The sequence below is a fragment of the Parambassis ranga genome, chromosome 1 (genome assembly GCF_900634625.1).
Source record: "Parambassis ranga chromosome 1, fParRan2.1, whole genome shotgun sequence".
In the NCBI taxonomy this organism is placed as follows: domain Eukaryota; kingdom Metazoa; phylum Chordata; class Actinopteri; family Ambassidae; genus Parambassis; species Parambassis ranga.
Genome location: NC_041022.1, coordinates 13,697,570 through 13,818,170, shown reverse-complemented (window position 1 = coordinate 13,818,170; position 120,601 = coordinate 13,697,570). Strand labels below are relative to the sequence as shown.

The 120,601-nt window shown below is 40.2% G+C and overlaps 2 protein-coding genes across 2 annotated transcripts; one reads left to right on the top strand and one right to left on the bottom strand.

Annotated features, from left to right (window-relative positions):
• Window positions 1-328: 328 nt before the first annotated feature.
• On the top strand, window positions 329-87,551 carry usp43a (ubiquitin specific peptidase 43a). The gene is made up of 16 exons (XM_028402808.1): window positions 329-1,452; window positions 9,839-9,988; window positions 29,898-30,001; window positions 42,907-42,999; window positions 47,104-47,239; window positions 48,816-48,960; window positions 58,540-58,708; window positions 61,205-61,316; window positions 63,672-63,775; window positions 68,194-68,271; window positions 68,626-68,755; window positions 76,498-76,617; window positions 80,059-80,308; window positions 81,275-81,433; window positions 85,556-85,711; window positions 85,795-87,551. Exons 1-16 carry the CDS (start codon window positions 835-837, stop codon window positions 86,952-86,954), a joined length of 3,684 nt encoding a protein of 1,227 aa, XP_028258609.1. The 5' UTR covers window positions 329-834; the 3' UTR covers window positions 86,955-87,551.
• Window positions 87,552-100,849: 13,298 nt separating this feature from the next.
• mchr1a (melanin-concentrating hormone receptor 1a) lies at window positions 100,850-102,980 on the bottom strand. Its single transcript, XM_028429462.1, has 2 exons — window positions 102,926-102,980; window positions 100,850-101,871 (listed from the first exon to the last, which is right to left on the bottom strand). Exons 1-2 carry the CDS (start codon window positions 102,978-102,980, stop codon window positions 100,850-100,852), a joined length of 1,077 nt encoding a protein of 358 aa, XP_028285263.1.
• Window positions 102,981-120,601: the final 17,621 nt, after the last annotated feature.

The window sequence follows — 120,601 nt, the reverse complement described above, 5'->3', positions numbered from 1 at the left end:
CACAGAGTATGTCTGGCCCAGTGTTTCTCTGACAGTAGCCAGGATATTTATAGGACACATCTGTCTGTGAATGATGGTGTGTTGCAGACCTGGTATCTCAGTATATTACCCTGAAAAAGGCATGACGGCATTAAGTCACACAATATTTATGTTTATATATTTAAGGACTGGTGATGTTTTCTTTGTCACCTTCTTATGACGCTAACATTATAGTGATGCAGTAATTGGTCCAACAGGGGGCAGTTTAAGGCTACAGTGCTTGACACCTATTAAACACAACAACTTCCTTGTTCCCAGTGTAATAAAGCACACATGCAAAGTTGAACGGCTCCAGTATGGGTCAGTGGCTTTGCTGTTCGTTGTAGAGATCTAACCCAGGTTAATTCAGTTCTTGTCTGAGGGGCGGACATTAGACTGGATCCTCCAAGTAGTCCACTCCAGACAGGAGCAGCGGTGGTGCTGCTGGTGCTGGTGGTGATTGGAGTCAAAGAACGCACAATCCAGCGCTGTCAGCCACCGTGAGGAAGTGTAGGTGAACCTGCGGTTGGTTTGGAGGCAGGAAAGCCGCTCATCTGTGCGCTTCCTGCAGGGATCGTCACCAATCAAACCGCGCGGACTGGTGACAGCGACGCACCCGGAGATGTCAAGAGAGTAATATCAGACATCATGTGCCTTACTGGCACCGAGTCGGTGCCACCTCAGCGGTGAGGTTTGTGGAGAGGAGTAAAAGCAGAGGAGGAGGAGTAGGAGGAGGAGTAGACAGTCTGGCAGACAGGTGCGACTCCACACAGCCTGTTTCATTTTCTCTTGGTCCTCAGTAAGTGAAACGGAACCATGGATACCCGCAAGGAAAACAAGGTAAGAAAACAACCCATGAAACCCAAAACGACCAAGCGGAAGGAGAAGAAATACAAAACTGGGAGGTTTATGAGGAGGAAATCGCTGCGGTCTTTTGGGAATTTTATGGGAAGGATCCTTAAAACTTTGGGTACTTTGGCGCACTTTGGGGAAGCGGAACCGCCGGATGCAGAGGACGACGACGGAGGCTTCGGGCAAAGCGCTTCGGGGGGTTTCAAAGACGACTGTTCGCAGATCTCCAGGGAGGGAACCGTAAAGAAGAGCTCCACGGTTTCCTCCACTCACGGTTCGGTGAAAGAAAGGCTGTCGTGGTGCTACGGCGACAAGACCCCCGGTGTGCTGGGACTGAAGAACCACGGCAACACCTGTTTCATGAACGCCGTGGTTCAGTGCCTCAGCAACACGGACCTGCTGGCCGAGTACCTCGGACTGGAGCAGTACAGGTCGGATGTGTGCCTCAGGAGGGTGAACGGGGATGTGAGGGCAGAGGAGACGCAGCAGAGCGCCAGGGGAGAAGTGACGGAGCAGCTGGCGTCGCTGGTTCGAGCGCTGTGGACGCTGGAGTACACGCCGCAGCTGTCTGTGGAGTTCAAGGTAAGGACATGTATGAAAGTGTTGAGATGTGTTTAAGCATGGCTGATGTTTTGAACTGAAGTTTGTGAGACTTTATGAGGAGTTTATTCAGCCTCTTGGAGATGTGAGCCATTAGAGTGGCATCACTGGAGCCTCTACTGCTCCACACTGTGTCATTTCTTCTCTGATTGACTGCACCTGCGCTCTGCTAAAGCAACAATCACACTAAGAATCCGTGCACCTAAAGGCAGTTTGAAATCAAATTACCACAAACTAATTGCAGCACACTCAAACACGCAGCTCTCCCAGCACTGGTGGGTTTCACTGTCCCCAGTCAGATATAATCAAGCTGTCATGAGTTATGTGCTGATTTGTGTGCACTGCATTCAGTATTTAGTGGAGGTGAGGTATAGACACACAGGGAAAGCAGGGGCTCCCCGGGGGCCTCCCAGGGCCCCATGAAGGTTATGATATGGCCAGGTTAAAACAGATGATATGCAACCTCCACAGAGTTGAGATTATGATGATTTCAGTGAAACTTGTGTGTTCACTGTCCTGCTGCTATACATGTCGAGGATGTTTGTGGGATTTGTTAACAGCTCTCACAGTCCACACCGGCAAAACAAATATTTGAATGAAAACTTGAGGTGTGACTGAATGTGGCTCAGAGGGCAACGATCAACCTCTGTGTCCTATTTCCCTGAATGAAAGTACACGAGTTTCAGTAGAAGGAAATAAACCATAGAAATTTAAAGTGATAAACAAAAGCCTCTAAAGTATTACCTTTGTTTGTTGAAGTAGTGGGACTTTTGTGTGTGCATGCCATGTGGTTACTGATTACAGGCTCAACTTACCTGTTCCAGCACTTCAGGTGGTTTGTCTGCATTCCTTGATGTGTGAATAAAGACGAACATTCTTCCCAAAAATTGCTGCATATGATGGCAGCGTGGTGACCACATCACACAGGCATGTTTACCTGTAAAATATTAAACCAACAAGATGTCAGACACTTCTTGTCTCGTTGCTGTTGTGAGCCAGGCCTGCGGGGCCTCTAGCCTTTTCCCTCTGGGTTTGTTGAATGATGGTCAGCCAGCATGGCTTATGGGGGGAGTATCCACATTTGTTACATCAATTGCAACAGAGTTGAAGGTGATGGGGTGTGCAGTAAGCTCGCAAACACACACATGCAAGCACAGGGAGATAGTATGAATGTGATTCTATTTATTATAGACCTGTATCATGGATCATTCATTCTGAACATGTAAGATTAAACTTCTGCTGTGTGCAGCTTCTCTAACTGGTGGAGGCTGGTTTACAGCTGAGCAGAGTAGTGTACAGTAGAAATCCTGCATATACTTTGACATGCAGTCTAAGGATACAGTCAGAAATCACTGCATTAAACAAAATTTCAACTCTTCTGAAACGATCGTCCGTTGGGGAAATGTAATGCTACATGTAGAAACCTTCAACACCAAGCCTGGGATGTGGCAGCCGAGTCTCATCGTGTTATTTTGTATTGTATTACTTGTATTGTTTGGTATACAGTGGCATCATTTTTGTTTTCTGTGACAGGCAGCACAAATTTCAATCTAATGCACTTCAATCAGAATTGTGTTTCGTGCCTGCAGCATATTGGTGTGATTCAATGTAGATTGAAGAATCATTTCTGTGACTGCTAGAACAACAACCTACCCTGTGTTTTAACAGCTAACCTTAAGTTGTGTTTTGATGCCTAACCTCAACCACGAGTGGAACATGAGTTGGAAGTAGTTTGCGATGTTAATGGAGCACTTCACCATTATAAAGCAGCATCAGTGTCATGAGGGTGACGTGAAAGTTGTTTATGTGTGCATGGAAAAAAAACTAAAGCGTGACCATTTCACCAAGAAAAAAAATCATGTTGACGTGCACAAAATAATAGACTGAATTATGTGACTGTTAAATGTAATGGGATCAGACTGCGCTGGATGTGGGCTTGTGTACAGTCAAAATAAACAACGTTGCATTTCTCTCAGTCCAAGCAGTGTTAGCTTAGCTTTTATCCTGCAGACTGAGCCATGGATAGCTCCAGTCACACCTTATTCTGAGACCCACTACAGCCCATTTTACCTGTAAGCATCAACGTAAGCGTTCAGCTGCTACACTGTAGCTTTAATATCTTTGCCTTTGCTTTATAGTCTGCACAACATAATTGCACTTCTTAAATATGAAGCCTTAATTTGGTAAAATAGAGATTTTTCTGTCCTTCCTTGGCCTTGCTTCAATATTCTCACAGCTGGCTGCAGTACAAGTAAAGAAAAGAAAACATGTCCTTCACTCTCTCCTTTTTTCGCCTCGCCCCACTGCATCGGCACTGTGATTTGTGTCTGTCTGCCTATCCCAGGGTGAGGAAAGAGAGAGGATGTTTTCTGTAGCAAGTGCATTCAGCCTGGAAAAAGGAGGATCCCCCCTGCTGAGACGCCTCCATTGGTGTGCACTCAACTTACTGAGGGGAAACACACAGAGAGAGAGAGAGAGACACCGCCAGTAAACAAAAGTATCTGGCTTGTTGTGATCCTCATAAAACTCCATTAGTTTGTAATCAGAGGGGATGGACAGCTTTTTTGGCTGAATGTTACATTTCTTGACCATTAAAGAAAGGTTAGGGTTAGGTGCTGATTGGTTTAACTTATGTATTCTAATTGAAAATCATGTTAGAGATGTGTTGTTAGACCAGGGCTGAAGGTCAGTCACAGCATCTTCATATCTGCAAATGGGTTTGAGTTTGAGAATCCCATCACAAACTACATGATGCATCACTGCTTACAAATGACAGTGATCAACCTGATGGAGGTGCAGTACTTAAATATTGACACATTGACAGAAATTGGGAGGGATGAAGTCTCCATTTATTGGTTTCTCTAAAAGTTTAACATTAGTTCTACATTAGTTTAACTTGACAACGAAGCTTGGATTTTTTTGTACACATCATTTGTTTGCCTCTGAGCCAAAGGATTAAGGACAGTTTTAAATAGTTGTATGTAGAAGAGTATCTTTTTGGCATGCAGTGTAGGACGTGCTCGGTCAGAGAGATGTTTTGGGAGTGCAGGTGTGTGACAGTGAAGCAGGGCAATGAGAATGATGATGATCCTCTTGTTTCTGCTCTGCTCTCATGATGATGAGGAGGATGTATACATTGCACTCGCATAAAGCAGTGGGGGATATACACCACCTGCAATCTGTGTGCTGACTTTCCTCGAATGCACAGTGGGGCAGCACTTTTTCAGCAGAGCAGATGGATGACTGTTTTGGAGATTTTAGCACTCTAAACAGCACAAAGCCAGAAGATGTTATTGTCTTTTTATTTAGCATACCATTACAAATATTATGTCACAGTAGAAGCTACATCTCTGCTGTTATTAGAGGAGGTAATAGCATTAAAAAAAAACACTTGCACTTGTACCACACAAGCAAGACCACTTACAAGTACTGTATCACGCAGTCACCATATGCTGCTGAAAAGCAGCACGAATACCCACAACTCAGTGAGCCGTACTCCATTATTCCTACACCGCTGTGACAACAGACTATAAAGAAACACAAGAAGAAGTGTGTCTGCTCTATCGGTAAGCACTACAATATGAGACCCATTTCCAGCTAGGTTTATTATCCCTCCTATGATTTATGCACCAAGTCTCAACAACACAGTGTTGGAAGCGATGGGAATAAATCAATCCTTACTGTTCCAGGGTGTGAGACTGTCTGTGATCGGCGAATCATGACAAAAAAAAGGGAAGTGCATGGATGGAAATGACACATGCAGTGTGCTCATACAGCTTTTGATGGTATGACAGGTGCAGCGCCCTAAGACTGTCAGTTGTGCACACAGTAGAATTTACAGCCTCAGCTGTGAATCCTCAAAGAATCAATTTCTCAGTTTCAGCAGAGCTTAGGGAGCCTTCCCGGGCTGTAAACCATTCAGAGGCGATTATTTCCATCGCAACTCATCCCCTGTAAATCTCACGCCCAGGACATCTGTGGACGCACAGGCTCTGTTCTGCCCCCGACTTGCTTGGACCTTTCATCAGAGGGTTTCTAGACTTCACACACATGAGGTGTAATTGATAAATTACACTTCATACAGTCAATTTCAGATGTCTTAACATAGTGTCTTTTTACATTTACAGACTTCTAGATGGTGATAGTGGTCCACCTCAATGATGACATCATCACTGTAAAAAAACGGTGACCACTGAGCTTCAATAATCTGAGCGTGTCAAATTAGTTGAAATGACTCATTATCCACTTTTTTCAGTGAGGCAGCCATCACCACTGTGGACTCACAGTCACTGACTTGCAATAACCTGAAACGGAAACACCACAAAATGTATTGACCTCAAACTTTACAGATAATCACGCAAAGAGTTGAGTTGCATGTGCATGTAATAAGAGCTCTCCTCCTCCTTCTTATAAGCCTCTCCTGGTAGGCTGATTTCAAGATTATATTAAATTACAGCCGTATTCTCTCAAGAATCACAAACTCACAAAATCTGTGAAGGCTTCAAGCTACTGTGGCCTAACCAACCAGTTGGTGCAGTGTTGTGGGGCTTTCTGTGCTTCTTTTTCAGCAGTTTTTTTCTTTTGAAAAGCCTGTCCTTTCAGCTTGGTGCGTCGGTGTGCTCTCTGAATCCAGTGAATCCAGTGTGGCCGAGGATCACACAGTTGCATTAGATTTGCAGTTGTAAGGATGTTAGGAGGAGGACAGGTGCTACCCTGCTGAGAGAGGCTTGAGTTTGTGTGTGTGTGTTCACTGACCAGTGGTAACTGAGCTGACTGGAGCTCAGCTGGTTGTGATTAGTGGAGGAAATGGTCCTTGTATGATAGAAAGGAAAGAAAATGATAATGAAAAGTGGGTGTGTGTGTGTTTTAAAGAAAGGGGTGGATGATACTGCATGAGTGGAGAGAGAGTGGTATAAGTGGAGGCTGTAAGTGATAACTGCCCTGCTACAACAGCAAAGGTGAGGCCAACAACAGCAGGCAGCAGAAAAATGAAACAACAAATGGAACAGCCAGTAATGAGAGATTCTATCCAGTCTCATTTCCAGCCACACCTGTGGGGGGGGAGTGTGTGTGTGAAAGGCAAGAGCATGAGCAGTTCTTCTTAAGGTTGTAATATTTTGTCAGAATACCTCTTTGTCCATCACTAAGGAATCCATCCAGGCCTGTTGGCAGGCCAGAGCACGACGATGTGAATGTGTGTGTGAATGTTTTTCAGGGAACCAGAGAGAGAAGGGGTCATTTGCTTGATGTATGGTTATAGTAAATTCCAGGCCTGCCTGCACTCTGATCTGTCGTTGTTTACACAGTAGGTGGATGGATGTGGGGAGGGCACGAGGGGGGCAATGGTGTGAGGTGAAGTAAAGGTAGCGACAGGCGCACTAAAAACAGACATCTGGGTGTGGGAGCAGGGTGCCTCTGCTGACCGATGTGAGGTCATGACCCCTCCTGTGGAGACTGCACAGGTTTATGGCCGTCTTTTGTCAGTCTCTTATCTTTCTCTAATGCTCTTGTTTGTGTTTTATCCCGACTTGTTTGTTTTGCCCTCTCTTTAGGACAGATAAACCCTTAGGTTTCTGTACAGAGCTTACCTGCTATGCATACATCATGGCTGGTTTTATTTGTGTTTTGTGAGTCTAGAAAATATATATATAAAACCAAAAACTGCCTCATTAAGTGGGCTGCAGTCAAGTGTGGGCGACAATCAGATTCTTGGTCTAGACTGATCAATACTTCTTACAATAAGCCGACTCTTCCACCCTTATCCTCTCCTTGAATACTTGTGAAGTGTTTACTCAGCACACACTTCAGATACTTCCAGAGCTGTGCTCAGGTCAGCTTTGAGTACTGTTGTGTGTTTGCATTGGAGCTCAACATCTCGACCTACCTGCTCTTTGGTTTTCCAGCCTCCCTCGGCCTCAGCGGTTCCTTTTCTCAATTAATGAAAGGAATTCATGTCTTTGAGGCTGTGCTGCACATGAAGAGTGTGAAGCATTAGAAGGACTCTAATGTAAAGGCTTTTAAAAGAGCTGAACAAAACGGGAGCTTCCACCCTTAGTCTGTATATAGTCTATGCTCCCAGCTGTCACACACTCAAAAGGCCAATTTACAGTATTAAATAGCCTATATCCCTATACAGGGATGTTGTCTTCCAAGCCATCAGCTTGTCACGTGTGGGTAATGATGCTATATGGAGGCTGATGCACAGAAAATAGAAGCTTAAAGAGCAGTGGTTCCACTCCACTATGAAAGTCCTTTCTCTAGCCTCTGCTGGCTTCTGGTCATTGCAAATGTTTTTGATGCTGTAGTGGACAATCACCACAGATGTATTCTGTGTGTACCATAAGCCAGACACTCACACATAAAGAAACCAAGTGTCTTTGTTCAGATTGTAACCCTTACTGCCCCTTTTTTCTATTAAAAGCCTTGATGGACCGTACGTACTGCCCGTGTTTTACCTGCCACACCTGTGCTGCTGTCTGTGGCTGTGGCGGTCGGTTGAAACTTTGCCAGCATCCTGCTCCCTCTCTCCATCTGTCCCACATCCCTCCATCCTCTGTCAGTGCTGCCTCATAGTGATGAAGCTCATTAACGGGCTGTCTCTGTCAGGTAGAATGGGAATGGGGAGGAAGAGGAGGAGGAGGAGGAGGGAGGAGGGGGCTCCCTTCTGTGTTTATATTTAGATACTGGGAATACTGCAGGTATGATGTGGTGATTTTTAATGAGGTGCAGAGCAGAGCCTGTATCCTGTCAGTCACACAGAGAGAAGTAGCCACCAAGTGTGGTGATGATGCAGTCATTAGTTTTGTATGTCATTTTCTGTCTGGCTCATAAACTCACTCCCCCCTCCTCATAATTGAATTAGACAGATTTTTTTTTCTATACACCTGTCAGGTTTTTTGGATGTCTTTTGAATGACTCATCCATTTGAATGCAGTATACGAGTGTGTGTGGGGAACCGTCCCCTCATTTGGCACCACGTTTTACCTCATGGGTACTGGTGGATGTGATTTTGTTCACTAATGATGCAACAAAGACACAAATGGCAATTTAACTTCATTATTTAAACAATGACAGTCAGAAGACAGCCAGATGTGGCGCAGGTGTTTCCATTGGAAATACAAGTCTACCTGAAACTTTTGTCTCTGTAATGTGCGAGCAGGTGCTAGTGAACACGCAACTGAACTCATCTTTGGAGAAAGTGGATATTAAATAGTGCAAAAATTGTCCCGTTGCTGATTCATCAATCAGTCGGACAGATTTCCTGAAATGGCCTTCCCTGTTTGACTTACCATATTTAACTCTTTACAGTTTCTAATCCCTTAAGCCACCTTTTAAAATTTTGGGAGCTTGACAGAGTTGTGTAGCAGCAGTGTGTGGACTGAGAGATGACATGTGTGCTTCCTTCCAATGCCTCAGCCACACCAAAAAGGCACGGCAAAACTGGAAGAAGGAAAAAAAAAAAAATCAAAGAGCCGACCTGAAAAAGTTTGTAACCTGGCATAGTGTGACAGGCTTCCTTGATCTTTGGAACATTTCACACAGAGTGGTGAAGTATCTTTGAAGATTTTTATATAATTAAACTGCTTTTTTCCCTGTAGGATGAATTCAGTAATTCTCAGTAGGCTGAGAAGGAAAAACATAATAATTCCAGATTCTGCTGGTTTTATTGACTCACTGCAGAGGTTTCCTGTCCAGGGCCGTGTACCTCTCATTCCAGTCTGGAATGATTGGAATTTATTAGTTTAACAGACCTGATTAAAATCAACAGCTGCCATTAAAAATACCATCTGGTTATTTGGTGTTGGGTGTATAATATAATAATGACAGTAGTATAGTTAAACAATCAGACATATTTCAATCCAAACAAGCGGTGCAGCTTTAAATTTCATCAGGCTGTATGAGAGTTTTTATCTTCTTACATTTCATACACAAAATAAATATTGTAACAGAATAATTAGTCAATTAAAAAAAACATATATTTCACTGCAGCTCTCTGTCAGCAGTGAGTTCTTGTGTGTGATATTATGGTGGAATGTGAGGACGGCCAGTGTTGGGGAGTAACGGATTACAAGTACCAACATTACGTAATTAGAATACAAAATATGAGTAATTGTATTCCGTTACAGTCACAGTCTAAATTGGGGGTAATATCTCTCTTTAAAAAGTGATCGTCTGCCAAAAACTGATTTCGGTCACGGGAGCGCGCACAGAACCTTCAAGCTGTCCTCCCGTGACTGAAATCAGTTTTTGCACAGATGATCACTTTTTGGCAGAACACCGGCCCTTAGGGAATCCTCCAGAATCTAGCCACTCCGGGGCCTGCTGTCAATACAAAAACTTTAATCAAAGTTTTTTCTTCTCTCCTCAGAGCATAGTGGCCAAATACGGCTCTCAGTTTCGGGGAAACTCTCAGCATGACGCCCTGGAGTTCCTCCTCTGGCTTTTGGACAGAGTCCATGAAGATGCCAATACCAACACTGACAACAACAACAGCAGCAAGACCAAAGCCAACATCAAGGTGAGTCTGTACAGCAAAAGAAGACTATTGTGATGTCATAAGGGGGTTACAGAGATAACCTTGCCTCTGAAGTCCCGACTGTCTCTCCTGCTCTTCTATTTGAGTCACTGACACAGTTTTATTGAGTCATTGAGCTGTCCCAGACACCCTAATCTGTGGATTTGTCTTTGACTGTTACAAGGTTGTAAAAATTGGGCGTACACCCAAAGGGATATTCCTGATGTCTCTTGTTTGAATCTTCCCTCTTATCCAGCAGTCATTATGTGTCTCCTCTTTTTTGTTACCGCACAAGTGATTTCATAGGCAGCATGTTTTTTCAGATTTTTGTTGAGCACTGTTCAGTTTTAGTTCATAACTAAGATGGGCTTGTAAAGTAAAAATCACTGTGGCAGCTCTCAGCAGTAATTACAAATGGAAAACATTGTTTAGTCAAAGAGAATCCCACTCAGATATTATTATTGTCATATATATATATATATATATATATATATATATATGTGATACTCTGTCGCACAGCTTTTGGAGAGTGGAGCTGAACTGTGTCAGAGTTGCATTGCTCTGAGTGCTGCTCCTTCACCTGACGTTGAGTTGAAGCCCTCTTGGTCTGACATGGACCTTTGTGTGCAGCGACTCTTTTCCTGAGAGATGTAAAAGGAGAAGCTGTTGAAGTGGCAGACATCCGCTCTATCCGTGTGTGTCTTTGTCTCTGATGTGAGACGATCACCTCACAACCTTGCTTTTGGAAGGCAGCCAGGACTGGATGTGACGTGTGGAGAGGGACTGAAGGGCAGACAGACATGTAATGACTGAGATACTGTTGATGCTTTTGTTTTATCTGTTGTTAACACCAGAGCAAAAACAAAAAAAAATATCCAGTATCATAGCAGGAAACAAACACACATTATAACAACATGTACTGAACATATAACTGTGATCAGCGCCCACTGTGACAATGTCATCACACTTGCTTAGTCTCATCCGGTTTCTCCCAGTTCACTCTGAGTTTACTGGCACTGCTGCTGGTTCCAGCTCCTCTCTTAGCCTCACTGTGCTGCCAGCTGAAGACCTCCTCTGTCACTGCACAGCCACCCACTGCTGCAGCCCCACCGCTCTCTTCTGACACCAACGCTATAGAAGCACCCTTTATGCAACATAAACAGCTTAGGGATGTGGCTCTCATTAGGTTGCCAGCGAATTGTGGGATCATAAAGCCGGCTTTTCCCCCGCAGGGAACATTTTTTTTTCTTCTTTTAAATAAAATGCTCTTACCGTACTCACAAATTGATTTCATCCAACAGCACAGTGTGCCACCATACAAAAGCCTCAGATAGAGAATCTGTACTTCATCTGTGTATGGAACATTTTCTACTCCTATTTGCAGTGTTTGATTCTTCGTTTCAGTCCATTGCACTTATCCACTGTGTGTAGTGAGCTGAAATCTGACCAGTCCAGGCAACACAATGTGCTTTAATGACAAACACCAAAACCATAATCCCTGTTTTACACCAGGCAACACACAGATGAACCTGAGAGGAAGTTACAGAGTAGCTATCTGAAAACCTTGACTGAAGCATCCCTGAAAAAAGCAAGACAAAGATGTTTGATTCACCTGTTTTATATACCATATATATATCCATTGTTGTCAAGATGTTATGGATCAAAATAGATGAGAAAAAGGCAGAAAAAGAATGATGACACAGCTCACATACATACGTTTGATGTATGTGGTGACATATAGCCCACATGAACAGTCTCTCCTCAATCTGCAGTGTGTCTTCATTTACTTAGAGCTGGATATGTATGACCCATGCCTTTATAACTTCAGACTTCAAACATTACGTGACAAGTCCCTGACTTAGACTATACTCAATATACTCACAAAAAATAACAATACTATCAGAAGACCATGCACTCCAAACATAATAGTTTTTAGTACTTTTTTCAGCTGTCAGATGATGGTTAAAGTCTGTTTTTAGTACAGAACGATGGACAGAATTAAGCCGCAGAGCTAGGGGGTGACAGGATAAGACACTTTTATTACTTTGTCTGGCATTACAGCCTGAATCCAGGATGATACAGGTCATGATAAGCTGTGTCAGCACTTTTACCATTGAATAGCAACTTGGCCTCATGTTCATCCTTACTCTTATCACATGTAGACTTGTGTTAAGGGCTAAAACAAATCCTTATTTCCATTTTTAAATAGCCTACTTTACAGGTTTACATGGTAACATCTTCAAATATCTTTTGTCTGAGCAGTAGTCCAACATTTAAAATGTTTACAAGCATCTGGTTTCTCATTTGAATATGGTATTAATTGGACGTTTCATGTCTCATTACTTATGTAATGTCCTGTATTTTTAACAGACTTGAAGGTTTGTGTGTGTGTGTTTTGCACATCTTCTACAGACTAAATTCGTCTCTCTTTACTCCCTAATGTGTAGTCTTTTAACAGTGTTCCATAGGAGTGACTCTGGACTTGATAAACATCTGTTCTTTCATTGTATCAGCAGCCTGTCTGCTTTAGTTTACTTCTGCAACAAACCAACATGACCTCTTTTAAGAGAACAGCTCTTTAGATCAATGGAACAACATTTTTTTTAGCCCTGCATGGTCTCTTCAGTACTTGCACTTGAACACTTTTTCTTGACAGCTGTCGGATGTTGTGACATTACACTGGTCTTCTTTTTATTCCTGTCATGATTTATTCTCCTGAGATGTGTTGAAATCTTTCACACAACCAGTGTAATGAGTTCCATTTTCAAATGAAAGTACGTGTTCATGGGTGTTCTCTTACATCACTAGTTATAGAAATGAATATCTGTCTGTGCTGTAATACTGGCTGCAGTGTGCCTATCACTTAATGCATGCTCTGGTAGATTTTAGCCCCTCCGTGTGAGTGTGGACATGGTAAGCGGTTTACAGAATGGATGGATGGATTTATTGATTTATTTGCATGATTTGCATTAGCCTAGACTCAAAGAGGCAGCCAGTGTTTGTCGTATCCTTTAGCACAGAGTACAGGAGTTTTAGACCCATTTACTTCTTAAAGGGCAGAACCCTCATGACAACCAGAGGAGAAATCTGGTCTGGGTACTGATGTACCAGAGTAGAACATGAGGTTGGCAGGTGTTTGTGAAAGCAGCCTGTGATCTGAGACAGCACCCACCTGTCACCCAGAAAAGCCTCAGCCCCAAGTATGCAAATTTTGAACACCTTGTATAGTGTAAATGGGTGAGGTGGATGAAAATCCAGCCTCTACAGTTGTCACTTGTTGTGAAAAAAGACCATGGTTTTAATTTCTGCAGGGCATTTTAACATGTCCCCAGTAAGTGTGACAAAGATTTTTTGAAACTCGAAAAACAAATCTGACTGCAGGCCCCTTGATCTGACAACTGGCAAAAGAATGAAGTACATTATTTGATGTACGTTGATAACATTGCAAAGAAAATGGGTTGACTGCTGTTTAGTTTGTGCATCGCACCTGCTGTACAAGCAGTGTGACCAGTCTAGCAGCTTTATCCCAAGAAGCATTACATAACACAAGTCTGTGAGCTCACTGGAAGGCAGCTCAGTAATGTTAATCCTTCATCCAATAGGTTCTCACTGAAGTTGCTTGGCTTCCCTCTCGCTTCACCGGCTACTCATCAGCAGCATTCCTTACCGGCTAACAGCAGACCAGTGCAAAGAACTGTCTGCATGTGTGCACAGTGACATCTTAAATAATGTTTATTTTTCTTATAGCCAGCGATAGAGAAACGGTTCCAACACAGTTATTGAAATATATTATTATTATATATTAATAATATGATACTAACATTAACCCCTCAGGCATCAACAGTTCTTAAACTGTGAAGAACATCTCTGATATTTCTGCTGTTTATTGGGTTAACACAGTGGTTACCCCAGGCCTCCATATGTGGGATTAGGAGGAGCATTTTTAAAAACTCACTTGGTCAGAAGTAAGGTATAGGAGCTCTGCCAATACCAGTACCAGCAGCACATTATGTATGTATTATTCGATTTTAAATGTCAAAAGCGGTCGGCTCTTTCAGCCCCAGGAGGGTGGACTGTGGGAGAGAGAGAGAGAAGCCTCCTGGCCCTCAGAGTCAGCTGCATAGGCTTTGATATCGGGTCAGTGGTTGTGGTGAAGTGAGCGAGTGCTCTTATCAACAGGGGCAGAAATAGTGAGTTTGATAGCGCTCTGAGTTTTTGGCTCAGGTCCTCATCAGAGTGGAGAGCAAATGTCAGTGAATGAGATGAATCAGCTGACAGGGGGAGGTTGATGGGCCCTTGATCTGGTGTCTCCCTCATCAGTCTCTGTCTTCTGGACATTGACGCTCTGACATCACAGTTGTGGTTTCAGACAAAGACATCATTCTCAGGAGGGATCAGGATAAAGATATATTCTGTGCTATTATTTATATATATATATATATATATATATTTATTTACTTTTTGTGTGTATGTTACCATTCAGACAAAAAGCAAAACTAAAGCAACTGAATTCTGAAAAGCCAAAAGAAAATGTTTAATATTTCAAGTTTAATAAGTAAGTAAATAATTGTTCCCTCTAGTAGGTTCTTAATATTTTATAGCTTATTACAATTTAAATAAGAGCATTTATCAGATTTTCAAAAAGGCTTTGAGTTCATTGAGGACTAAGAGTTTCTAACATCCTTTTGTCACTGCAGAATAAACAGAGCTATGATAATATGTCCACATTTACAGCAGAAACCATGTCCATAATCTCTGTGTCACTATTTACCCCGTTATAACGACTGTATGTTGATGAATTCATTAACCAGGTTGCTAAATGTGCAGCCAGGTGTGCTCACTGCACCATCATCTGTACTTTTTGCTCTTTTTTGAATTAGCTGGTGGATTTAGACAAGACGACATTGTTCAGAGCCTCCACACTGAGCTTCAAAACTGCTCTTAAACAGACCTCTACTGTAGGTGACATCACAGAGAGTTCCTCTATCTGTGGTAAAAAGTCCTCTAAGGGGGCCTTTCAAAAGTTGATAGCTGTGTTTTTCATGTACCTCCTGTTCTCTGCAGTCACTCTGATCTGAACCAGACTTCTCTCTTCAAATCCTGCAAAAATTCTAGTTAATTACTGTTGCCTCGTGGGAGCATGAGCGGTTGTGTGTCCATGTTAGCTGGTCATCTTTCCGTCTCTCGCCCAATAACGGCTGAGCAATCAAAACTTTCTCACTTCTTTGCTCTTTTGTGACCATCTGTTTTGCCAGGACACCCCAACAGCACCAATAATTAATGTTTACATGCTTGAAGACAGTTTAATGAATGAAAATGATCCCTTCCTGGTCAGTAGAAAGATGTTTGTGTGACAGATGCTTGCCTTAATTCCCCTGTCAGGTCAGGCTGATATTGTGCTGGCATAGCCATACAGAATCATCTTTGGCTGGATAAGGAAGAGTGACCACCAGATTTGCTTTCCCCCTGGTGTTTGTTTAATATCCAGGTTGAACTTCTTCTCTTGTGAGGCCTTGACTTGCCAGCAGACCACCCAGCCCCCCCGCCTTTCACTGCACAGCTCCCTTCTTTCGTCTCTCAATCTCACACACAGGCTACATCAAAGCAGTGTAACCCCCCATCCCTGCTCAGCTGCCACCCTATGCTCGGCCAGCGGCCCGATTTTAACTGCAAGTGACATTTTCGAGATGCCACAAATTCCTCTTGACAGAGAGGTAGAGCTAGGCTACTTGGAAGAGACATCCTGGAGGTTTTTTTGTGACAAGTCGTTCTTTTTGATGCATTTCTTTCAAAGAGGGTTTCTGTTGTAGAAATGGGGGTGAAATGTTGGGAAAGAAATCAAGGCTTGTGTCGGCCTCTGTTGCCTCATTATGGCCTTCACAATTCTCAGTTCAGGGCTTATTATGTGAGATATACTGTAAACGCATGTCAGTGATAACAGTATTTCTGAGTTTTATTTCTAAAAACAAGGTCAGCTGTCCCCCCTTTGCATTCCTACCACTCTAATAGGATTTATCTTTGGTTGGGGGTGCACCTCCGTTTTTTTTTTTTTAAATATTTCTCAACATCGTACTTTTGCCTTCTCCTTGCCATGGCTTCATCCATAATTCACTTCCACTATTCTTTTTTAAGCCTCTTTTCTGACGTAATATCTCAATCTATCAGCGAGTGAAGGGTGAATGACTGAATAGGCCTTTCTCCCATTCTCTCACACTAAAACTCTTCAACTTTTACAGAGACGTAATGTGAATTCGTTGATGGAGGAGCCACGGACTGAGATGAAACAAAATTGATGAGTTTGCTTTTTTCTTTGTCACTTTCCCAGCTCTCGCAGCTCTTTGGTATCCCTTTTATGTCACCTCTGAATCTATACTGCACGTCGGTGAATGCTACTATATAGGTAGCTTTAGTGGAAAAAGCTTCTGTTCTGCTTGAGAAACATGAGACACTCTTTCAGGGTTTTAACCTTGATCTACGTCTCCACATTGTCTTTACTTCCATTGCATCATCCTTTATAAATTCATTGAAGCAAATTAAAAAGAGAGAGGCAGGTAGAAGATATAATGTGACAGGGAGTATGAAGGAAGGAAAGGTTTGGATGTCTTTAAGGATTTGAGTACATATCCACTACAAATACTCACTTGCACAGCTTACAGGGTGAACACTGCTCTGTTTTTCCTTTGTTAGAATACAATGTGAGGCCATGGGAGAGAAGTTAGAAAGGAAGCGAGCAAGACAGAAAGGCCAGAGGACACTATTATAGACAGCATATTTGTTTTTGAGAGTAGTATTCTGGGAGGTTGGAATTTTCTTTTAGTGGTTCAGAGGGGGAAAACAGTGATCCTGCAGAGATATAAAGCCAGAAGAAAACTTTCTGTGTAAGTGTGTGTGTGTGTGTAAGAAAGCACTATTGTCTTTTTAAATGTGTATTTTCTAAAGCAACAGGGAGCCCCAATAACTGCTAGCTGCTGCAAGCCCTGTACAGCCAGCTATCATATGTGATGCAAGTCTGTAAACAAAAACAGCAGCACTGATCTCATCTCTGTGAAAATGCAGTGCAAGTTCGACTGCACTTTTTGACGTCCACATAAGTTAGGTTTTTTTTGCCACTTGTGTTGCAAGTGTTGAATTTTATTTTTTTTCTCCATCAAATCACTTTTAGGTCAGTTAGACACTAAGGAAATGTCAAAACTGGAACACACAAACTCTTTAAAGAGAATTTATTTGCAATTGACTGTAAATACAAAGATCAGTTTTTGCAGCAGTAAGGGGGACTCAGGGATATGGTGGACTTTTATAAAACACATTAGCAACTGCTAAACAGCTTCATGAGTACCGGATGTAAAGGAGTGTTAATAAGGCAAGCAAGACATCTCAGACAATGGAATGCATTCCCTTCAGGACTTAATGGCTTGAAAATCTATCCTTTTACAACTTTGTAAAAAGTTTCTTGAAATCGTACAAAAGTATTTTTTTTTACCTTCATGTCTGTGCTTTCTTCCAGGACTTTTTATTAACTCAGCATGAAACTACTTCAAATTAATCTGAAACTGAAAAGTATGGAGTTTTTTTAGTCTTGTCTCCAAACCGCACCAAACAACACTCTGCAGTAAGAAGAATGCTGACTGTCATGCCAATGACTCCTACTAATCTAGATAGACCAGTTTGTACCATTACTCACTGAATTCATGCATGACATTTTTGTGCAGAGAGCTGAGTAACACATAGAAGTTTGTGGAAATCAGAATAGCCCGAGCTTATGAGCCAAAGGATGTGAAATAGGGAGCTTCCAATCTTCAGCACTGCAAAGGGGTGACTGTGGCGGAAATGTCATGCTGCAGGAGGTTATTAAATATTAAATATGTCCTCTCAGTGGGGTAAAGCAGTGACAGAAACACACACACACAGAGGAGATCCATGAGCAGAAGCAGCATTAGCCTACGATTGATTCATGCTTAGGAGATTGCAGCAGGTACCCTCCTTCACATCCTCTCTGGGGGTGTACTCATGTGTTACAGTGAGTGTAAGATGAGTTTTCAAATCCCTTTCTAGCATGTTTTTACAAGAGCCAACAGAACACTAATGGTTGCCTTTGCTTGACATCTTATTTTTCCCTCTTAGCATTTGATCTTACACTTTTTTCATGTTTCTTTGTACCTGCTCTTCTGGCAGTACTTAGAAAGGGACATATAGGAACATGCATTTTACATTAACATAAGGCAGCCATCAAAGACAGCCATCAACTTTTGCTGCAAAAACCCTTTGATGGATCCTACTATGTGAATAAAATATTCACTTTTTGTTAGGAAACGTTTAATTAAATACATTAATATTTGAAAAGATGCCCTTAAAATAGGTCAAGTACATCTGATATATAAACTCAGACTAAGTGGAAAAGTAAAGAGAGCTTCTAGTGGTGAATGGACTGAGGACTATGGAAAGGTAATGGAGGTTAGATGTGTAATAGAAATGCTGCAGGAATGAGTTCTTACATGCTGAGAGAGCCCAGTGAAAATGAATGACCTTTACACATGATTTTAAATGATGTTATTTTTTAGGGCTTCAAAGATGGAAACGGCTTTCTAATGGAATTGAAAGGTGTGTTTTTGATATCAACAGTATTAGAGTAGATTGAAAACAATCTTTTATACTGATATTTTTTTTTATAATTTGTTCATTCATTTTGTGGCTGGGATGCATGAATGTGTAGCACAAGGAGGAACATACAACAAATCTCAGAACTTTCTAATTTCTTTAGTTTTCAACTTCTTGTTGAGGAGAGTTTTGGAGAGTTTAAACTTTCTGGTAGCCTTTGAATGCATCATATGTATTCAACGCTTCTGACAAATACAGCCAAATCTAAGCTTAAAATTGGCAGTGAAAATGCAGATGTTGAAATAATAATAAGGATGATTTAGAATGCATCCATGGACATTAAATAAACTGACTAACTGAACTAACCAAACCTAGTTTTTTTTTATTAAACATGTTCTGCTTTCCTGGAAAGCTGTTATATCGAGAATTACACCATACTGTACATTCAACTCTTTTTACAATCTCTGGTGACTGTTATAATTGTGCAGCAGGTTTTATGATGGTGTAGATGGGTTGGGAGTGTTAAATTAGGCGTGTAGTTTCAGGGATGAGATCTATTGTGTGATTTTTGCAATAATTAAGGAGTAGATAAAGAAAGCCAGTGGCGATGAGTCCCTTAAATTGTCACCAAGACTGACAAATAAGACGGCAAGAAAAATGAGTCTGTCTGAATCCCTCTGAGGGAGCTTTGTCATACTTTGTGCGTGTGTGCGTGTGTGTGATCAGTGTTTGGTCATAAGGACTGGTTCTTCTAGTGCTTTTAGAAAACGATAGGTGATGTAGATGTGGCTCTTACTCAGGTAAACAAAGTCTCACCTGTAGTTTCATTGTTCAGGTTCTCTTACACCACACCCACGCTCTTCGTCGGATTTTCTTCCTAATATGGTCGTGTCTTCCTGCCTTCTGCAGGCCTGTTAAACAGGACAGTTCACTGTGATGCAGTCTGACCTGTTTCTGTCACCTGTTCTCCATTGTTCATCGCCATCCTCTGTGGCCTGTCATTTACTCACAAATTCCAGTAAACAATGAAACAACAAATCAGTGATTTTTTTTGTTGTGGTTGTGTCTGTATTGCTTATTGTTTTCTTAGTTTTACTGCAGCTGAAGTGTTAAGGTGCCAGTAAGGCAGATTTTGCAGAAGGATAAAGGGTTTAAAAAACAGATCCAGACCTTGTGTGGCTTACACCAGAATCACTTAAAACAGTAATAAAAGTCTTCTTGACTTCTTGCTCATTTTTGGTTAAAATGCGTAAGAGTCGTATGGGTAATCAAATTAGAAAATCAGTGTGCAATTAAGCTCTGTCTCTGTCTGTCCCAGAATGTCAAGCATAGATGAGCTGTTCTGCTTTTTTCCTGATAGGACCTGAAACTCTGGCATAAAGCTCATCTTCTATCAGTGCTCCCTCTGGGCCCTCCCTCTGTAGAAGTGTGTAAGAATTCTCTCTCCTTCATCTCAATGAGTAATATCAATATTTGCCTGGGAATAAACTCTTCCAGTGTGCAGATGAGACACACAGAGCGAGGTGCTTTAGCCTCTGCTGCCAAGCTAGATTTGGCTGTCAGAGCTCTGCCAGTGGCTCTAGTCTGTTCTGCCTTTGTTTTTGCCCGGCTGCGATCTCCATAGTAACAGCCATAGAGTTGTGGGTCTGGCTGCATTCGGCACTGTATGAAATGAAGTGGGTACTCTCAGTACTCTTAGTAGAATAGACCTAAGATCAGAGAAAGGTACTGTGATGCTATTTTCTGAGCAACAAATACCAATAAATAAAGGGTGATTAAAAGCAGCATTTTTTTTTGGGTGAGAGTCGGAGTTAATGCACAGAGGAAGTGATCGTGAGGGAGGTGAAGAAGAGAGAATGGAGAGGGGTTAAAATTGCCTCTGGTTATCACCGTTATCGCCCAGATTGCCTTGTTACCATAAGCCAGCTTTGAATAGGCCGAATTAACAGTAGCGGTCCAGAGCCGAAAGAATGGGGGTGAGTCAGCTGGTTTAATGCACGGACAGCATATCTTTCATTCCTCCCCTGCTTTGGTCCACTTCTCCCTCTCTCTCTGAGTCAGCCTCTGTGTCACCGTCTCACCCTCTCTACTATTTCTCTTTCAGTCTCCTGTAAAGTCTGAACCAAAGTATGAAAAGCCAATTTCATGCCTGACCTAAACCTGCTCTCCACACTGGAGTTTTGCACTTATAGTAACCAGACTGGGTTTGACATAATTTAGAAATATTGTCCCGTTTCGTGATTTGTTTATTGCAGCGCTTAAAAAAGAATATTTTCTGCAACATTGTCAAAAGTTTTAGATTTGAAGACTTCATAGTCTGATAGATTCATAGTGGTCTTAAATCTTGAAACATATTAAAATGTACTATGGTATATACTAAATCAGCAACTGACTTATTATTATTTATAAGTTTTGCATATGTCGTAGCTGTGTCATATGAGTTACACAGCCTGTCCTCACCAAGAAAATCTAACATTGATATTTCAGTCCTTGTCAGGTGGACTCGAACCTCAGACTCCTGAGTGAAAGCTTGCCTCATTGTAGAATCTCTAACCTGCCTCTTTACTCTGAATTGTGCAGCTACCCTCTATTAGCAGAAACATAACATGTGCATTATCATTATTATGTTTATCTGGAAGATGTACTATAGACCAAGCGTGGTGTTTTTTCATGAGTATGTGTTGGAGTTACACCACTGCTTTAGTTCTTTTGGAGACTAATAGAGATTCTAACCGTCTGAGATTTTATCTTCCAAAAACTTTTACAATAACTTACAGCAGACAGAATTAACTTTAAGACACACACTATGTCTCTGCAGCACACCATTGTGGAGCTTGCAACTAATGTTTATAAGTACATTTTTGCAGCGGTACATACGGCTGCAAAGTCCACAACACTGTTACATTTTCTGCTACAATTACTTCCATCTACTCCTCTTGACCTTGTCTGACTTCTGCTGCTGTTTTTTTCCATGCTGTTTTTTTCTTCACTGTTAATTTGAGAAAAGGATTCAGGACTTACATCACAGCTTGCTGTTTAATTAGAAAGTGAGCTGAGATCAACATATCTCCACGTCCTTACATGGTGTTGACAAACTCTCAGGTGTAAGACACTCATGCTCATTTTTATTAAAACCTGGCGTGCACTGAAATGACACAGCATCCAATTCCTGTGATGTGGTCTCTCTCTTGAAAAGATCTCCTGAAGCAGCCAGCAGCTATGTCAACACTGGCTCGCCTAATTCACATGCTCCACGGGAGACGTCATCTTTCTGCAAGAGACATCAAGCTGCTAGGTTGGCTACTTCAGCTTCCTATAAATGTTCCCAAGACACAGTAAAAAACACAAAAATGAGACAGACGCTAACTGCAAACTCATCTCAAAATCAATCTTAAATGTCACCACATTACACATAATGAGCATTTGATGCTCAGAAAGCAAGGGTTAATTAAATGATGCTATCAAACCCATCCTGACATCCCTTTTTTATTATTTGTCCCTGTGATGCAGTGCTCTTCAGATGCCTAATTTTCAGAAATTGGCACTTCATACCAGCAGGTTATGCAATGTACTAAACACATCAAGTGGTACCACACACAGCAGCAACCAGTCCAAGTTCCTCACACAGATAACTGATCAGAAATGCTTGGTTGTTGCTGAATGTTGGCCACCCTGGGAAAGTTTACTGGTGAGTGGGCGAGTGTGATTAGCTTCTCCTTGCTGCAAGAAATTAGAATGTAAAATAAACATATTCAAAATGTGGGTGAAGCTGTTGGAATTCTCTCTTAGAACATTTTGTGTTAACATCTGAACTGAACTGTTCTTGTATCCAGCGTAGGATACCAGTACACAGTCATACCTGCTTTCTGGTTGTTGTTTACATTTGTTACTGTTGTTGTCCATACAGCTTCCACTGTAAATATTACATAGTTCACATACCTGCAGGCCTGAGATGGGATGGCAATTTGCCAAAAGCCTGGCTTGATTTGCCACTTGTTGCCTTTTTAAATTACTGTATATTAAGCTTGATGTTCTGCAAAATGAAAGGCTTTGAATGACTGATGGGTGCCGCCTCAGATTGTGAACTGCCTTACACAAATAGCTGAGCACCAGTTTTGTTATTGTCACATCTTGAGCAGATGCCTTTAACAAAAAAAGATGAATATACTGCAGTATATATTATTAAAAACTAACTTGTTGATTATAGATACAGCTAAGAATGTTTTTACAGTACGACAATCTTTTTCATTTTTCACAGAAAGAAATATATATGTACTATATTTAGTACGGGTGTGCATGAGTGTCCCCTGTGTGTTTGTGTTTGTGTGTAAGCAAGCATTTTTCTGGATGTGTCTGGATGACTCAGAGCTGTTGCTGGCAGCCAAGGTGAATGTGTAAAGCCCCCGGAGCCAACAAGTTGATTAGAAATGTGGTTTGAGGTGATAACTGAATCAGCATCTTGCTGCGGTTGGGCACCTTTTATTTATTTATTTATTTTTGGACAGATATTTTTAGTTTTCAATAAAAGACATGTTTCTCCTCCACAGCTCAGCACACTAACACTGAAGCAGCATATATCTTTTTTATCATCACAGTCATTACATGTCACTGTATGTCATTATTATGTCACTTCAGCTGTTAGATGCTTGCTGGCAATATGAAAAAAAGAATAGTTAGTTATCATATCATATACCGTACATGGTATTAACAAGAAAACCTTAATTTGCATATTTTATTGTACGAGTAGTTTCACTGGCTACTGTAGTTTTTTTTTTATATTTTTATTTTTGTTTTACCTTATATTTCATTGCAAACTATATATTCTAGATACTTAATCATTTTATCACTGTGTTTTTGTCCTTAAGTGTACAGCAGGGTAGGTTTATTTACATTCAAGATATACCGAGAGCAGAATCTGAACAATGTTAGATTTTTTTGAGTGATGCCTGATATAATATATCAGCTAAATCACTCTAATGGTAATGTTTTATATTGGCACATATCAGACATATAGGGACACATTATTCAACCAGTATGGGCAATGATATTGGCCGCCCCATTATTCTGTGTTTATCTCTCTAATTGGGAGATAAACATAGTTTTATTAAAGGAAATACCTTTCATTTGTTACATGTCAGGATTTAAACACCGAATTGAAACGCACTGCTTTGTTAAACTTCAGTTACTGTGTAGCCTTTGGGAGACGATGTTCAGCTGCTCAGTTACCAACTCAGCAGCCCACTGAGGAGTTTTTATCCACATTGATGATTTTAGCAGCAGAAGTACACCAGCCTGTCAGTGCCGTGGCTGCAGTCTGCAGCCTTTTAGTTATCTGTCAGTCTCTCTACCTCGAGGCCAACCTGCCTCTCCTGGTTTGCTCTTCTCATGTTTTGTAGCAACCAAACACCCCCTGTTTCCCATTGTTACAGTGATTTCAGATTTGTGTTTGCTTGCTTTGAAACTACATACCCCCACGTACTGTACGCACACACACACACACACACCCTCAAATATACAACCACGCACATTAAGCCAGTCTCCCACTCACTCACCAGCATGCCGAGAGTGCTTCAGAAACATCACACATGAATGCGTGCCACGGGGAATCAGTGGGGCTTTGATAACAACATATGTTTTCATGTAGAGATTGGAGTGTAAAGATCTCTGGAGGGAAGCTGTGCTTCTGCCAGCAGACAAAGGGGGGGGCACAGGGCCGAAGAGATTTACAGTGGCTACACTGGAGAAATGTTTCACTCATCACATAGAACTGAGCCCCAAACCCAGCTGAGGTTCAAAGGAGCAAATTTTGGGAGAAGAAAAAAAACACCTGGGGTCGGAGAGAAGACACGTCCTTGTTATCATGCAAATCCTTAGTGGTTCTGCTGTGTATCAGTTATACTCGGTGACAGCAAGCAGAACTGTGACTTATTTATAAAGATTTGACCACTAGTGAATATTTATATACCCAAGGGACGATTTCATACTGACACCATATTTAACACTCTCACTAACACACTTGATCCAACACTTGATCATTCAGCTAAATATTGAAAATTACAGAAGCTATTATAGCACAGTCTTTGTGCACTCATTTCTTCCAAGAGAAAGCACAGTTGATTCATGCCAGTTTCAGTAGTCACTGTTGGATCATTTGGTGCTGAAAAACTATTTATGTCTATTTATGAATCCACTTGAATAACCACATTAACCCAGTGATGTTGTGCAGCTTATATCTGCACCATTTGATTATTTGGAGGCCTCATGCGGAGTCATCTGATCGTAGTCTTTTCAAATAGTAGCGATTGGATCATTGATCATTGATGGAGAGACAGTAGCTGTTAGGAAAATTTAAAAAAGGATGAGACCAAACAGCTGTAGCTCAAGCTACAGACACTGCAATGCAGCTTTAAGGCACGGTGAGCGCTCCCACAACGGAAATATGTTTTCGTCATACAATCACTTTTTGGCACGACACCCCATCGAGAATCCTCCTGAATCTCCCGATTAGCCATTCTGGACCTGCCTTCCAGTGACTCTGACTTATCCCCAGGATGTCCAGGTGGTATCTCTTCATTTCACTTGTGCTGTCTGAGAAGTCTCATACATAGTTCGGACATTCCATGCTCCCAAGTCGGATCTTGGTCTTTGGCCCGAGAAGTCCCTTCATCACACCCTGTCTTCCTTTCAGCTTTCATCAGGGGTGGTCATGCTGCCACTCGAAGAGGGACTGGGGCCTGCTATGGGCCTGGTGTTGACAGGTTTGTTAATTGTATTTTCTGTAACAGTAGCTTCGGGTGGCGTTGTTAGCACCACGACCAACCCCCAACCCGGAAGACTGGTGTTCTGTTCTGCCTGGCTACCTGCCTAAGACCAAGCTAGTATGGTTGGACCTGCATAGCATAGCTCTTAGGGTCTTTGAAGCCCAAGCCTCTTCACCACAGCAAGGGTACAGCACAAGGAGAGGCATGGGTGTGTTTGTAGCTGTACACGTTGTTGTGATGTCTTGCAGTGGTTCAGTGAGAAGTTGATATTATATGAAAACTACATGAGAGGACGGGAAATGATGCAGCCATGCAAAATCTCAAAAGGTGTCTCGTGCACACAAATAGGCAATACTTTGCTATATGTGACTCATTGATATTAAAAAAAGGTCCACGAATACTTCCTTCTGTTTCTATGTAATGACTGTACAGTGCTCTCACACAAATACCCATGAGACCTTGCAGACTTGCTGCTCCTGTGATGTGTCTGCTGATGATTGTGATATGTACCTGTTTGACCTCTCCTTGCTCAGGGCACGAGTAAACTGAACAGGAGAGAGAACAAAGGGAGCTGGAGGACACAATGTTCTTTTCAAAGTGACCTTAGCTCTTTTTACAGCACACAAACTTGCTCAATATGCTGGTAATGGTTTCACTGCCAAAGCTGAAAAGTAGTCCATTTTAGAGCACCGGTGTAATAATAGAAACGTCAAAGCTGCTATCAGAACTCATCACAAATAACTCTGCTTCTTATTGTCAAAGGCATGTGTGTCTAAATCCCACAAACTATTGCTACAACACCTCCGGCCTTTTGGCACATACACTGTACAACACCTGGCTGTTTCAGCAAGAAAAATAAAATTGGCTCAAAATGATGCTATCACTGTGTGCAGGAGAAGCAGAAAAGGCTAGATTTAAGCCTTTTAGAACTCCCTTCAGTCTTTTCCTAGTTGTCATTTTTTATAGCCTCTTTCTACCTGCTCATTGCTTTTTAAAGAACAGCTTGTACAGGATATAGCTTGACAGTACAGTCTCTGCGAGGACAAATTAAAAACTTCTATATAAGCTACATGCATCTCTCAGATACCTGGGCTGATATGTAAATCTTAGAAATCAATTACATTGCCAGGAGCATGGAGATGCTGTCTGTAGTTTTGCCCCAAGCAACAGGAGGCATTTGAATATGGCCTAGATCTGTTAGCATTCACAGTTTTTTTGGATTATACCCAGTGTGACAATTGAACAGATTAGTGCTTCTGAATATTAGTATTCACTTGTTATTGCAGAGGCCGGCCCCCGCATCTATTTTTGGCAGCCGACAGCAGAGCCGGAGCACCGTTGTGGTGGTGTTCATTATTCTCAGGGTGCTAAATAAAGATGCAGAGTACACTCGGTCTTCATACTCTCACCCATTGTTTGTAGCCACAGTGTACATACTGTATATCAGCTTACTGTTGAATGTATGTTTTATACATTACTGTCAGTGCTGTTGTTTTCTTCAGGTCAGACTGAGACATTGTTTAACCCGCTACCGGCCTTTATTTAGGCAATAACAATCAAATAGGAGCATTGATAACTGCTATTAACATTAACTGTGATGTTAGAGAAAGAATTATTGATATATTACCAATAAGAACACACAGGGAGTAGTTAACTGCTGTGTTGAGCATAGATAGCATGCAGGACAACACTACACCCATGATGCATTGTTTTGCTCTGTAAAACATTTTATGTTCATGCAAACACCATCAGCTGCCTGCAACTGTTCACTGTCATTCTGTCAATGAAAAGAGTTGGCAGAAGTATTACAGTAGAGCGTTCCTTTACTTAAGTTTGTACAGTAAATGATGTTTAACAAAGTAATGTATTTAGCTATACTTCACTGGAATGGCAAACACTTCTACAAATAGCTCTGGTGATTAGCATTTTTCTTTATTTTTAGGCCACACTGTGACTAATGAGAAAGTTCCCCTGTTCTCCTGTGTTCACTGGGGGGAGGACGAGGCCAGCGTTTCCATAGTGATGTTTGTAACCCAGTCTGTCTCAGAGGGTCTGAGGATTGTTCTCCATTGTCCTCCAGAGAAGAGATAGAAGAAAAGAGGGCAAAACTAAGAGTCAGTCATTTGCAGCAGGCGATGATATACGCATGTGAAATACAAACTATTGCTAATAAAACAGACACTTTTCACTGTTGCTTTTATTTATGAAATGTTCACATAGGAAGCTTACTGAGAGATTTTTCACATTTCCGATGCACATCCCAGATGAGGAGCCACTGAGTAATGCTCCTTTTTTCATTCTGGCACACACCTCTCAGCATGCCTACCAGCACAAAATGGAAACTGAAGTCTACTTCAGATCGCCCCTGCTGTAGTGTGTGGTGCTCAGGTGCTGATGAAAAGGACAGAGACCTTCTGTCCCTTTCAGGTAACGCTGCTAAAACTTGGATGCGACACGTTTAGCATTTGCTATTCTGTTTACACATCACTCCTGTTACTGTATATACAGGTAATTGGTTGTCTTTTCATATACTGTTCTAAAATGATAAGATAAGGAAATTACAATGACAGAAAGAACAGCAGAGCTTTTATAATGTGCTTAGTAAAGACAAAACTTTCAGGTCTAGACAAGGCCAAGCTTGAAAATAGGCTGAGGTGGAGCTGCTTTGTGCTTTTGGCTCATTATAAATTCAGAAAGGAGCCATCCTTGGTGGAGTTTCCAAAGATGCCAAAAGCAGCTCATTGTTCAGGGCGAACGCAGCAGTGATTGGATTTAGTTTGAACAAAAGAAAATGCTTCATCAAAGTTGGATTGTCATTATTTCTCAAGACCTGGTGCAGAAAGTCTCATTTCCCCTGAGAACGATGAGACCCGGACCTGCTATCTCTGTGCCCCGTCAATGTGTTTGGTGTTGCACTTAATGGTTTCTAATCTTCAGGATGAGGTTTAAAATCCTAAAATGAACAAAACATCATTCACATCTCAGAGACAAGAGCGGCCCGACCTCACCAGCAAAATGATGTTTAATGGGTGTTTCAAGGAATTAGTCATTTGTCAGAGCCTGGACTCATCACCATGGAAGCCAAAAAAAGGTGAAGAAACTTGTTGCAGGAGGGAAAGGTTTGTGTTTAATGCTGTGAAAAGGTGTTTTGACCAAAACCATTTTTCAACAGCTGAAACACATAAAATATAAATAATACAATATACCAGTAATTATAAAATAGATTTGCCTGCCCACAAGTGATAGCAGATATAGTCTTTTGTCCTTTTTCTTTTGTTTCTGGATGTTATTCTATCCACGGACAGATCCAAGATGTAGGATTGTCACATGATGTACTGGTACAGCAGCAGTGAAATAACACTGCAATCCTCCCTGACTGCAAAACAAATAACAAGAGCATCAAACATAGAACATATAATATAGGAAATACTGGATAAATAATAAAGTAAAAAATACTGCTTTTAGGGCAGAGCAGCTTGCTTTGTTATGAACTGCTAGTGTTCAGTGACCTCATCATAGCTCCCTCTCAGCTCCAACCTTACCATAGAAGTCTAATTAAGTATTGAAAAATGCCTCTGTGGCCCTTTGAACAATTCTACGCAGCATAATTTATGACCATTGTCAAAGATGAGATGTGACTTTTACTAAGACAGAAAGCAAGTAGGAAAAGTAGCACACTTAAAGTTTAAGCACAGGTTTTCCCTAAAATATGCCTTAACCATAATGTAAATGTCATCTGCAGATTGTGTAGAATAGCTTGTTGTGAAATGTTCATACCAGCATGTATGGATCTTAAGCTGATCTTCAATGGAGCAGCTTTGGATTACACGTCTGTATTAGTGTCCTGATAGTATCATCTGAATAAGAAAACTACAGCAATCTGTTACAGTGTTTTCCCTCACTTATCCATCTCTTATTCATTGGCATTATTTTTTTATCTGTATGTTTTTCTTTGAAGTGTTACTGCCCTCCTGCTGAGCCCGGCACAGCATGGAGGGAATCGCCGCTTTTCAGTTTATTCAGCAGCCATCAGCATGATGCTGACAATGTTTGACATCTCAAATGTTTCTGTGACTCCAGTCTATGTTGACAGCTCCACGGTTTACCATTTCAACTTTCCCAGATAAATGACCCTCTGTTCGAACATTTATGAATCACAATTTTTTTGTTTTGGCTCTTTGAGTCACTTACACACGTGGCACAAACATTAACAGGCTACTATATATTAACCTGTACATTACTGCATCACTTAAGGCTGACCCTTTTTACAGTTTTTACCTTTATAACAGACTCTGGCTATGGGTGTGGCTGTGATGTCTGGACATTATTGTATAAGCATTGAGGAAAATGTAATTAAGTCAATATTTTACGTAAAATTATTGATTTGTTTATACAGGATAATGTGCAGAGATAAGTTCTTTAAACTCATCAAGTGGTGAGTCTGTTTTTCTTAAATGACATTTATCTGAAAAGTATTGCTTTCCTTTACTCTCTCCACCTCTGTAAATATATTCCACATCCATTATTATTTACTTGCTGCGCCTCTGTATCTGCAGGGACCCAGTACCCTGGAAAATTCTTCCAGTCCCAGTTCAGCCAGCCCCATGCAGCCCCGAGGTCGACACAGCTTTGTCCAGGAACACTTCCAGGCCCAGTACAGGTGAGAGGCTCAAAAACATCATGTTAAGATTTTCTTTTCTTTTTTTATATATATAAAAAAATCTTTTTATCACTTCAATCTTGGAAGAAAACAAGAGTTTTCCTTGTTTGTTGCAGAAAATGTCAAACCTTTTTTTTTCTTTAGTCTTTGCAACTCACAGGCAGAAATAGGACGAGAACAAATTTTGGAAGCTGCTTGGAAAAGGTTCTCATCAATTATGCAGTACGCTCCTACTATATATAATATCCTAGTGTCATGTTTGAGAAAAGAGAGTGCTTTATGTACAATTAAAGAGAATACCTATTCAGCCCAGGTGAGAATGTGTTTTCTTTCCCGTGGATAAAAATCAGTGCCTTGGAGAAGTAGGTCAGACAGACCTGTGAAGGATTTGGGGGATTTATCTTTAGTACTGGCTTCTGGCTTCTGGCTTCATTCAGAGACGGAGCATTTCTAGTTTAATAGACCCTCTAATGGAATTGACTCTAGACCTTTCAGAAACCTTGTCAGCACACTTGGCTGCCTACAGTCATCCCATACCCTCACTTCAGTCCTGGACAATGTAATCTTGATGTGAGATGGGAAATACAGAGATAGTTCAGACTTTATTACCACAGACGTCAGAGGATCTGAAAAGAGTAATAGCAGTGGAGAAGAATATTTTTAGAACTTTTAAGTAAGCACATGTTGGTAGGCTGATCAGGATTATTTCAGCTCTTTGTTCAACAGACTGCTTGAAGCTTGTGTGTATCTTTTATGTGTTAGGACAATATGTTCCCACTTCTTGCACAAAAACAAGACAGACAGCAGAGATGACTCTTTTCTTGGGAGAGGTAACACTAAACTTCTCTGTGACATTTTCTGGTGGCTCAGACCTGCTTATGGATCAGGCATGGGTATAACTACTGCTGTGCAGCAGAGGTCACTGAGTAAGGGATGATGTGCTGTGAGCCGGTTCAGGCAGAGGTTCGGTGATATTTGCCAGATGAGCAAGATCCTTTTCTAAAACTTCCTTGGCCCATTGCTGTCTCTGTGAAAACCGCAACATGACATGCCGTCAGATTCATGGAGAAATAGTGCACGCCTGAAAGGATCTTTATCGTCTGTAATCTGCTTGAGTCAGATTATCAGTGTAAACATTTGCCTTCATCAACACCCCGCTGTTTCTTCAATTAGGACCAAATAAACGTTCACTTTAATTTCTTGACTCTTTGAATTAAATTCCCTTGTTTGTGCAGCCAGGGAGGGAATAGCAAAAGGTTTAGTTATGAAGAACGAAACAAACAAAGAAAAATGCATTCTATTTGAACAAACATATAATATATACAACAAACATACATAAGTAATTAACCCATAAACTAGAGCACAGTTACATTTTTTTTTCACTTCTAACTGCAAAGTGATCATGTCTCATGGTCTGAAAGAGCAGTCCTGTTTGTTTCAATGCACACAAACCAATGACCCACTGCAGATTAGTGTGTGAGTCCAATCAATAAAAAGGTCAATCTCTGACACATGTTCAGTATTGACCACTGCACTGTGAAGTTAACCAGACATTAATTCCCGGGATTATCCCTTTTCCTCACTGGAAGTTGATGGATTGAACGTTTTAAGTCGGACTGTATCCCTGCGAGGCTTCGTCTCCCATGATGCTTCCAGACTGAACAATCAAAAAAACTTGTACTCGCTGAGTCAGAGGAGAGATGTGCGAGGCGAAGTCAGTTTCTCAGTCTCACACTAATCACATGTGACATTATCAGATCGGCAGCTGATAAGAGTAACCGTGCATTTTTACATTTTTACGTAAAAAGTTTCTTTCATGATAAAACACTACACAAACATAATGTCCTGTACTTGTTCTTTCTGCTGACTCACAAACACACACACACTTACACACACACTCTGTCCTTTGTGAACAATACTAGCTATATTTAGAGGGGCATTTCTTCTTGCTTCTATTATTTGTGTGTGAGTGCAGGCAGGGTGCTGCTTTCTGCCAGCACAAAAGTGTCTGTAATTAGCTCTATAGGGCAAACATACACGCTCACAGACATACACACCTCCAGGCACTGCTGAGTGGGGGGGCTATTAACAATGTATTGGTGCACCGCACACACTTTTCAATTAACGGTGTGTGTGTGTGTGTGTTCTTTTTTCCACACATGCAAACAATTGATGTAATTAGCTAACACGACACTTTATCCTGGCACTATTTTGGTTCTGTTGAAGCAGGACCGAGGCGTGATTAATAGGAGGCTGGTGGGGACACTGAAAGGGTTTTATAATGGACTAGGGATAGACAACAGGTCAACAATGAGCTTTTTTTGCCATTAATGTTATAGGTTATTAGATTGCCTCACAGCTTAATGAAGGTTGTGTATAGTACATGGACAGAAGTCACACACTAACGAATAACAATAGAATAACAATGGACTGTGTGTAGTATACTTCAAATCCATTGATTGGCATCTTAAAGATGCTCCAAATTGCTGAATATGCATTTTTTTCCAAGGATTGAGTTCTTAGGAATACACACATCACTAGTACATCATATTTTAATCATAATATTGAACACGGTGCCGCTCAGCTATCAGAAGGAGAAGAAGAAGAAGAGAGGCTGAGCGGCATCCTTCTAGCTCTTGACACCAAGCAGACACTCGTGTAGACAGGTTCTAGTGGTAACTGAAGTACCAGGTCCTGTCACTCCGTGACAAGTGCTGCTCACGTTTGCTGTTTGATGGGTTTTTAATCCCTCACACACACCTGAGCTGGTTCCACAGCTGAACTGAAAACGTTAGGCTGTAGCTATTTCCTATCAGTGTACCTCCTTCTGTTTTAGATGGGGCTGTGCACTGATTTTGTATTTTTTATCTAAACATAGTAACTTTATAATGATATAAAGTTTGAAAGGAGTTGCCCTGGAATGCACAGACCTGTCCTTGACTCCCATCTGTAGATGTTCATGATGGATTCAGAAATGTTAAAGCCTGGTTCTTTTGTACAGTGACTTCAAAGTGTTTCAAAGTACATTTTTAAAAATGTTATACACGTGTCTTTGATAATAAAACATCTACATCATATAAGGCAACAGAATTTATGGTTTACGCCGATGCATGTATCCATAAATCTACTAACAAGAAGACTGTTCTGTTTTTTTTAGCTGTGCATCGCACTTTCTCCCATATAAATAAACAAGAAATAAGACAGAAAGAAGTCTTGAGCTAAGTATGTTTCAGTGCATTATTACAGCAGTTTTCTGGGAGTTGTTATGTCCCTGCTAACAAGATTGTCATGTAACAGTGGGGGACTGTGTGATTTAAAGTACCTGAGGGAGTTAAAGTTAGATGTGTATGAATGCAGAGTTAAGCAGGCAGTGGAGACAGAAAAAGAAAGCAGGATGTTAGATTTTACTGCAAGGCGCCTCAGACGTCGCTAGCGGCAGCTACACAGCATGTCAGCTGATAAAAATATGACACTGTTTTGTGCAGGGGAGGAACTTCCTACTGCCTTATCAGATTTTTGAATTAATCAATGAATTATTTACTTATTTTAAATGCAAAAATATTTATAAATAAATATTTATTTATTACTATGCTAAGTAAGTAAAAAGCTTCAAATGATCACAGAATAGAAACTAATGCATTTGGACATTGTTTTGTTATTTACGTTAAAACAGGCAGAAGGCGTTACACAGCTGTAATAATAAACTGCCTGAGTTAGTTCATACTACCAGCCCGTCTGGGGAGAGATGTTAAAAATTATTTATTTGAACAGTGACATTTAATAATTTACATATTCTGTTATTTAATAATGTGATGAATAAATGAAGCATTTCCTCTGTCTTTATTTCATCACATTTGTGCTTCAGTTCTTACAGCTTTGATAGTTTCAGTACTAAAATCACTTGATTGAGAGTCTCCCACTCCCAAAGCACTGAATCAGACTGGCTACTTCCATACTATGAAGTTGTGCTTTAGCTGAAGCCTCTGAGTGTTGATTTGTTTCCAAACTATGATTCAGTTGTCTCTCTGGTGACTCCCGCTCAGTTAATAAGTAATAGTTGGAGACATGCGGGTGGTCAGGAATGTGTTTTCTGCTCTGGATTTCAACCGGTGTCCTAAAGTGTAAATATGCTCTGTATCTGCTTGTATTCTCATCTCATTAGTCTGAGCTGTCTGAGTCTGCTGAGTCTGGAGACTTATTTTATCTCCATATATTCTCTTTTTTCACTCCTCCAATCACTGGGGAACTAGGGTCATTTTGCCGACTAACAAAAGAGCCATCACTGACTCACAACCTCACAGTCTCTTATCTCATTTGTATCTTTTTTTTCCCACTGCCTACATCCTCCTCCTGACTTTATCTCTATCTGGCCTGCCTTCCTCTCTATATATCACTGGCTTGGTCCCTCCTCCTTCTTCCCCTCCTCATTCTTTTTATATCTTACACAGTTACTCCTCAGAGGAATTCGGTGCAGTTGTCTGATCTGAATAAATGTTTGCTATTAGAGCCAGGACTGTCTTGTGGTTTGGGCTGCCTGTGTGGGAGTTGGTGCTCAAGTCACTCCGTTGTGCCGCGGCGTTTAAATGAGTCTTTGTCAAAGCCTCTCTCTCTCCCCTCCTTCTTCCTCATCTGTCACTCTCAGTTTGTGGCATCTATTTTTAATGGCCTGGGAGACGAGCGGAAAGCCCCAGCCTCTATCTCCATCTAGACAAACAACAAGATAGTTAAGGAAAGTTACTTTATTCCTGTCTCACTGGCTTTTATTTAGATAGATTTTCACATAAAACATTTATTTGAGAAATGTTTTGTAATGTCAGTTTTTAGGTTTGCAAATCTATTTAAACAAAATAACCTTAACAGGCTTTCATACATAGACGACAGATTGCCAGATCACTCCCAAAGTAACATGTACTGTGTGCAGATTTGAGAGTCTTGCTTTTGTCATCAGTCATCATTTTTATGGATGAAGCATAAACTCCCAATACAGGCAAAGAGGTGGAGTGTGAGTGGACATGAGGCATGAGTCTTCACCTGCCTGTCAATCAAAGCGGTCACACATAATTGTGCATACATTTAAGTTTCACTGTTATTAAAATTAGTGAGTTATTAAAAAAAGTGCTTTGTATCAGGCTGTTTATTTCTGCTCTATTTTGTCCATTTTAACATGGAAGTCTAGGTGGGATTGACTTAACCCTCATGCATTGTTCGCAAACACTACCCTAATGTGTTGTTCGGGGACAAAAACGTCCCCTAACTTTAACGGTTTTAAAAATATATTAGATAAATATTTTTTTGAAATTTTTTTGCATAGACCTTTTAATTAACTTCAGTTCTAATCAAAAAGAAAATCCAGTGCTGTGCAAAAACTAATAATGCAATAAAGTCAATTTTTTTACTGATGTTTGACATGACCAAGACTATAATAAAGGTTAAAAAGAATCCAGTCCACATTCACCTTTTCTATTAAAAATGAGCCATTTTGTGTGTTTTTTTTTTTCAATTTTCAGCACCACCCCTTATAAAATTGGTGATTAAAGGGTTAAAATCCTGGGGGAAAATGATTTTTTCACTACTGTTGATTAGAACTGAAGTTAATTAAAAGGTCTATGCAAAAAAATTTCAAAAAAATATTTATCTAATATATTTTTAAAACCGTTAAAGTTAGGGGACGTTTTTGTCCCCGAACAACACATTAGGGGGTAAAATTTGCCCACAGTGTACCGTTGACCTATGAAAAATTTTAAAATCATATTAACAAAATTTATGTAAAATTAAGCTTATTGAGGAAAAATGATTCAATTTGTCCACATATTGACAAAGTTATGGCCAAAATAAACAGAAAAATTTCTCTCAGAGGACAAAAATGTCCCGAACAACGCATGAGGGTTAAAGCCAGCCTCTAGAGGCTAAAGGGGGAACTGCAACTGCAACTGCAGAATTACATATGCTCTCCACCAGTCATATACTACTATATCACATCCGTTGATGACTCCACACCTCATATAGGAGTGCAAACTTACTCTCGTCTTCAAAGATGCCTGCCTTCCACTTACCCTTATAGATGCACGTTGGGTTGTGTGAGCTGCTGATGTTGACCTCTCTGGGGCCCGGTCAGTTTACTCTGCACACATCAGTGGCTGCTTAAGGATATGGCCAGACATTGATCTTACTTACTTTGATTTTGATGCCTTCACCACCCATGGTTCTTTCTCACTCAGCCTCACGCAGCACTTCTCCCCTCCTCCTGATACCACCCAGCTCCCTTTTGTACCACACTTTGAAGTGGGTGCTCATTCGTTAGTGCAGCATATTATCCAATGTGAGAATCTCTTTTGATCTTTTTTACATTTTATTTCAAAAAAAACAACAACAAGTAATTAACAACACTATTTGGACAAAAGTATGTGGACATACATATTGTTGGTCAGCCCCTTCAGCATTTGTAAATTCTGACGAAGATGAACCAAACTAGGGAAATCTTTTTTGTGCTCTGTTGAAACAGGAAGTCACCAAAGTTGCAACAGTTGGTTAAAGAATGGGAGTTTTGAGCTGGAAACAGTTCAAACAACAGGAAAATTTTTTGAAATTTTCCACTGGCTTGTCTATAAAATGTCAGAATACATTGATTGATCAATCGTGGACAATCATCAATAATGCAGACAATCATCAGATGCAGATCTTGCAGACTGCAGTATTAATATTTTTCGTTGAACTGAAGCAGACCAGCAGTACACTGAAGTTGCGTGTGGTGTCCATTTACTTTTGGTCACATAGTGTGTTTGTGTTTAATTCCTGGTAAATCAGAGTTGTTCCACCTCACTTGTGGTTTCACCCTGATTATCAGACAGAAATGCTCTGCATGTCTGTGTGGTTTCTAAATAGCTTGAGCCAAAATTAAAATGGTTAAAAAAAAGTCAACTACATAATTCCTTCTGTATTCTCATTAACAGTTCAGTCTGTTATGACTTAGGGCTGCTGTTACTTCTCCAGCTGTAGATGCAGGAACACAGTTCTAGACGTTCCTCTCTCAACACTTGATCAGTCGTGTGGATCGCTCTCCCTATATGATGAGGTGGTAAATTGTGAGGTAGTATATGAACCGGAAACTGGAGTGAAAAGAGAAGAGAATGTGACCAGTGCTTCAAAAATGGAATGCTGCTTGTTTACCACATTGTCTTTCTTTCATTTCATTTTTCACACTACTCTAAAAATGCAGTGGAAGAGTGCTCACCACTGATGATGTGCATTCTGTTACACTGGCAGACTTTTATCACCCATATTTTTCATCAGTTTTAACCAATGAGGGAAGTGTAATGTCCTGCTTACATCTATGTGTAGGAGTTTCAGGACTTTAGGTGTGTGTGTGTGTGTGACTCTTCAGTCCCTTTAGCTGAGTTAATTTCCCCTGACAGGAGGTCTCAACTCTCTGATAGAGAAAGACGAACGCCTTCCAATCCAAAGCCAGTGACACATGACTGACTGACTGACAGGAGGACAGAAGAAAATGAACTCACTAAGCTCTCTCTCTCTCTCTCTTTTTAAGTCCCTGTAGCAGTATAGAGAGAAGACTACATCAATTAAGCCTGATACTGCTCAAACCTAGACTGCATTTGTGGTTAAATTTCTGCTCCTCTCAATATACTGTGCAGAGTTTATTGATCTTAGAAACATGAGTTAAGAACACTGTGTTATAGCGCACATGATTTGGACCTGCTGTGCTTCTATCTTATATGACAAATGTATACCAATACGCCACAGGAGTTCAGTACCAAGCCTGCCTGCAGTTAAAAGTGAACTTACTGTGTTCATCATAACAGCCATTCTGACATTTGTCTCAGTGGGTGCTGCTACTGCTGATACTCAACTTGGCATTTCTCTTAAAGCAGTTACAAGTGGAAACAGTTTATTTTACCTGGATGCAAAGTTTAAAACAAATCTTAGCCTGACAGCTTTGAAACAAGCAAGAGTAGATTAATTCAGGATCATTCTTCGTTTTTTATCCTTTCACTACAGTTCAAGTCTTCCTATTGTCAAAAACAAATGCTATTCACTGGATTACTTCAACTTATTGCACAGCCCTTTAATAACATTAACTATAATCAGTGAGCCTTAGAGAATAGAGAATATTTCAACTACAACTAGAGTCTATAACATATCTGTTGCAAAGTCAGCAACAAAAAACTCTCGTCTCATTGTTTCTGGTTCATATGACCGCTGGCCTCCATCACAGTCTGCAGAGCTCTAAGCTGACGCTGTTTGCTTCCCACCAGGCCAACACTGCACTGACTAAACTTTCAGGGTTCTGTGACAAGAAAATTTCAGCTTTGTGGCTGTGAGGAAAGAAAAAGAAACAGATGAAATTACAACCAAAGAAAAGCCTTCCACCTGACAGTATCTGTGCTAGCTGGGAAATGATGGAATCAAACACTGAGTAAACATTTACTGAGAATACAGTTGATGTGCTAAGTGCACTCTTAACAAGTATGTGTTTTTTCTAGTTGATACAACAGGGAATCATACATCTGGTTCCAGAACAGATTCATTCTTTGTCATTTGTGCCAGCAAATCATAACTCATAACAACTCATGCCCAGTCACTATAGATATATAGTGCTATCATATAGCATATGATGCATCATCCACGTCACCGTCTTCCTTTATATTCTGCTTCTTACTTTAGGGTGGCAAGAGGAAAAATACTGGAATTAGGAGCGTGATAGTGCATAATGTTTAGAGATGCTGTAGCTGGAGTGTTATTTATTTAGCTCCGAGCAGGACAGAGGGATTCTGAGCAGTTCAACTTTCTTTCTGATAAGTACGAGTGGCGGCTGTGTGTGTGTGTGTTTGTGGTGTAGCTCCAGGTACCTGGTTTAAATAAAGATTGTTGGTCTTTTGATTTGACATCTGAACGGTGTAGACATAGCACAGTCCTTTGCTCTCTTGTCTATCATGCACACACACACACACTCACACACCAGCAGGTATACTTATCTCATATTCTCCACCAGACTGGAAACACTGTCAGCCTCACCACATACTTTTTTAAGTTTTCTGTGTGTTCGTGTTTCAGGTTTATTTTTTTCATGTTTTTTTTGTGTGGTGTGCACAACATTTAGTTTGTATGCAAGCCTGTCAGTCTGCCTTAGTGGGTACAAACCGGCATCATTAGTGAGCCTGCGACGGGCTGCCACGACACACTGGGCTGAACACTGACAGCGAGGAAAAGAAGAGTTTAAAAATTGGTGTATTATTTCCTGCATATTTGTACATTTGACAAGTTTGTATCTGTAAATGTGGTGACAGCTCAACTGTCAGAAATCATAGTAAGACACAGGAGCATCTGGCAGCATGCACACAGGCACACACACACACAAGGCTGACTGTCAGCCATATGCAGCATTGTTGCAACAATTTTTCTTCCATAAAAACAAGCACAAACAAGGAAAGTGAAATTTCACATTTACAACTGCATTTTAAAATGTAGCAAATGCAGAAACATTGGTTACACCTGTAAAGAACAGTAGATTTTACTGTGAGGATTAAAAGTTCTGCCTTGTTTGTCTTTTTGTTTTGAAAGATAAAAAAAACAGTATAAATCAGAACGTTGATAATAACTTTCAAATGAAATGCGTGAAAACACAGCCGCTGAAATGCATTCAGTGATCTCAGATACATCACAGGATTTGAGAGGATTATGTAGCACCAGAACAAACTGAACGTGGTGTTTCCTTTTGAATGCTGAATGCAGTTAACTTTAGGGAAGGACAACAGGTTATTTGAGGTGAAGTTAGAAAAAAAAACTTTCTCATGAAACTTCTTTGCAAAACTGGATCTTATGAAATTCTTGTATTTGCTTTTGCCTCATTCTCAAAAACACACAAAAATGTTAAAGATAGCAAAAATATAAAAAAAATAACAAAAAAGAATAAATAAATAATAAGGAAACAAATTATCTAACTTTTCCATCTTTTTTTGTTCAGATCGTTGACTCAAGAATTTTGGTTTAGTTTTTTTTCAGAACTATTTTTTAATTTTAAGTCTTAGGCTTACCATAAAACCTCAAACCATACAAGTAAATAAAGCAAAATACAGAAACAAAACAATCTGTCTGTTTCTGTGCTGTTGCCCACTTCAGCTGTGGGATATTGATTTTAGGTTTATTTTCATCTCAGCACAAAACGTTGTTTATACACACCAGAGCTTGACCAACATGGGAATTTTGAGACCGATACCAATATTTGGGATGTAAAAATCTGATATATCGACTGAAATATAAACATATGTACATATTTTGCCTTCCATAAACACATGGACATAATCAGCTTCTCCTAACATTTGTTATGCGTGCTGTTTGATGAGTCTAAACCATAAGTTTGGCATAGATTTAACACCCTACTATTAGACCTATTACTACTACTACTAATAATTATTATAATACAATGTGTGTGCATAGCTAAGTTAGACCTTATTTCCCTTAGACACAGTGTCAACTTGTTTACCCCTTTACCAAAACACCATCCTATCCTCAGTCTTTACATAAATGACAAAACAACACTACACTTCATCGGGCAGCTGCTCACATCTGGTTAGCATCACTAGCTCTGGGCTAGGCCGCATTTGTGCTTCGTGTGCGTTTCGCTCTCCAGCAACTGGCCTGCTTGTGCTAATCGTAGGTGAGCGGCTGGAGAGCGGAACACCGTCAAGGCCTAGCCTGATGGTGGGCGAGCTGCTGGTCGGGGCTAGCAGAAATATTGTTAAATAAAATGTATTTTTGTCACGAATATTTGGGCTTAGAGGAGAATTATTTGGGAATGATTGTTCTTACTGTTATTAAAGCAATGTTCTTCACAGACAAGACAAACCACTGCCAGAAATGAGAGTGTCAGTCGGAGGTCTGACTCGTGCAGTTGCGTACGTGTTTCTGACCTCAGACATAGGTGTAGACGGCCCTCTGGTGGACAAACTACGTCACTTCAACACCCACAACATGGTTAAATGATGCTTTTTTAAAAACTTTATATTTATCTGAGGTAATGCGGCTGATATCGATAGATTGGCAAATAGCTCATATCAGCCGATTAAATCGGTCAAGCTCTAATATACAGTTTGGCTGAAAACACACACACACAGAGGAAACACACATAAAAAACATAAGGTAGAAATTGTTCAATGCATATTTGGTAAAATAAAACCCACATTTAACAGGTAGGTCTTGAGTTTGTTTTTACAATCTTTCCACATTAGTCTCAGTCCTCAGGTTCTCTGGTCGGCCACTGCAGAGCTATATCTGGTTTGAGCTCTTTGTGAGACTGGAAATACTAGAAAGAAGACGATTGCAGAAGTGAGATCCAGATATTATAAAAGCACAGATGGAAAAAGGAAGAAAGGTTTTGACTTGGGCAGCATGTTTAAGATGTTATAAAACAGTCTATGTATTAAATATGTGGCTAAAATCAAGATCTGCATCAATGATTAGAAGAGGTTAATGTTGTCAATGTTGCTGTTTAATTTTGAGTTTCTCTCTCAGCTTCAGGACCAATTATTAAGACTTTGGTTTTGAAAGCATCTTTTTTTGTGATGTCAAACCATGTGAATAATGTGGATATTTTTAGGTTGTCCCTTTGCTCCATGCTTGTAGTTGAGACATCTTAAGATCACCTTGATGGATTTTTGATCTCTGGTCTGTCTGTAGTTTTGTGTGTGATTTGTTTATTGCCGTTCCTTCTTAAACAACAACACTGCAATGTTTTCTGTAGTGCTTTCTGATTGATCGATGTCTGTTCACAAATCAGCTTGAATATCTAAACTAGAAGGGTTCATTATTTACATGGCGTCCTTATTAATTTGATCAATCTGTTCAAATAGTGTGAACTATCCACTGCACATGGACTCTATATATCACTGATCCATGGAATGATGGTAGTTGACTGCTAAAATGTAAAATATTGCCCAACCTTCGTATCAGCTCTTAATATTAGCACATTATCTGTGGAGGGATACAACCATAAGACTAACTGTGACCACTATCCTTGCAGAACCTGCAGGTTGGGTTTGTATCCTCCTGTCAGTCCTCCACTCTGATCATGTCCCCTTCTGTCGACTCAAAAACCTTGACAGGACCTGTCCTTGTCTTCTTCTTTGTCAGCTCTCCTCTCTTGTTTTTGTCGAGTCCACCGTCCTGCTGCCAGCCTTCTGTTCATATTTAATCTGTGTTCCCAGTTCAGTGTGTCTCTTTGCTCTCAACTCCTGCTTCCTCTGCCTGTTCCAACCTCCTGTGTCTGCTGCCTGTCATTTACCCTCAAGTCTCTTCTTTCTTGTACACATTAACCACCTTTAAAGATCTCCTCCACCTTTCATCTTTGTCCCTACTTTCATTTCTCTTTCCTGTTCCTTTCCAGCTCAGGATGCCATATTTTTACTGCACTGTTGCCAGCTGCCCAAACCCAGTGTTTTTGTGCTAAAACTCTGAACAGCATCCAATCTCTGTCGCTTTGTTGCCCTTTTTCTGGCCAGCAGTACAGAGTCCAGATGGCCTGTTAGCACTTAGTCACCACTGTAGATGGGGAACATGCCCATTTTAACCACTGTGGAGATTTTACTGTAACAGCATGCAGAGCATACAACGGTATCTACAGCGTAATTATATGAAAATGTGAGGATTTAAAATGATATTTGTGCAACAGTGTTTGTAAAGATAAAAGAGCAAACAACAAATAAGAGTTGGAGCATGTTCTATGTATGAGGTGGGATGTGTTCTCCACCAGGTATGAGAAGTTTTCCCTCTGTCGGCTCAAAGGTGAAACCCAGGACAGAGCAGGCCTTTGTGATCAGTCTGTTCAGTCACTAATAAAAGCATATAGTGAACTAAACAAAAAGGATTTACTTTTCTTTTTCTCTGTTTCTCAGGTCTTCTCTGACGTGCCCTCATTGCCTTAAGCAGAGCAACACCTTTGACCCATTTTTATGTATCTCACTGCCGATTCCCCTCCGACAAACCAGGTGATGTATAATACACATTTATTATGGTTGGTAATTTAAAAATGTAAAATATTTATATGTGAGTTGGCTCATGGTTCACTGTGTATTTTAAGTATTTTCTTTCCACTTAAAACTTTGCTTTCATGGACTACATTTACAGCCACACTCAGATATGAGCAAAGCGTTGTGGTGTAAAAACTCTTTTCGGATTACTTTAGCCTGATTAAGGCCATATTCTGAGTACGGCAGTCAAATTAAGATGTGGTGTATGCGGTTTTATTATTGCAGAATGTAAACACCTCCATCATTCAGTGGGTGTTCCTTATCTCAGAGTGAATGTGCCACACAGGAGGTAAAAACAATGTAAAAGAGTTGTTCTTGGATGGCATTGTTGCCTGACGTCAGACGTCATGATGCTGCTACCTCTACTAGTCTATGTCACTAATTCATTTGTAATATGTCAACCTTGTTGGTATGTGTTGAATCATATTACTGGTGGTAATAATAGTGTATTATAAATTGGGTACGTATTATACAGCATTCTGCAAAAAAGTTTTTTTTTTAACTTTTTCTCAACTAACTTTTTCATATATGTTTTGGTCTTTGGCCATCTATATTCAGTGTATTAATAAAAATATAGCATGCATGTAAACATAGTCACTTCATTAAATGAATGAGCTGAGGATTTTCCACTGTAAAACTTTCTAAAAACTGTTTATTCAAGCAAAACCTTTTCTTCGCTGCTTCACAGTAGCTATATGAGACGGTCACTAGATATCAGTATGAATATGATCTAAAATAGCTTCAACGAAAAAGTAAAAAGGAACATCGATCTTCAAACCTGCGCACATTTTAAAAGGAAATGACTGCGCAAACACACACACAAACATACAGCTATCGGCCCATGGTCATAACACAGTGATAAATGTTGGCCATCAAAAGTCCCTGACCAAACACTTTCTGTGTGGTTTCCATTTTTAACTGTACCAGAAGCTGCGTGTCAGCAAGGTGCTGCTGTAAGACAGTACGACTTTGACATATGAAGAGAGAGACAAAGAAAGAAAGAGAGAGAGAGGGATAGAACGTCCACAGGCACCACAAACCTGAGGACACACCTGCTGTCTCGCCATTCGAATAAGGAGGCAAAGGCATAAAGACTATTTTCCCTACCATGGTTCAGAATTGTGTTAGTTCTGTGGGCATCATTCCCATCAAGCCTCCACTCAACCGTCTGTCTTAGTCCTGTGTTAATCAGTATTAACCGTGTGTTTATAAAGGATTTCAGATGAATGTGGTTAACTTTATACCAAAGGTATGCTGGGTAACTACAACATCTGGCCACAGTCCCAGTCATACAATAGGCATCTCAAACAAATGAATCCCAGTCTCACCCTGTTTCTTAATTGCTCAAAGAGTCTTCCTATCTTCAAACATGCAGATCCGTCCTCGCTGCACGACTTCCACTGAGCTAGCTCCAGACTCCGTTTTGCAGCTTGAGTTCTCTGACAGTGTGAGGTCTGTTCCTGCAGTTTCCTGAAACCAGCACACAGAGAAATGCATTCAGGTTCAGTGTGGATTCACTGCTTCTGGCCCCACACTGACCTGACAAACACACACACACACACACAGTGGCCTCATTGCATCGTCCTGCTGCAGCAGTATCCCAGTTGAATGCCTGATAAGTCTGAGGCCCCCAGAGAGACAGCGGGGTCTGGCTGCCAGCATGGCATCAAGGCCTGGGTGCTGCAGATAATGCCAGCAAGACATAAAGAATAGAAGGATGGAGAAATCTAAGAGATGTTTACCAACCATCTGACCTTGCACCATCTTAGTCTGCACAGCATTGTTCCTAACAATGTTATTATTTCAATTTTAAAATACTTAGAAAACTGTTCTTCAATAACTCCGGGGACTTAGTGTGAGTAGGTACTTTAGACCTAAATATTATAATTGAAAACAGGCTGCCTTCACTTGTGAAGTGTTTAATTGTGTGCAGCCTTTGACTTACTTCCCCCTTTTGTGGATGTTAGAGGTCAAACTTGTGAACTGATCTGAAGCATTTATAACAGGTCTGTTTATATAATTATGCACAACAAAAGATACAAAATTCTCTCCTGTGTGTGGGGTCGTGAAACCTCTCATTGTCAATCAAATATTTCATAAATGCACATAAACAAATACATGGGACTGTGGTAAACTGTGATGCACAATATTATTTTTTTTCCTTATATCTAATGTGCTAATATTGATCAACTCCTTTTGGCGGATTGCAGATGCTGATACTGAAAAACATACATATTTTTCTCCATCTAATTGCAAAGATTAGATGTTGTTGAAGGTATGGCAATGCAGAACAACTATGCTAACAGTTTCTAATACTAAAAGCGTCTGATCTACAGATATCTCTATGTTAGCGCCCGATGGCAGCGAATATCTGCCCATCACAATATTGTGCATCCCCACTGTATAGACATAAATAGCTGATGTGATCACAGAAGGATTAAATTTAGCAGTTAAGGTAACTAAGATGACAAGATAAACATAAGCACAGTTCTTGCAAGACTAGGGAGATTACATGATAATTCATCTCACCAGGTATGTCCTTGTGTTCTAATAACAGTGGTTCAAATAATGATGTTATTACAGGAAGTTAAGAGCTGCTGCGAAAAGTGATCAGATCGTTTGAAGCGAAAGATTTAATAGACTTTTCAAGGATAGTTACATCTAATCGCTTGTACCACTGCATATATGTAAATATAGGTGGCTGCCGAAGGAGCTTCATGATTGACATTGATCTGCCTTGAGGGAGTCACCTGATTGGAGCCAGTCTGGCTCATGCTCATGCCATAAACTGACAACAAATGGAGTGTAGTGAATACATTGCAAAAAATAAAATACTAGAAAATAGGTGGGGGATTTATGCATTATTTATAGTAATTGATCTAAACACAGAGGAACACTTCTTTGGTGTTTATCTATAATTAGTTTGAATATGCTACAAGCTCTAGCACGGTTTTTAAAGGTCTTTCATTTTTAAAGTTCACATGGGACCATATGAGAGGTTGCCGTTTAATAGAGACTATCACACTCTGAACCAGCAGGGAGCTGCAGAAGCCTTCTTTGTAGAATGACATCTCTATTTCCTGCTCCTCTCGAGTGTCATTCCACACTCCGCATCCCATTTCATTTCACATCTCTGTGTCTTATCTTGGAATAACATAAACAAAACAACTGCTTGGATCCTCTGCCGTCTGCCCTGTCAGCCTCCCTACTGGTAACACATTACTCACCTGAATAATGCATGATGGGAAACAGGAAGTAGATGTGTCTTCATTCCAAATGAGATTATATGACCTTACTTTGTCTCTTTGCTGTGTTTTCTCTCCATATTCCCCCTTTTTGTTTTTTTTAACTCACCCCCCCCCCTTTCCCCTCATCTTCTGATCAAACTGTCCACTTACAGATCCACCTATTCATTTAAAACATCCCTCTGCCATCACTCCTTCATTTCTTATTCTGTCTCCTCCATCATTTTCGTCCTCCATGGGAGGTGTTCAGATTGCTGTAAAACAGACATGTCCCAGCATTCAGCAGCTTCCTGACAGACCAGCACCACTGTGCTGGTTTTACTGGGCGAGTCCAGCCATGCATAAATCTACACAAACACAAGGAAGGCATGAGATTTTGTGCAACTGTATCATCAGATGAAATCCTTCACCAAAAATTATTAGACACTGCAAAGCTCATCTGTGCATTTAAACGTTTTTTGTGTTGGTGCTCCTTAACAAACAGGATTTTTTGTTGCCACTGGCATCATTGAGTTCTTGCAACAAGCTCTTTCTGGCTTTGGTTTGTGTGTGTCTACATAGTATGTGCATGACACCGATACCTGTGTGTGTGTGGGTCTGCATACAAATATAAACACAAGTCAGTATGCCAGGGTTTGTTTAGAATCCATAGCCAATGGTAAACATGCAAAATCAGAATTGCAAAACAATTTGATGCTTTGCTCTAGCATGTCATCTGTCTTCCTCTCTTTGTCTTTCTACCCCTCCCTGTTTTACACACACACACACACACACACACAATCAGCTCACTCCCTTTCTCCGTCTGTTTGCCCCACAGGCCGATGTGTGTGACATTGGTTTTCAGCATGAAGGGTCAGAGGTATCTGCGAGTGGGGCTGGCTGTCCCTCTGTTTGGTTCTGTGTCTTGTCTGAGAGCCATGGTAGCAGCAGAGGGCAACATCTCCCCAGACCAGGTACACACACATTCACACAAAGAGACCAATTTATATTATTATATGCTAATAATGACGTCATGGAAAAACTCAATAGGTTCATTCAATGCAAACTATTGATTATTTGATTTTTTTATGTTGCATCTGCAGTCAGTAGTTACTAAGTTTGAATAAGATAAAGGTAAGGGCTTATTTTGTGAAGTATGGGACCTTTTTAGGGCTTCTTTTACTTAGTTGGATATGCTCCTTTCACTTTTTAAGGAAACTCATCAAAAGCCTTATGTCATGTAAGGCTATCTTAATTTGTCAACTAAAACCCAAGTCAACTTTATTTGAACTGATTTTTTGACCAACAAATAAGATTGTGACCATAATTTAACAATCTTAGCAGAAAGACCAAAATGTTAGAGATGACTTTTTGTGTATTAAAAAGTTTTTTTTCCACTTTTGCATCAAGTGTTTGCATAGTGCCAGTTAAATAAGATAAAAATGCATGCACACACACAAAGCTTCTTTTGTGAAGAAGATTAAAAGTTAATTCATTAATTTAAGTTAATTAAGGTTAGATTGTAGTGTGCGTGTTTGTATGGTTTCTCCTGTGCAGAACAATGTCCCAACAACAATGTTGTTCTTACTTTCAAAGAAAAGTTGATCAGTAAAATGCAAAACAAGGTTCTGGCTCGTATCAGGAGGAACAAATACGCAATAAACATCAGCTGAATATCATACCCCAACAAAGGTTAAAGGAAAAGGTTCATTCACCTGTCCTTAGATTCACAGATGATGAATATGGCTGCTTTTTTTTTAAACTGGGGTCCACAGGAGCAGGACAGCTAGACAGCAGCTACAAATGACCCATGAAATGGAAAATACCCCTGTTCACGCTTCACTGTTCCACTGTCTGTTGGTGTATACAAAAATGGTGTGTTTGTGTGTCAGAATCCATTTTGTGCCACACCTTGAAGTCACATCAAATATTATAATAATCTAGTAAACACAGAGTGGCACTTTTAGGCCACGTACACCCAAATGTTGCAGTCATTATCGAGTTTTATTTCTCATCTCTGTTCACATCATTCTGGCACACAAAGCCATGACACTCATGACTGCCCCACGCGACCATGCGGCAACAAACATCCACTATTACCCGGCAGTACTTTGGTGGCACAAAGGGACCAAAATGAACCAGTATCAGAAAAAAAATTTGGTAAAAGTTGAGATCCCATTTTGACCGTAGCTGTCAAATGTGTTGGTGTAGCAAACAGGAAACACCTCCATACAGCTGACTGTTTGGCTTACTCGTTGTTGTTGTTGTTGTTGTTGTTGTGAGTTAAGTCTACGACATACTGCTGATGCTAATGCTGGAACTAAAGGTTACACACACACTGTGCATGTATACAAAATATTCACCACTGTGAATTACATTACATTACCCTGAACAGGAAGTAAAAACTAAATGATTAAAAATTATGAAGTCATTCTAAAAATAATCCTCTTATTATGTTTTATTGCTGTTATTGTTGGTTTGTTTTGGTTTTTAGGAATTAAATGTCGCAAACAAAAACATCCGTCTTTCTTTCTCTGTCCCTCGCCGCAGGTCATCCTAGCTGAGCTGTACTCCACTGGTTTCCAGCGTTCTTTCTCAGATGACGGCGACCTGACTGCAATTGCTGACAGTGACATCGTCTACGCCTTCCAGGCTCCTCCCCTCTGTAGTCGTGGGGGATCCATGTCACACTCAGGTAACCACGGCGACAGACCAACCATCAAAAACAAAGCAGACATCATCATTCCACACTTATTTTGCATTATTTGCTCATTCCACTTTTCTAATTTTCTCTCTCTCTCTCATCTGGCCTCCCTCTGGCCTCTTGATTAACTTTCATTCACACTGACTCACACTTACACTTGTAACTGTTTTTCACCTTCATCAAGGCCTCATGTTTCATTAACCACAAGGGTTTTCAAAGGCAGACGTTTTACTTTGGTGAGGAGAGGTCTGCTTTCTGCTGTGTGTTTTGCATTCCTCTTTTCATTTGGTTTCTTTATGCATGACAGCACCCAATCAAATTAAATTGAATTCCATGTCTGAATGATAGCATCATCCAAACCTAAAAAAAAGTTTGCTAGTAATGACTCACCTGGATGAGCTTATACAAATCAAATTATTATCTCTACCTCCACAAAATCATCAGGTTTTGGCAAGTATTTCACTGGGAAATAAAAGGCAGGTTCGTGCTCTCTGGTTTTCGCCTATTTTGTAGTGAGGTTGTAGGCTGTGACATAAGAGCTGTATCTCCTCTTGCATCATCACCGCTCTTTCTAATCTCTTTTCTTCCATGCCAGGATGAGGAAGAACTGAATGAAACACAAACACTCCCCAATTTTATTCTTTTAAAGTAAAGAAGCTGACTGGACAGTCAATCTGTAAATGTGTCACAACAAATGTCTGATCCTGAGCTTCATGGATCTTAAACTCAAGGCTTGACGTACAGACTTTGTTCCAGGCAGCGCAGTTGTGTTAACAAATGCACTCTTAGGTAGGATCAATGTGTGGATTCTGACCCATTCTGCTGATTTAAAAGTCAAGATAAATCAGGCTCTGTTGCTTTGAGCTTGAACATTAGAAAGAAAACCTTTTTTTATTTTCTGAGAGTGCAAAGCTCATTTCCATGGTCCTTTAAATGTCAAAAGAAAGTGAATTTTTCTGAGCATGTTTTTAGAAAAGTTGCTGTACAATTTGTATGTGGGATGAAAGTGAAACTAATGTATGTTACAGGTGCTCAGACAGCTTCCCTCATGGTTAATGAGGTGAGTATCATTCCGTTGCTGTAGGGCACAAACCTTGTTCACTCTGACGGCACTACAAAATGCTCCATGCCTTACGCTCAGAACAGCAAGGAGCATTAAAGGTGCAACAACTGCATTAGAACAGGCTGTGTGTAAGAGGCTTAGAGTTTAAAAGTCATGGATGTAGCCACTGAACCCCAGAGCTGCCCTTTTTTCCACCAGCAGGGGGCAACTCCTGTGGTTCAGAAATTGTATGGTCTGGTATTTATGGAAGACCTTAAGAGAAGGACCATAGTAGTCATGTGATGTAAATGTTCATGTGGTTTGGGGATGTGCTTTAGGGCATCACTACACTGTATCACTGTTGTATGGCGGTCCGCACTTATAACACAAGCTGGCCAAAATGCTAAACTGCCATTGGGCTGCAACATGGTGGCTATGTCCATCATTTTATATATTCTGTGGCTGTTGTTGCAGTCATTTATTGGCAAAAAACTTATTTCGTCACTGTATGGCATTCAAACTTTTTCTCTTAATGTCATTACTTACGCATACGAAAGTAGCCGTCACTTTAACAGATTAATGACCGACTCAGACTTAGACCAACATGATTGCGAAGATATTAATTGTTAGGCAAGACTTTATCCATCAGTCTACTGCTCAATGAAGCCTTTATAGGGGATTCTGTTACCCCTGAAGAATGATATCAATAATTCACTTCATGCTCAAAGTGCTCATAAAAAATTAAAGAGTCCTCACTTTCTCAACAGGAGGCATTTCTATTGTCACTTCACACAGTGAAAATAGTGTCAGAGTACAGGGCGAGAGAGAGAGAGAGCAGTTCTTCCTCACAGTCCCCCAGAATACAAGCATGTGTGAGCAAACAAACACACAAACACACACACATGTGTTCCCATGTGCTACTTCTTAACATTATTTTCCTGGGGACTTGAACCTACAGTTGGAGACCAAACTATTAGATGGTCTTTTGTACACTGCACAGATATTCCCTTGTAATAAAGTCAGGCCTTTGTGCTTTGCTTTCCTGGAGGTAGCTCTTCTCTAAAAGAGACGTATGCTTCGAGATGTGGCTATGTTGGATGCGAAAGTGAGAACTAAGATCCAGTTTTGCTGCCGACTGCATCCTGATATACACTTTTTTTATGATTCCTTTCACTCTGACAAGATTCCCTGTCCCAGATGCAATGAAGCATCCCCACAGCATTATACTGCCACCACAGTGGGAGTTATGTTTTTTAAAATATACACTTCTTCTTTCTTTCTTTAAATGAAGGCAACATCTTTATGACTACAGAGCTCTAGTTTTGTTTTTTCTGACCAAAATGACACGCTCCTAAAAGTGTCATCTTTCTCCAGGTTAACCCTGGCATACCTCAGCTTCACTATGATACATTTGTATATCCTTCTTCTGCTTCATTGGCATTAACAATCCTTTTTCTCAAGTCTTAATTTATTTCTTTTACTTTTGACACATTTTTTAACAAGTGTTAAAGTACAAGTGTGTGTACTACAAGACACCAATCCTCACTTTTAAGTGCAAATCAAATGCTAACAGGGTCACTCTAAAGCAGTGATTTGTACTATGGCTAAACAAGAGGACCATTTTTAACTTGGGTAATAACGTTGATGCTAGTAGTTTTAGAATTGTGTGTGATGGTAAAAAATGTGTTCAAATTAGATTGCCCTATAAAATTACAAATTATAAAATAACATTTTTACAGGTGATCTAATAATTTTGTCTTCAGTGGTGTAATTCAAACCTTCAGTCTGAAATTCAATGATTAACGCAAGAGCACTTTCGCTCCCTAGAAGGACACAGATCTCCACTATGTTAACTCTGCAAACAGATTTATGACCCCACAATATCAAGTGCACACATTCAGTGAAGTTGTTGATTGATTCACTACAATTACACAGAAGCGCCTCATGAATACTTGGCTCTCAAGGGAAAGTCTTGCAGAGCACACATTTACATGTATACAGAAATGCACTTGGAATAAATCACACTAAAGTGTCCACTGACAAACATGACATCTATTCTTGTGAGCATCCAAATGAGAATGATGAATGGTTATGCCACCGAATAATTCATAAGATCAGAGTAGAGCAGATTCCAGGATGTGATAACTTCATTCAGTGAGGGGATTTATGTCATAGCTCAGTGTCTCATATGTGAATTTACACAATCATTACTGCTGAGACCTCACTGTAATATTTTGGCAATACAGAATGATGTATGGAAGCATGTCCTGCATAATTTCTACTTAATAGACTGGGAGTTTTTTCTTTCCTGGGAGCATAATTGAATGTTGACAGTGTAGAGTACAGAACAATAATCCGTCATCAATCCAGGAGTGACAGATCAAAGAATCAAAGCCTGTTGTTTTCAGCTTATTAAGTCTCCCAACTACCAGTTTTGCACTAAACACATGCTGATTTATTCATAAGGCTGTGCTCTAGATCATAATGGAACCTCACTTTGTTTGTAGTGTGTAAGTCACTTTTCTCTACCACACTCATTTAACCTACTTAAACACTTTATCTGCATTATCTGCATGTTATGAACATCCCGTTGTCCTGCAGTATATAGTGTTAATGCTGTCCATTGTCCAGCCTGAGTTCATGTGTGAAAATGACCTAACATGTCCATTGTTTTTATACTTTTTGACTGTTGTAGGCACACTGTGCGGCTATATTGTCTTCTGGAGCATAGCTGATTTATAGGTGTCTGCTGTTGCACAGGTTTGCTCAGATGCACTTTTTGTCTTCGTCACAGTGGAGGAGAGGAGGAGCATATGGGCTAAAAATGCGCTTTTACAGCAGGTGGTGACAAGGAGAAATGAAGTCTTAATAAATTACTGTACTGAAGATGATGAAATGACTTGCAATAAATACGAGTTGTGTCCACATTCTGTAGCCATTGTGGAAGCTGTTTTCAACACCAACTCAACAGTAACTAATCTAAGGTTAGATGATGGTTAAAAAATGACCTTGTTTTTTTTTTTTGCCAAGTACGGTACATGCATAGTACAAGAATCCATATTTGAGGTCAGTTGCCCTGAGTTTAATGCTTGTCCTTTTCAGTCCATTTGGTCTCTACACATTTTCTCACAGTAATAGATTCAGAGAGAGAGAGAGAGAGTTTATTATAAACAGGGGATTCCTTTGCTGTGTGCTGTGTGGGTGCTGAGTTTCTCCAACTTTATCAGTAAATGTTCTGGGGGATATTGAATCAACACTGCTCCCAGTACAGTAATGAGGTTTCACATTTAGAGGATATGGCAGCAGGAGGCCTATTGCTGGGAAAACACTGAAAAATCAATTAGGTCCAAAACGCCAAAATAGCATCCTATTTCACCCTTAACAATCCAGGCAATTTGCACATAAATGGAGTGATAAAGCTCCATAAAGCTGCACCAGAAAATCACTTTAGGGTCACATGGGAGACGACAATTGAGATTTGAGCGGTAGATCATGGAAGTTGCTTAAAATAAGAGAAGGGCAGAGTGTCTTTTGTGTTCTGTAGGAGAACAATCCCTGGGAAAGGTAGCAGAAAACGTCAGAAATTTCCTCACACAAACAGCAAAAGACAAAAGCCTTAAGACCATAACTTTATCTGGAAGTCTCTCTGTCTGTTTTCTATTCTTGCTTCTGTGTGAGTGAATGCATGCACACATACTAGGCCCACATACACACTCATCTGCCACAGCATATAACTCAAGCTTGATTTTTCCATTACTATCCAACTAAACATTATCATCATAGACCAGGCATTCCCATACATATTCCCATACACCAGGGATGGGATGTCAAAGTCAAATACACAGAGGGCCAAAAAAACAAATTGGCTATAAGCCGAGGGCCGGACTGATTCAATGTTTATTAAAACATATTGAAATGATTGCACGTAGCCTATTGAACCAAGACCTAACACAGTGTCTTATTTAATGATTAAATGAATAATCGGGAAAACATTTTTCAGCAGGCACACAGACAAGAAGGAACTGTCCGCTTGCTGCGCTGCAGTGAGTTCGCGGGTTACCATTGCATTGTGGGAAATGTAGTATTGGTGCGTGCAAAACACCAGCGGGTGGCTACGGCCTGCAGGCCGGTCCTGAAACTAATCAAATATCATCCCGGGGGCCATAGATAATTCATTCCTTGACTTTGACATATGTGCCATACACCGTTCAAGGACGGCATGCAAACCCTGATCCTGACTGTAATCACACAGGACACACTGTTTTAGGTGCTGAATAATGGTTATAGTGCATATAAACATGTGTTTCTGCTAAAATAAACTCACACTGAGATAAAGACATCACACATGCAAATTAAAGCCTGCAAAGTACTCATCTTGTGCAGTTCCATTTAGGCCGCCTAAAGCAAACTCAGCGCAGAAAAGCAAAAATATTCCAGGAACATTCACAGGGGAACTCTTGCCCCCTCCAGTAGGATTCATCATTTAAAATAACCTGAAGAGAATGAAGGCAGAAGGAAATTTGATGTGTCTACACTCGGTGCTCTGATCACCATGACTGCCTCTGGAACTTGTTCTCAACTCATCTGGGAAATAACAGCAACTCTCAGCTCAGCTGCCTTATTAAGAACAACACAAATGGTGCATAAATGGCTGTGTAAATGTCTGCTTGAAAGCTTCCTTTACCCACTAGCATGCTACTTCACAATGTAACTCATAACACCACTTAATTATCTTTAAGTGAACCAGTCAGCAGGGCACAGGAGGACACTGGAAGAAGCTTTTTGAGAAGTCTTTTGGATGTGTTAGCATGAGAGCCTTCTGTTTTGTGACTGCAACGTGAAGTTAGAACATTTTTATAGGTTCTTGCATATATGTAGCTGATAATAAAGTGTAATTTAGCATAGACTTTTGCTGAATTAATATTTGCAGGATGATGTAACTAAGTGCAAATCACCTTGAGCAATTTGAAGCTTTGTTGTTTTCCCTTAATGTGATGACACAACAGGGCTATTGTGGCAATAATGTGCAGTGGTTGCAGCTGGAACAAGGTAAAAGAATAGAGTAGCATCAGGTGCATTTAATTCCTCCTGCACCACTATCTTATGTGTGATTTTGCTGCTGGGAGAAAGCTCAGGTGCCTTTGGAGCCGTGCTGTGGTCAGATGGCTGTTTGTTGCCGGAACGTTTTTTTCCAGGAAAACACCCGCGCTCACCTGGGCTTCCTCCTGTTTTGGTCAGTGCTGCTGTATTTTTACACTTCAGTAAAGAGCTGATGAGAACTGTTCAAACACACAACATCAGTGAAGACCTTTACCTCTGGTATGCTCCAAAACATTTCTTCTGTGAGCATTGTGTTCTGCAGAATACCAAGTGTAGAGCACATTTCTAACACACTGTTAGTCCTTACTTTTTTAAAACATTACAAATATGACATTATTTATAAGGTCCAAGCAACAATGAACTTTACCATCAGCTGGGAAATACTTTCCACTAGAATGGAGGTTCTGAGAAATGTGTAAGAATAGGAAAAAAATGCTGCACATGTATACACAAAGGCCCACTGCAGTTCTGACTGTGTAAAGATAAGAGGAACACAGCGAGCCCTCCCAGGCACAGAAAGCGCTCCCTCACCCATCCACAGATCTGCAATAATCTTCTGTTGTAGCAATTACTCAGGTTTTTTTTTCTTCTCTCATTACCTGACTGCCTTATGAAGCTCGAGGCCAATTCATCCCTAACAGGCAGTTATAATGTGAGAGTTTTAGGGAGAAAAAGGGGGAAAAAAATAGATAGTGGCTATGATAAATGGAGTACGAAGGAGAGCACGGGGTATAAGATAAGACTGAAGAAAGAAATAGAGGATGACGTGAGAAGAGAAGAGTGAGTGCCAGAGGAGGCATCACAGCGTCTCCAGCACTGAGCTGTTTAATTAATGTTGCCATACACCTCAGGAGCAATTTCTGTTTCTCTTCTTGTTTCTTTCCCCTTACAATTCCTTTTCTGAATCACTGTCTCCTCCTCGCTCTCCTCACTCACTTCTCTCGCAATGTTTTGGGGTTTATGAGAAGACGTACAAATACATGCCGCTCTCCTTCATCTCCTGACAGTCTTGTTGTCTCACACTTCAGTTTTGGAATTACTTTCTAAAATTAGGTATCTTTTATGGCTTGAACTCTTCTTTTCACTCATAGTTTCTACAATTTCTCTCAATCTTCTCTCATGTCTGGTCTTTTTCTTGTCCCTCTTACACCTCTCCCTTCCCAGCCCCTCACCCATTGGGGGGGGGGGGGGGGGGCAGGGATGAGAATAAGAGTGAGAATGAGTCTGGCAGGAGGTTCTCTCAGCAGACCCAAGATACAATATGTAGGGTGAAATCACACTGCTGGCCATACGTGATATGTTATTTTCGGGTTTAAAATTAGTTGCTGTAATATTGGTGCAAAATAAAAAAAGTGTAATGGAAGCGTGGGCTCATAAACCACCGCCTTTTCCTGTTTATTAGGGCTGTTGATGCCTTTTTTGGTACTGAACCTTAAAACTAAAGCAGGCTGAACAAATATCTTTAAACACCACAATGCAGCCAGGTGGAGATGCCACATAGCGTCTTTATCGCAGGATAAATTGATTTGGTGACAGTGTTACCTTTGAAGGTCATTTAAAGATGCTTAAAGATAGACTATTGTTCAGATGTGGTTTGTATATCCAGCAAGTGAGGGGAGGGAGGGGAGCAGCAGAAAATCAATAAAATGAAGTTTTTTGTTGGACTGTTTCACTAACACACACCTCCATGCCAGCTTGTTGGAAGATGCCATATTGCTTGAATTTCTTCACTAAAACACATTTGCAGCTGAGGTATTCTGCATGGTTAGGTCTTCTTCTCTTTAGGACTTCTTCCCCATCTCCTGCTTCTGCTGATATTTTTAAAGGCTATTAATACGCTGCCCAAAGCTTGCAGTGCAGAAAATGATTCAGAGCTGTTCAGAATTTAAAAACAAGCAGTGTGAGTGAGTACTTAATTTTTCTGTTTCCTGATATGAGCTCATTTTCCGAACTTATTTTCAGTTTCATATTATTTGTAACATGGGGTTTTAACATACTGAAATACCAGCTCAGCAGAAAATAGTGACCTTTTTTCTTTTAATTGCAGAAAGAAATTCTTTCACACAGCCCTATGTGTGTGTGGAGGCTTTAGATCTAAGCTTTACATCTGTTCACGCCTGCTTTCCTCCATGTGTTTCTTTCTGTGTGTGTGTGTGTGTGTGTGTGTATACGGTGGCAGTGATTAATTGCATGGAAGGGATCAAACAAGCATTGTTTAATTAAATCCTCTGATAATGTCAAAGTTTATGTTTCCTAGGAGACAAGGGGTTGTGCCTTCTGTATCCCCTTCAGCTATTACTCTCTTAATCACAGCAGCATGTTTTTGTTGTGTGGAAGTGTGTGCGGTAGCAGATGCTTTTCTTTTCACAGCTCCTCGGGGTAAATAAAAATCAAAGGACATAATGGACTTTGAAAATAAAAATAATAATAATAATAATAATCAGAGTGGCAGTGTAAATATGTCACACTGGTGGTGTGTGCATAGCACTTTCCAAGTTTGGCACCCAAAGCTGTTTTGTAGCCATGGCCCATTATCAGTCTCTCCGCCCAGCATGTAAGATGAGTGTCATCACTAGAGGAAGTGCTGGGAAAAAAAGGTGCACTGTGCCCAGGATTCTGCTAGGAAATTAGTGTCTAAGCCTCATTTCTATACTGCGACATAGATTCATTAAACTGCCAGAGGCGGTCATGTTACATGTACTGTAGATAAAAAAAAGTTAATAAATAAGAAAGTTTAGCTAATGTAACCATCCATGCATCTTCTGAACCTTTTGTCCTGTAGTACAGGGTCAAGCAGGCCAGTGTAACCAGTGTAGACTCATTGTTTAACACACAATAATGTGGCATGAAGCAGCCTTTCATTTGAGTAGCCAGCAATTAATTTAGCAAACCAGAAAGACGAGCACCATGGCAAGAACTGGCCTTTATTTGTTCTTATAATAACTAGGCTCTCTCATGGACACAGTGTATTTACAGTCCATCCATAAACAAAGGCATGTTCTTGGGTCCTTGGTGCAAAGTCTGTAAATCATATGATAATCCCAGTTTGAGTGCAATGATCTGTAAGCCTAATTTTTGATATAGGTGAAAAAGACACTTTTCTTCCTTTTGTTGTCTAATGCTTTTAGCCCTCTATCTGTGGATGCTCTCATTCATCTAGGTCATAGTCATTTCCAAGAGTTTAAATCTTCTAGTCTTACTTTCCTCCTTCATAAACATGAATGAATGAAACATTCTTTTGTTATTGTGTGTTACTGTAAGAACTGATGTAATTAAACCATTTAATTCAGTTTGCACTTAAATGTTCAAATTCATAAATTGTGTATAATTTCCAATATATTTATTAATTATAAATCAATAAAGAAAAGTGCATGGAAGGAGTTTGACATCTTTCTGCATAGTTTGTATTTATTTTTTCTGCTTCTCAGGGTATCACCACAGCCTCCCCTCCTCCCCCTACACCTCCACAGCTGCACCTGATGCTCAGAGGTTACCTCCATCTGGCACCCTCTCCTCTGAATACCTGAACCATGGTGGCTCCACTAAGGTCCTCCTTCTCATCTGCAACACAGCTGGATCGGGCCAGCAGGCTGTTAGGTGAGCTGCAAGCTGATTATGTTTCGAGTTGTCTTTGTTTTATTGATGCTGTACATCACCTCAATCGACAGCCACTTTTTACACTGTTAAGTCTTTGTGTAGGGAATTGGTTTATAAACACACCAGAGCAGAATGAGTTTAACTCGGATGTCTTTTATGAGATTGCGTCGGAGGATGTGTCATCTCACATCTGTAGACTGTGTTTCGGAGCTTGTTGGAGTACAGCAGCAGACACGTCTCTCCTTTTTCTACAGTGTCTACAAGTCTTAAATAGAATACATGATTTGTTCTTTTCCACCTTTCGTCATCCAGTAACTTCTGTTTGACTTTGACTTATTGTACACAGTCCCCAGACTGTGCTGGTTTTATTTATCTTGTGCAGCTCAAGCTCCCATCCAGCTGACAGCATAGAAACCTGAGACTGTGTCAAACAATGTGGTCAAATTAGAGCCCTTAACCTGTGAAAAGGAGGCTTTATTGGTTGCCATATGTTAGTCTAACAAGAGCAAGCAGCCACCATTATGTTGCATCTTAGGTATTTTTGATGTACTACATGCAGTTGTAGCAACGAGTGGAAGCAGGAAGATTGTTACTCACAAGTGCTGCTGTTTGTGGGGATAAACATCCCACAGGTGTTGATTTGTCACTGCATCTCAAATACTGAAATAATCCAGACTTACATTGCACTAGATAACAAAGTAGTCTTACTGTTCTTTGCTTATTACTTAGGAAGAATATGTTTTTTGCTGGTATTTTGTGGATGCTTTCATGACACTTATCATCAATAACTACTGACAGGTAGATAAAAGAATGTATGGATGGATAATTTTCTAGTTACCCTGGCACCTGACAGTGGGCAGCAAGTGAACATTTTTTCCTTAAAACTGATGTGTTAGAAGCAGGAACAATGGGCAGCAGAATGCTCTGAGCGATTCTGACTAGGCCATGTTGTGATAGCTGGAGATGTGGGTCAGAGCACCTCCAAAACTGCAGCTCATGTGGGCTCTTCCCAGTCTGCAGTAGACAGTTCCAATCAAAAGTAAAGAAATAGTGGTAAACTGGTGACAGGTTCATGGGTGGCCTAAAGGAAGTGAAGGTTGATCCGATCCAACAGATGAGCTGCTGTAGATCAAACTGCTGAAAAGTTCATGCTACACACTGGTCATCACAGACCAGTCAGAATAAACAGGTGGTCATAATGTTATGACTGAGTGTATGTAAGGGTGAATGTGCATGTGGAGACAGTGTGTCCTCATCCCTGCTATGACAGCTTTTCAGTGCAGCAGGAACTGCAGGTAATTGCTGTGAATTATTTAAAGCCCATAATGAAACCATGAGTGCTTTATAACACTGACATCTTTTTTATAATAGACGTATTCATTTGACTGTGTCCATTAGAGTACCAGGTTAGGATTATAGCAGCATAACTGTTAAATAGTGAGGAGTGTATTGTGCACAGAGGCATTCCCAACACAGTTATTGGTGCTCTTAATTTATAAGGATTTTTCTACAGGGATCAATAAAGTCTATTGACACAGGGATCTTATACTGTGAGGCTCTTTAATGTGTGAACGGTGCCACATTCACACAGTGCAGATGACAGTTTGGACAGACAGCAGCTTGATAATGTCAGGATGTGACATTTGGAGACTCATCTGTCCACATGCCACCAGACTTAGATGTGTCACTATTAAATATAAGCCTCTCTCTGCATCTCTTAGAAGTAAAATAGTTGGTGCAGCCAAACTGTGTGTATAATTGCTGTAGTAGAACTGATTGATTAGTTTGTAGCTTGTGTACAAATTTTCAAGTTAATACTTTCTGTGGAATTTTATTTTTACTGTAACTGAAAGTTGCAAGTCAGCACTGAAATACAGGTTTATTCAACACTCACCTGACTTGACATCCTCTGTTAACCCTTCCCTGAGGTGGTGACATGGTTGCTATTGTGACAGCAATGATGTCATAATCAATGTGCAGTAATCTCTGGAAGTCCAAGATGACAATGTACAAAAAAAGGATCTGGATGCAGTCACCACTGTTGTTATGTTACACTCCATGCCTAAAAAGGATTAATATAACAGTTTCATTTTTTATTCTCTTTTTACCTCCACAATCACTGCAGGTGCGTTTAAAGATCTTTGAGATTTGTTTGTATTTATTTGAATAGAGGGGCAATGTGGAGAAAAAGGCATCTCTGCCTCCAGCTTCCAAAGTAACATCTCTGTATAATGATTATTAATGTTGTTTTGTAAGGTAGCTGAGAAGTTCACAAAGCAGGCAGTGTTAAAAAAAATCACCCAACCCCCCCAAAAAACAACTTGAAGCTGTCAGTACAGAAAAGGCTGCTGACATTACAGGTAACTGGATATGGTAATGACATAGTTTTAATGCCATATATGTAATATAAATTATTAGAATTAATATCAAATATTAAGGAAAATAAATCTCCTCCTCCTCTTCTTCTTCTTCCTCTTCCTCGTTCTCTCCTCTCAGGTTCGGGCCTCCATTTCTCATGCTCGAGGACAGGAGCATCTCCTGGGACCAGCTGCAACAGAGCATCCTCAACAAGCTCTATTATCTGATGCTGAATGGGTCTCAGGCTCAGGTAATGCCAGCACCCTCTCTAACCAATAACCTGTCACCCACTCTATTCTGTGTCCTCAACCCTTTGGCTCTGAGGAGTTTCTGGACCAGGTTCCCTCTCATAATAGCAGTGCAGAGCAGAGATTATTACAAGTGAACCACATAAAAATAGTTATTTTTGTTTTTTTTTTGATTAACTTTCAGTCATTATTTCTGCTAAATTAATTTCCTGCTCAGCATGTTAAGTGGATAATTGTTGTTATTAAGGTTTTGATTATTCATCGGTAGGATTGTTATTTTATTTTATTTTTGGCAATTAAGCAGCTATAGTTGCTCCTCTCTAAACCTGTGCACCATGCACCAGAATTTTCAAGCTTCCAAACAGACAAAGGACTTAATTTTTCTCATTCATTGATACAAGCATTTTACATTGTAATTCATTAAAAAAAATCATTCAAATTAATCATAAAGGGGAGTACAATTAAGAACATTATACTTACACACACACACACACACACTCTAGCAGTACATGGCTTTAAAATAAGAGTAATAATGCTTTTATGCACTGAGCCTAAAGTCCATTTAACAATAACACAAATCCTCTTTTTTAAGAATTATAACCAGCTTTTGGCCACATATGTGGCATGTACAAGGCATTCACAAAAATTGTTGACACTACTAGACAATTAACAACGTTTACAAGAATACAGTCACATGGACTTTGCACTATATATGCACTATATGTGTGTGTGTGTGTGTGTGTGTGTGTGTGTGTTTGAAGTTTTATGCACAGGGGCAGGAGATCTGTACATCACAAGCCCTAAACCACAGCTTTAGCTCTTAAATACTGAGCCACATACACTCACATGCACACACACTCATGCGCATGCACTGTCCCTACTACTGGTCGCCGAGTTGCCATGGGCAACGGCATGGTGACAGGCAGTATTTGAGGTGGCCTTCTTCAGAGCGAGCAGCTCTCTGTTTGGTAAGAAAATAACTAAAGAGGAAAGGAAATGCCTGCCAGTTATTTATCTCAGTTAATTCCTCCTAACCCATCTAGACAGATTTATTGTTGCTGATTCCCCTAATTACCCACAGATGTTTTCTCTTAAAGCAACCATCATCTGGATCCTTTGGCAGATTTGCAGATGGTTGAGATATTTTAAAAAGAGCACAAATATCTTCAGGGGAAAACGGCTTCAAGTTTTAGATAATCCTTTGTTATTTTAAGATGAAACATTGAAAAAAACAACAAACACCAGCTTTAAACTGCAGTAAAGAAAAAAGACAGACGAGATTAATGTAATTCCTGTGTAAGATGCACCTATAATAACCTTTGTTTGTGTCCTGATATAGTTTTTTAATGATTTGGCGCCATCTAGAGGTTTGTTTGACAAGATACACCTCAGGCAGAGGGAAAAAAACAGTTTAATGATTAAAAGCTTTAATTAATAAATGATTATTAAATGTATGCCATGTATGCATTTCATGCATATTTGAAGTCATTTTACATTAGTGAAACCAACTCTTAAATGCTTAAAGGTTCATGCCAGCCTGTTCTTTGTGGAGTTTCTACAAAATCCTGTGTACCTGTTAGGTTGAAGTTCCTTTTCTATATTTAGCTGAAAAAAGTAAAAGCTTATTTATTGGACTTTACCTAATGTTTTACTGTAATGGTAAAAAAAGTTCAAACCCTGTGTGAAGAGTTGAAGAGCTTCTGTTCTTTCTAAAAAAATAAAAATACAGCACATAACATCTGCCATCATCACTGGTGTTTACAGCAACCCATTAAGGTGAGTTAGCTCATTCAAAAACTCTAACTAAACGCCTGTGTGATAACTCATTAGAGTGAAGAGCTCCTCTTCATTAACAGACAGGTCTGAACACAAGCTGGTTCAAACCAAAAAAGGGAGACTGTGTCTTTTTTACAGGGTTGTATGAAATAACTAATTTATTTCTTTTTATGTGCGGCTGCAGTTCCTGTGCTACAATAGCAGTCCATTCAGAATAAACATAGTAACCCGATTCTACTCTTTATATTTTGCAGTTCGGTAACACATACAGTCTCTTATATTTATTACATTTCAGTATTAACCTCTAAATGACCACAGCCACAACAATGCTCCTTCAACACAGCTCATGCTCGCTATTTTTATGCCAGAGGTTATAAAGAAATTATATTGAGAAATTAAATAAAGTTTGCTATTTACTGTACTTTAGCCAGAAGGTATTCTGTGAAAACATGAGGACTTTATGACTTTGAGTGGGAAGAGTTATCACTGTTCAAGCATTGTTCTGAGTTGTGACATTACACTGTATTACAATGTTTGTTGCTTTTTAAACTCACCTCTGTATTAATGTGTTTTTTCTTCAGAATGCTGGTGTGCTGTTTAAGATCAGAGTGGTAGGTGGATCAGCTGCCTATAGCTACCTTTCTCCACAGGACAGCAGGCCGCTGTACCACCCTGCTGTTGATAGGTAGGTCAGACAAACACTGAAACACTGTTCCAAATGGCACTGGCATTGGAATAATATACATAGCTGTAAATACTTAAATCACTAAAAGCTAATGACATAAAATCCTGTTTAAAGCCATTGTAGGCAGCTGCTGTAGACAAAAAGCTGTGGTTCCATTCAGAAACCAATAGGCCTTAATAGGATTACAGGGAGCAGGGTATAATGATATCAGCTGGAGATATGGGCTTTATTTCCTTTGTAAGCATCCAGGTGTCTCTTTATCACAGAGCAGCCTGGTACAAATCCCCCCCCCCCCCCCCCCCCCCCCCACCAAATAAAGCAAGGAAATGAGATCATCTGTCAGGTTAGATGAGATAGTAGATGTATGTGTGATGTGTTTTTTCAAGAGCTCACTGTCAATATGTCTGCTGCAGCTTAATGCTTGTATACGCATTCAAACTGAAATGAAACTTTTTGCAGACTTAGTTTTTTCTTTTTTGGTTGCATTGCGCCTTTTTATTTAAAGAGTACAACAAGAGTCACTAAGCATTACACGTTGTTATTCCTATGCAGATGCTATCCTGGCTTTCATTGTGACATTGTGATATAAAGCTGAAAAGAAACACAAAAACATATCTGCCTCTGTATGAAATCAGTGCTTCATGACCAGAGGAAATGAGCTGTGGTTACTGTTTCTCTAAAAATATGGTGTCTGGTTTTGCCCTGCTGGCTTGTTGTTGTTGTTGTTTTTCTTGTATCCAGCATTTTCCTGCCCATGTGTGGCCATAGGCTTTCCTGTCATATTACAAATATTACAAACTGGCTCCTGTGTGAGGCAGCTCCACACCAACAGTGGCAGGCAGTGCAGACTCTCAGCTGCAGGGTAATTCGTCCCCACTGTCTGAGTCCTTGGCTGACATGCACAGTGTAAACAACAGCCCTGGCATCAGCTCACCAGATAATGGGTTTTACATCACCAGCTGGACCTCCACTGGTAAAGGCATGGGGAGTTCTGGCTGAGGCAAGAAGGATGATAAACAGTGATTATATACTGTGAGAACACAAAGCCAGTTAAAAAAACATTTTCGCTTTAAGTTAATTGCTAGTAAATCCTTATAAACCCTTATAAACCCTAATAAGACACTTTATTACACAATTAAATTATTGTCATTAAAGAGAAGGATGAGAAACATGTTACTTGTCATAAACACTTAGACTGTTGGAGACTTTAGAGCAGGGGTGGCCAAACTTTTTTCGGGGATGGCCAGATTCGATAATGCGAAACTCTCCGAGGGCCAACAGTCCCCGATGTCATTATTTTAAACACTAAAAACTGTGTATGCTGTTTTGTAATATGTTATATCTTACACAACAAACAAAATAACATCTTAGCATTCAGATGACAGATCAGAAAATGTATTTGAATATACAGCATAAATTTAAAACTTTCAGAAACTGTGTGTTTGTGATAACAGAGCAACAGGCAAGTTATTGACTCTACTGTGAAGGTGAGATCTGATCATATGTGGCAGATCTGGTTTAGGAGCAGCAGACATCAGTAAAATGTCAGGTAGACTAGGTGGGAGCCATTTAGTGCTGATCTCAAAGGGTCTGTAATTTAATGTTTACACAGGTTTGCAGTACATGGCAACGAGACGTAAAAACGTGATGACGTGCCTTACGACAGATGCGTACTGAATGACGGAGCCTTTTTGAGAGAAGTGCCGCGTCTCTGTACAGCTGACAGTTTAACAACAAAACGTTAACAAGCAATAAGGGACTGCTCTGCTGTTCCAGTAAAACATCACAGTTTATAACAGTCAGCTCACACGGCACAAACTAATTCATGATTTACAAATGTTCGCATTTCTGGGGAGTTGCTTTTATCCAGCCGCCGGTAAAAAGGCCCGAGCAGGCTACCGGACGCAGGACGCAGCCTCCCCGTGCAGCAGGGAGCAACGAGCGTCCCTCTCTCTCTCCATCATGTCGCTTTAGCTTCTCTAATGGCTCCAGCATCGCTCCCTGCTGCCCGGCGCGGGCAGGAGCGGGCAGCAGGGAGCGACACGATGCACAGGGAGAGGGACGCTCCGCTCCACTCCCCTGCGCTCCTGGAGCCCCCCAGTACTCCGGCACGTTCCCCAGAGAGGGACGCTCATTGCTGCACGGGGAGGCTGCTCTCTGGCCGGGCAACCCGCTCCCATGCACCCAGTCCATGAATTCTAATAGGGCTACTATACTACAACTAATAATAATAATATTTAGTGCGCACGTTATTCGTGGCCACAATTTATTTCTTTTACCATGTCACAGAGGGGCTCCGTAGTTTTGGAGAACGTCCCCTGTACAGACGCTCTCTGATAGCAGGCTGTATGCAGAAGCATGTTTAGTCTCGTAGTGAATTGTGTCGAAGTTCTGAACCGGTGTTTTGCACCTTCGGAGCCCTCTGCAGAGCTGGAACCAACAACCAAGCCCTGCAGCACCGCGTGACGCACCACGATGCAGAGAGAGAGGGATAATGTTCTGCTCAGAGAATCATGATGCAAACGTTACACAATGAGTTAAAAACAAAAATAAGAATTGCCTGTTGATTTTGTATGATTTACTCTGGCCAAAAATAACACATTTTAAGAGAGAAGCCGCAGGCCATAGAAAATCCGACCCGCGGGCCGTAGTTTGGACACCCCTGCTTTAGAGACATCTTCAGAAAATTTCTTGAGATACAATGGGCTCAATGGGAGGTGACATAATTAATTAAATGTCAATGTCGAACTTTTTAAAGTGTTTTTGTTCCTTTATCCGTTTTGTGTTTGATGTGACAATGCTTTTTGCATTGTCACATCAGCAGCAGGAGACTGCTCATTTGTAGACCTTTCAGAGCTTGACTCTGCTTTTTGGCCATCACCCGTCTAGATTAAGCACTGCGTGTTATCAAAAATGTGAATATTAAAGTATGACAAAAAGAATATTTAATAGAACCTAGTCTCAAACAGACCTTTGAAATAGGTACAGTATATTTATTAGTACAATTGCGGTACCTTTCCCATTCAGGTTAATTGTATTCTGCACCTGCGATTACAATGAAAAAAATGGATCAACATAAGAACTCATGTAACCAATGGTAACCACTTTTTACAAGGAGCTCTACTACTTCTTTTTTTCAGCACATTAATACATTCCTATGGCAATTCCTGTAATAATACTACAAACCCCACTATCCCAGAAAAAAAACAGGTCACTTACAAAAATCTGTTTAGGACCAATAATTACATCTAAAAGGTTTCTAAAAGGTTTTCGTGGAAACTAGACTCTAGTAGGTACTAAGAAATCTACAATAAATATCCCACAGCAGATATAGTACTTAACGTGTACAATTACTTACATGGACCACAAAATAATACAGTATAATTTTCGAGCATGCCGCTCTAATCAGCGTGCTCTATAGCCAAGTTTTTGGTAAATTATTTTTTGTCTGTTATTGAGTTTGGAGTGTACCACTTTTACACAGTTATAGACATTTATTGCAGAGGGTAATTGGCCAGCTGTTGGCCACTTGGTGCTCCTGCTGCTGCACTGGGACCATTTAATTTCATGCAGGTTACACTCGAGAGCCATCTGTCAATTAAAAGTACTCAAATGTCTCATAGGAGAAAAAAAAGGTTAGATTAAATATGATTGGCGGGTGCATTAGAGAGCGGGTTCAGTAGTGCAAATTTCATTTAATGCCATCCAACCACTTTTGTTTTATTGGGTTCCTACAAAATTCTGTTGACATGTTACAGAAGTCTGACATCTAGTGGAAATGCAGGGTACATATGTTAATGCATGAAATATGTTTACAATGAGACAACCTGAGGTCTGCTTTGAGGATTTTTAAGCAATGAGTGCCATGCTTTAGGGCTCCAGACTGTCTCCACCTGAAATACAAATGGCTCCATGAATTTCTGACACACCTGCATAACAACTACCACAGATGATGCATCATCTTCCCTGAAGAAACAACTTCTGCCCCCAGTATTCAGTAATAATAAAATGTACCCTGGCCCCTTTTCAGAGCTGCTTGGCTATTGAATACTGATGCTGTTTAATCTTTCCCCCAGAGATAAGAGCGGCTCTGAAATACAACAGCAGTAGCCCCAGATGCCACAATAGAACTCAGACTCTTGCATACTAATACATGATGGTCAATGTCACTGTCTGATTGTACTGCCAGTGTGGGCGTAGGTGTGTGCATGAGTGGGAAATGAAATGAAATTTAATTAGTGTAAATATTGGGAGTTGGTGCATGTGAACAACACAGATTTTCAGCCTCAGGTGTGTTTGTGGTCGCAGGCTTTTGAAGATGATTCTCCTGTCTGTTAGCACTGAGTAAACTAAGATCAAAAGATGCTTATGTGCTCTTGATGTGGAAGGTGTTTTCATTCTCTCTTGGTGGATTGTAGAGCTCTGAAGTTCTGCGGCCCAGGGGGACCGCCCCACGTGAAGCTTGTTATAGAGTGGGAGCACAGTTCAAAAGAATGGTAAGCATTGTGCACTCTAGCAGTCCTAATACCATTAAACATAAGTAACTAATGGTCAAAACTATGGTTGCCAAGAGCACCAGAAAATGATCTGATGGAATCACTTTTTGTGGATCCATAGACACATTTCCATAGCAACATGCTTATATTTGGGCTTGTTGTGAGTATTTGCAGTGCATGTGTTGTTAGGCTGATAAATACATTAAATGTAAACTTAGTTAAATATTTACTTAGATATTTATCTTTTATACTTTAATTCTGTGCCTTTTTTTCTTGTCTCTAACAAAAAGAATTAAAATTCGGACACAGTGAACTCAGTTCTGTGACTGAATGTTAGTGTCGTGTCTGTTTCAGTCTGTTCGGGAGCATCCAGGAGGAGGTGGTGAAGGATGCAGAGAGTGTGAGGAACCAGCAGCAACAGCACCTTCAGCAGCACAGCTGTACTCTGGATGAATGCTTCCAGCTGTATACCAAAGAAGAACAGGTAAGATGCAACACAACTGTCATGTAAATACCATATGTTCCTGTTCTCAACTGGTAAACTACTATGTATGTGCTTTTACAATCAAAACAGGTGCAAACTAAACAAGTTTAACCTTCTAATCCCTCCGCTGCTTATTTGGATGTTTTGTCACAGTTTTTAGAATGCAGTTTTTGACAATCTGTAGGCACATGCTCATATTATTTTCACGTTGTAATATATGGCACCATTTAAACGACACAGTATTAACGTAGGTAACAGGAAAGACGATTTACTGGTTCAAATAGCAGAACTGAGGCTGGCAAGAAAACCGACGTTGTGACACTTAAACATGAAAGACCACGTGATTTATAGTGAATATAAAGAAATGGGGAGTTGGGAAATTCTATATAGGGACTGAAAGGATCTACTTTTGTATAAGACATGACAGTGAGGAGAATTATAAATGATAATTGGTAAGAAAAAACTCCATCAGCTTGTAGCTACACTGCCATTATAAAACATAGGAAAAATGACTCCACGGGGAGCTGTGCAATGTGAGAATATTCCTGATGTCACTTGAGACAGTTGGTACAGATATTTGGTATAGACATGATTATATACAAAGAGAGGAACCCAAACCTTCTCCTCTGGTATTGTATTTCCATTTCAAGCTGAACTGTTGGAATCCTTAAATAATACTGTTCAATCTCTTTGAATAGTTTCCTAATCATTAACATTTCAAATGCCCTTGGTTCTATAAGACATAACAACACTCTGATCTGAAGCTAGTTGTGTGTCACAGCTCAGGTGAAATAGGTCCAAAAGCTTATTACTGTGACAGCCTGGTGAACATCAGCTTATAGTTTATTTGGTTAAATTCATTAACAAGATTAAAATGCTGGAAAAATCCTGCAAATTGCACAGGCAGAGTCTGCCACTGGATGGAAGGTTGTATACTGAGTGAGCCAATGGCAGCATGCGCATTCAGGTGAGCAGACTGGACCAAGAAGGCCCAGAGAGACCACCGGAGGAGAGCAGTGGGGGTGTTTTGCTCTGAACTGACAAGAGACGGAACTATGAGAGCAAACAGATTAAACTGAGAGTATTTAATATTACAGTATTTTTCTTATTTAACAATCTCTGGCATTATTATCATTATATTATTAATTCATGTTTAGGGGGTGGTTTCATTTTGAATGTTTGTGTGTTTTTGTTCTACTGTAATAAAACTAATTACAAAGAGTATTAGTGCATGCAGCAATCAAAATGCAAATAAACACGTCGTGCCTGTGAGCTGGCTGAGGGGAGGTGGAAAAAGGGACACATTTTACAAATATGACAAACACTGGTAGAAAAGACGTGTTTAATTCAAGGTCAATATGCTTATTAGTGTAAATGGACTGTCCATCAGCTCCGATCTCTTTGCATGAAATCATCTGTCAGGTTATCAAAAACTCTCAGCAATGGAGGTTAGAAGGTGTTTGTTTTTTTGGAGAAAAAAAAATCTAAATTCAACCCTCCAGTTTTAAATGCATGAAAAAAATAAGCAATTCAAATAAATCAATTTTCATTCTGGAGTGTGGAGGATGATTTCAGTAATCTCTCAGCCTGAGGGGAAAGAACAGCTCAGAAGTCAGGAAGGATGGCAGCTTTGATTGCCAGATGGCAGCAGGTTGAAAAGGTTGTGGCTCTGTATTGTCTCTCGGAATCTTTTGGGCTCTGTGCAAACACCTCATTTCAGGGATGTCATTGACGCTCAGTGCCTTTGTTGTGTGTGCGGTTCTTATCGCCTGCTGCAGAATTATCCTGCCTTGGGGCATGCACATCCCATGGTGATGTTTCAGCTAGAATGTGCTCTGTTGCTAACAAGAAGTTGGAACAGGATTATTTAGTGCATTAATTAGTGCAGTGGAATGTTGATGACAGTAACAGTCTCTCCGTTCGCTCGCTCTGCCGCTGCTCCAGTGATGGATGCAGGTGGCAGCATATTTTCATTTTAATTTGTAAATAAAATAATTTGTTATACTATCTGACTGTGTTTGTGTGTGGGCAGTGTTGTAATATGATGCCCCCTCCTCGAGATTCATCTCTTGCAGACTTCATAAATCATCACTTTAAGGGTTGAAATGTTTGATTTTTTGTTTCATGTTTTTATTTATGTGAGGGCCTGTTGCTAAAAACTGAGTTTGTCCGGAAGATGAGTTTTCCTGGCAGAGAGACGCAGCAACCACTGCAGCAAAATGTTAATAAATGAGTCTCCCTTAAATGCTGTTAGGTAGAAATTGCTTTCTGGAGCCAAACAAAATCTGCTCTGTGCAGACCATTTTCAAATGTTGTGCTGGAGCCTCTAGTTTTCACTAATGTTCAGAGGGCATTTTTAAAACCTTGAGCATGTTTTTAATGGGGTCTTTTCAGGTTAATTTTTGTGGCTTGGTGCGTAAACTAATTGCAGAATATTATGTCACTTGTAAGCTGCACATTTCATCAAATGCAGGATATTACCAACAAACTTAATCTTGACTATATTTTCCATTGTTTCCAAAACCACCCTGGCTTTGCAGTCATCAGACACAAGACATTTAATGGGAAAGGCAAAACCATTCTGCAGTTCTTTTGCAGTCATGACATTTCCAGCAGTGGAAACTACACTCAACAAAAATATAAACGCAACACTTTTGTTTTTGCTCCCATGTTTCATGAGATGGACTTGAAGATCTAAACTTCATTCCAGATACACAATATTACCATTCCTCTCAAACATTGTTCACAATCTGTCTAAATGTGTGATAGTGAGCACTTCTGCTTTGCTGAGATAATCCATCCCACCTCACAGGTGTGCCACATCAAGATGCTGATCTGACATCATGATTAGTGCACAGGTGTACCTCAAACTGCCCACAATAAAAGGCCACCCTGAAATGTGCAGTTTTGTCTCACAGCAAAATGCCACAGATGCCACAAGCATTGAGGGAGCGTGCAATTGGCATGCTGACAGCAGGAATGTCAACCAGATCTGTTGCTCGTGCATTGAATGTTCATTTCTCCACCAAGCCGTCTCCAAAGGCGTTTCAGAGAATATGGCAGTACATCCAACCGGCCTCACAACCGCAGACCACGAGTAACCACACCAGCCCAGGACCTCCACATCCAGCAGGTTCACCTCCGAGATCGTCTGAGACCAGCCACTCAGACAGCTGCTGAAACAATTGGTTTGCATAACCAAACAATTTCTGCACAAACTGTCAGAAACCGTCTCAGGGAAGCTCAACTGCATGCTCGTCGTCCTCATCGGGGTCTTAACCTGACTCCAGATCGTCGCCGTAACAGGCTTGAGTGGGCAAATGCTCACATTCGATGGCGTCTAGCATGTTGGAGAGGTGTTCTCTTCACGGATGAATCTCGGTTTACATTGTTCAGGGCAGATGGCAGACAGCGTGTGTGGCGTCGTGTGGGTGAGCGCTTTGCTGATGTCAATGTTGTGGATCGAGTGGCCCATGGTGGTGGTGGGGTCATGGTATGGGCAGGCATCTGTTATGGACGAAGAACACAGGTGCATTTTATTGATGGCATTTTGAATGCACAGAGATACCGTGATGAGATCCTGAGGCCCATTGTTGTGCCATACATCCATGAACATCACCTCATGTTTCAGCAAGATAATGCACGGCCCCATGTTGCAAGGATCTGTACACAATTCTTGGAAGCTGAAAATGTCCCAGTTCTTGCATGGCCAGCATACTCACCGGACATGTCACCCATTGAACATGTTTGGGATGTGCTTGACCGGCGTATACGACAGCGTGCACCAGTTCCCACTAATATCCAGCAACTTCGCACAGCCATTGAAGAGGAGTGGACCAACATTCCACAGGCCACAATAGACAATCTGATAAACTCTATGCGAAGAAGATGTGTTGCACTGCATGAGGCAAATGGTGGTCACACCAGATACTGACTGGTTCTGAGTCCCCAGACCGCCAATAAAGCAGAAACAAAATGCACATTTCAGGGTGGCCTTTTATTGTGGGCAGTTTGAGGTACACCTGTGCACTAATCATGATGTCAGATCAGCATCTTGATGTGGCACACCTGTGAGGTGGGATGGATTATCTCAGCAAAGCAGAAGTGCTCACTATCACACATTTAGACAGATTTGTGAACAATGTTTGAGAGGAATGGTAATATTGTGTATCTGGAATGAAGTTTAGATCTTCAAGTCCATCTCATGAAACATGGGAGCAAAAACAAAAGTGTTGCGTTTATATTTTTGTTGAGTGTACATGGCAGAAGCACTTACATGTCTTTTCATAATCTTCACTTCTTTGTAGCATCAATTGAATTCATTTCAGATCCTTCCAGTCAGTGGCACGTGGTTCGGAGAGCTGAGGAGAATTGTTAAGCTCTAGAAATGTCATCATTTGGCAACAGCAGTTCTTCACCTCTCCTGCATGTCATTACTGAGTACTGAGTCATTTTTAAGTTGCCTTAGAGAAAAGAGTCTGCCAAAGCCAAGTGGAATTCACATCTACTCAGTGCAACTTATAACAAGTAGAGTATTATTTTTAAATAAAATCAGAGAATGCTCAAAACCTGACATTTATATGTTAATAGTTGTTCTTTATGCTTGCCCTCACATGAGAATAGTCATTTAATTCACAATCATGATGTAAGTGAAGATAAAAGCAGTTAACTTTAACATCTTAAAAATAATAGCCTAATTACATTGTGTAAATTAAAAATAATTAATTATTGATCCACAGTGTAATGTGATTAGGGTTGCATGACAGACTGCATAACGGCCTACATAATTTTCTGCGTTGAGAACACTGATCCTTCCAAGGTGGTTTCTCCAACAACAAACCATGGATTACCCTGATATCAAAGTTCTCCTGAGGGAGAAGAAGAGAGCTTTCAGATCAAGGAGGAGCTGAGGGCTGGACAGATGGAGCTGAGGAGGAAGATCGGGGAGGGAAAAGCCAGCTACAGAAGGAAGATGGAGGAACAGCAGAACATCAGTCTGAAGTCTGAAAACTATTTCTGGCTACAATACATACAATTTACAGGTTGAGGGGGATCAGAATTGGGTCAATGACCTAAACCTACACTTCGATAGGTTTGACGAAGCACCCCCCCCATGTAGCCACACCTCCACTCTGACACCTGCCTTTTTTCCCCACTTCCGCACACAGCCCCTGAAACCGTTGGCTTATCACAACATCCAACCACTTCACACCTACACAGACTCACTCACGCCACATCCCTGTCCTTTACAGCAGCCCAGGTGAGAATAGAACTTAGGAATACAAAGGCAAGGAAAGCAGCTGGGCCCGACAGCATTAGCTCCAGGCTCCTTAAGTCCTGTGCAGACAAACTGTTTGGAGTTATGGAGCATGTTTTAAGCTGGGCTCCTCCATGGACCCACTGCAGTTTGCCAACCTGCCTAATGTTGGAGTGGAGGATGCTATGATCTTCCTGCTGCTACATCAAGCTCTTTATAAGCTGGAGACGCTTTTTTTCAAGTGCCTTCAACACCATCCAGCTGGCGATTCTGAAGGACAAACTGGAGAAGACGGGGTTGGACTGCCAGATGTGAGAATAGATCCGGGACTACCTCACAAGAGATTCACAAGGTCTTTCCTTCATGCTGCTGTCAGACTGTACAATGAACACTCCTGATCATGTGCAGTATTCCTACACCACATTGTACAATACAATATTTATTTATTTAGTTCTTGATGCACTGTGTACAGTTAAATCTACAAACCTCTGCTACCTCTACTCATCTGTGCAATATATGTTAATATGTGATCTTATTTTAACTCTACTGAATCTTTATTGGTAGTTTTACCTTATACTGTGTTATTTTTATCTTATCCTATTTTTACTATGACTGTATCTGAGCTGTTGCAATAACGCAATTTCCCCATTGTGGGACACATAAAGGGTTTCTTAATTTTAATCTTAATTGCTTTTTTATGTTCTAGTTTTATAATTACCTCACTAATGTAGCAGCCTGTGGCATTGAGCTCCACACACAAAGCCACACGACTGCCTAGCAGCAGCTGAAAAACATCATACTTTGACCTTCATGTGAAAAACAGGCCTGATGAATTGAATGCTGTGTTCTTTAGTCTCAATGCTGGTTGTTATGTGAGTGTGAGTGCTTGTCATTTGAGCCATGGTCCAAATCATCAGTTCAAACAGCAACACGATTCAGCAGTTGAAAAGGGTAATACGCAGCAATTTCCAGAGTCATACTGAAGTAACTTATCTGAGCCTCACCACTACAAGTGCATGTTTTCTGCCTGCATTGTCTCATTTTCTTCTTAATGTGTTTGGGCCATTTCTGGCAGCCCTCGGGGACCGTCGTGTTGCACTCAGCCCAAATCAACATACTAAAAGGTACTAAAAACAATCAGGTTGCATTCCTGTCTTAGTCTCAATTCTCTGCCCTCTGTCATGGGTTCTGTCGGAATAAAGTATGTTTTTATTTTTTAATTTTTTTCCCAACCTGAAAATTGGGATAACCCTGCTTCACTTGATCAAATCCAATGGGATTATTTGACCAGCTTTTGAGTCATTGCAGGAAGAAAGGTTTCTAACACCTCATGGCCACATGACTTCAACATCACCACCAACAAGGCATGTTAGGTGATGGTTATTGTCTCCAACTACCTTTTTATTCTCATTCTAAAGGGCATATTTGACAACATGTAAGATGACATGTTTTCGGACCGTCTGTTTAGTACAGTGTGAAAGGATAAAGTGTGAAGGAAAAAAATGACACACTAACCTTCCTGGTTACTTCAACATTTGTGAGAAAAAAAGAAACTAAAAGGGCTCACCTTTACACGTCAGATACAGAGAAATTCTGTGATGCTAAGTAATCTGGATACTGAAGTAATCTTGTTTGAGCAGCTTCTAGTTGCAGGATGTCATTCCAGTGCTCAGTGAAATTGTCATTCTAAAGTGGCACTTTGGTGCCAACAGACAGAATTGTGGAGCTTGCGACATATTTTTCTTCTTATGGTTAATTGTGTTTTGTTAAATGACACACTGGTGGAAGATGGGGCAGCTTAATTTCCTGATGTTTTTGTAAAAAACACACCAGTGTGTCCTGGAAATTAAGCTGTTGTTGTACTGCACTTCTGAAAAAAGAAACCGAATAGAAATGAGTCATTGAAGCATCCCCTTCCACCCGCACTAGTTCCTGCCTTTATCTCTTTTAAACTGATAAAGGGAAGAATTTTTATAACCTAAGAGGCAAAGACAGGTGTTAATAAAGTCATTCTTGTGAAGTTGGCTATTGTTCCTTGTCACAGTGAAGAACAAATCCGGTGCTAAAGGCAGTGTTCAATATTTGGAATGACAATGTCACACACAATCGACTCTTTGACTTTGCCTTCTATGTCCCTCTATACATCACCAAAAAGCAACCAAACAACAGAACAAATCATTGCCAAACATAAATCCTTTCTTTTTCATAAAAACATTTTGATGAACATTTCTTGTGCAGGAGCCTGAAGATGCTTTTGTAAAGATTAATAAGCAGAGTATATGGGAAAGGAGTAATAAAAAATTTCAGGCATGTAAGAGAAGAACAAGGATGAGAGGTCATGTCACATCTTTAATGCAATCAGACGTTATTATGGCAGAAAAATCCAGACATATTCAAATGACAGAGCAGAGGTGCATCACTTAAGATTTTACTTTTAAACTCTATGTTGTTTCATTTAATTGATTTTGTGTCCTCTTGATTCCAGCTGGCCCCAGATGATGCCTGGAAGTGTCCTCACTGTAAGCAGCTTCAGCAGGGCATGGTGAAGATGAGTCTGTGGACGCTGCCCGACATACTGATCCTCCACCTCAAACGCTTCCGACAGGTGGGTGAGCTTTATGGTGCCTCTGTGGAGGTAAATAAATATATCATGGGTCATGGGCTACTGTACCTTCTACTATGCTATTCACATACGCTTGCATTCAATGTAGAGTTTTTTAGACATTTTTTAGACATTTTTAATCTAAGTGGTTTATACATGCTGCAGCAAAGAGCTCCACCACCCTAATGGATCCCAGGAAAAATTTTTGTCATTCAACATTTCTGATCCTAACATATATATCATATGTATATCATAGTATAGTATAGTATATCATAGTATATCATACTAGCACAGCTGCTGTTGCTGTGCGCTTTAAAGGGTTTTTAGCATTTTTGCACAAATACAATGAACGCAGACAGTAAAAACCAATTAACCGCGTGTCTGGGGAAGTGTTGACAGTGTATGTATCTGTGGTTTGCAGAAACGTTCACTTGCTTCTGTACCTGGTCACTTTTTGTCCTCATGCAACGAGCCAAGCTGTCTAGAAAACACACACGAATATGCCATTCTCAACAAAAAGCGTTTATTATATGTTGGTATAAATAGTCTGCAACCCACACAATGCAGATGATTTGAATCCCCTTGGCCTGTTTCAAGATTTTTTTTCCCCCTAGGGGATGAAATTTTATAATCCGTCCGACCACTCAAAATGTATCACAGTTGCTGTGTTTTTAATAGTGGAACTATGCTCCTATTTCCCATATTCGCCGTATGTTTTAAAGAGAGAGGCTCAAGCACCAACACAAAAAACTCCTTATGTCTGAATAGAGAAGCCTTCACAATCATCACAAGAAAAAAGCCAAAAGAGAAACATTCCTCACAAAACTGCATGATTAAACTTTGCCAAAACGTGATTCAAATAAATATGCCTAAAAAATAATTTCTGAAGAAATGTTCACAACACAATAAGCATTGCTCCATAATTGAAGTGGTAAAAGAGAGAGGGATAGAAGGAGATGAATCATACACTTCAGCTCTTTTACTTATTAGGCAGGAAGTTAAAAATCAATAGCATTTGTTTTATTTCTGTTTCGGGTTTTAAAAAGTGCCACCTTATGGCATCATGCCATATTCTTGAACTATCTCTCTAAATAACAAGAAAAAAAAAAGAAGTCAATCCGACACATCTTCCTCCTCTGATACCGTGTTTCACCCTGAAGTCTTGGCAGCACATAAATGTTGTTTACTGAATGATGGAAGGCACCTGATACCTTTCTCTTTTATCTCAGTGGTAGGCTACTACAAAGATAAAAGAGAAGTATCTGCACAAACTAAGATACTGGACATTTTTCTGGCTGTAACCATTTGATAGTTTTTGATAACACATTCTTCTTGTGTACATTCAAGCATCCTTCTGTATTCAACCTCCTGCTGCACTGCAGGAAGCCACATCACTACTAATTAGTAATTACCTGCAGCATGCTAGCCGCTGTTATTTGCCACAAAAGACACAGACATAACATACATCCAAGTATTACACTGCCTCCTACACTATGTGTCTAAGTATACCCTTATTCTCTGTAAAAGTAAGGCACTGCTTTTCTTCCTTCTCTGTAGTCTGAGCTAACTGATGGAGATGCATTATGAAGTGGAAATTGTGGTGAATGAACTCCAGCAAGATCTTAAAATAAGTTACATTATTTAACTAAACCTGAAGAAATGCTCATTATGATGTTTAGAAAAGCAGTGATATATCTGAGAATATCTCAACACAGAGGTGGGGAAAACAACACCTTTCATACAGAACGAGCAGACAGATGTCCGTGTTACAACCTTGCAGCAGTCATAGGTGTTTATCCACTTCAGCTCTGGCGCTGATGGGAATGTGACACCCTCGCTGACACGTTTCTCTCCTTTCTCATGCTGTTTCTGTGTCTCCTGTAATTCATTGTGAGGATAAAGCTGCATGTTCTCATGACATTATTGTGATGCCAATTGTTTTGCCAAACATCCCATCTATCAAAAAACGTGTTGAGATATTTCAAACAACATTGTAGATGTTGACCTGCTGGTGGTGCTGTTGGAATACATGCTCATTCCCTGAGGAGTTGATGGGTTGTGATGAGAGAGAGACAGCTTTTCTTTTTTTAAAGTGCAAGCTAGAGTTTCTGTTTTCTGTTTATGGCAGAAAACAGAAAACAATAAGCTTCAGTGTAGCAGCTCCTTCCAGCAGATGTATACAGTTTTCTCTACATTTCTCTTCTTTGTTCTGTTCCAGTTCTGTCTCACTCCATTTCTTTAATACTCCTCACCAAGAGTTTCACCAGGGGATGAACCTCTGACATCCTCTAAAGCGGTCTGAATTCCAATGTGGATTTCCTTCTTTCCCCTCAGGATCAGAAAGTGTCTTTTAGTGTATTGATCAGGTCCAAACTTTGAGCCTGTTACTTAACTGGCTGCTTCTGCACAGGGATTACAGTTTCACTCCCAGGGGACTCATTAGTACCTTGTCTTATCTTCTCCAACCAGAGTCCACACAATCTGCTGCGTGCTGTTTCCTGCTTGATTTGTCTATCTGTGCTACAGAACCCAGCTGTAAACATCTGTCAGCTGTCTTCATTTTCTTTCTCCTATTTTCTGCTGCAGACTATTCCACATGAATGAGCGCATCAAGCATCAGAGCATTATTTCCTTTTAAATGTAAATGTTTTAAATGTACCTGGACAACAGCAGATAGTGCCTTATCAGGTCAGTCATTCAGTCTCAGACAGTGTTAGAGAGTCTGTAAAAGGTCTTTTAGAATGTTTTTTTTTACTCTATGCATGAGTGTGAAAAATAACCCAAATGACATTGGGACATATGAGTAGCATTATGGATAATTATTTCCCATCACTCACAATCTGGAACAGCGTTTCTTATCTTCCTCTGTCGCACTTATCCACATCAAAAAAGGCCATTACTTTGTGTTATTGTTATTGTCTTGTTGCTGCCCATCAGAATAGCTGGCTATATCAAGCCCTGTTTACCTTACTGTGTAGGTTTAAAGGAGATTTCTACTACCTATTTCACAGCTAGCATTGTGCACACAGGTATTCCAACCTTATCAGTCGTCAGGAATGCATACCAAATACTATTGATGGCCCAAAGGCTGATTCCACGTATTCCTACATGTTCATCCAGTGTTTGATTGGCACCACTATGCCTTGCAGTCTCAAATGGCTGATCACCTCATCACATCAGGCCATTTTCTTCAAACATTGCAGACCAGGGTTTCTTACATTTGCTCTGCAATATAATTAAATCAGTCACTCCATGAATGCACCAGTGTGTACCTGTGTGTTTGTCAGTGTCATTTCTCAGTTTTACATAACATGACTGACACCAGTGGTCAGGACAAAAAAAGCTTAAAGCTTGGGAAATGAGTGAGTGTATTATTGATTATTATTAATTATTGTAAAAATGTTTTTCTCTTTTACATATTAATGTATATTGCTGTTTAAACAGGTAGGGGAGCGGAGAAACAAGCTGTCCACTCTGGTGCGGTTCCCTCTTAACGGTCTGGACATGGCCCCACACGTGGTGAAGAGAAGTCAGAGCATGAAGAACCTGAGCCTGGGGTCTTCCACGCCTTCCTGGAAACAACCCTCAGGCCAGCATCACCAATCTGCTGACATGATCCTCCCCCACGACTATCTGTATGACCTCTACGCTGTGTGTAACCATCATGGAGGAATGCACGGAGGGCATTACACTGGTATGAAACTGACACGATGCCTTATTAATACAGTCATGGATCAGCTCAAATGTTTTGTGACATTTGATGAATTCACACTTTAAGAATGAGCATTTCTTCACTTTTATTGTAGCTCAATGTATTTTAGATACTTTACTGATCCCTGAGGGGAAATATGTATATCTATTTTCCATTTTCTGTAAATAACATTTTACCATACGTATGGGTGTTTAGGTTAAAACCAATAGTTTTAAAAAGTACAGAAACTGTTCTGTAACACAACAAGCACGTACATAAACAGCATATCTTTTAAGCTCTGGCTTCAGTCTGGATCTTTCCTGACACCAGCTTTATCCCAAAAGCCAGGCAAACAGAAATTTTAAGAAGCCAATTAGGTTAGTACTGTACCTGTGCGATTTATTTCCAGCCATTTCCAGCAGTGACCGACTGTTTCGAGAGCAGAGGATTTTCAGGGACACATGTGGCGCCGCCTCAGATACTTTAAACTGAGATACTGTTTTTGGATTGCTTTTGTGTCGATTTAATTCTAAGAGCAGCCATGCAGACTTGCATCCAATAATAAAAAACATACAAACCTAGAGTACATGCAGGGAGCTGGATAGCATTGATGTAGAGTAAACAGAAATGTTCTTTATAAATATCCTCATCAGTTTTTCTTTCTTACAACATTCCTTTAGCTTCTTAGAAGATCCAGGAAGTCCATAGTAAAGATAGTATGAAGGTCATAAATGTATTATGTCATGATGAACCTTTGTATGTGTTCATTCACTTCTAAGCCGCTGCACTCTGGACCATGTTTTTGTTGTAGCAAGCTCAGAAAAAAATAAATCCAGCCTCATCACAGTAAAGGAGAGAAGTGTTGTGTTGATCTTACATGTGGAGCTAAAAAGCACAGAATGATAAACGTTATATTTTTGTGCCTTGTATTTACAGCTGGTTTCTTTTATTTATACGTTTTAAATCCAGCTTACTGCAGGAACTCGGTGGACGGCCAGTGGTACAGCTACGATGACAGCAGCGTAGACCTGGTGCCAGAGGAAGAAGTCTGCACCAGAGGAGCTTACATCCTGTTCTACCAGAGACGCAACACCATTCCTCCATGGTCTGCCAGTAGCTCCATCAGAGGTACACTGCCAGATGAAAAGTGAACTTTTTATTAAGCAAGCAGGATTTCTGCTTTATAAATTTTACATCACTGTGAAATGTGTCCACATCTAATAGAGAATCTCTGAACAACAAGCGCATATATATAGTATTCTGCTATAGGAAGAAATTAGAATAAGATGATTCGCTGTGTGAAGTGTGCATCACTATTTCATCTAGTGATCATGTAATTATGACATGATTTTTATTCACAAGTTTCGACCGAAACTAACCAATCAGAAAATATAAAAAAATGTTCAGGGACAGCTCCAGAAAGGCTATCACAGAGGTAATAGGTACAGTTTACAGAAGTAATCAATATAATCATTATAAGCACACTAGGAATGCCTGTCCTTGCATTCCTTGTGTGCTTATTTTCCCTCGTTTTCCAGTAAGGACCATTAATCTTTCCAGACTAAGGTCTAGCCTCACTTTAGAGCTGTAATAAAATTCCAGGTTATAAATCTTTAATTGCCGCACATTTTGTTGGGTAAAATAAGACTCTGTGGGACTTATTACACCCATTTTTTAGCTTGTAGTCACAAACATTCAACTCTCAGCGTGTCTCCAATTTTCTCATGCTCCAAAATAAAAGTTTCTACAAATGCATAATGTTCTTTGTGCATTTTGCTGCTCTCAGCAGATGGAGACCATTTACACGGTGTCTATAATCCCCTGCACCTCTTAGTTTTACATTGGAAATACCGTTTTTTTTTTTTAACAATAAGCCAATAACTCCTATGTTGCATAGAATAACTGTCATTGCATGAAACACAGCAATATAGAATGGCTGTGAAGTAATACAGAGGAACAAAATATAGCCTTTTATATTTTAAAGTGCGTATGAAACAACAATAGTCTGACTATTTCTCACCCTTAAATATGAAGCCATTTTCAGACTCTCCTTGACAATCAGCTGTCGTAGTCAGTGCAGTCCAGTGCTGACAATAACAGATCGAGCTTGACTCTTTTGTGCTATTGCCATCATCTGAAGTGAAACTAAAATAATACTCCCCCCCCCCATTTCCTTCCCATGGTGGGTGGCAGGACCCAGAGTCTCCATATGACATGTTATTGTGTGCCGTGTTCTGACTAAAAGCTTTCAGAACTTACTCAATCTGCGGGTAAAAAAGAGCAGACACTGAGCAGTGAAAGCTTGTTAAGGCCTGAAAAGTACCAAAGCCCATTTTTCAGTAACAATGAAGCCAGGATTTGCTGCTTTAAGGACTGTCAGTTTGACTCCTCGGGTCATGTCCAATAGTAAAAAAAAAAAAAAAAAAAGATCCTTTAAGCTTCCTGTCACTTAGGCCACAGACAGTGTCAGCAAGTCTGGTTCTTTTGATCAAACTGAATGAATGGGTGGCATGCCTATAGTACAGGTTTATATGGAGCTAAAAGTCAGATGTAATAGCAGTAATGAGTCTGTGCAGATGAACTTGAAACCTTTTCCAGTGGCTATTCAGTGAAGGGCAACCAGACACAGATACTTGAAATGTCAGAATGCCACAAATCTCGAAGGTATCCACCTTTATCATAATAAACTGACCTTTTCTCATGTACAGTTATAAAGCAGGCTGACCGCTAATGACTCTGTGTGTGTATAGTTTATGTTACTAATGAAGAAGAAGAAACATAGTCATTTTAATTTTGCATGCAATTAAATCTACGTTGTGTTGTGAGGGACTTTCCTGGTTTCTCCTGCAGTGTGTGATGTCTAGTTGTACAGTTTTGAAGCAGACAAGCTGTTTGTGCCTGCAGGTGTTAGACCAAAGCATGCAGGGCACTGATTTACAAGTCAGTCTAACACAAACAACCCAGAGACACATTAAGCCATGTTTTGGTGTGTGTCTGTGTGTTTACTGCATGCAACAACGGACAAACTGATCCTCCAGTTCAAGTGAAGTGAATCAAAACAAAGTAAATGTGGAGCCGACTGCCGAAGGCAAACATTTCTTTTCCACTGTTGAAATTCAAACTAATGGGCTTACTGTGAGTTTTAATTTTGTGCCTCCTTGTATTTCTTGTCCTTGCTCCTCAGCTTTTGTTGTTTACACACAGATGCAATCGACGGGGATTGTTTCCCATTTAGATACTTTTACAGGTTCTCAGTGGAAATATTAAAAACTAAGACAAATGTACCACTTGCAGTCAGAACTTTGTTGTAGCCATATTTTATTTTGAATTATTTGAATGATTTTGCTCACATCCTTTAGGAAAATCTCTCTCCAATCTTTACATAGAAATCAAAGCTGTCAAAGGTGACTGCGATTTTTGTTTACGCACTGTCAAGGTGTAGGTTAATGCTTTTCAAAATATGTCTGCTAGTCCAATTAACCTAAGAACAACTCATAAATGACTAATAATATCACAGTATTTATACCATAACAGTATTTCTCTTGGTGACCTGCTGCTTACTCTAATACTACAAATAGGATTTGTCTGGTTAAAAAAAGAAGACTCCAGGACCATTTTAAGTTAATAAAGAGACAGATTTCTCATTGATATTACACATAGGCACTCACCCACCCCACCCAGCTGTTTAAGTGACAGAACCTTAAGACTTGAAAACAAGACTAACCCTGAATAAGTAAGTAGTTAATTTCTAATTTTCAAAGTTTCTCATGTTATCATACATATTTAATTCACTAGAGAAATACCTTGAAACTAACTTTTCAGGGTTTTTGAATAATGTAGTCTCATTGATTGCTGAACGTCCTGACTTAAAGCACCCTTGAAACATTTCTTGCAAATTATCAATAAGTGGAAAGCATCTATGATGTTGTGCCTGCAGTTCCTCTGAGCTTTATGCTTGTGCTGCTGTCCATGTTCAGGGCCTATAGGCTTTTACATGAATCATTAATTATTGTTTTGGGGCGGCACGGTGGTGCAGTGGCTGTCGCCTTACAACAAGAAGGTTCCCATTTGATTCTGCCCAGGGCCTTTCTGTGTGGAGTTTGCACATTCTCCCTGTGCCTGTGTGGGTTTTCTCCGGGTGCTCCGGCTTCCTCCCACATTCTAAAGATGTGCTTGTTAGGTCAATTGGTCACTTTAAATTGCCCGTAGGTGTGAGTATGAATGGTTGTTTGTCTGTGTATGTTGCCCTGTGATGAACTGTTGACCTGTCCAGGATGTACCTCCACCTCTTACTCGTAGATAGCTGGGATAGGCTTCAGCCCCCCGTGACCCTGCACTGCAGGACGAAGCGGGTTCAGATAATAGATAGATGGGTTTTTGACTTGTCATTCAAAGTGCCATTGATCGTGCTATATGTCCAAATAACACATATAGCACATATATAACCTATATAATAAGAGAGCAGAACAGGCAAGGAGCAGCAGCAGTGACAGCAGCCTTGACATTCTCAAAGTAACTCCACAAATTGGCTGTAGTGTTTTATTTTGCACTTATAATGGAAGAAATACATTATTTCTATAGTATATAAAACTCAAAGTCCATTTTATTGAAAGAAAAATTCTGACTGCACACTGCGGGTCGTTCGTGGTTATTTTATTGTTGCCATGGTAACCCCATCTGTTCCACATTGACTGCAGTGACAAGTCAACACACAGTGTTTCAGGTTTCAGTGATTCTACAACTTCCTTTTCATTCAATTGCAGCTGCCTCACTAAGTTTATATTTTTTTTCACTACCTAATTTATTGACCTCAAAAACCCAAGTCACTAAATGACATCTTACCAACGTGTCAGTTCCACCTTATTTAGATGTAACTTTAAAATGATTCATAATTATATTAAATAAGAATAATAATTAGAAAAGGAATAATAGTAAATAGTGAATAATATTTCCTTCAGTTACAATACTGCCTCCACATGGCTGTCAGTGCTCAGACCCTAATAATGAAACACTGACAGGAGCCTTCTTTTATATGCACAGCATGCCACAATCCTAACGGCAGCTAGCAACATTGTAATTTTCACAGTTTTAATCACTCAATTTCCCTATCTCTGCTGCCACTGCTTCACCAAACACTGTTTACATTAAAACATCATCCAACAAATGTTGCAGGAGTGCAATGCTAAATTGTTTTTTTGGCTCATATTTCTCCTTTGATGTTCCCGCTGTGTGTGTGTGTTTGTGTCACAGGCTCAACAAGTTCATCAATGTCAGACCACTGGCTTATCAGGCTGAAAGGAGACAGTAAGAGAGGCAGCCTGGTGTCCTCCACGACCTGCCCGTCATCCTTACCTGACTCTCCGGAGTCTCCAGTCTTCCTTGATAATGGCTTTAAAGAGGAACGAGGTAAGGAGCTAGCGTTTCCCATATTCACTTCAGTGTGCAACAAGTTATATCAAGAGTTAAAGTTTCCTTTCTGTGTTTGTCAGGGGGCTTCGATAGCAGGCCGTTTGTCAGAGGTCTTCAGGGACGCAGTGTGAGCATGAGAGCCCCCAGCAAAACCAAGGACACCCTAAGCAAAGTTCTTCCCCTTCGGTGGTCCTTGGGTTCCAAGGACAGACGAAAACCTGACTCAGTGTCTCCCCCAGTCCAAGATCCTGCCCATGTGGAGCTGGTGCAGTACTTGGAATCTGGCCGGCGACCCCGATGCACCAAGGATCCAATAGTAACTCTGATGAGCGAACCGCGCAGCTCAAAGGAAGCTGCTGAGGGCCGTGCTGCAGCCAGCGCTCGATCTTCTAGCATGGGGAGTATGAGTTGTGTTGGTAGGGGTACAGAGGAGCCGTCAAATTCACAGGTCCCAGAGGGCCAGAGGCGGCCTTCAGAAAAGACGGCCAGCCTGCGACGCAGTAAGGGGAGCCAGACAAGAGAGGAGGCTGCGGTGAATATCAACAGTAGCTTTAGCAGTAACACACTTACAAGGAGGAAGGATGCCAGGAAGCAGAGCTCCTCCAAATCTTCCCAGGATACTGAGTCAAAACGGGGCACAAGTGCTGGAGTTCAGCCCAGCTACAGTACATCCAGCCTTCATGAAGGGACTCTGAGAAGACACAAGGGAGACAGGGCTGACAGGGAACACTGTGCACAGGAAGGAAACTCTAAAACCAAAAAAGGAGAAGTGCCCAAAAGCCACGAGGGACTGCTCTCCTTCCTTAAGGGGAACTTCCTGAAGAAGGATAAGGACCCGAGGAAGACCAAGGATGGTGAGTCAGGGAGAGGAGGAGATGAGGAAGGAAACAGAAGGACCCAGTCGAGGTCGTCATTGTCTAATGGAGCGGCAGGAGGCAAAACTGGAGTGGAAGGAGGCCACTCTAATGGTTCAGGCCGTCTGACTGATGAGCTGGCAAACGGGAAAGTGGGACGCTCCATGGCTGACATTAAGCGCTCCCAGAGCTCCTCTAACATCCCCACCAAAACAGAGCAAAGCGTGCGTCGGACGGCGTCTTTACATCGTAATGGGATGTTAACAACTTCAGCACCATCACGCAGCCTGACAGCGGACAAACCATCATACGGCACCCTGCAGAGGACCCGTTACAGCACAACATCACTGGGACGCAAGCGGACGGTCCCTGAGTCCAGCTTCTGACTCAGAGATAGAGTATATATATCACATGCACACACATAAAGCCTTTTTCCTGCTGAAGTAAATGGCATCCAGATCAAAGCAATAGAGCTCTATTCACAGTGATACGCCTTTTTTTGTTCCCACAAAATTACCTGACTCGCGTGGTTTTCACCACAGAGGGGCCAGACGCTGAGCAAAGGAAGGCTCCCTTAATGCTGGAGCATAAAGAACAGAAAGGAAAGATGTGACCTGTCTGTCAATAATCAGAGCCAGTCCACCTCTGTTCTGTTTTTTTATGACTTCAAACAAGTGCCTGTGCAACTGTTATGCAGTTTAGACCAATGACAATATGTTTGTGAAAGCAAAATACACACAAACATATATTGTGTCTTATTGATATAATGAGTGTTGGGATTCTGCACTCTAATTTGAACTCTATCTGTTGCTTACGATTTGAGACACACTGATTGTGTTGATTTATGAGAATGTATTGTGTCCAATTGATTAATGGCGGTGCTTTGTGGCTGCAGCTTTCGATTAATTAACGTCAATTATTTATCTGTAATCCCTGGTTAAATTTTAATTTAAAGTTCAGAACGACTTTGAACAAAATGATGTGCTTTATATATATATATATATATATATATATATATATATATATATATATATATATATATATATATATATATATATATATATATATATATATATATATATATAGAGAGAGAGAGAGAGAGAGAGAGAGAGAGAGGACTGCAGGTATATTTGAGCCCTGTGCAGTGTATTATTCAGACATTGCTGACCCCTAACAGAACGCTTTATGCATTTTTACACAACAATGAAGGATGTTTTTTTTCTCCCCTACTTTGCTGTACTGATTTTTTTCTGCATGCATTTCCTCACTCAGTTATCTTTCTCTGAGTTTTCCTCTGTCACAATGCAGAATGTGGCCACATCACATACTGTTGAAGCTGCCTGGGTGAGCAAGTGTGCCTCTTTGAAACTCTTTTTTTTTGTAAATATGGCTGCCCTTGAAAATCACTGATTGAAAAGGGGGCCGAGCATAATGTTCACTGATTGTTTTCTTCTTCTTGTAATCAAGCGTCACTATGTCAGATTAGGACCATTTTATTGACCCCAGTTAGCTGGTGTAAAGAGCAAGAAATGTTCCACAAAATCAGCATAATAGACATTATTCCTTTTCTTTTTATGTATACATTTACTGTATGATTGTACTGTACTGTACTGTATACTATATGTTTGATAACTCTGCGTGGCAGAATCACAGATAATTATGCTGCAAAATGTGTGTTGGCCTCATACCCCCTAAATCCCTAAACAGCAGTATCACAGTATTAAAAGCATACATTTGTATGTACATCCAAATGTGCACATATTTAGCTCTGGTTTGCACATTTGGTCAGATGCCAAACTTTTATTTGTGCTTTCTGCTGTTTCCCTTGCAAAGCAACTGGATCATTGCAAGATTTGCAAGCTGTCTGTTTGGACAGGTCAGCAAACTACAGAGCACTACAGGCAGGGTCAGTATCTGTAAGTTAGTATATTTTCTTTTCTTGTGCCAACATTAGATATTTGCACAGCTCCCATTGAAATCAATAGACTCAAAGATGTGTGACACATACATGAAAGGACTCACTGCTTCACCTCCATCTCCTGGTATTTGGTGAGAATTATTTGAATGATTAAGGACGGACACAGATAGTTCGAACAATCACTTGTCAGGTATTACTTGAAAGTGCCTTCTCTGGCTTTTTTTTCACCATTTCACAACAGCGCATTAGGGCCATTGTAAGAAAAAAATGCTGGAGGGAGAGGAGAGGAGGGAGGGTAATATTCTGAGATTAAAGTAGCAAATTTGCGTGAAAAAACTCAGACACACTCTGACATTAGGCTATAAGGTCTGGAGAGACTTTGCTTGCTGTCATGGTTGCCGTGGAAAAACTCATCAAGTTGTACTTGTGGCAGCATAAAAACTAAAGCCCTGGAACAGTTGCATTCTATCCATTTTGCATATACACATAAACCATATGCATGCAAGGAAGATGACACCTCGGAAACACAACGTGATTTCTTGACCAAGAACAGGTCAGTATTTTATTTCTTACAATGGCCCTAGTACACTGTCGTACCATTTGATCTAAGCCTACAGGAATCTGTTTTGATTGTCAGTAGCCATTTTTTATTTAGCAAAAAAAAAAATTCATTACAATTGCATACATTCAAAAATGTTACCAAAAATATGAATTAATAAGTTTCAATTCCAACACAGTTCAAGCAGCATAACAGGAAAATGTGCAGCACACATTCCACTTGTTTAACAGAGTGCTGTGGAATGGGTGCAGCACTGTATTAAATAATATGTGTATGTATGATTTCCATCTGAATGAATCCGGCATGATGAAGGTTTCGATGTGCACTTTGCCTTTTCACTGTCATTATAATTAGCTTGGTTTTGTACATGTTTTTTTTTTTGTCATCTGAGCTTTATTGACTCGTGTAAACCTTGCTACCTTTTCAAACACCAACATGCCCCGTACGAGAGGTTAATTGATTCTACATGGAAAGCATGCAGCGTATTTAAACACCACAGTGTAAAGAAGATCACAGGTCAGTTCACAAAATGTATTCTACTGCATTAGCTACTCCATTAATTCCATCACAGTTGATTGTGTGCTGAAACGAGCCTTACTTCCTTTGCAGGGTCACGTATGGCCCACATTTGCACAGTGTGAATATTTAATTTGCACCTTACTTCAATCATCTTTATACAATCTAATGCTCTGTATTCAAAATGTGTTTAACTCTCACTCTCATTAATGGTACTATATTTATGCCTCTGAAATAATGCTGTTCACATTGATAATCTAGAACATAAGCAGAACTGTCACTTTGTCACTGGTGTCATCCTCCCTCTGTCCCTTCCATGAATGTTGAGCTTCTCTTTGTCATTTTCAGTTTGGCTGCCTTCAGCTACAAAAATGGAAGAAGAAAAAAACACTCAGTGCTGTCAAAGCACTCAAACACTGCCCATAGAACATTTTATTGTTTTTTACTTCAAACCCTCTTCTCCAGGTTTGTTGGCAGTGTGTAGTGGAGGCTTTTCTCTTCATACCATCAGTAAATATATTCTACGTATTAAATAACCAAGGAGAAAAAATGCAAAGTTTCAGGGGCTGCACATGCTCCTTTCTACACACACCTCTGTTTGATGTCAGAGGAGTATACAAACACACACACACATACTGGTGTACACTGTTGAAGCAATACTAACTAACCACTTGTAATGAAATCTTCTAATCAGAGAGTTTAAACAAAGTATAATGGAATTTCTATGCAGATTGCCAATATGTAGATCTATAGTATTGTTCTATTTGAAATGTGCAGTTGTTCTATTTACTGTCTGTTCAAAACTAGAATTACATTTACCGCATTTGCATCATCATTTTTATTGTTTTATTATCATTATGTCTCAAGCCAAAAAAAGTGTAGTAATCGGTCAGCTTTTGGTGTTTTAGTTGTAAAAACTTCTCAACTACTGACACAACGACACTACCGGCTAAGCTTTCCCTTCTTTAAATGTCAAGTGGGAATGACTGCTGTTGCTAGACACTCAGCAAACATCTCTGGCTACATAGAAAACATAACAAATCTGTTCTACATGCAGTATATACAGAGACTAAGCATGAAAAATGTTTTTTTGTTTCTGATTCTCCTGTCAGTGACAGAAAGCATGCACCAATATTTGAGAATACGCCTTAGAGCTGAGGGTCCCATGCAGCCTTCACTCTGCCATTTAGGGGAAGCAGATTATGGCGATATTGCAGGCATAATCCACAAGGCAGCAGATTGCCATTAACCTGAGAGATTAGCATTGATAGGTTAAATAGGGGACACATTGTCTGTTTTCTGTTTGCTTTCCATGTCTGGGTCCATATGGGGCCACATATGTGCAGTGTTTAATCAAAATGAGCACTTCTGTGTTGACACAATGTTTTATGGGGATGAAGGTTTTTATATGTATGCTTTTCCACATTTTCTAAAACAGATCTGTGTATATAGATATAAATATATTTGTGGATACATGAAGAGAGACAGAAGTGTGCGTGTGTGTGTGTGACTGCGGTTGAATAAACATGACTTCTTAACCTGTAGGATGTGATTGGGTCACGACTGGGAAGAAATTGTTAAATCATCTGACATAAAATATAACCTGCTGTTGTTTAACAAGTATGTGTTTACTGTAAAACAACCATTTTCTGCCTGAACTGTGTTCTGTACATGTTGGTAAAAAATATATATTTGATATATTATATTTTATTATCAAATAAAATGATGCTATTTACAGGTATGACCTTCAGTCAGCAGCTTTTAATGAAATATAGTTGATATATTTATACAGGATTCTGGTGATTTATGGATATCTTCTGCACAGATAAGATAAATAATGGTAGTGGGTGTTTCTTTCATAGCATGCAGTTTCTTTCAGTATGATTACATGTTGGGATGTTAATGTGCAACTCCAGTGGAGTCGACAGGAAACAGCAGAGGCAGGTTTTGATGTGTGTGTGTGCAAGTATTGCGACAACTTAAGCTTAAAATGTATAATTGAGTGAAATATCTAAAAACAGATTTACATATTTCTTAAGCTTCTCTCTGTATTTCATGCATCTTTCTCTGACTTTAAAATACATGTCATACGACTTGCTTCAGCTGTCTTGTGACAAAACATTTCAGCAGTTTCTAAGGAAATGAAACCTGAAAAAAACAAAACTTTGTTAACAACCCGAACCTGTTATAATTCAAGGTGATGAAATCACGGTGGAGGAATTGGCTGGGGAGGGATGTCAGGACTGCATTCTAAGTGTCTGACTGATGGAGTCTCAGCCAGATGAGATAGATGGTTTGGTTCGCTTTTTGTCAAAAGAGTCTCCTTTGTCCTTAGAGTGCCACGTCCTAACTGTGGGAGGATTATTACTTACTATATCTCCTATACCAGGAACTTCCACTCACACCTTAGTTCATGAGAGTTTACAGGTCATTACCACCCAGACAGAGCCCAAAATAAAATGCTGGACTAACAACTAAAGAAGCCTCTTAAATCCAGTGGAAAAAAGAACCAGCTGCCCTCCTCGACCTGTACAGGAGCGAATTTTCACAGACGTGCTGTATGTTTTGTTTTTTCTTCATATGACGTTAACTTCTTTGGCTTCCACACTTTCATTTATTTTGTAACAAGCAATTTTAAGAGGTGCTTTGGGGCTTAGGCAAACACTAATTAGCATATAACCCATTCATTTTTTTGTTTGTTCTTTATTTGGCCCTTCTGGAAACAAAATGTGAACACAATTATTAACCCAGCTGTCAGCTGGTGCAGGGCTGAGCAGGAGCTTGTCCTCGCATCCAGCAGTGAAGCATCGTTCTGGAGACTCGACTGCAGGCCCAGTATTCAGAACCCTCTCAGCCTCCAGAGGGAAATATAAGGCTGCTGTGTAACTCTACATTAATGCTGTGTGGGTGGAGTACATGGTGTTTTTCCGCCTCAGACTCATGGCATAGAACTTGCAAGCTGAGCACAGTGACTTCAAACTACTTACTGTATAAAGCTCTGTAGGGGAGCTGCAGTTCTGTGTGTGATAACTGTGAGTGCTGCACTGAACCCAAGTCAGCCCATGGGAACATTATTTAGTCACTTTTTGGTTTGCATTCCACTGAGACTTGTACTGTACAACCAAGGTATAATGGTATGCATGTGATCGAATAATCGGTGTGTGTACACACTGATTATATAGTTAAGACTGAGTAAACAAATGCAAATGAGTTGTTACTGTTGTTACCAGTAAGTCTCTATTGTGTCTACCTTACACAAAAAATGGCACATTTGTGCTATTGTGCATGCTAATACATCCACTCAATAGAACGAATGTTCCTGTTTATGCTAATGGACATGTGGGTGTTTTGCCCAACATACAACATTATGTTATGTTTATTTTAAGAGAGCATATGCTCATATTGTCTGAGGAGGTAGGTCTATGCAGTGTGGCAGACCTCTGTTTAGTGGATGGTTTGACTCCCCTGACACCATGAGCTGCTTTGTTTTCACCTGTGGTTAAAGCTTGATTGGGCATAAGAAAACAACTATTTAAGCTTGGGCATTAAAAACAGGTTAAGATCATCTTAAAATGTAGAACTGCGTAATATTAAAGGTAGGGTAGGATATTTTGAAAACTCAGTGAGTCAGCCAGATTTTTCTCGGAGCTCACCCCGAAGCCACGCCTCCGATCAAATGGACGCACATTACCTGAAGACGAGCTGCAGTCTGTGACTTCGGCCATCATGCATGTACCTCTCTGGTGCGCGCAGAGCAGGAAGAGAGTGACAACCAGCCAGTACTCCGCGCAGGGTCCACCCGGAGGATTGGCTGATGTTTTTAGTGTTTTATAGCTTCCACAGATGATTAATATTCTTCGTTTTAAAGCAAAACTGCCGAACTAATCGGATTGTAAAGAGAAGTTACACTAATTTAACAAAAAGTGCATCAGAATAAAATCTCCTACCCTACCTTTAAACATCAAACATGTGCCATCGCCAGTTTCAGCTACCATTTTGGTGAGTCGCCACAATTTCCTCTTGAGAACAGGATTGTGCATACAATTACATCTGAATAATAACTGTGTGTGTATTATCATTATACACAGACCAAGCTGTTATTGTGCAGTCATGTGTCATGTACGCCAAACTCAGAGACAGCTCATTTGGAAACATCAACAGCTACTAAAGTATTTCTCATGTTTCTTTTTTTAACACACAGGGGTCATAAGAATCCAGTGAAAGAATATGCATAATCAGCCCATGAGAATTCATCCATCCATTAAAGACTCTTAAAAAAAGAAATCTTTATAATTGGTGTGACATATGTGAAGGGAAGGATTTAGACATGATGTGTTTTTGTACTGCAGGTAGTATCGTGGGATTGGAGTGGGCTTTAATCGCATGCAAGCAGACCTGGTGTCCAGATGGAGAGCAGAAGAAGAACATCCTGTCACACGCTGTCGAGTTAAGTTGTCACATTTAGGTTAGTAGCTGAAAGTCACTGTACATCCTTAAAAGTGTCTTTATGAGAAAATAGATTTTATTTCTAAAAGAATGTTGGGACAGGTGCCTCTCTTTACATCATGGATTCCCAGATTGTGATGACTTTACTTAAATGTCACACTGAAATAATCCATAAAAGCATTCAATGGTTTTCGGTGTGCAGAAGAGAGAGATTATTGTGGTTGTTACTTCTCCCCAGGTTTCTTAATAACACTCATTACATTCATACATACATTCATCTTTTTCTCCAGCAGAGAGAACAAAAAATGAAGGCCTTCCTCATTTTAAATATAGTTTAACAATCCAATATTCTCTCAAAGACTGATTACAGATACCTTGTAAATGAAAGTAGGTCCCACAATATTTGTTTTGAGATTCGTGTCTTTTGAACAGAGAACATTCCCTGAAAAACTCAAAGCCAGTCTTTAAATAGAGAGAATAGTACATTCCTGCAGAAGCATATTGATTTGAACATCACTGCAAAACACCCATTTTTCTAGCACTGCATGCGTTTCGATCAGAACTACCCTGTCATTTCAGGGCACTATGTGTTATCACCTTGTCACATTTCAACCCTTTCGAGGTGTGATGTGATGGTATCCTGCTGTAAGCAAATTTGTTGTGCTATACATCTCCCCTTCACAGATGTGTGTTGCAGTCTAATTCAGCAAAGCAAGACCATCATAGATTGAGTGTAAAACAGTCTACAAGTACATCAAACACCCACGGGTCAGTAGAGATGCCTATAACTGTCTCAATCAGCAGAGAATGTGCAAATTTATTTGATTATGTATAGGATAGAATAGAATGTGCTTTGTGTGACATCATCTGAGAAGGGGGAAGAATGGAAGGTGTCTGGGGTGGAGGAGGGCTGAAAAGTTCAATATAAAAAGAACGCTGACAGCAAAGAGGACATGTTTTAAATTTTGTGCTTAAATGTCATTGGCTGCATGAGCAAGCACATGGTCACTGATAGGAGAAGGAGGTGCTTCTATTAACCAGCTGACTAAAGCAATAGAAGAATGAAAGGAGGGAGTGAGGGCGATAATGGGAGGAGGAGGTGGAGTGAGAGACCCAGGAAGCTTGTTACTAAAATGAGAAATCTGGAAGGTCTTCCCGACTGAACTTTGGCTAAGCACCATTACTTGAACAGCTTGTCATATAATTTTTAATTTCTTGTGATACAAAATGTATAGTCAAAGGATCAATCCTTTATAGACATGGCTGCTTCCAGAGTGATGAATCCATTACTCTGCTGATCCCCAGACTTTTCATCTAACAGCAATTTAAGGGTGACATTTATCATTTTATTCTCTCTCTCTCTCTGTGTGTGTGTGTGTGTGTGTGTGTGCTTTTATTAGCAACTGTTCCTCTATTCATCATCACCCTTCACAGGTGTATTGCAAGAGCCATTGTGCAGGCTTTGAGCTGAGTGCTTGTTGCCGAACCACAGGTGGACTCGACTAACCTATCTAGAGACATATGTGGGACTCACAGAACCCCCCCCCCCCCTTGTTATATTTTGTCATATTTCCTCTGTTGTTTGTATGGTGCTTCTTTATCCAATTGTGCAACACATTTAAATGGTTATGGTGAAGGTTTTCATAAAGGAAATAGAATCCCTGGGTCTAACTGACGATGCTGACATCAACATGATCATCAGGGGCCATTTGAGGAGTCTTGCGGTTCACTTTCAAAAGTAATTCTTCAAGACTGCCAAGAGGCGCAGTGACAGCACATCATCATCCTGTGGCCACTTTAGTGAAGAAGCAGCAGCGGGGATCAAGCTTAACTTTTGCAGAGAAGGATCAGCTGTTTAAAATGTCAACAGACTCCCTGTCAAAAAGGCAGACAGTAAACATGGCCCCCTGTGAAGTCCTAGATGCCTTGTTTATCAGGCACAGAGCTTACTGCAGCACTGATGTGACTCTGTGCAGGCTGAGGTGAATGTTTGCACCATTGTGTATGGCTGTGTAGCTGCCTGCATTGTGTGCAGTTCCTCCTTGTCAAATCAGCTAAATAATCCCTGGAGTTAAGGATGGAACACAATGATGACTGATAGATCTGCTCAATGTTTTACTCAATGCAAAAGACTTGTTCCTGGACTGAGCAGCTAAGCCTTACTGCAGAATGATGCTAAATGTTTGTATAATCTTTTGTAGCTCCTTTTATATTTACCACATCCACTCTCACACCGAGTACTTACCTAGAGCTTGAAGAATCAGTTCCTGAAGAGGCATACATGTTATAAAGAGATTCTAAGAGGCTGTGAAGAAGTAACCACACACTAAGATGGCTGACCTTGTTTTATACTGTAATCATACATGAGAAAGACATGCTGAATGAATGACCAGACAGTCTTTCTTAGAGGGAGAGGGAAGGTTCAATTGACATGTAGGTCTGTAAATGCATCTTATCTGCATCGTTTTTACTTTCTTTAATACTGACTCTCTCATCTCCATTCACTCTTCTCTTCTCACCTAGGTGTAAAAAACATGTGAATTCTATAACCCTTTTCTGAACTTGTTTAACATAATGGCATCCCAGTTCATTTAAACCCATTACAACACTAAGACAGAAACCGGTTCACCCAGAGGACACAACTCAAAAACACAGTGATGTCCGAATACAGGGCTCCAGTAAATTGCCTGTATTTGGATTAACCAGGAGTGTGGCATCGCTATGGTGACAGAGGGTCTACATAGTGTTCTCACACCACACGTCTGGTTAATAAAGCATACTGAATATTTTCCACAGCTTTTTGGAAAATAAATTAGACTGTCCTTAATCACGAAGACGGACAAAAGCCTTTTTATCTGTACCCTAGATTACATGTCATTATTCAGTTCCTGAGTGCAGCACAGTTCCATATAGCTCAGGCTGTGTGGGAACATTAATTAAATCTTTAGACTGCAAACGGATTAGTATGCCGCACAAAGTTCCAGACAACCTTCAATCCAAATAATTACAGTGCGATTTTTTAATCAGCTCACACATCCTCACTGTGCGGCTGGATCTCAACATTGATTTCAGTTTCGGAAAGACAAATGTTCACCAAAGCAATAAAGTGCTAAAATAAATTAATTTCCTGATAGAGATCCGCTTTAAAAGTGTGAGTATGTGTAATGGGCTGCAAATGATTTATCAATACAGAGTTATGTACAACCACAGGCAATCAACCAGCGTTCCAGTCTGATACAAACAGCATCTCTGTTTATTAAGCCTTTAATGTTCACATCAACAACTCAATGTTGCTAAACATATGCTGACACGAGCCTTTGTTTTTATTTTGCTTCACTGACAGAAACAGAAGAGTTTCTCATCCTTGGTGTCTGGACCCTGCATGGTCAAGTGGCAAGTCATGGGCGACTTTGTGTCTGACTTAGTTTTATTGTAGAAATATGTGATCATCAGTGCTCTCTGACAAAGCTGAGAGCTCTAAATACGACTGAAAACTGGGTCAGAAAAGGTTGAGAAACCCCAAGTTTCACATAAAGCACCCCACACAAACAGATATATTATTTACATGTATCAACACAACATTAACACTTCATTGGCACAGGAACACTTTTTTAAAAAAGAGATCTGACTCATCCAAAATGCCACCTCATTATATTCCTTGCTTTGAATTTCAGGCTGAATCAATATTGACAATGCAATGAGACTTTCACTGCTTGACATTAATTAATAATTCACTGTCAAATAGCTTTTGCATTTGATGGTATGACATTTGCTTCTATTTTTCTTCCTCTGTATGTTGCAATATTAACACACTAAGTGCAGTTATTCAGGTAGACAACCATTGTTCCAATGTAACTTTAATTACATGTTACAATGTTTCATTACAATGTAATTTTAATTCTTCGATCTAAAATGTCAGGACATTTTAGATCGAAGAATTAAAATGCCAACAACATGTTATTGTGATCATATTTTCACTTATTACTGGAGTATTGTAAGTGCTTTCCTTGATAATACAAGTGAAATGACTTCTTTGGTCTGTGGTTTGAATACACTTTCTGAAGCTGACGACACAAGCAGATCAAGAATTACACAGTGTGTTACGGAGGATACACAATAAGCACACAGCGTCTCCTGTTCCTAAAAAAAAAACTTTTGTTTAAATTTACAAGATTTAAAGTAGAACAGAAGAACGTGGATTTTCTTTAGCGCTTAAAGCTGGGTCAAATCCGCATGTTTTTGTTTGTTTGATTTTATTTGTTTACGTCTCTATGAACACAACATCATCAGATCATCAGTGACTTCAAAAATGTATGTTCTTGTTTGGTCATTTAGAACAAAAATCTCATGTTTCAGATAGAAAACATCCACAACAGTTTAAGTGGTGCATAAAGGTCAGGCTTTTGACCAGAAAGTGGAGTTTTGTGGCCGGTGTCCAAGCAGCAACCTCTGGTACCACAAAATAAAGCCAAAAAAAATACTGCAGTTCCATGAATGTCCACTTGAGGCTGGCTCTAAAAGTGAGTCATTCATGATTCATGTTAAAATGCCCAATTTTACAGCAAAACAAGCCAAGGTCAGAAAATGTTGGGCCTGTGTCTAAAGTTTTAAATAGTGTATAATTGAGGATGTGACCACTTTAAGTGAAAGAAGTCTCAGATGGTGTCGGCTTTAGCGGCTGCTCGTCCACTCCACACTCACCACTTTGCCCGTATTTGGATCAAACAAGGCTTAGCGGAAGCTCCTCCCTTCTACTATTAGCTCTCTCCTCCTTTCCTTTTTACTCTCTCTCTCTCTCTCTCTCTCTCTCCCTATTTATCACTCTAGTCAGCTGGTTAATAGAAGCACCTGCTTTTCCTGCCAGTGACCATGTCCTTGCTCGTGCAGCCAATCACATTCAAGCGTCATATTTAAAACATGTCCTCCCTGCTGTCAGCCTTCTTTTAGATTGAACCCTCATCCCTCCTCCTCCCCAGGCACCACCAGTCAGAAGCCCAGGCCAGGTCAGCTTCTGATCCTCCCCTTCATCCAGTTCCTGTCCACCACCACCAGGTCTAGACCCGGGGGGTCTCATTTGTCAGCTTCACCTCCCTTTCTCCCCCCTTCCCCCTAAAGATGTCACCTCAAGGTCCAAACTCTAATCGACATTCTGTTAGTACTTAAACGAATACACGTGTATGCTTTTGTAACTTGGTCTGTTCTCCCACACGTACCTTCAAAGGCAGAAAGCCTCTTTAACTGACATTCTCCACCTGCCTCTCTTTACTTTAGGTTAAAACATGCCCCTCTTTTTCAACCTTAAACACATGTTAAACCTTCTATCTGTGTTAGGTTTCTCTTTGTAGTCTCAATGGCTGTACCTAACGGATCACTGCTGCAGTTTCCTTGGTGAGAGTCTACATTGATGGCTGTGCTGCCTCTGAGGGCAGTAGTTGTCCTTCTGTTCATTCATATTAGTAGGTCACTTATGATCCAAGACCTCCAGTGTCGTTGTGTTCCTCACAGATGAATCACAGATTCAATATTACATCAGCAAATCACAAAAGATCACAAATACAGCAGAAAAAAAACTATTACCAGACGTGCACATACTGTAACACAGACTCAGTCTCCATGGTTATATACAGTTTTACACTGCATGTGTGTGTTTAAAATCACTTTGTGTCCTGTGCGGCCTGCTTATATTCAAAGCGACCTCCTTGTGTATGGGTGTATGTTCATAATGTAATAGTATGTATGTAGTATGTAGTATGTGTATGTATTTAAAAGCACAGCTCACCAAAATCAATTATTTATCCATCTAACATTTTTTTTCTGACTTCTCTAATTCAGATTGTGGTGATTAAAGAAAAAATAAATCAATAACAGAAAATCCCTATAGCGCTGCGCCACAACAATCCAGATGAATAAACTAAATAGGAAGAAAGAAAATAAATAGGATTGTAAGGTGAACTGTGACCTCACAGAAGATTGTAGCGATTATTTTAAATAAGAGCACATTTCTGCTGTGACCTGTTGATATTTAGATGTGATAAATAAATGCATTTAAATATAAATACATTTCTAGAAGAAGCTGCCCTCTGAATGGAATCTGGCTCTCTGCTTTGCAGCCCAGACACAGTCACCGATATCACAGTCTCTACAGCAGGATCGCAGCGTGCCCAGAGCAGATTTAGAGTGTTGAAAATTGACATTTTACTCCCCTTCAATATAAATGTGTGACTACCCAAGCAGCAAAAATCTGTTTCCTAAATGTACTCTGGGACTACAGGAGAGAATAAAATATGGCTCCTGGGAAAATAAAAGAATCCTGTAGAATTAATGGACTCTGTACATGGTGGTAACAAATGTCCACACTGATTAGTTGTAATCAAGAGCACACAGCACAATCTCCTGTGAAGGAAACAGTATTTCCCCTCTTTCCATTCTGTCTGATAGCCCCTTTAATATTGACAATAACCTGTGTCCTTCATCCTGTCACTGCTTCTCAACACACACTGACTGTTTTGTTTTTTTCTTTTTTTTTGCAGCTGCTTATCTACAAACAGAGGTCATGAGCAGACATAATGTGAAAATGAAGCCAACAGACGTCACGTGAAGCAGTGTAAAAAAACAATGTATTGCATGTGTAAGTGACTGCACCTGCAGCATGCTGGTAAGTCTAAATCAATAATCTGCTCCATGAATATGAATGGAGCAGCATGTTTATTCAGGTCAATATTGAACAGGTTGTTTTAAATGAGGATCAATTTGGATTGGTGTGTAGGCATGAGCGTGCTGTGCATATGCTAATATCCCATTACCGGTGACAGGTACAAAGTGATTCTGTTTGATTCATTCATTCATTGTGGGGCCACATTGGATGGTATCATCTCCCCAGAAGCTGGCTCCTGCTGAGCCCCTTCAGGTACCATTCTCATGCTCACGCTGCCTCCGTCTGTGGTGCTTGGATTCACACGGAACTTTCTGTTTACTGGACGTACAGCTCTGAGGAACTGCCTCTTGAAGGTCTCACTAAGAATGATGTAAAGAAATGGATTGATGCAGCTGTTGGCATAGCCCATGCTAATAGCAATGTTGTAGGCATAGGAGAAAGCCAGGCTGGGCTTCTGCACCCCGAGGTGGATCAGTTGGAGGATGTAGTAAGGAGCCCAGCAGATAAAGAAGGCCAGGCAGATGGCCACTGCCATCCGTGTCACCTTCCTGGTGCGTACCCTCAAACTGCGTGGAGGCAGCGGTGCCACACTGGTGGACATGTGTTGGAGGATCTTGAAGAACACCAGGCAAATAATGGCCAATGGTATAGCAAACGCCAAGAAAAACTGGTAAAGTGTGAACCAGTATGTATCTGTGACCGGGTCAGGCAGGAGGAGAGCGCAGGCCACCAGGCCATCTGGGAGTGGCATCAAGCCAACATACATCCACACAGGAATGATGGTGAGTAGGGACAGGCCCCACACCACTCCGATGACCAGGGCAGCCACACAGGGTGTGCGGACATAATTAAACCGGATGGGATGAACTGTAGCCAAGTAACGGTCGAAAGTCATTGCAGTGAGGATGTAAGTGCTGACAATCTGGCTGTTGGAGTCAATTGCAGTTATAACCGTACACATTGCAGCTCCAAAGTGCCAGGAACCATTGCCCAGCAACTGGTGGATGAGGAACGGCATCCCGAGGAGGATCAAGAGATCAACAATGGACAAGTTCAAGATAAAGATATCTGGAACACTTTGTTTGGCACGACACTTGGTCTTCTTCATAATAGTGTACATGACAATACAATTTCCCAAGATACCCAAGAAACAGATGATGCCATAGATGACAGGGAGGATGGCAGTGTGGTGGAGAGGCTGGTCCTCAGCTGGAGACAAGAACAATAAACAGTTCAGTATAAAAATAATGACAATTATTTTACATTATATTTCACTAAATAATAAAAACAAATAGTGAATTAGAAGTGCCATACTGCCACATATATATACTGAACTCAACACCTAATATTGCAGGCAGGCACTCTCCTCTGTTGCTTTTGGTCCTTTGAGAATGTGGACTCTGAGCTCTTCAGTGATTTGACACAAACACTTACACACAACACACAAATCCTATACCCAAGAACAACAAGAACAACAAAAACTCAGTCAGTGAGTGTGAATTTCTCTTTTATTATATTTTCACTGAAATATGGTTTTAAATGTCTAATAAATAATAATAGTATATATACTATAGTATATATATAGTGCTTCTAGTATTATGTAAGAAAAAAGATAAGGACAGCAGTGTGGCATCCTTTTAGTTCTTTTTGAGGTTTTTACGCTCATACACAAAGTGTGAATGATGCCTGCTCCTCACCTGTTGTTGACTCAGTGCCTCCGAAGGAAAAATTAGACTTGTTAAAAAAATCCATAGGTGATGTCCAAAATGTATCCAAGTTTGTAAGTATTAAGCTACTACAGCGTCGATTTTCCAAGTAAATACATCTTCAGCTGTTTAGAAATATCTCCAGTTATACAGTCCAGTTCAGCCCGTCACAGCACAAAGCACCGTGTTGCATTCTCTGAGCGTCTCTATGCGTGGCTGAACTGAGTCTGTGAGCGCGCCTCCACTCTGAGTCCGTGACGCTCCGCGGAGTTGCGACTGCGCCGCACGTGTGGTTTGCGCTGTTTGGATAATTGAGAGTCTGTGTAATTGCCCGCTTATTGTGCGTGGGTGTGCGTAAAAGTACGCAGGAAAGCCTATTTTCAGTCATTATCGGTATGAAGCAGAAGTTGTAATCATATTGTTTTTCTGTGATAATGGGCAGCAGAGAGTGTACAATATGACGTCTACGCCTGATTTGGTACAAATTTATTTATTAAGATATTACCATCAGACAAGCAGGTGATTATCCACTGTGTGCCAGCAGAGGGCGTTGTTACCCCTCACTAAGGCGTCACACGTCTTGTTAATGAAAATGAATGTAAGGTGCGCCATTCGGCAGGTGTCTGTTGTGGTCAATCAAAGCGTTGGCTGGAGGTGGATCACTCCCCCCTCTCTCTCTCTCTCTCTCTCTCGCTCCCTCCCTCCCTCCCTCTCTCTCTCCCCCCTCTCTCTCCCAGTGTGTGTGCATGTTTGTTTGAATGTGCTATATTTCCACAGTAAATAACGTTTGGCACCTTCAGCCACTTTGGCACCAGGTAAAACAAAAGTAAGAGACCTGGAGCATCGCTGCTTATGCAGCATGTGCTGCTCTGTTTGTGGCATATCTTAAATTATCCAGAGTTTAATTGGATTATTTATGAGTGAGTCATTTTAAATTGGTTTGTTTGTACAGCAGGAAATGTTTCTTAAATGATCATGAATGCAGCTTTTTCTGTCATCAGTGTGTCTTATTTCCATGATCAACATTTTGTTGCATGTTGAAAGGAATCGGATGTGACTTTAGACAACTCTTCATCTTCACATCAGCCTTTTGGTTTGTTCAGAACGAGTGTGTATAGTGATGGCAGTCTGTCCCTAGTCTGAGGAGCCTCATTCTGCTATTCCAGTGAATAATCCATAGTCTTTTTCATCATCTCTTTTATCATTCATCATTTCATCGTTTATTGTCTGAGCAAATTTCAGTTTGATCTTTTTCCTCGATTTAAATGTGCTTTTTTTTGTAGATGACTCAATTCAAAAATAAGTCAAAATCTATAAAGTTTCCCTTTTTCCTTTTCTGATGCCACATGCTGGCAGCATTGACGCTAAAAAGCATCACTACCAATTACCTTTTCAGTTCTTCTTCTTCATTTGTTCAAAAATGTCAAATATTTTCCATTTTTGCACAGCGATTTTTTTACTTATTTAAAAGTTGTTGATGTTAGGACTCCAATGCAGATCATGTATCAGCGTTTGGATGTGATGCACTCATCACATCAGCAGCAGGCGTAAGTTTGTGACGTCTGGTCAGGAGGTCAAGTGACTTCTTGACTCTGATGAGTCTTCCTCAGGACTCTATGGATGAGTCACATATGACCATTTTTCACATCCATAGGCAGGAGCCTTTGAGGAACCTTTTGTAACCATGATTGACTCCGGCTCAAATGTACTTAGCCTTGGGTTTTGGTCATTCAGCCTCAACATCTTCATGGTTTCCTGATCATCAAATCACACACACACAGAGCACATAGACGAGCGTCCATGCTCGTGTATATCTGCCACCATGCTGCTAATGTGATGGAGATGCAGAGAAAATTTCTCAGCATGTCTTGTTTATGGTATCATTAAAAAAAGTTTCAAAGCAGCTTCCATTTGAAAAGGCTGCTCTAACTTAAAGGTCGATGTCATAAATGTAATAATGTGGGTTTAATGAAGTTTACAACGCCTAAAACACGAACTGACGTTTGTGATAAAAATAACAATGAATATGCTCATGTTAGGTAAACAGCTAACCTGTAGGAGGATTTGTGTCATTATTTCAGCCTGCTGCACTGCTGTCTGTGTGGCGTGCTTACATTAAATCACTCCTATAGTGTATAGTTATTTTCCACTATCTGTGATTATATTACAGCAGTGAGTCACTTCCACACATACACTTGGTAACATAACTTGGTATAAAATCTGAGCTCCTATTTGTGGTATATTGTTTTTACATGTTATCTTCCTCAAGTGCACTTATAAGAGGACAGCAAGAATAATGTAATATGATTATGATATACAGCAGTGATGATGAAAATGATCACTGTTGTTGTACACTGTCACAGGTGTGTTTTTTGTACCTGGATCCAAACAGCAGAGCATCAAATTTACACTGTTAGATGTGGCGCACATCTTTGTCTGCCTCAGCTTTAAATGGGCTGTTTTATTTATTTGTTATATTTTAAGGTAGTTACAGATAGGTACTACTCTCTATTTATAATTAATACTCTCTATTTGTCTTCTTTTTTACTATATATAAATACTTTAATAATCGCAGAGGAAAATTGTTTTTAAGCGGTGTCATACAATGACAGCAATACAGCAAGCCACACCAGTGAGTGCACAGTGAGTGCGGGTAAAGTGTCTTGCCCACGGACACGACTGTGGTTAAAGTGTCTTGTCTAAGGACACACAACAATGACTCGGAAGGAGTTGGGATCGAACCACCTTCTGGTTATTGGACAACTAATACTATTATACTATTTAGTGTAAGCTGTATGGACAACACTGAAGCTGCTGTACTGCAGCACCATCACACTAACAATACTCACACACTTCCTGATCTGTCCTCATTGGTGTATTAATGAGAATGAGAGCATTCTAATTAGCTGATTGAACCACCCTGTCTTCCTCTATTGTTTGCCTAACTCCATGCTGGTAACACACCTTCTGCCCGGTACCTGCACAGATGTGAGTAATACAGCAGCAGCCACAATTAAACCTGCTGTGCTGCTTTCTATTTGCCTCAATCTGACTTTGGCAGAGACAGAGAACATATGAGTGGACTGCACAGCAGCTCAGAGTTAGTTCCTAACTTTAAATGAACCACCCTCTGCTGTTTTTTGTTTGTCTTTGAAGGGTGTCTATCAGACTAAGGCCGGAGCTGTCATCCGCTGACAGATGAGCTGAGCTTCAAGCAGGAGCAACTCTATGGTGAGTAGTAGCAGGCAAATCACTTCTGTCTTGGTTTGTATTAAAAACCCACAATACACTGGTGCTAGTGGGGTTTTAAGAAGTCATAGCCTGCACTGCAGCATGCAGCCTGTATTATAATGCAGATGCGGGTTCATTTTTCCACAGTATTAACATCTAGGTTTTTTGTCATTATAAACTTGTTCTTCAGAGACACAATATCCTGAATGTTCAGTATAATTGCTGTCATAGTCTTCTCTGTCTGTGCATTTTTGTCATGACGTGTGGAACATGAAGTCTTAGTTTCCTCCTCCAGCTTTGATGTGACAGAGAAAAATGCATACTGGGTACGATTAAATATAGCAGTACTGTTCCAAGATCTGTAATTTGATAGCCAACCATTTATTGAGAATGACCTCTTTGTTACCTGAATGTCTGAATTATGCGAACAGTATCTGCTTTAGTATTCCTCCCCTGACACACTCACACACACATGGTAGATACACCATAATCATGTCATCATGTGTTTTGTAATGTCAGTAAGGCCAGTTTAAATAAAAAAGGTTGAAAAAAAAAAGGTAAAAAGGTTTTAATTCAAGTTAACTTATTCGACACTATGGAGGATTATGTCCGATCCACTAAATGTAAATGTAATTCTACTTTACCAATGTTTTTGTAAAGGTATTTATTAATTTCATGGGACCCCATCTGACAGGGTTAACAGTACTATATAATGTTTTCATTATGGAGGATCTTCTACTTAAGGATCAATCAAAATGTTTTGCCAGAAAAACATTCCTCTTCATATAATTGCTTCCATTACCATGACAGTAATGTTTCTAAGATGCGTAAGGTGTTTATGTAGTTATATATGTCACCTGGAAGGAGGACATATAGGAAGACGGTGGACAAATGTTGTTAAATTTCTGGTATGAAAGTGTCAACTTTAACTCAAAGTCATCGCAAACATGAACCCCAGCTTGTCTGCACCATGTTCATTTGTTTATGGTGACAGCTAATGTCATTCTGTCATCTATCAGTTGATATTTTACTGTACTTTTCTGCTGTTCAAGTTGCCCCAGGTGCAGCTGTTGTTGTAGAAACAGACTGAAAGTACTGAATTGGAACCCTTCTGAGTCATCTGCGCTCAGTGACGCTTTTGCTAATCATGTTAAAGGTTCTTCTGAACTATCATTCAGAGGGAAACTGTTCAGAAAACTACATAATCACCTGCTATGACTGTTTGAAACCACTTTGAGTATGCAAAGTGGTTTGTGATATCCTTCTCTAACACCGACTGCTTAGCATATTTTGATTGGTTGACTTGTGACTCCGAACACGTCTCAGTCCGTCTCTCATTCTGTTTGTCAGGTAATTTAGTCCTGATGCTTTTATTTCAGCAGGAAGTCAAAGTAGTCAAACCCACTTGAGGAGGTGTCAGATGGCGAGTGTCTCCTGAGCCTGTGTGTGAGTGTGTGTTCTGGGTGATTTGAATATTTTTCATAATTGGATGTGAAGAGTGTGTTTTGCTGAAGAGCTGGTGTTTCCTACCCATAGGCCAGAGATGTACTCTGTAGTAGTGTATGCTGGCCATAGATTAAGTAACATTTTTTTTCAGAAACTAAACAAACATTGAATCTAAAATTAGATTATTTCCCCTTGCTGTGCTGTGGGGGAAATCATTTTTCAAATCAAAAAGCAGACAAGCCTTTGCAACAGATACCCAGTCAAAGGGGAGAACAGGCAATTCTGTTCTCACAGCAGGACTATCAGGACAGACCAGGCTGCGTTGGGTTGTCCAAAAACACTTGGTGGCAAAGTGTTATTAGTGAAGCACTGCATGTTATGAAACAAATGTAGCTGTTGTGATGATAACCCAACAGCTTTCTTTCCTGGTGCAACACTAATCAGCAGAAGTCAGTTAGAGATGTCCAACACGTCCTCATGAAAAAACAAAATTTGGTTGATAATATCCTCTACATATGACACATAGTTATGATTATTAATATTAATGAGTATATAGACGTATTACATAATGCTATGACAGTTACACTATTATCTTCTAGGAGCTCACAGAACATTTCCGCTTTTCCACATTCACCACGCCCACTTCTAATTTCCCGGACACCACGCACAAGCTGCAAGAACTCTGAACTTTTCTCGCAGCCCTGGGAGAGAGAACAAATCTTTCTGTTCTTGCGAAGGATGTAAAGGCCTTACACAAAATGTGCAATGCTTTTCCTCGCTTTTTTTGTGGTCTACAGATTGTTCATCCACATTGGCTGATTGTCAGCTTCCTAAATGTAATGGATAGGGGGTGAATAAATGGTGAAAAAATTGTATTTTAAACTGGAATGACCTGATTTTCTCTCTTGTTTGATTGTCTGTTTGATCATATTGGCATTTGTTCTGCCTAACCTGAAATGTTCCTCAGTTTTCAGTGGTGGATGGATTTGTTTGGGCCTATTTTACAGCCTGTCTGTTGGATTTATTTATGTTTTTTAAAGTGGGCCATGCAGTGGGCATTGTTGATTTAGCTATCAACCTAATATTTTGTACCTAGAAAATAAACATTTTGTTTGCTCTCAATGCTTGCACCCTGTTCAGGCTTAACAAAGAGGCCCCAACTCAAGATGCTCACTTGTCTCTGCTGCACCTCACCTTTGGGAATGATGTTGCCCTTGATACATAATACGCCATGCTTCCCTCTCCAGTTTTGATCAGTTATAAGAATACTAAATACTTTCCTCAGGAACCTTGCAGGCTTTCTTTTTATTTTAATTTTTTTCTCAGGGCTGTCTGCAGCCCTAGCTTTAATGTTTCCTTTAAATTATAAACATATAAGAGGGATTTGAAAAGCAAACAAATGTGCTTTGCATCTTAAGTGAGAGTCACGTCTTTTGATTTGAGTGTGGCTCATTTTCTATTTGTATTGGTGAGATATAGGAAGCTTAAGGGATGTTTGTCATAATACAGCTTAGTGTACATACATGTAATTTGCATGAGAGAAGACTCTGCCTTGATCCATCATCATCATCATCCTTACAATTCCCTACAATTTACACCGCCGAACTCACTTATTCAGACCATTTGTGAAAACAGCCATGGAAAAATCTGTTATGGAGACTGAAAGAAGAGTATGTCCTTAACAAAAGAGTGCCATTATGCCACTGAAAGGGAAGTGATGCAAAAAGAACAATTCAGCTCAAACATCGGGGCACTTTCTGATGTGAATGTATGACTTCTGATGTATGAAGTGTTCTTTCTCTCCTGTGCAGTGACCTTAATGGGAAACAGCACAAACAGTTTTGCAGCAGTCTATTAGCCCTTTAGAGTTTAGCTTGACTTGAATATCAGGATGCAGCATGTAGGAAAGGTTGATTTTGAGGTTGATCATATTGAAGTCTTTCAGGGCAGGTTTATGTATATAGTATGAGCTTCTAAAAGGATTGTCGTGTTGTCAATATCGACGTTGGTCTGTCTAAAAACTTTGTGTACTAAGTGTAAGGAAAACTGTAGAAACACACTTTTTTAGTGTGCTCAGCATCCATCCATCCATTATCTGAACCCACTTTATCCTGCAGTGCAGGGTCACAGGGGGGCTGGAGCCTATCCCAGCTAGCTACAGGTAAGAGGCAGGGTAACACCCTGGACAGGTCACCAGTCCATCACAGGGCAACATACATAGACAGACAACCATTCACACTCACACCTACGTGCAATTTAGAGTCACCTATTGATCTAACAAGCACATCTTTAGAATGTGGGAGGAAGCCGGAGCACCCGGAGAAAACCCACACAGGCACATGGAGCCTGAGCAGGCAACTTTTATTAAAAACAGTTATTTGGTTACAAGTGTAATGCTGCAGAATGAGGCTTGATGCAAGATGTTACATGAAATCTAGAGTTTGTTTTGCAATAAAATGCATATAGTAGAAAGAGAATAGATTTGTCCTGCTGGATTTAGGCTGTGTGTCTCTTGCATAACTGTGCTAAGTTATGACTGGCTGTGCATTCAGGGCCATCCATCGTAAAATTGCTTAAATTTAGGACGAGGTGCTTCTTTTATATTTCTTTGCATGACTGATATGACTTTGGAACACTTTTAAAGTGTTTCAAGTTTGTGCAGGCATCTAGTCCGCCATGTTCACATGTGATCTGTATCTGCATTAAGTGGACAATGGTATCTAATTCATGGGTATTTGTGTTCACACCTGGTATTTATATGGGTCCAAAAAAGACTGAGTGGAGGACTGAGCAAGTCCAGAACAGAGCAATGCATCGAGCATGCAGCAGGCTGTGTATAATACATTCACATTTTCTGTAATTGCTGTCTGAACTGCAGGTAATGTTTCACTTAACAGGCCAGGGTACGGTAATCTTAGATGTTAATATGACACATTTACATTGTAAAAAAGACGACCTGTGTTCACAAGGCTACAGTGAAGTGATGTTATACCATTGAAATAACTACCAAACTACCACCAAAACTCCAAAATAGATTGTCTCAAAGTCACCTAGACATGATTGAAATGTCTTTTTTTACTTCAGGCTTCCTTAAATCCTTTTCTTAGCCTTCTCAAAAGACTCCAGACTTTCTTTGATGAGTCAATCCTTCCTTTGCTAGTGTAGAAAAAGATTTGCCATTCAGTAAGAGAACATGCATAAAAAGATCACACACAATCTTCGCATAAAAATTCAAAGTCATAATACAGGTGATGTTATCTGAGTAGCTTGTACGTATCACTTTGTTTGATTTGACTTTGTTTGACTAGGCGCAGAGTTTTGATTATTCTTAGATGTATAAAGATAATGTTATCTCTACACCAAAGGCATGCAAATGTGTATTTGCAGGCAGATAAAGTGATATTTATGTTATAAGAAGAAGAGGATGTGAAAAAATAAAAAAACAGTGATATAGGCTAGGAAAGTATATATATATATATATATATATATATATATATATATATATATATATATATATATATATATATATATATATATATATATATATATATATACAGAGAGAGAGGGGGGGGCTAGGAAAGAAAATCACCTGGGTTGGTTGAACATAGATAATCAATAATCAAAGGGAATCGTAGTCTGCAGTTACCCAGCTCACCTTTATTTGCCTCCAGTCTGAGGGAGACCAGCATGGCTGGAAATGTGGCTGACGGAGGAGGATTAAATCATTTGGAATGTCTGAGACCGCCATCCAAAGCTGATCTAGAGTTGTTCTCTTCACTCCCCTGCATAAATCCAGCCTGCTGTCACAGCACTGAAAAATCCCCACTGTGGGCATTAAGTGTTGTCACAGCAGTTCACACAGTACTAATAACAGTGGGCCACACCAGACATTTACAGGAACCACTCAACTAAAGTATTTCTGTTCTGCCAGTCATGAAAGAGAGATAGTCAGAAGCAGCGCAGTCTGAATCTACCTTTGCAATTACAGCCTGATTCATCATGAAAGAAACAAAAAACAAAACACTTTTCATATTCATACAAGGTCTGCCATGAAAGTTATAATAGTGGCAAAGGCTCCCTCTGCGGCATTTGTGATTTGTGCAAATTATAATAATACAGGTAATTTAAGGGTTGTTTTTTTAATCAGAGTTCAGATATCACTCATTTATCTCCAAAATAAGAACAAAGATAATTTCCCAGCTGCAGTGACTGAATGTCACCGGCACCATTTAGATTGTGATGAAGTGAAAATCAACAGCACAAATGTAATATACCATATAATTATGAGGCTTTGAGACACTCTTTGGTGTCCTAAAATCCTCAACTGGGAGATCTCTAAACCAGCAGGCTTACAAGTGGTGTAGATAAGTGGAAATAATTTACATGATGATGAAGAATCAACCAAGTGAGAAATATTCTCCAGGATGTAGTCGCACCTGTTGCCATGTCAACATTCAAGTGAGGTTCATAATGATGTCTGTGGGATGAGGACTCTTCATATAAGATGGTCTGAGCTGTTTGTCTTACATTAAGTTTTACTTTAAATCATTTATGTGTTCTGTCTGCTAATCCAAAACATTTAATTCTATTTGAAACATTAGACTTAGAGCAGCAAATCATTACACTCTTTTTGCTTTTACTTAAAATTGAGTTTGACTTCAGCCTTGAGCTGTTATTAAAGTAACAAGCAGTTATGTATGTAAAATGCATAACTGGCCCCTGAGAAGATGATTCATATCTCAAAATTGAAAGCACAGTCTAGTATAGTAAAATTGGAGAACTCCCTTTGTTGCTGCAAATAATTCTTTGAGACTCACGCTACATGTCTGCCGTCCTTGTCATACTATGTAGAAATAATTGTGGTCCCTCATAGTACAGAATGATCAGAATCAGAATCAGAAATACTTTATTGATCCCAGGGGGAGCATTGCTTACATTCCAGGTACTCCATGCATGCTCAGAAATAATGACAGGTTAGAAGTATAACATAAGGTAAAGTAAGGTAAGTGAATAAAAAAAAACAATAATAAAATTCAAGTCAAAATGGCCATATATAATACAACTGGAATACTGTGAGCAGTAAAATATAAGAGTACTATAATAACATCCAATATGGATATAATTAATGGGACGGTGTGTTAGGTCAGACTGTCTGATCTCAGAGGGAGGAGCTGGAATGATTGCATTTAGGAGGGATCAGTCTGGCACTGAATGTGCTCCTGCACCTCAGCAGCAGGTTGTGGAGAGGATGGAAGCTGTTCTCCAGGATCCCCTGCAGCTTAGACAGCATCCTTCTGTCCGACACTGCTGTCAAAGTCCAGCTCCACCCCCACATCATCACTGACCCTTCTGATGAGTTTGTTCAGTCTGTTTGTGTCCGCTGCTCTCAGTCTGCTGCCCCAGCACACAACAGCAAACAAAGTTGTACTGGCAGCCACAGACTCATGAAGCATCCTCAGCATTGTCCGACAGATGTCAAAGGACCGGAGCCTCCTCAGAGAATAGAGCCCACTCTGGCCCTTCTTGTGGAGGGCTTCAGTGTTTCGGAGAGTTGCAGAGCTACAGTCTGCACACATGGTTAGATATCTGAAATGTAGTGTTATCACTCCAAAGCACCTGTAGCCATGTTTCTACATGCAAATGTGTTTGTTTTTAAAAATGGGTGAGATGATGGGCTTTGTTTTAACATCAGAGGAGTTGTTTCCTGTCTGCAGGTCTCACATCTAACCACAGTTCTCTGTTGTATAGATAGGTGCAGCACCCACTGTGCTGATAGCAAATGGGAGTCTGTTTTCTGCTCAATTCCCTTGGCTAACCACTTTCCTCTGCATTTTTTGTTTGTTAGGGACACCTGCACGTCACATCTGAAAACTTACATAGGATGCTTATTTTGGAGTGCAACATGTTGGCAGTCGCCTCTAAGTTCTATGACTGGTTGAAGTTTGAACTTTTGTTTTGTCATACAAAAAACATGTGGCAAGATCACATGCCTGATCGGAACCTTCCAGACTGAAGTTCCAGTTGTTTCAGTGAGTTTGTGTCCATGATTCAGACGCTCTGTGCATGCCTCTGCCGGCTCTCTGAAAATGATTTCCTCGCTGTTGTCCCCACCCACATGAGAGCTGTTCTTGTATCAAGGCCTCACCTTGATTTAAGCACTGTTGGGAGATCTTTTTAATTAGAAAACTTTAGGTATCTAAGTGAAAAGTTTACTTTTACATTAGAATGTTCTGTCTTCTTCAGTCTGTCAAGTATTTTCTGCTCAATAACGCACTCCTAAAAATCAGAGCCTTTTTATATTCAATGGTAAGATTGTGTTTTTGTTAAAACAACACATTACTGCATTACTGTATTAAATGTTGTCGTCTCCACACTTGAAGAGTGAAGAAGAGCCAAATTCCCATCAGCATGTTAGACTGGTGTTTCAGCTGCTTTCTGTGAGTTGCAGCAATCCATTTGCTTCTTTCTTCTTAGATTTTGGCCATCTCGATGAAAAAATATCTCGATGAATCTATTTGTACAGTCAGTTGCAGTGACTTCAGCGATGCGTGCCGTCTATATTCACTGTGTGGGATTTGGCAGGAAAGGGTAAATGCTGAAAAAATCAATTTGACCCTTATCTTGGTGTGTTTACATCTCCTGTGTTACAAACATTTCTGGCCTCCCATTGGTCCATACTGTGAGTGATCTTAGCTTGTTTTAGATTGCCTTAAATGTCATTGTGAATGTTATGTGAGTCAGAACTGAAGCACTTGAGGATTCTCCTTTACCTAAATTGGACATGGTGTCAGTACTTCAGACTTTCATGGAATTTGGTCTTGTTTCTTTAAATCCGAGCTCTAACAGGTGTGAGCACAAAAACATTCGTGACAATCTCTGAGACCTCATGAGGTTACATATATCCCCCCTCGCCCCCTCTGAAATGTGTCAGGCTTAGATAGTGATGACCTCTTCAAGCATGCTACCTTTGATGTGTGGTGTTCATCTCTTCAAAAACCACATTCAGCACAAGACACTGAATATGGATCTTCTCTTCGAGCTGCGTGGACTCCTTACAACCTTCAAATAGGAGGACAAATTAGTTGAAGTTAGTTGAAGTATTTGTGTGCTTTGAATGAGTTAAATTATTACATTCAAGTTTTAATTGCTTGTTGTGTGTTCACCATTCAGTCAAACACAAAAAAATGTGCGTGTTTATCTTCACTACCAAAGCTTACAGGACATGACCCCTCACTGTAAGTCTCATTCAGTGTCATCAATACTATTTAACTAATATTTATGACACTTGGAGCTCTGTTATTAACTGATTGCAAAGGAGGTCTAAGGAGAAATGCTGCTCACAGGAACAGACGGTCTCACAAAATGAACACAAATATCCCTGATGCATGTCAACACACACCTGTTACCCTGTGGTACAACATCAACATCAGTTACACTGTTCTGGTGTAATAATACCCATCATACCTGTTAGCACATAATAAAACATCATCAAAACAAGCTAACCAGACAGAGGGCCCAGTGCACTGTGGGTGCTGGAGTTTTGCTGGAATCACACACATCTGATTTACTCTTGCTTTGTAGCACCGCTAAAAATGTGCTGCAAATTATTTTTGTTTCAGATGCACAGTTTGTCATTTTAGCTGTGGGAACTGTGGGAAGTGATTTGCTTTTTGAGCCAGTTTCATGTTGCCCCACTAGGATATTCGGCAATGGGGTCATTTCACAGCTCTTACTCTGCAATACAGGTAAAATTAGACTGGCGTCTAGAGCAAGCTGGTGGGATTCCCAGTTTTATAGTTCTAATGTTACCGGAAGACCAAGTTATTTTGAAGCAGAGCCATATTGTTGTTGTTCACACTATATCCCTAGGCTGAGAATCAGCAATGCCAGGCTTTGGCTCTGGTTTTTCTTGGCTGACAAATGAATCAGGAGAAAATCATCATCCTTGACACATATATTGACACTGACTTACTCATACCTGTGGACAGTGGATCCAGCAGCTTTACATTTCATTTTACAATGTGCCTGAATCGTTGAGTCTTGGAGCCCGACAATGAGCAGTAAGATTTAGATTCTGACTGTCTGGATGATGATAAAGGGGAGGTGGGAAATATATTTGCAGAAGGATGCTGACACGACTCTTTCACAGAGCCAATTTATAGCTTTATAGTAAAAAGCATATACTATTATTAAATTAATAATACATAATACAGTATGTGAACTATAGCCTAAATAAATTTGCCATAATACATAATGCATCAGGAGCTGCACAGTATGACCTGTCCTGGTCAATACTCCACACTAATGACTTTAATTTGCATCTCAGCTTGTGACAGATCACTCATCCTGTGCTGGAGACTCCCCATCATGTGCAAAAAGCACTCTAAATGACGAATTTGGATCAACATGGTGGTAGTAAATTAGCCTTTTCATAGTTGAAAGGAAGGTTTTAATTATCTGCCATGAGATTTTATGATGGTATAATTTTGATATAAAATGGACATTAAACAAGTATCCTAACACAACTGAAGGTGGAATGATCCTTTTATACATGCTGCACATACATGTTCTCTATTACCTATATTGAAGAGTGCAAGCTGTCTTTTATTTCATTGCCACCTGCAGTAGCAAATATTATGTCTTGGTTTGAGCATACTGATAGGCTGCATTCAGACTACCAGGATGAACTGAATAAAATCAGATTTAATTTTTTCCAATAATGTGACTCAGATCTGATATGTTTCAAGTCTGTGTGTGGCCCATCAATCCCACCAAACATGAGTGGTTTTGTGGATGTGGCCATCATCGACCTGCAGTGACCTGCAGCAGCAGCACCATAGTCTCATGGTTTCAGATGACCTTAATTGACACATTATAGTCAGATGCAAGTCTGATACAAGGCACTTGGGATTATAAATGTGAATCACAGAGATAGACTAATCTGATCCACACATCTCAGTTGAACACTGTGGCCTGATGCTAACAGACAGATTGGCATGAGACTCAAGTAATTTGGAGGCAGAAATAGCCACTCAGGTACTCTGTAGAGGCCACAATCACTTTTTGGCAGGTGGAAAACAATAATTTTGAGGTTTATTGATCTTTTAAAGGAGCCCTCAGGCGTATAAAGGGGCTCATTGGAGGACAATCTCTTAAATATCACAGACAAGAATGAAATCAAGTCCCTTTGAGGAAGAAATAAGCCCCTGGGCTCATTCTAGGGGTCACAATCACTTTTTGGCAGATGAAAACACCAATTATTGAGGTTTATTGGCCTTTTAAAGGGAAAGTGGTCTTCATGGGTATAAAGGTTTTGGGTGAATTATAGTTCCTTATATGTGATAACCAAGAATGAATTCAAGTCATTTGACAGAAGTAACCTCAGGAGCACAAACCGAGGAAAATAAGACCAACTACAATGCGTTTCTCCCCTTTATTCATAGCCACATGAGCAAATATTATCATTAACAGCCTGTTTTGCTACAAAATATAAACATGTTATTAGACACAGCACACTCAGAAATCCTACAAACAAAAGCCTATGAACATGACAAACTGCTACCTTTCCTGGACACTTGTAACCATTTCCAAACTTTACTATTTCACAAAGTAATTCTTCTGCTATAACCAATCACATCTTTGTGCGCGCTCCCGATACGGAAATTGACGATCACTTTTTGGCAGCTTGGGCCGGTTGGATGGGAAAACTTTGATACTGATCTGTCACTTATCTAATCGTCTTCTTGCATTCATTCTCCATTCATCTGGCAGTGCAGTAGATTAGATGGGTTCTACCATCTGAGGGAATTCCTCCCAAATGTTTAAGTCGGTTGGACCCACAAGTCGTCTTTTCTCACTGGAGCGGTAAAATTTAATATAACAACAGAACAGTATGAAGCTTCAGTCAGTTGAGATGGAGGGCAGGAAGGCCAGGTTGAAGAAAAGAAAGGCTTTGGAGGAAGATGCTGCTAAATGTGTGAAGAAGAACAGACATGTTTTTCAGAGGACAGAGCCCAGCTGCAGTTGGTAAAGAGAGATATGGAATGTTGTATTGTCACTGTAGGCCAGAAACAAAAATGTAAAAAGACTTATAACTTGACTTGGACTTAAACGTCAGTGACTTGTGACTTCACTTGGACTTGAGCATTATAATTTTAAAAGAGTCGATGCTTTACCCAAAACCTAAAGGTGACAAGTATGTTGAGTGTTTCATCATTTTGTGTGTGAGAGAGTGGGAGCTGTCAGCACAGCAGTAAGGAGCTATGGAATGAACATTTCATTTTACGAGTGTGAAATAGTCAACAACAAACAAAATGCAGCATGCAAACAATGCTGGTTGAAGATACGCAGAGACGCAACAACTTCCAAGTTTGATCGCCGTTCAAAGAACAGTATTCAAGCTGGAGAGCTAATGCTCAGCTAACATTATAGAGGATACAGAGGATACAGACTGTGCATGCTTTGATTACCAACACTCAGTCTGTCAGAATTTAAAGTAGGCAAAGCATCAAAATGCATTCTGTCGAAATATAAGTGATTTACTTACTCTTACAGTGAGTTTTTATATTACAGCCTTATTGTGTACAAATGACTGACAAGCCTTTCAATATATTATTATATATTGTATAATCAATATAATCTGTTGTTAAAAGGACTTAAAATGACTCTGAAGTTAGGGACTTTAGATTTGACTCGGACTTGCCAATATTGACTTGAGACTTGTTTGTCTTGACTCGGGACTTGAGGACAAAGACTTGAGACTTACTTGTGACTTGCAAAACAGTAACTTGGTCCCACCTCTGGTGTAGGCAACTTAGTGTAGTTTATTTTGTAGAGCCCAATACACACCATTAATCACAAAAATCCAGTTTCAAGCTGAAAATAAACAGAATTTAGAAATGTAATATATTAAATCTTTATCTTTATTCTATTATTTTCTGTTAACTTACTGTACCAGCATACCTGAACTTATACCCAATTAAAAGGCATTGTAAGAGCTAGCTGCTGTTTTATTTATTCATTAAAAAGCAGCTGTTTGAGCATGAAACTCCTGGGTAACGGTAAAACAAGAAAATTGATTGATTAGTTGTTTATAGTAATAAAATAGGTATTTGTATAAATAAGTGTTTTGGACTTTTGCTTATTGTTTTTTGTAGTTGACATACTGTGGTTAAACAAGCCCATCTCGATCAGTAGTCAGAAGTACTTTTGAACTTTCTCAGCTCTGTATACACAATCTCAAAGTTGAAGATTAAATTACTGTTTGTTTTGTGTTACAGATTTTTGACAGCAGGTTTTATGGGAAGACAAGTCAAATAAGGAGGTGACACATTAATCAATAACCAGAGTCTGAATGGAATCTTTCTCATTATGAAGGGCAGGGGGATTTTGTTTGTTGTCAGTTCTGGTTATCCACTCTGAACTGTAGTGCATGCTGTTCTTTTTTGATTTGTTCCATGACAGTTTGAAAGGTTTTCTTGCATTTGTTTTGAACAGACTCTTGTGGAATACATCTAAGCATCTCTTTGGGGAGAAAAAAAAATCCTGGTTATGAAGTCTAACCTTCATAACAGCAATAGGTTTGACCTGGGACAGCCAAGCCACAGCTCAAGCTCCTGGCTGAGAGAAATGAAGCTCCTCATTTACTGTTTTTTTCACCTCCTTTCTGTGAAAACACTCAAAGATTGACAATTAAATGTAAAAAGAGATGGAGATGATTGAACTGAAGGACACGTCTTTGTGTTTTGAAAAACTGTGCCAATGCAAGAAATACCTCGGTGACAAACAGACTGCACTTAAGATTCTCTTATTGTTTAGGTTGTGGGTCTTTGTTTTCCACGCTGAAATCAAAGTATTGATCTGTCCTGATGTGGAAAAACTGCTCCGAGTGGCCACAACAACGACAGCAATACAAGCAAGAATGTACATATACATTTTTCTGTTTTCACACCGACTTACCTCTGAGTGGTTGGCTGCCCTGACTGACAGACAAGTATAAAAGAGCTTTCATTTGCAGCGCTGCATAAATATAGGTCCTTCAGCCCTATTTCCACCTCAAAGATACATTTCATGGCCGCTTTCACTTTCTGAAATCAGAACTTTCTTTCATGTTCTGTTACCAGGGCAGTGAGTCCCTCTCTCTTTGTGCACAGAGGCACAAAAAATCAGGACAATAAGTAGGTTGTCCAGTCACCCTGCTGTTGCTTGATTATTCAGTCAAAGATTGTGCCTGTTGTGAATGTGTCAGTATAGTTAATACACAAATGTACAGTTTATTTGGACATCTTTAAACATGTGTGTGCCCAATGACACCTGCAGGTCAATACCAGGTCTAATCTGTATGCAACGGATCAACAGGATTGCGTTTGATGATTAGCATGGTTGAGATATCTTAAAAAAGTTTCAGTGACTGTGGTGGATTCAGTGTTACATGAATGAACACAGCACCCTGCTGTTGCCAGATTGCATTTTAATAGTTGCGAGCTCTCTTTCTTTTCTTTTGATCTTTCACTTGGATATGGAATATTCTTCTTATTAAAGCGGTAACAGTGTTGTTATGAATTTCTATTTTAGTTAATTATTTTATTATGTACTCATTTTCTCCCCCCCCTCCTTCAGTGTCTGAGACATGGAGGAGATCCAGGTGCAGCAGACAGACACAACAATTACTTACAGCGCATAACTGTTTCACCACAAGGCCTATGCAGAAACTAATCAAGGGTTTTCAATCATGTCAAAGCAGACAGAACGGTTCCGGTTGTCATGCAAATGTGCCTGTGGTTTTACATTTTCATTTATATGAAACAATATCTGATCAACAACATCTGGATGGAATTCTTTGCAGCAAATCCATAATGCAGGTTGTTTTGCCGACCTTGCTGTACATAACAGTAGGCAGACATTTCCCAGGTGTACCACTTTAATCAGAACCATGAGGGTAATAAACAGCAACACTCCTGCTTCTCTTATTATTATTATTGTTATTATTTTTCTTATTTTTCTTATTTAGGATACTCATTGCATGTCTTGCCATGCCTCTCAATTAATGTTTCCATTTCAATGCATGTATGCTCTGATCAATCTATACCACAGCCTCTGGCTTTTGTTCATTGAAGAGGTGATTTTGAGTCTGTTCCTGAATCTTTTTTAATATATACGTGTGTATCTGTATCCCAACTATAAAATAATAACTTTTTGTTAGCTACAAAATATCAATATAAACATTTAAAACTTCAAAAGTAAAGAATGGTCTCCCACTGTGATTACAAAGTATAAAGTTTGTATACCCGCAGTTTACCTGGACCCCCATTCTACTTGCCATTTCTCAGGTAGCTTTGATGTCACATTTCACTTCACTTGTTCGTATCTGATTGATCAGTGGCTGACAGACAAAATGTGGACTTGCATGAAAGACCAGGGATTTATTTCAGGGCAACAATGTACATATTTCTGAAGGTTTCTAGACAACCCTGACACGGTTCAGCACTAACAAACTGGGAGACCAACACTGTAAAGTTTCTCAGCTTCTTCTTTTATTTTTAAACTCCTTACCCATG

Excerpts from the sequence above, each read along its gene's own strand:
- mchr1a (XM_028429462.1), bottom strand. The coding sequence starts at position 102,980 with ATGGCGCACCTTACATTCATTTTCATTAACAAGACGTGTGACGCCTTA. Across the intron at positions 101,872-102,925 it reads GTGTGACGCCTTAGTGAGGG|CTGAGGACCAGCCTCTCCAC; the intron begins GTAACAACGCCC and ends TCTTGTCTCCAG.
- usp43a (XM_028402808.1), top strand. The coding sequence starts at position 835 with ATGGATACCCGCAAGGAAAACAAGGTAAGAAAACAACCCATGAAACCC. Across the intron at positions 43,000-47,103 it reads ATTCCCCTCCGACAAACCAG|GCCGATGTGTGTGACATTGG; the intron begins GTGATGTATAAT and ends TTTGCCCCACAG. Across the intron at positions 80,309-81,274 it reads GCACGGAGGGCATTACACTG|CTTACTGCAGGAACTCGGTG; the intron begins GTATGAAACTGA and ends TTTTAAATCCAG.